The 144,179-nt window shown below is 45.4% G+C and overlaps 1 protein-coding gene and 1 long non-coding RNA gene across 2 annotated transcripts; one reads left to right on the top strand and one right to left on the bottom strand.

Annotated features, from left to right (window-relative positions):
* Positions 1-30,548: 30,548 nt before the first annotated feature.
* Positions 30,549-33,949, bottom strand: FOXB1 (forkhead box B1). The gene is made up of 2 exons (XM_051822347.2): positions 33,576-33,949; positions 30,549-33,277 (listed from the first exon to the last, which is right to left on the bottom strand). The coding sequence occupies exon 2, from the start codon at positions 33,218-33,220 to the stop codon at positions 32,243-32,245; it is 978 nt and encodes a 325-aa protein (XP_051678307.1). The 5' UTR covers positions 33,221-33,277; positions 33,576-33,949; the 3' UTR covers positions 30,549-32,242.
* Positions 31,577-129,459, top strand: LOC127483736 (uncharacterized). The gene is made up of 7 exons (XR_007910368.2): positions 31,577-31,697; positions 92,894-92,995; positions 115,273-115,441; positions 115,562-115,732; positions 121,060-121,206; positions 128,289-128,459; positions 128,776-129,459. It is a non-coding gene; the product is annotated as an uncharacterized lncRNA (long non-coding RNA).
* Positions 129,460-144,179: the final 14,720 nt, after the last annotated feature.

The raw sequence follows: 144,179 nt of genomic DNA, 5'->3' as shown, positions 1-144,179 counted from the left end.
GGACGGGGAATGAGGATAGGGAAGAGCGATCACAGAGAGAAGTGGGGCCAGGACCTGGAGGACCTGCTGGCTTGTACAGAATCATTTCCTCTTGGAGAAGTGAGAGCCAATGGGAGGACTTTTTAAAAATTAGTTTTTAAAAATTTTTTAAATATTTATTTGAAATGCAGAGAAAGGCAGAGGAAGAGAGAGAGAGAGAGTCTTCCATCTGCTGGTTCAGTCTTCAAATGACTGTAATGGCCAGAGCTGGGCCAATCTGAAACAGAAGCCAGGAGCTTCTTCAAGGTCTCCCACATGGGTGCAGGGGCCCAAGGACTTGGGCCATCTTCCACTGCTTTCTCAAGTGCATTAGCAGAGAGCTGGGCCAGATGTGGAGCAGTCAGTTCTCAAGTGGCGGCTTTACCCGCTACACCACAACGCCAGCCCTGAGGTTAACTTCTCAAATGCCCACAATAGCCAGGGCTGAGCCAGGCGGAAGCCAGGATCCCAGAACTCCATCCGTGTCTTCCACATTGATGGTAGGGACCCAAGCACTTGAGCCATCATCTGCTGCCTCCCAGGATGCACATCACCAGGAAGTGGGACAGGAAGGAGAGCAGCCAGGCACTCCATCAGGGGATGTGGGTATCCCAGCAGCAACTTCATCTGCTTCACTAAATGTGCGCCCTGGCTTTTCCACTTAATGTCCTTCAACCTCATCCACACTGCTGTACATAACAGGACTTCATTCTTCTTTTGTGCCGAAGTTTTGTATACAGAGGGGCTCCAGAAAGTTTGTGGAAATTGAAATTAAAAGTAAAAATAAAGAATATAAACATTCTCAACTTAAGCTCCAGTGTCACTCATGTATAGTAATGACACCAACCATTTAGTCCATTCCTCAAGAATTCAGCATCTTGAGAATACAACCTTCTCGATGGGTTTTTGGTTTATTTTTTTTTTTACATTATGATCTGAAGAAACATGGGTGCCCTTGAAAGACTTCTTAAGATTAGGAAATAAAAAGAAGTCAGAAGGAGCCACATCAGGACTGTAAGGTGGATGCCTAGTGATTTCCCACAAAGTTGGCCTTGAGTTTAATGAGACGATTGAGCAAGAACTTGGCCATGGTGGAGATGGACTCTGGGGAAACTTTCCCAGGTGTTTTTCTGCTAAAGCTTTGGCTTTCTTAAAATGCTCTCTACTAAATAAATGGTAACTATTCTGGATTCTTGAAAAAGTCAGCAGGTGAAATGCCTTGAATGTCCCCAGAACTACTGGCCAGGACCTTTGCTCTTGACTGGTCTGCTTTGGTTTTTGACTGGGTCACTTCTGCCTCTTGGTAGTCATGGCTTAGCTTGTGCTTTGTCTTTAGAATCATACTAGTAGAGCCATGTTTCATCTTCTGTTAAAATTCTCCAAAGGAATGCTTCAGAATCTTGATATCACTTGGTTAAACTTTGCCCTGGAATCTTTGTTATAGCTGATGTGGGCACAATAGACTTCACACTTAACAAGAGCTTGCTCAGTTGTACTGTCTTAGTCAGTATTGTATAAATGGAATCTGTGCAAACATCGCTGGTGTTGGCCGTTGTTTGCGTTGATCGTTGGTCCTCTTCAATTAGGGCGGGGATGAGATTGATTTTTTCCTAATGATGTGGATATTCTTTCCCTGGGGACTTCACCTTCAGAGTCATCTCTTTCCTCGCTGAAACCAATGACCCAACTGAAAACTGCTGCTTTCTTTGGAGACGTTTTTCCCATAAACTTTTCACAAAGCACCGATGATTTCATTATTCTTCTATCTACACTTCACAATCAATTTGATATTTGTTCTTCTGTGTCAGCAGAATTCATGCTGTTCTGAAAGGGTCTCTTTTCAAACTGATGTCTTATCCTTCTTAGTGCCTCAGAAAATCCTATGCAGACAGGTTCTCTATGTATGTGGTTTTTTTTTTTTTTTTTTTTTTTTTTTTTTTTTTTTTTTGACAGGCAGAGTGGACAGTGAGAGAGAGAGACAGAGAGAGAAAGGTCTTCCTTTGCCGTTGGTTCACCCTCCAATGGCCGCCGCTGCAGCCGGCGCACCGCGCTGATCCGATGGCAGGAGCCAGGAGCCAGGTGCTTTTCCTGGTCTCCCATGGGGTGCAGGGCACAAGCACCTGGGCCATCCTCCACTGCACTCCCGGGCCATAGCAGAGAGCTGGCCTGGAAGAGGGGCAACCGGGACAGAATCTGGTGCCCCGACTGGGACTAGAACCCGGTGTGCCGGCGCCGCAAGGTGGAGGATTAGCCTATTGAGCCACGGCGCCGGCCTCTATGTATGTTTGATACAAGCCCTCTGTCAGATATTTACCTTGTAGGTGGCTTATCGTTTTCATTTTTCTTATTGCCAAGGTATCAATTTGTTTTTTCATGGCCCAAGCTATCTTGTCTTCTCTTCTCTGAGAAATCTTTTCCTACCCCAAGATCACAACAAAAATTTTTCCTACTTTGTTGCTCCCCCTCTTCGCGGAGGAACGACACAGGACCCTGCGCTGTTCTTTTGTCTGCTCGGCCCTCCCTGGGTTTGCTGCTGGTTCTTCCCGGGTTGGCTACCGTCCCTTCCACCTCCGTGGAAGGGCGGTTCCCCCTGCCACTTTCCCCAGTTCCACGGGGGAGCGGCACACCGCTGGCCGGCTCTCTCGGGGGCTGCTCAGGTGTTCCTTCAGATAGATGTTCCCCTTAGATGTTCCTGGTGCATGTTGTCTCTCTCCTCCTTTATAGTCCTCTTCCACCAGTCCCAACTCTGCTACCCACATGCCGAGTACGCTGCTCACCTCCAATCAGGAGCAAGATCAGCTCCTGCAGCTCAGTCAATCAAATTGGCGAGAGGCAGCTGTGTAGGAGCTGTTTCCTCCTCTCCCAGCGTCATATTGTGGGAGAGCAGATGCATAGAATAAGTCTTAATTCGAGTAACAGTCTAGTCCGAGTTGCTCCCCACATACTTTTATTTCTAAATATTTTGGCTTTAGGCTTCACATTTAAGTCTATTATCTGATTTGCATTATATTTTATGAATGTTGTGGGATAAGGAATGAAATTATTTTTTCATATAAATTTTCATCTATTTTAGCATCACTTATTTAAAAGACTCTTCTTGGGGCCGGTGCTGGGGCACAGTGGGTTAAAGCCCTGCCCCGAGGTGCAGGCATCCCATATGGGCACTGGTTCTAGTCTCGGCTGCTCTACTTCCCATCCAGCTCTCTGCTATGGCCTGGGAAAGCAGTGAAAGATGGCCCAGATCCTTGAGCCCCTGCACCCATGTGGGAGACCTGGAGGAGACTCCTGGTTCCTGGCTTCCAGATCGGCACAGCTCCAGCTGTTGTGGCCATCTAGGGAGTGAACCAGCAGATGGAGGACCTCTCTCTCTGAATCTACCTCTCTCTGTAACTCTGTCTTTCAAATAAATAAAATAAATCATTAAAAAAAAGACTCTTTACTCTTTGAATTACCTGAGAAACTTGGATGAAAACAACTAAGCATTCATATATTATTTGGATCTATTTCTGATTTATGTGTATTTTTATGCCAGTAGCACACTTCTTAATTATGTGGCTTCATAGTAAGTCTTGAAATAAGACATGTAAGTTCTCCAATTTAGTTCTTTTTCAAAACTATTTTGCCTGTGCTAGGTATTTTCTATTTCCAAGAAATAGAGCATCCTATTGTCAGTTTTTTTTAATTCCAGAAGAAAAAAAAAAAAACAACCTTTTAGAGAGAGTTTTGGGTCAAACAGTGCATGATCTGACTTTTCAAGAGGGTGCTCTGGTGGCTAGGACTTGTTCAGAATCAACATACTAGATGGCTTCACCCCAACTATCCACTGTGCAAGGATACTTCAGATCCATTAGCCAAGCATGATCCTGTCAGTAAGATTTCTCACGTAAATCTCAGTCCATTGGATCACCCAGAGACTTTCTTACTAGCAAATTTTTTTTTTTTTGACAGGCAGAGTGGACAGTGAGAGAGAGAGACAGAGAGAAAGGTCTTCCTTTGCCGTTGGTTCACCCTCCAATGGCCGCCACGGCCAGCGTACCGCACTGATCTGAAGGCAGGAGCCAGGTGCTTCCTCCTGGTCTCCCATGGGGTGCAGGGCCCAAGCACTTGGGCCATCCTCCACTGCACTCCCAGGCCACAGCAGAGAGCTGGCCTGGAAGAGGAGCAACCGGGACAGAATCCGGCGCCCCGACTGGGACTAGAACCCGGTGTGCCGGTGCCGCAAGGCAGAGGATTAGCCTAGTGAGCTGTGGCGCCGGCCCTTACTAGCAAATTTAAGGATTTCAGAATGCAAGCCGGCGCCGTGGCTCACTAGGCTAATCCTCCACCTTGCGGCGCCGGCACACCGGGTTCTAGTCCCGGTCGGGGCGCCGGATTCTGTCCCGGTTGCCCCTCTTCCAGGCCAGCTCTCTGCTGTGGCCCGGGAGTGCAGTGGAGGATGGCCCAGGTGCTTGGGCCCTGCACCCCATGGGAGACCAGGAAAAGCACCTGGCTCCTGGCTCCTGCCATCGGATCAGCGCGGTGCGCCGGCCGCAGCGCGCCGGCCGCGGCGGCCATTGGAGGGTGAACCAACGGCAAAAGGAAGACCTTTCTCTCTGTCTCTCTCTCTCACTGTCCACTCTGCCTGTCAAAAAAAAAAAAAAAAAAAAAAAAAAAAAAAGGATTTCAGAATGCTGAGTTTGTTTGGACCAGATCTGACAGACGACATTTATTTGTGATTGCCTTTGACAAGCTGGTTCATGTTGAAAGATGCATTATTGCAATCCAGGGATGTCTCCCAAAAGTAGAAGATGTTACAGCTGCCGTATGGACCCACATCTCCTTTCTTTGCCAGGGAGCTGCGTGACTGCACAGGGGAAAAAATGCTTTTGAAAAATAACATTATTGTGACCCACAGAAACACTGCCTGGTTTCTCCTTAGTACTTGTACAATCATGTTTTTATTTATTTATTTATTTTCAAGTCGTTCTGATTTTTTTTTAATGCGAGAGAATTAAAGGCTGATGTAATTCATAAGTTGGCAGGAGAAGAATTAAGTAGCTTCCCAGATAATCTCCCTGCCCTGTGTGCTTCATTCCTGCCAACTAGGCAGCCATGGCAAGTTTCCTGCGTGTCAGAAATCATGGCGTGCAATAGAACATTTCCCCTGGCCCTCACTACCACCATTTTTCTTACAGTCTTCAGCGGCAGTGACTTTTCGTTTGCTGAACTGTGGCCCCTCTCATAGCAGCTGTTCCAGAGTTGGGGCATGTGCTGTGTGCTGTCGGAAGATGCTACAACTGGCCTGCGCTGTGGCTTAGTGGGTGGAGCCACTGCCTGCAGTGCCGGCATCCAATATGGGTGCCAGTTTGAGTCCTTGGGCCCCTGCATCCATGTGGGAGACTCGGAAGAAGCTCCTGGCTCCTGGCTTCAGCATGGCACAGCTCTGGCCGTTGCAGCCAGCTGGGGAGTAAACCAGTGGATGGAAGATCTCTCTCTCTCTCTCTCTCTCTCTCTCTCTCTCTCTCTCTGCCTCTGCTCTCTCTGTGTAACTCTTTCAAATAAATAAATATTTTTTAAAAAGATGCTGCAAAAGCAGCCATGTCCATGCTAACTGGGTGACTTTGGGCAAATAACTTTAAGTTGAGTTTCATCTTTTCCAGTAAAAGGGAGCTATCACCCTCTCTGCCCATCAGCTACAACACTTGTATAGATCAGTGTGATTGTGAATATCATGGCATTCTATGGATGCTGAAGCACAGCATCCAAATGTTGGTCATTAGGATTGCCGATAACAGTGTTCACTCTGTGGACCTGCTTGCTTTCTTTTTTTTAAGTCTTTTTTTTTAAACTTTTATTAAATGAATATAAATTTCCAAAGTACAGCTATGGATTACAATGGCTTTTTCCCCTCCGTAACTTCCCTCTCACCTGCAACCCTCCCCTCTCCCGCTCCCTCTCCCCTTCCATTCACATCAAGATTCATTTTCAATTCTCTTTATATACAGAAGATCAGTTTAGCATATATTAAGTAAAGATTTCAACAGTTTGCACCCACACAGAAACACAAAGTGTAAAATACTGTTTGAGTACTAGTTATAACATTAAATCACAATGTACAGCACATTTAGGACAGAGATCCTACATGAGGAGTAAGTGCACAGTGACTCCTGTTGTTGATTTAACAAATTGACACTCTTGTTTATGGTGTCAGTAATCACCTTAGGCTCTTGTCATGAGTTGCCAAAGCTATGGAGGCTTTTTGAGTTCACCGACTCTGATCTTATTTAGACAAGGTCATAGTCAAAGTGAAGTTCTCTCCTTCCTTCAGAGAAAGGTACCTCCTTCTTTGATAACCTGTTCTTTCCACTGGGATCTCACTCGCAGAGATCTTTCATTTAGGTCATTTTTTTTTTTTTTTTTTTTGCCACAGTGTCTTGGCTTTCCATGCTTGCTTGCTTGCTTTCTCTTTCTTTAAGGTTTTATTTATTTATTTTGGAGGTTGAGTTACAGATAGTGAGAGAGAGAGACAGAGAGAGAGGTCTTCCATCCACTGGTTCACTCATTCCCCATGGCTGCAAAGGTTGAAGCTGAGCTGGTCTGAAACCAGGACCCAGGAACTTCTTCCGGGTCCCCAACGTGGGTGCAGGGGCCCAAACACTTGGGCCATCTTCAACTGCTTTCCCAGGCCACAGCAGAGAGCTGGATCAGAAGAGGAGCAGCCAGGACTCGAACCAGCACCCATATGGGATGCTGGCACCACAGGCGGAGGCATAGCCTACTCTGCCAGAGCTGGCCCCTTGTGGGCCTACTTTCATTTTTTAGAAAATGAATTGACCAGCAGTTAAGAAGCCACTTGGAATGCCTATGTCTCATATCTGGATGCCTGGGTTCCAGTCGTGGCTCCACTTCTGATTCCAGCTTCCTGCTAATGTACAGCTTGGGAGGCAGCAGATCATGACTCAAGTGCCTGAGTTCCTTCCACCCACAAGGGAGGCTGGGATGGAGTTCAACTTCTGGCTTTGGCCGGGCTCAGCCCTGGCTGTGGCAGGCTTTTGGGGAATGAACCAGGGGATGGGAGTTTTCTTTCTGTCTCTGGCTCTCTGCCTTTTAAATAAATAACAAAAAATAAATAAATGTTCAACTAAGCCAATATTTATTGATCACCTGCCACTTGCTTAGCATGGTACAATTATAGGGTAGAGAAGCAGTATGGTGACTGGACCCATTCCCTCCAGGAGTTGGCAGTACAATTCTTATACTCATGGAATAAGGAGACAAATCATTGCTCATATTTGGAGCTGCTTTTCCACTTGCTGGTTTCTCTCACATGCTTTGTGTAGTATGTAGGGCAGATATTCTTCTCTTTATTTTACAGATGAGGAAACCTAGGAGAGGACAGCTCAGGTAATATCTCCAAAATTATAATCTCTTCCACAGCAGAGAGACCCAAATACAGATTATTCTGACTCCTAGTCCAGAAAAATCCATTCTTGTAGTTCTCAAATTTTGATATAATTAAGAATTACTTAGGGAACTTATTAAAAATGCAGGTTCTTTAATCTCCTGGGAAGAATTTCTGAATCAATTGATCTGTGTCTAAGAATCTCATCTTTAAGAAATATTTCCAGGGGCTGGCACTGTGGCTCAAAAGATTAATCTGCCTGTTCTAGTCCTGGCTGCTCCTCTTCCAACCCAACTCTCTGCTACACTCTAGGAAAGCAGTGGAAGATGGCCCAAGTACCTGGACCCCTGCACCCACATGGGAGACCCAGAAGAAGCTCCTGGCTCCTGGCTTCTGATTGGCTCAGCTCTAGCCATTGCAGCCATTTAGGAAGTGAACCAGCAGATGGAAGATCTCTTTCTTTGTCTCTCCCTCGCTCTGTAACTCTACTTCTCAAATAAATAAATAAAATCTTAAAAAGAAAAGAAATAAAGATTTTAGGGCAGGCATTATGGCATAGTGGGTAAAGCCAAAGCCTGCAATGCTGACATCTCATATGGGCACTGGTTCAAGTCCCAACTGCTCCACTTCTGATCCAGCTCCCTGCTAATGTGCTGGGGAATACAGCAGAAGATGGCCCAAGCGTTTGGGCCCCTGCATCCATGTGGGAGACCCAGAAGAAGCTCCTGGCTCCTGGCTTCTGTCTGGCCCAGCCCTGGCTATTGTAGCTATTTGTGGAGTGAACCAGTAAATGGGAGATCTCTCTCTCTCTCTTTTTCTCCCTTCCTCCCTCTTTGTAACTGCCTTTCCAATAAATAAAATAACTCTTTAAAAAAAAAGTCTAAAATTGTTCTCCTCCAGAAGGCTTTCTGTTTACTCCCTCAGATTTACTCTTTGAGGACAGACAATAAAAAAGACAAAGAGCCCCTGGAGTACTTCTGTACAACTGGTATGTGGTAGTTCTGGGCACAAATTCTGGAGCCACTGTTGAAGTCTAACTTTCACTGCTTATTAATCGACAAGCAGTGTAATCTTCCCGTGCCTCAGTTTACCCATCTAGAAAACAGGATAACAACAAGACCTATGTCACAGGCTTGTGCTGAAGAGTAAGTGAGTAATCGTGGAGCAGTCAGAGCAGTAAGCTTTATGTTTGTGAGCAGGGGAAAGTGACCCTTTGCTGGGCAAAGGACAGTAAAGGGGGATGAGGGTCTTTCTGAGAGGCCAAGCCTTCTCCTGCATCCCAAACAACTCTCTTCACTTTCTTCATTGCTGCTTTTGTGGTCTTGCAGATTCCACTGGCGACAGTTACTGGGGAGCACAGGGACAGCCAGTTATCCCTGCTTGCAGAGGAACTGGAAGGTTCCAAGGGACTCTCCAGCCTTAAGTCGACTCTGCGGCTTTTTATCCCATTTAAATCCACACTCTCCATTGAAGGAAATAAACCAACACAGTAAAGCTTGCTGATAGCCACTCCATCTGTATTATGGCACACAATGATGGCTGGAAGCTAAAGGTTTGATATATAGGTCTATTTTTTTATTGCCAGTCCCTGCCCCTGAAGAAAGTATTAAAATTTCCAGATGAGTAACCAAACAATAAATAGATGAGACAGTTGCTGTGAATATCTGATTTTTTGCATAATAATGAGATATGGCTGGATAATGCACTCTGCCATCCCCAGTTTGTCTAAATTATCATTTTGATTGGTCAAATGCATAAGAAAGATATACCAATAAAGTCACGTCAAGTACTCTGTTGTAAATTGATGCTGGATGGAGCTTTCTCTGGGTGTGAGGTGCAGTGGGGGCAGGGAGGGCCGGCTCTTCACTAAGTTACTTTAGGTGGATGTTTTCTTCACCCAGTTCACAATCAAAGGCGTCTGAAAGCCAAGTTTCTCCAGGGCCGCATGCATAAACATGAGGGAGTGTGTACCTTCTAAGGCCTTGTGTGTTGTTTTTGGAATTGAAAATAAGGACCAAATTGGGAACAGAAGGGTTGGTCTAGGACGCGGGAGGTTTGTTTTCCGCTGAGCTTCTGCCCCTTTATTTTGCATCCCTGAGACGTGTTGATAGGACTTTTGAATCAGGAAGGCCACTCATTAGGAAGCAGGATGTCAGTAAATCCAAATAGCTCCTTTTCCACCTTGACAAAAAGAAAGGATTTTACAAGTTTCGAATTGGGATGAAAACTAAAATGGCCTGGAGTAGTTTGACTTATAACTCTGCTTTCTTCTTGGTTCTGTAACGCTTGGCTTAGTTTGTGTGCTAATTCACCTTGGATTTTTTAAAAAGACATTTATTTCTTTATTTGAAAGGCAGAGTGACAAAGAGAGAAAGAAAGGAACAGAGATTGATTAAGAGAGAGAGAGAGAATCTTCTGTCTACTAGTTCACTCCCCAAATGACCACAATCGCTGGTGCTGACCAGGCTGAAACCAGGAGCCAACAACTCCACCCAGGTCTCCCTTGTGGATGTCAGGGACCCAAATACTTGGGCCACCATATTCTGGAACAGAAGTGGAGTAACTGAACTTCAAATTGGCATTCCAATACGCAATACGGGCTGTGGGTGACCTAGGCAAACGGCTTAATGATCACAATGCCTGCACCTTTGGATTTTATTTTAAAATTTTTCCTTTGTACTGTTGAATGATCATTTTCATCTTTTTTGTGATGTTACTGTTTCATAGCTCTGCCTGTGGATTCCTTGGTGTTTGTAGAGGTCTACGGTCATGACTGCAGGGTTTGCACATAGAGCATGGGCCCAGTACCTGGTCTAGGGTACTAATCATACTGTCATGCTTTGAGAATTTTCAAATCCACAACCAGTTATAGGATAGCGTGGTATTTATTAGAAATGAATATGTCAATAATTTATTTAGCACCAGCCACGGACCAAGATCGTGCAGCCATTAGCTCATTTGCTATGTTCATCTCAGCAAACAGGAGATCTGACCCCCAGTTAAGGGGAAGAAACTGAGGTTTCAAAATGCTTTTAGTTGGCTAGGGTGACACAGTCAGTAAATAAATTTGCACCTGTCCAACTCTAAGACTGTATTCCTTTCACTAAACCACGTGTCCTTTGCCATTATCACTGCCAGCATTCTATTACTATATCCTTCTTTGTTTCCTGGTAACAACATTACATACTTGTGGGCGTTTGGGTGCTTTGTGGTTTAGCATCTAAGATGGCCCAGTCATGACAACTAGCACCTGGCATCTTCAGGATTCCCACCCATCCAAGGGTTGTTGGCATAGTTGCACTCAAGAAACTTCCAAGGGGAGGGGACATTTGGTATAGTAGTTAAGACACCAGTTGGGACAATGGCATTCTATATTAAGGTGTTTGTTTGATTTGAGTCCCAGCTCCACTCCCAATTTCAGCTTCCTCCTAATATGCATCCTGGGAGGCAGCAGGTGATGGCTCAAGAACTTCGGCTTCTGGGGCTGGCGCTGTGGTGCAGCAGGCTAACGCCCTGGCCTGAAGCGCCGGCATCCCATATGAACGCTGGTTCTAGTCCCAGCTGCTGCTCTTCTGATCCAGCTCTCTGCTGTGGCCTGGGAAAGCAGTAGAAGATGGCCCAAGTGCTTGGGCCCCTGCACCCATGTGGGAGACCCAGAAGAAGCTCCTGGCTCCTGGCTTTGGATGGACGCAGCTCCGGCGGTTGCGGCTATGTGGGGAGTGAACCATCGGATAGAAGACCTCTCTCTCTGTCTCTCTCTCTCTCTCTGTCTCTCTCTCTGCCTCTCCTCTCTCTGTGTAACTCTGACTTTCAAGTAAATAAATAAATCTTTAAAAAAATAACTTGTGTTCCTGTCACCTACATGGGAGACCTGGATGGACTCTCTGCTTCCTGGTTTCAACCTGGCCCAACTCCAGGTGTTGCAGGCATATAGGGAATAGACTAGCAGATGGGAGAACTCTTTGTGTGTGTGTGTGTGTGTGTGTGTGTAGATGTGTTTGCTTTTCAACTAAACAAAAATAAATATAAGAAGAAAGAAGGACTGGTGCTGTGGCATAGTGGGCAAAGCTGCTGCCTAGAGTGCCAGCATCCCATATGAGTGCACTGGTTCGAGACCCGGTTGCTCCACTTTGGATTAATCTCCCTGCTAATGCACCTGGGAAAGCAGTGGAAGATGGCCCAAGTGCCTGGACCCCTGCACCCATGTAGGAGACCCAGAAGAAGCTCCAGGCTCATGGCTTCAGATGGGCTCAGCTCCAGCCATTGCAGCCATCTGGGGAGTGAACCATCAGATGGAAGACCTCTCTCTGTCTCTCTGCTTCTGCCTCTCTGTAACTCTGCATTTCAAATAAATAAATAAATCTTTAAAAAGAAGAACAAGAACAAGAACAAGAAAAACAACAAGAAGAAATAGAAAGGAAAAAGATTCTTGGAATGACCACATTATAGATTTCCTGGAATTCAGCTTTTTGATACAGAAGGCTACATATTCTAGTACATAGATACTCTAGTAAAAAGGAAAAACAAAAACAAAAGCATGAAGGGCAAATTGGGAAATTTTGTTGTTTAAAGGTAATAATAGACCCGTGAAGAAATCCCCTAGATGCACTGGGGAATTATAACTTGGGTTTGTTTCAAAATCGGCAAGACACACGTTGTGGTGACTTGAGTGTCAAAAGGAAGCCATCACAGCCCCAAGGCAAAAATCTTTTTTCTGTGATTAATTTATTATTAATTAATGTTACTTTCATGATCGACTGAGAAAAGGATACAAAATGTGATGTAGACTCCAGATAACTCCTTTCGTGTATTAGTGAAGTCGTGATTAGAAATTATTAAAGATGCCTAAGATATCCATTTTTTTGACAGACTCTGTTTGTAGCCCATTGACTTAAATGTCATGAATTGTGTCTGAGCACCACACTCCTGACCCAATGCTATTCCCCCACCCCACACAGTGACTCCCGCAAAGGGAAGCCGGAGTATTTTACAGGACTGAGCATATCTGACCAGAGTAATTATATATCATTGTGATAAAATTAAAAAAAAATAAAAAGAACAAATGTGAGTTTTGTCGTCCCCCCCCACACACACACACACCGCACAGAGCTCCTAAAATACTTGGAATTTGCTGTCTTTGGTATGCTAATGAGCTGCTTCCTGTGGGGCCAGTTGCCCATAGAACCAACCAAGAGATTACAGGATTAGAACTCTCAACTCCACCTCCTGCGAAAAGGAGGGAGGCTGCAGATTGAGTTCCATCACTAGTGGTCGATGATTTAATCAGCTGGGCCTGTGTAGTCAGACCTCCAGCAAAACCACAAAATGGCAGTGTTGGGGCAACTTCCAGGTTGGGGAGTAAACTGATGCCCTGAGAAGGCAGCCGGTCTCAAAAGAGCTTGGAAACTGTGCCCCCACCCACAAGTCCCGATACCTGGCTCTGTTTTGCTTCAATTTGGCTGTTCCTGAGGTGACTCATGATAAACATGTGAGCTATTATAGTGAATTATAGATCATGAAGAGGAGGATGGGGACCCCTGAATTCGTAGTTGGCTGGGAAGAAGTACAGGTGAGCTGGGCACCCCATTTGTGGTTAGTGTCTGAAATGCGAGCAGTCTTGTGAGGACCCTTGCCTGTGGGTCTCTGCTACTTCTTGGTACTTAATGTCAGAGTTAGTGTTGAAAATGGAAGAATTGGTTGTGATTATTGTTTCAGAGAGACTCAACATTTGGTGTCAGAAAACACACATACACATACACACTCAGTGTTTTATAAAAGAATAGATAAATGAGCAAATGAAAGAATTTTTGTTACTTGATGTGTTTTGCCAAAGGCAAATAGAAACCTGATTCACACTGGCTTTGACAATAAGGAGATGTTCTGGGTTCAAGACACTTCAAAGGTCCAGGGGGGAGCTTGATAAACACCAGGTAGTGCTCCTCGGAGTGACTCGATGATGTCCAAAATAGTTTCTGTGGTTCTCTTCTTCTGCCATGTCAGTTGCATCTCAAGGTCGTTTCTTTGAGGTTCCCAAGATGACAGTCAGCTCCTGATAGCCACTTCTCATTCAACCCAAGTAAGAAAGAGAGAGTATCATTGGGGCATTCCTGCCAAATTTCTGAGAATCACTGAACCAAAGAAGCTCACAGATGCCCATCTCTGACTAGTTGCTCTGCCTGGGAAATGGCCTCATTAGCTTGGTGCGATAGACACAGTTGTTTTTTGTTTTTTGTTTTTTTTTTTTTTAATTTGATGCATTTCCAATCTGAAACTGGAGGTTTTAGAAAGGAGATAAAGGCTGCTGCTAAGGGGACCAGCTGATCTTCATTCCATTTAGAATGTGCTTACTTGACCTAAGGGATAATATGGTTGCAACTTATAGAACCTTCATACAAAGTAGGGTAAGATTTTTGTAAGTGAATGTAAAAATTATTTGTTTGGGTAATACTATTTTCATCTAATTCTTCATAAATCTTGTGGTTGTATATTTGGCCAGGGTCTGTAAATTCCATCATTATGTTTTTTCTGTCCTTATCACTCTACCATTGAAGTCAATGAATGGTCCAAAATTCCTAGAATTCACACATTTCCCTTTAAAGCTAAAAAGATTTAAACTATCTGAGAAAATAAGGGAGTGATTTCAATTATCTTTGGATGTCTTCAGGGTTAGGCTGCCTCTTTGCTGGAGCTGGTGCAAGCTCATAAGGTCTTACTCAAACTTAACATTTTCCTCCCAAAGCCACTCACCACCAACCCTACTTCCATCGAGGACACCTTATTTCTGGTTAGCCAGGTTTGAAGATTTAGAGTCATACAAGGCAATCAGTCTAAGTAAATTTTTTTTAAAGATCTTATTTATTTATTTGAGAGGCAGAGTTACAGACAGAGAAAGGGAGAGACAGAAAGGTCTTCCATCCATTGGTTCACTCCCCAAATGGCTGCAGTCGCCAGAGTTGGGCCAGTCCAAATCCAGAAGTCAAGAGCTTCTTCCGGGTCTCCCACATGGGTACAGGGCTCCAAGTACTTGGACCCTCTTCCACTGCTTTCTCAGGCCATAGCAGAGAGCTGGATCAGAAGAGGAGGGGCCATGTGGAATGCCAGAGATGCAGGCAGAGGCTTAGCCTGCTATGCCACAGTGCTAGCCCCAAGTCTAAGTAATTCTGTGCCTTGGGCCTGCCTCCCAGGGTCTCAGGGATGGGACATGATCCATAGGTGGCCAATCAGAGGATTCTGTCTTCTTAGCTATGTGGATGACTCAAAAACAAGGAATTAGGTTCCTCCTTGGAACTTTTTTTTTTTTTCTTAAAGATATATTTTTGTCTGGTGCTGTGGTGTAGTGGGTAAAGCCATAGTAAATGCCTGCAGTGCCAGCATCCCATATGGGGGCCTGTTCGAGTCTTGGCTGCTCCATTTCCCATCCAGCTCTCTGCTATGTCCTGAGAAAGCAGTAGAAGATGGCCCAAGTCCTTGAGTCCCTGCACCCGCGTCGGGGACCCAGAAGAAGCTCCTGGTTCCTGGCTTTGGATCTGCCCAGCTCCAGCCATTGCAGCCACTGGGGAGTGAACCAGCAGATGGAAGACACCTCTCCTCTCTTCTCTCTCTCCCTCTCCCTCTTCCTCTCTGTAACTCTGCCTTTCAAATAAATAAATACATCTTAAAAAAATTTTTTTTTAATTCTGGGAGACAGAATTACACACAGAGAGAGGGAGAGACAGAGAGACAGATCTTCCATCCTCTGGTTCACTCCTTAAATGGCTACAATGGCCAGAGCTGGGCTAATCTGAAGCCAGGAGCCAGGAGCTTCTTCCAGGTTTCCCACATGAGTGCAGAGGCTCAAGCCATCTTTCACTACTTTCCCAGGCCATTAGCAGGGAACTGGATCAGAAGTGGAGCAGCTGGGACTAGAACTAGTGCCCATATGGGATGCTGGTGCTGCAGGCTGGGGCTTAACCTACTACACCTCAGCATTGGCCCCTCTCTCTATTTTAATTATTTCACCATCCCCTCCTTCTATTTGTCACAGTAGTTTTAATGTTCTCTATTCAATATTTTTTGAAGGACATGCTCTCTGTTACAGTGTCAGTGGAATAGGCTAGCAAGAGGACTGAACTTAGAGTCAGGTAGAGTTGGGATTTGAATCTCAGTCGGTCATTTATCAGACAACCTAAAAGCTTATAACTCTTCCCCCATTTGTGTAATAAGGATTACCTCATATGATTGATGGGCGAATTGAAGGAGAATAAAGGGACTGTGATGCAGGGAGCTGTGACACTGCTTCCAATGCCGGCATCCCATATTAGAGTGCCAGCTCTGCTTCCAGTCCAATTTCCTGATACTGCACCTGAGAAGGCAGTGGCTGCTGGACCAAGTACTGGGAGCTCTGCCATCCATGTGGGAGACCTACGTAGAGTTCCCAGCTCCTGGCTTCAGCATGGCCCAGGCCTGGCTGCTGCAGCCATGTGAGGGGTGCACCAATGGATGCAAGACCTCTCTCTCTTTCTCTGTCTCTTCTTTTCTCTCTCTCTCTCTCTTTTCTCTCTGATGCTCTGATTTTAAACTAACAAGTCTTTTTAAAAGAGGAAAGTGAAATATGTGAACCCTACAGTACATTCAGTGGATACTCAAGAAATGAAAAGTTCTTAGCATTGGGCAAAATAAGCTGTGGAAGCCCCGATTCCCATCTTCGAGGTGTTCTTAGGTGTCCTCTGCATGAGCCCTGCTCCCTGTCCATCCACCTTGCTCCTCCCTTCTTTTCTTCCCACTGAGACCATCTCAGCATGCATTCTCCTTGCTCCTAAATCTCCTGAGATCTCCACTGTTACCACGGACTCTTCACTCTGGCCTCCAGAATCCTCCATGTCACAGAGCCTCCCAATCAGATTTCCCTCTGACCTCTACCATAAAGCTTGCTGTCCTACCAAGAGACCTCTTCACTGTCTTCCAGATGCACTCCACAATGTCCTTCTGCCAGTGAACTGGAGCTAGCCAGCCTTAAACACCAGATCCTTTTAAGGCCTTCTGTTGTTCCTCTTCCTCCTTTCTCAGATCTTCCACAGAACCTGCTCTCTCCCCTCGGCATGGCCTCACATGTCTTCTCTGTGTGACGGAAGTTCCTGGAGGCAGGGCTCCTGGACATTTATCTGCAACTGTTCTGCATTGCCCAGCTCCCACAGTTGAGTGTCCATGCCCATGTTGAACAAGCAAAGCATGAGTTGCATAAGAGAATACATACTTGTGTATACATATGATAGGCTAACTGAACCATGACCTTAAATACTCCATTACTCAGAATTCAAACTAGGAGACAGAAATCACACTATGCTATTTTAAATAGAGGGAATTTAATAGAAAGGTCATTTACATGGATGTTGGTAGGCTTAGAGGACATAGGAGTAACTACAGGAAGCAGTACTCCAGGAAGTACAGAGCCAAAAGATAGAGGTTGGACAAGGCAGAGCCATGGGCAGAGACCCAGACTTGAGTGGGAGTTTGGGGGAGGGGTATTGCCCTGCTGATGCTGGTGCCTCCGGGGGTCAGCAGAGGAACCCTGAGGAGCTGATGCTCAGACTGTCGCTGGCACACCTGAGAAGACATGGCAAGCCCAAGCCACTGAGGGAGAAAGGTGACAGGAACAGCCAATCAGGAGAAAGGTGTGCTTTCCTCTTCTCCCACCTCCCTGCGTTGCCCGGGCACTTCCTGTTTGCAGAAGCTCCCAGGAAGCCAGGAGTTTGGGAAACAAACTTTACAAAGAGTTGAGGGGTAAATTTGCAGCTTAGAGAGGACAGATCAGATCTGCGTCTCTAATAGATCTCAGCATTTAGACAAAGAAACTAAGTCTTGAAAGGTTTCAGTGCTCCAAGTTCCTTTTAAAAAATGTTTATTGAGGGGCTGGCGCTGTGGTGTAGCAGGTAAAGCTTCTGTCTGCAGTGCCAACATCCCGTATGGGTGCCAGTTCGAGACCCAGCTGCTCCACTTCTGATCCAGCTTTCTGCTATGGCCAGGGAAAGCAGTGGAAGATGGTCCAAGTGCTTGGGCCCCTGCACCCACGTGGGAGACCCGGAAAAAGCTCCTGGCTCCTGGCTTCGGATTGGCACAGCTCTGGCCATTGCAGCCATCTGGGGAGTGAACCAGTGGATGGAAGACCTCTCTCTCTCTCTCTCTCTCTCTCTCTGCATCTCCTCTCTCTGTGAAACACCGTGACTTTCAAGTAAAATAAATAAATCTTTAAAAAAATGTTTATTGATTGGTTTGAATGGCAGAGAGAGAGAGAGAGAGAGAGAGAGAGAGAGAGAGAGATCCTCTGGCTCATTCCCCAAATGGCCACAACAGCTGGGGCTGGGCCAGGTCAAAGGGAGGGTCCAAGAATTTCTTCCAGGTCTCTTCATGTGGAACCCATCTTCTGCTGCTCTTCCAGGTGGACCATCAGGGAGCTGGAGTAGAAGCATGGAGTAGCCAGTACCCAAATATGGAATACAGGTGCTCCAAGTGGCAGCTTAACCCCCGGGGCCACAATGCCCACCCTGATGCCCTTCTTTACATCTTTGATTCCATGATCTTAACCCAACCCCTTAGTGTGGCAATTTTCATTTCAAGTGTTCACAGTCCCCACACAAGGGGACTTAAAATAGTTGAGCGAAAATGTATAAGCTGTTTATTTTGGTGCCAGAATTTTTGAAATCCATCTGTAGTTTCCCATGAACTTTTTGAAGACCTTCTGTATTTTTTTACGTTTCCTCTCACTTTAGGCCATGTTGTACTAATATATGGCATGCAGCATATGCCATGTGGGACCACATATATTGCTTCGACAATTAGGAACTTTTTCAAGAAGCCTTTCTGCTTTGCCACATTTATGGGTATGGGTTCTGAGATCATGTGCCTTTGTAGATCGGGAAGCTGTGGGTCAGCCTACCAGCAGTTATCACTGAGTTGTTGGGGCATGGATGCTCCAGGATCACCCTGAACATGCCAGAGACCTTCGCAGCAGAAATCACAGGAAACTGCTCTGCAAAGTGCTAGCAGATTTTTCTTTCTTTTATGTGTTGCAGATGCTTTACAGGGTGGTTAGTAGTGCACTGTACCCCATAAAAATGTACAAGAGTGACATGTTAATCAAAAACAATACATAAATACATGTTCTCGCTATCATAGAAAGAAAGGGAGAGAGGAAGGAGGGAAGGAAGGAAAGAAAATCGGTAATTAAAGGCAAAACAAGAACACCTCGTGGCCGGCGCCGCGGCTCACTAGGCTAATCCTCCGCCTTGCGGCGCCAGCACACCGGGTTCTAGTCCCGGTCGGGGCACCAGATTCTGTCCCCTCTTCCAGGCCAGCTCTCTGCTGTGGCCTGGGAGTGCAGTGGAGGATGGCCCAAGTGCTTGGGCCCTGCACCCCATGGGAGATCAGGAGAAGCACCTGGCTCCTGCCTTCAGATCAGCGCGGTGCGCCGGCTGCAGTGCGCTGGCTGCAGCGGCCATTGTGGGGTGAACCAATGGCAAAAGGAAGACCTTTCTCTCTGTCTCTCTCTCTCACTGTCCACTCTGCCTGTCAAAAAAAAAAAAAAAAAAAAAAAAAAAAAAAAAAAAACCCAAGAACACCTTGTAACCAGAGTTTCAGAAAGCATCTTCTCCCCATGTACCCTGTGCCATCTGCTGAGCCTCAGGGAATACGGGCATTCATGGACACATCAAGGCTGGAATACCTACACTAGTGCACAGCTCTGTTTGGGAAAGGCGGAGAGGCTTGCTGAACACGCAGGATCCTTTTTTCAGAGTATGAATCATAAGCTGCTTCCTCAGAGTCATAGGGAGACCCAGGGCCAAGATGGGCTCTAGGGCTGGACAGTAAACACTAAGGCACACTCTGGTGTTAAAACGCACATGAACAAAAATGTGCCAAGGACAGCCTCCTGGGAGTTGAAGTGGGAAAGATATGTGAGTACACAAGTGCCTTTAGAAAGCTCACTAAAAAAACACTGGAGCCAAAGCTGTGGTGTAGCAGGAAAAGTCGTTGCCTGGAACACCAGCTTCCTAAATGGGTACCAGTTCATGTCCTGCCTGCTCCACTTCCTGTTTTTTTTTTTTTTTTTTTTTTTTTTGGACAGGCAGAGTTAGGTAGTGAGAGAGAGACAGAGAGAAAGGTCTTCCTTCTGTTGGTTCACCCTCCAATGGCCACCACGGCTGGCGTGTTGCGGCCGGCGCACCGCGCTGATCTGAAGCCAGGAGCCAGGTACTTATCCTGGTCTCCCATGGGGTGCAGGGCCCAAGCACTTGGGCCATCCTCCACTGCCTTCCCGGGCCACAGCAGAGAGTGGACTGGAAGAAGAGTAACCAGGACAGAACCAGCACCCCAACCAGGACTAGAACCCAGGGAACTGGCGCCGCAGGTGGAAGATTACCCTAATGAGCCGTGGCGCCGGCCTGCTCCACTTCCGATCCAGCTCCCTGCTAATGCACCTGGGAAATCAGTAGAAGATCGACCAAGTGCTTGGGGCCCTGAACCCATGTGGGAGACCTGGAAGAAGCTCCTGGCTCCTGGCTTCAGCCTGGCCCAGCCCCAACCATTATGGCCATCTGGGGAATGAATCAGCTGGAAGATTCTCTCTCTCTCTCTCTCTCTCTCTTTCTCTCTCTCTCTCTCCTCTCTGTGTGTAACTTTGCCTTTCAAATAAAGAAATAAGTAAATAAATCTTTAAAAAAAAAGAGAGAGAAAATACTGGGGCCGGCATTGTGGCATAGAGGGTAAAGCCGCCACCTGCAGCACCAGCATCCCATATGGGGCACTGGTTTGAGTCCTGGCTGCTCCACTTCCACTGCTATGGCCTGAGAAATCAGCAAAAAATGGCCCAAGTCCTTGGGCCCCTGCACCTGCGTGGGAGACCCAGAGGATGCTCCTGGCTCCTGGCTTTGGATCTGCGCAGCTCTGGCCGTTGCAGCCAATTAGGGAGTGAACCAGCGGATGGAAGACCTCTCTCTGCCTCTCCTTCTCTCTCTCTGTGTAACTCTGAATTTCAAATAAATAAGTAAATCTTAAAAAAGGGAGAAAATATTAAATATCGGCACCTTCAATACCCGGTGCCATCAACAGCAGACAAAGTGATGTACGTTGAGATGGAAAGTTTTATCAACCTGATCCTTTCTTTCCTTGTTTACCAGATGGCATCAGAAGTGCAATTTCCCTATTTCAGATTTCTTTATGATCTAACAGACTTTTCCAGGAGAGAGAAAGACCGAGAGATTGGTCGTTTCCTTGTACCTGTAAGGGTTACTGCTTAGATTTCATATTGGCTGTCCTCTATCCCAGAAGAGTGCAACTAATCGTGCATGGATCGGAAGAGGCTGGGTGTTGCCTGAGGGCTGTGTTGGGGCCGGTGTGAGGGAGATGTTCCACTGTGACTTTTCTGGTGTATGATCTGGCTGAGATCAAAAACTGACACTGCTGTGAGCTGGAGTAGAGAGGTATTTTTGGGTTCTAATGAAGTCCCCTCCACACACGTGCAAGTTAAATAAAAGACAGGCAGTAAATGCAGCTTGGTAAGTCGTAACTCAAGGCAAACATGGGAAGGGTATGAGAAGGAACAAGAATGACTGAAATGGCACCTGCAGATATCATCATGTTTCTGTAGCCATAGGTAGGAGCCTTCCCTCCCCGCTTCCTTCTCTTAATGACCGTCAATCTAGGGAAACCATGTAAGCGACTATGTTCAGAAACAAAAGTCATTAAACCAACTTTTACTGAGAGTAAATTAGGCACTAATGCCATTTACTAGCTGGATAACCTGGGACAAGTTAAATTCCCTGTGCTTCAGTAGTCCCATCTGTAAAATGGGCATAATAAAAACTATGCATTTATTAGATTTTTTAAGTGATAGGCAAGCACCTGAATGCTGTCATGAGTTGGGGGCTGAGGAGTGGGGGACAGAGAGGAGTGGTGAGCACCAGAGGTCTGGGCCTGGGCCATCAGTCAGTGGGAAAAGACAACCTCAAGGACCCCAGTTTTTGTGTCGAGTGTCTGCACGTGCCTGGCTGTCACCCTGGTTCCTCTCATTTCGTCTCAGCAATGTTCAATACTGGCCGTCCACCTTGGGCCTTAAAAGCTGTGAAAAGGCTCACTTGGAGAGAATATGCAATACAGGAGCAACCATTTCTCTCCCCCCTTACCTCCTGCTCTTGTGGAGGTAGGAACAGGAGGCAGGCACTAACAGTCTGAAAGGGTTTAACAAATAGATGATATTTAAAAACAAAACAAAACAAAACAAAACAAAAAAAAACAGGACTTCCCTCTGCAAGACTGCTGTCCACTTGAAGAGCTGGGGACTCACTTCCTGGGCCCGTGGTGGAGCTGCTGCTGTGTGGTGCTGGCATCCCAAATCAGAGTGCAGGTTCCAGTCCCATAGGCTCTGCTTCTGATCCAGCTCCCTGCTAATGCCCCTGGGAAAGCAGCAGAAAGATGGCCCAAGTGCTTGGGTCCCTGCCATCCATGCAGAAGTCCTGGATGGAGCTCCAGACTCCTGGCTTCAGCCCGGCCCAGCTCCAGCTGTTGATACTATTTGCAGAGTGAATCAGAGGATGGAAGATCTCTCTGTGTGTAACTTTGCCTTTCAAATAAATAAATAAATCTTTAAAAAGATTTATAAGACCAACTTCCTCTAGGGCAGAAAATTTCTAATACTCATTTCTATTTCTGTTTCTCTCTCTCTCCTTAATATTTATTAATTTATTTGAGAGGCAAAGTTAGAGAGAGAGAGAGATCTTCCATCCGCTGTTTCACTCCCCAGATGTCTGCAGCTGCTGGAGCTGGGCTGATGTGAAGCCAGGAGCCAGGAGTTTCTTCTGGGTCTCCCATGTGGATGCAGAGGCCCAAGCAGTTGGGCCATCTTCTACTGCCTTCCCAGGCCATTAGTAGAGAGCTGGGTCAGAAGAGGAACCAGGACATGAACTGGTGCCCACATGGGATGCTGGCACCACAGGCACCAGTGCCCTATTTCTCATTTTCCATCTTTCTATCATCAACAATAGTAGTAACTTCACTTCGCATGATACTTTGATCTGTTTTAGCCAACTCTGCTCCACTCGATCATTGGGACAAGCCTCTGAGGGAACCCCAGTCTTTCCCTTGTGAAAGGTGGGTAACTGAGAGCCAAAGAAACGTATTTCAAACCATTGGCTAAATGGGGATAAAAGCGAGACTAAAATTCAGATCTTTGCACCCATGTATTTCCTTGGAAGACCTTGTGTGTGATATGTGTAGCAGATGATGTTTAGTAATGTGTGTTGAGCTGGGTTGAATCCCATTGAACTGGATTGGCTTGAACTGAATTAAAAGGACACGCTGCCAAACATCCTGGGGATCCTAGACAGAGGATCATGCTAATAGAGACATTTCATCCAACTTCTCCTTTCCCTCTCAGAGGTCCTCTCCCACCACATCTCTCTCTGTTAAGAGAGCGAAGCTAGGAGCAGGAACAGCCAGTGCAGGGGATAGTGTTTATAGACAGAATGCAATAATTATGCACAAATTAGTTTGGCTTCATGATTATTTTTTCCTTTCAAACAAACCTTGGTTGCAGTTCAGGGGAAAGATTTCAGTCTTAGCTACTGGATATGAGAAGCACTTTCCTGTGGGTGGGCCGTGTGCTTGTCCTCCTTCTAACCTACAAGCACCTGCTGGGCGCTGGGTCATGCATCTAACATTGGTAAGCCACTTTACTAAAAACAAACAAGATCTCAAGAACCTGGGACGGAGAAGTCAGGCATGAAAGTAGCACGTAAGAAAGGTCAAAACAGACGCTGCTGTAAGGAGACGATGTCTCAGCTGGGACCCCTCGGCCCCTTGAGAATTAGCCACCCCAAAGCAGCTGCCAAAGTAAAACAGCCAACAGCTGCTACGGGCCTGGACCCTTCAGGCTGGAGGCTATTTTCTAGAAGTTTTTTTCAGTTTAGGGGGACAGTATCAGGGGCATGAGAAATCGTTCTGATTTAGGGTACATTCCTTGGTTTTTGAGATCTGGTTTTGAGCCATGTCTGTTGCCTCCAAGGCCACAAACTGCCCCAAGAAACAGCCCCCAACCACCACCACCTTAAAAAAGGGCACAGCAGGCCATGCTGCAGGAACTACTTGTACAGCAGGTGCACTCTAGTCACAAAGCCTTCATTTGGACAATTTCAGTATTTTTGTGATGTTGTAGCTATGGTTGCATTTGGTATCTGTGGTAGGACTGAACTCTTGATTTCTTTTCAGAACCCAACCCTGGTGTCATGTTGCTGTTGAGTTTTTGTGATAAAGGAATAGATGAGAAGAATTCACCTAGCGAGTCAAATAGACAAATTGGCTTATGTAGAACCTCTCAGGGCCCTTCCAGCCCTAACATTCAGTGTCCTTATAATTCCACATTGAGGCATTGTTGCTCAGGTTGTGCATGTGCAGGGCAGATAACATTGGAAATGTGAGGGTACTTCAAAAGGTTAGTGGAAAATGGAATTAAAAGACAAGCTACATAACATTGGTGGACCTGGGTTTCTCTGCTGGCTCTGGCACCTGATTCTAACTTCCTGCTAATGCAGAACTGGGAGGCAGCAGTGATAGGTCCTGCCATCCACATAGGAGACCTGGATTGAGTTTCCAGCTCCTAGCTTTGGCCCAGCCCAGTCCTGGATGTTGTGGGCATTTGGGGAATAAATAGTGGGTAGGCTCTCTCTCTCTCTCTCTGCTTCTCAAATAAGTAACTTGTTTTTGAAAAGGTGAATTTACTTTTTGTGGAAAAAATTTGAAATCTATTCATAGTTTTTTCATAGTACACACTTTCCATGAACTTTTTGAAGATCCCACATGGAAGAGCCAAAGCTGAAACCCTAAATTAAAATGCATTACTGAGTTTGCAGGAAGCTGTGAGGGAATTTAACATGCAAAAGCTAATGTATTTTACATTGTTGGAAATAGTGTTTAGTTAGGTATAAAAGATGCTTACTGCAACAATCTTTGCATTAGCAAACACAAACCAACAAAACCTAAAAACACCCTAAATGCCCTAACTGGGAGAGGCAGGATTTGCTCATTTTAACTTAATTGATTTTAATACAACCCATTAAAATCAATAGTTCTGGGGCAGTCATTTGTGTACCAGTTAAGATGCTGCTTGGGATGCCTAAGTCCCATGTGGGAATGTTTGCCTTCTGAATGCCTGGGTTGCTGCCACTCACGTGTGAGACCCCGGTGGGGTTCCAGGCTTCAGCTGGGCCCAGCCCTGGCTGTTGTGGGCATTTAGGAAGTGAACCATTGGAGGGAAGATCTCTCTCTCTCTCTCTCTGTGTCTCTGTCCTTCAAATACATAAAAAATAAGGAAAGGCTGCTTTTTTAAATCAATAGTTTTGAAAATGAAATGGCTACATGGGAAAATGATATAATGCTGGAGAAAAGCAAGACAAGAAATGTATTATACTGATTATAACTATGGGAGATAATGAAAGGAGAAATTAATTATTTTTAAATATGCATAGGAAAAATAGCTTTAAAATTTTATAATGTATTTTTACAGTAAAAACTAAGCTCTAAATGAAATAGAACAAAACCAATTACCTGTTTAGAAATCAATATACATCTCTCCCTGAATGGTGCCATTTCTCATTGCAGCGAAACTCCAGGTAATCATTTTATATGATTTATTCAGCATCTGTCATTTTAAGGATTGGATGATGTTTGGCTCTACAGCAAAGAATAATTAGCAATATAATTAATCAAATTGCTGTTTATATTTCTATGTCAAAGTTAATCATTTTCATTTTCTTGTCTTATGTGAAGGGTTCTCCTTTTACTAAAGCCAATAGCATCTGCAAATAAATTTAAATGCATTTCAGTGGCTTTGATTTTACAGGCTTTATATCAATCATAGCAGAAGCCAGCTCTGTTTCCTGACATCTGGAACAAAGGCGTGGCATTTTCACCTAGGCTAAACCAACAGGACTGTTTCCAGAATTGCAATCATTCAGTCATCAGTCGTTCTTGCATGCTGGGGAGCGCTGCGAACACAGGCTCTGAACTACTCTGATAGAAAATCTCATCTTAGCTCCCCTGGCTGTCCCTTTCCCTCAAGACACAACAGAAGAACAAGAACTGCTGGCATCGTCTAGACAGTCCCAGAAATAGTTCCTTCCATTGGACTTACCCATTGAATGTGGTATGGTTGCATGATCCTTTGTCAATTTTTCTCCGATATGAATCTTGAATCACGCTAGGAATCTTGAAACAAACTGTTGTTTCTACTTTATTGTGGATGAGAGGCAGGTAGTTGATGCTAAGACGATGGCTCCTGGTCTGGTGTGGAATACCACACCAATGATCAATGATCATTTTGTTGTTTTGCGTGGCTCTTCAGTCTATCAAGCACATGTAAATCAATAAAATACGTGTTGGTATTTCTGAGCGAGCCAGACATTTGCAGCTTTGGTTTTACCGCAGCAGCTCTCCTGGAGGGGTCCAGAGGAGATGGGGAGTTTTCCTGTTGTGTGAAACCATTGTTGGCTGTAGTGTCTCTCCAAGGAGCTGCTCTAATTAATGCAAAACACTCTAGATACTACTTAATCAGCGCTAAGCTGCATCTGAGTGGCACAAAATTAAGATCCTTTATTGAACAGTTTCTCTACATGCTACTATATACTGGAATCATTGGACCCATACATTTCATTTTATGAAGGAGAAGAGAGAAATCTGTAGCAAAAGCAGAGTTTGGAAATAATTAGTTCAGCCTGCCACCGACCCTTTCTTTATGTATACCTTAGTAAACCAGTTAATAGGGAACACGGAGAAGAAATTAACTGAGTAAATAAAAATATAACTCAGGCTGCAAAGCATGAATTAAAATCACAATGTCTCCAAACAATAGATAAAGAATGCTTTTTATCTGTGAGCTTAATCTGTTCTAATTAATGCTCCCAGAGTTTGTTCGTTCAAAAGCTTGCAACTGATTTGACACCAGTTATTTGCACACACAAGCAAAAGGAGGCTGCCCCCAAAGGGGAACCCTTTGTCCAAATATTCTTGAAGATGTTCTGGAAGGAAAAATCTTCCTAAGGTGGTTTTATTCAGCCATTGCCAATTTTTCAAGGGTAATTTCTGGTTGGTTTATTATCAATTCCAGCAAGTTGGATGGTTAATGGTTATAAATCATCCAACTATTTCTTCCATTTCTTTTTTGAATCTGTAATCTGAGCATTTTCCCTCTCAATTCCTTGTCCAGCTTCAAGCACCATTCCCCTGAATTTAACCAAGAATAGGGTAAATGTGATCTTATAAATCTTGCAACGAAAATGAAAAGGGTTAAAACTTCTGATGGACCTTGAAATAATACCAGACAAAACTATAAAATCCAATAGAATGCCCTCCAAGTATTTTCTCTTTCAATTAAGTTAAAAATATCAGTTCATTCCTCTGCAATCACACCTCGGATGCTGAGAAGTTTGCTTTTTGACTTTTTTTTTCTATTCTATCTCAAGAAGGAGCTTGAATGTCCCTGCAAGCTTTCTAAGATGTTGACACATAAAAGTCTGAAAGTTCACCAAGGCAACAAATGTCAACCATAGAAAACCCGGGTCTGAAGTATTCCCATAACGCATTATCCCAGTTACCCTGGCACATGCAGTTTGTTTGTATCCCTCTAAGGATTGGAAATGACAAAGGAAGAGAATTCTGATTTGGAAATTCTAACCAAAGAGATCTCTTCTCCTGATTTGAATGCAACATTCAAATCATCACAGTGGTCAGATAGCTAGAAGGAAGTAGGGAGAGAGAGAGAGAGAGCAGGTCAAGTTGCAAGCTCAATTGTCAGGTCTGTTTTGACACCAACGACCAGAGATATTAATGGAAAGAAAGCTTCATGACCATGTGCAGTTCCGGTCTTTGAGAACAAGTTGTTTCTGTGATGTAAGCCATGCAAAGAGGTCAGTCAGGGCCTCCAAGATGTCTGTGATCTAATGATGTTTATATTGATGTAGATAAAGATTTGTTTCAATCAAACGTATTCCCTCAGACCTGAGCCTGAAGTTGGGAATCCTGAGTGCCACTTGGCTCACCCCCCACTCACTCGCCTCCCCTCCCCCACTTTTTCAGAAGCCGGGGGATGCCGGCTGCATCTTGCACTGTAGTGCAAACAGATCCCCGCAAAGAGAGAGGAAGATAAAATGAATTTAAATTCCAAAGGGGTTCCAGTGCCGGTTTCCTAGTCCCCGAGTCAGCAATGTGTTTGTGAAAATTCAGCCTTTTTGTCTCCCAGTAAAAAGGAGCTAAATCTACATCGGTGGCCCAGTCTCGGGTTGCTATTCTTTGCATTTTCTATTCGAGTGAATGAGAGTGAATGAAGTGGCCGGGACCCTTCATTTGATCTACTCAATTGCATAAAGTGACAGAATTCTAATATATTTGTTTAATGCTCCTCAATGGGCTTTCACGTTTTTGCTTGCAAATGAAGCATCGGTGGGCAAAGTTGCAGCCCCCTTTAACACCGGGACATATTTCATAACTCGGGCCATGGTTTGAAGTGATCTTGAGAGGAGTTTTAGACTCAAAAAGTGGAAAATAAAGAAACAGATGTGAAGTTATTGTAAATGACCAGAGTGGACTCTGGGGCTATTGTGCCCCCACGGCGGGCGGTCCAGGGGCTGGGCTTTTCACGCTGTAATTGAAACATATTAATTAGATAATTTGTTGTTAGTTTAAACGAAACAAATGCATCCCCTTTGAGGCTTCACAGCCGGTGGGTTGGGTTGTTTTGTGTTTTGTTTTTGTTTGGGTGTTTCTGTGCATAGGTAGATTTTTAGGAGAAAAAATTAATTGACATTCATAGTATGAATTGAAGAACGGATTCTGATCTTCTCCATTTCTTAGGTGAATACCCTTGACAAAGGGAGTTTGCATTTGGAAAAGTGTGAAGGGTTGCTCACCCTTCCACTCTGCACTCCAATCCCCCAACCTTGCATAAACCCATGGAAAATCTACAGTCTGCACTACTTGCCTTGGGTCCCTCCTCCTACCTGGCAAACTTGCCTTATTTAAGCTCGAGACCAGATTCATGCTTCCAAGATGCTCCGCGTTCTCCTTCTTTTGAAGGAATTCATCTCCCTGCTATGGTATTGAAGTTGCTTGGAGGATCACCCATAGCTCCCGTCTTCAGCTTTCAAGCTTCCGAATCAGGCAGTGGGAACAGGGAGAACAGTGTACAGAATTCACCTGTGGTGTAAGCCGTTCCACAGCTCACAGTTAAATGCAGAAGCACGTGAAAACCCCACATAGCAGAATACCTGTTTCCAAATCCAAAACCTAAATTCATAAAAGTCAGTACTGCCCAAATGCACAAAATAGCAGAGTCCAACTGTTCTCCGTTCTCAGAGTATGACACACTACTTTCCCTCTGCATGCTGGGGTCTCTTCCAGTTTTATTTTAAAGCTGGTGTATTGACTTTGGACTTGAGCCAGGTGAAAAGATTTAACATGACAAAGAGAGCCATTGAAGGTATCATAGTTATAAACTTCCTTATTTGTGAGGCACTTCAACTAAACAGGGCAGAAGTCCCGAGCTGGGGGGTGAAGGTGGGGGGCTTGTGTATTTGGGCTGCCTTTGGATTTCTGATCAAGGTCAAAATATCATCAATGGATTTTTTTTTTTTTTTTTACTTTCCTCATTCAACTTCGTCTGAGAAAAGATGCCTGCAATTGTAAAAGGAGGGCTCACAATGCCCAAGTTATTTCATTCTTTGCAATACACCATGACGAACCTACTAGCTGAAAAGAGCATTTTCAAATACTGAGTTGAAATCTCGCCTTTGCTCAGAATCAGAACTAGGATTGGCATTCTTCTTTCCCTCCATGTAGGGAATCTGTGTATGAACACACCGCTTATTTATTCTGTGCATACTCTAGGAGGAATATTTTACCTGACTCAGCTAACGATCTCAAAAATGTATGAGGCCTATGTTAGTCCTTTTCACTTCCTTCATCTGTTCAGATTCAATGTTGCTAAATTCAAGGAGATCAGACTAGTCCAGAGATGGCCCTGATTTTATTTTGCAGGAAACTGTGAGGCCATATTTGATTTTTTTCTAATGTAGACGACTTCTTGTAGAGAACAAACTTTCAAGAGTTTCTTAGCCCAGGATGGCTAAGTTTTCCAGGCTTTCTTTAGCTGATCTTGTTGATATAATTGTGAATTGGCCTTGATGAATGAGTTTAGTTGTTCCCTGTCTGATGACCTTTAGTAGCTTCATGCATTTTAATCAGTCCAATGATTCATTTATTTTCCACTTTTTTTTTTTTTGGCTGTGTGTGGGATCTTTCCTTTCAAAAAAAAAAAATGGTCACAACAGGATTAATTACCCTTTGCATTAATCCTAAATTGTTTTCCAGGTAGCCCTCTAAATATATGAGGATCACAGGTGCTAAGAACTCTGCTCATGCAGGCCTAATGATCATAGTTTCTATGTGAGGTTTTCACCACCAGGATCCCTTGTTTAATCATTTTACACAGTGAAGTGTTAATCACCATTTAAATTTCTCTTTGTTTTGTAACTTCATTACTTGAATACACACCTCACTCTGGAGATATAGGGACCCCTTCAACAAAGTGTCAATTAACTTAAGCCATAAATTCTTAGCAAATTTTAATTCTCTGCTGAAATCTGAAGAAAAACAACTTCTTTGAGTCAGGCATTTAAAGTAACTTCATTCACATCTTTAAAATAAATGCATCAAGTCTTATTTTCCCACATGAAGGAGTGAAAGAAATCTCTTCAGTTCAAAGGGAACGGGTTTCTTGACATGTGAAGTGAAACTTTAAGTAATTTCTATAGAACAAAATTTAAACAACTGCAATAATTTAAAAGAGCAAGGAAATGAATCCTCAGTCCAAGTAAGATGCATCAGCAAATATGCATTGAGCAAATGAATACCCATCTCTTTGTACTTTTTAAATCTTGGTACCATTTCTACCTGATGCCTACATAAGCCTTATACTTACAAAAGTGCTGTATATGTGATAAAATGTATATTTTAACCTGAACAAAACCACAGATAAAGTACTGTATTTTTTTTCCAATAGAAGCTTTTCTTTCCGCACTAATCCTGGGCACCTGATGCATTATAGAAATAGCCGGTGCCCTTTTTCCCTATGCACAAATAACTTCAGAGTCCATTTGAGTAAATTTTCCCCACAATCTGCAGGTGCACAGAGGGAAGTCTGACTGTTTTCCCAATGTGATACAAAAGGCAACCACAATCTACTGCAGAAGGCAATGCTGGGGAAGGGGAGGAAACACTACCTCCATCTTTTGCAAAGTTATTGTTTGTAGCAACTCTCCAAAGACACAGAAAACTAAAATTTGAATTTACATATTTTAATGAGAAAATATTATTTGTACTAGGTCATAATTTAATGTAGACACCTTTTTTAAAATTCTTTGTCTTAAAACAGGCATGCTGGGAACAGGAACACCAACATTTAAAATGCCATGCTAATTCTGTACAAGGAAGAAAAATGGAGGGTAAAATCGTACAGCTCAGATAGCACTACTTTTTTTTTTTTTAACTTAAGCAGGTCACACCAGAACAACAGTTCGTTTTCCAGCAAATTACCTAAGCCTCTAAAGAAATATAGCAAACAAAAGTGCATTTTACACAGTGTATAATCATTCCTATTCACAAGTATTTACACCTCTTCGCAGCCCTTCAGCTTCTTGGAAAAGTTCTGGCAGCCGACAGTAAGGCCGTCCGTGGGAGAACCATCCGGTGACAACCCCCTTCCGGTTCCCAGTCAGCTTGTCTGAGTTCGTCCGGGGTTGCCCTTGATGTTTCCTGATTTGGGGGCTTATTTCATTTTTCTGCTTTTTCTTTCTTTTAGTTTTGTCGACAATAAAATAAATAGCTAAAAAGGTCTCTAAGTAGTCGGAAAGTTAACGTCCCAATTAACTTTCCTCTCCCCTCCCCCCTCCCCATCCCCAAACCTGGCCAGAAAGGAAGGGTAAACATTCACATTACAACAGGTACTTGTAAAGTGGGCTTTGCCCGCTCCGCGCCTGCCAGGTCGAAACCAAGTGCACTGTTGACATTTTACCGGGCGGCTTTGTAAACAACACAAGGTTCCTTTTACTTTTGCTCGCGCGCAGGACCAGCGTCCCCTTCTCCGCTTGGCAGCCTCTCCCCCTAACTCGCAGCGTTTGGAGCCTCCGGCAGGAAACAAAACCCAAAACAAAACAACAACCAAAAACCCCAAAAGCTCCGCAGAAGCCCTTGCCAGATGCGCGGAGGCGGGCGCGGTGGGAAGGTGAGTGGCTTCTTTTTGCAGCAGATTTTCCGAGACGCCAGGGGGATCCGGCCCTGCCGGGCTGCCGCGGCCCTCCGCCGGGGAGCAGTTCCAGGACCCGTTTCTGGGAGCCAGTTTTCTTGGGTTTGGGACCCGGGGTCGCAGAGTTCAGAGCTCCGCGAACTGCAGCGCAGGGAAGACGCGCTCGTCCGGACGCAGGCGAGCTGCGGAATTTGCCCCGCCTGTTCCTCGGGACCGGGTTTCGGGACCCCGGGGCGCGGGCGCGGCTCGGCCCGGGTGGACCCTGCCTTCCCCTATCTTGAGTAAGGGAAGGGAGGGGAAGCGAAAAGAGCTCCCGCGCGCCTCCTGGACTGTCTGCAACTTTTTGTGTCTCGTCTCCTGGATCCAGAACAAAGTTCTCCTGGAGGGAGCTAGGGTGCACTTGGCAAGGCGAAACGGACTAGTGAGGGTGGCGGCTCCCGGTCGGGGAGGGCAGGAGCGGGAGCCCCGAGAGGTGTGAGCAAGGCGGCGGGGAGGGGAAGGAGAGGGCGTCGGCTCCTGTGTGGTCAGTGCACGGCCACCGAGTGCAAGGTGTTGGCCGGGCTGGTGAGCGTTTCGCTGGGCGTAGCGGGGCTGCTTTGGCTGGTGGCTGTTTGCGAGGACGTGGGGCTGAGCGAGGGCGGCGAGTTCGACAGCAAGGTGGGGATGGGCGCGGGCAGCGCGGGCAGCGCGGGCACGGCGGCCGGCGTGGGCTTGATGGGCACCGGGATGGCGGGCAGCGTCTGGCCCGCCGCGTGGCACAGCGGCTTCAGCGGCACTCCGTAGGCGCTGTAGTCGCCGCTCGCCATGGAGATGGGGGTGGCCGAGTCAATCATGCCCGCGGAGCCGTACACGTGCGGCCAGCCGGTGCCCAGCGAGCTGCCCATGGTAGTCAACTGGTTGGGGAGCGGATAGGCAGCGGGCACCGGCTGCATGGCGGAGAAGGCCAAGCCGCCTGGCATCTTGTACTCCCGCGCGATGATGTTCTCGATGGCGAAGGGGTGCTTGAAGCCGGAGGGCTGCGCCACGCCGCCAAGGTTGTAGGCGGCGGCTGGCATCTGTGGCAGGTGCGTGCCGGAGGCGGCCAGCGCGCTGAGCCGCAGCTTGGCCTGCTGCTGCAGGTACTGCGCCGCGTCGGCCGGCTTACTGGGCGCCAGGTGGTCGGACTTGAGCACCTTGAAGCGCTTTCGGCGCCGCAGGAAGCTGCCGTTCTCGAACATGTCCCCGCAGCTGGGGTGCAGCGCCCAGAAGCTGCCCTTGCCCGGCTGGTCGGGCCGCCGCGGGATCTTGATGAAGCAGTCGTTGAAGGAGAGATTGTGGCGAAGGCTGTTCTGCCAGCGCTGCGTGTTCTCCCGGTAGTAGGGGAAGCGGTCCATGATGAACTTGTAGATCTCACTCAGCGGCAGCATCTTCTCGGGCGAGCTCTGGATGGCCATGGCGGTCAGCGAGATGTAGGAGTAGGGCGGCTTCTGGTCGCTGTACGTGTTGCGGCCCGGCCGAGGCATCTTCTCACTTGTCCTCTTCTGGCTTTGGGTCCGCGCCGGCAGGCGGAATGCTCGGATCTGGGAAGCGGGGAGGTCAGGGAGGGGTGGGGACGCACATGGACACCGCGAGGGTAGTCAGGCGGGACGGGGAGCGGTGAGGGAGGGGGTGGAGACAGACTTCGGGGCTGCGGGTAGGGGCTGCGCGCTTAATCAGCCGGCGCCCGCGCTCCTTGGCTAGCAACTTTGCGCGCTGACTGGCCCAGGGACAGGAGAGGGCTAGGCCGGCCAGCTGCGCGAAGATAGCAAGGGAAGTAAGTGGAGTCCCAGATATGGACCGGGCTGGGAGGCGGTGGGGACGCCACGGAGATCGGCTCACCTTAAAGTTGCTCCAAGTTGCGCGTCCGCATCCGGGATGGCGCGCTGCTTGTTACGTTCCTCCCGATGCGTGGCCCAGGAGCAGCGTCCGGGTTCCGTTGGACTCCTCGGCGCGAACCAGGGCTCTGGCGCTTAGCCTCGCAGCGCCCTGCGCCGCTGCCTCCGCGGCGCTTCTGGCTTTGCGTGCGGCCGGCAGCGAGCTCGGCTGCGGAGTCCAGGCGTGGACGTTGGCCGCAGAGACCCGGGGACTCGGGAGGGCGCTGCTGTGGGCTCCGTGGCTCCGCTGAGCTAGGTGGCTGCCTCCATGTCCTCCCTCGAACCATCTGATAGTTTTAAGCGGTGACAGGAGCAGAAAAGACCCCTGTAGCGGCGCTTCATTAATGTGCCACTTCTTAGCTATCATATGACAATCGCCTTGGGAGGAGGAGGAAAGGAGGGGGGACTGGGGCTGCAGAGGGAGGGGACTGAGCGGGAGGGAGAGCCCGGCCAGCTCTGGTTTCTTTCACACCTATTTACATGGACACCTTGGCCAATAGGAATCACTTCCAACTCCAGACTGGGCGATGGGGAAGAGCCTCGGCAGTGGCGGGGAGCGAGACGCGCCGGCCGGTGGCCGGGTGTCGCCGGGTGCAGGTATGAGGAGGCGGTGGCCGCGGAGCGGGGAGCGGGCGGCCGCTGGCGTCACAGACGGAGCTGCGGCGCTGAGGATGTTTGCCGTGGAAATGGCCGGGCTGGGGTGTTCTGTCTCCTCTGCGTTATCTCGGGTTTGTATTGGTAGCTGACTCGAGGCACGGCTCTCCCCCGAAGCCGACCCTTGTCCTGCGCTTAGCACTCGCGGGGGTTGTGCGTGGATTATTAGAATGCCAACAAGCCCTTCCCCCTGCCCCGGTCCTCCAGGCGGTGGACGATTCATTGGCCCTGGCTGGCCGCTGCTTCAACCAGGTGTGTGGCTGATGAGGTGTAAGCTATCCTGACAAAATGTCATCGGACAGCCCCCTGTAAGAGCTCATTTTGAATCGACATGTATTGGCCAAATTAAAAAAAAAAAAAAAGTTGTTAGATGGTCTACCTGGGCAAGGAGTCATGGTGTATGCTTGCTTTCCAAGTCGTCCGGGCTCCGGGGCCGTCGGCACAGACCGCGTGCAGACTAGGGAGGGCCTGAGTCCGCCTGACGCACGGTCAGCAGAGGAGCCGCGGGGACTCTGGCTCTCCCCAGGTCTTTTGAAACTTCAGCAGCCAGGCGTTTCCTGGGAATTTGCATTTTACTGTCGGAACACCCCCTCCCCCTTTTTTTTAAACAAGGGGAGAATCTATTTAGGGTTTAGAGAGCCCAGCAAAGGCTACCTGCGGTTCCCCCTCCGACAGCACTGCTGACCGAGGCTGGCAGAGAAGCAGGGAGTTTTCCTTGGTGGGGAGTGGGCAGGCGAGGGAGGGGGCGAGGTGCCTGGGGTCACGCCTCCTGGTGTGGGCTGCAGGCTCCTTTGCGCTGGGCTCCGCCTTGGGAGGATTAAATGAATCATTATTATTATCATTATCATCACCATCGTTGGCGTCATCATCATCAGATTGCTCTGAAATAAATAGGGAGTCCACACCGCCTGCATGCAGTAGATCCTCCGTTCCCACGCCTTTCTGCGCCTTCTCCAACCTTTCAGGTTTCAAAAAGAATTTCATTTCCTTGCAGTAATCACTCAATGCCTATGGTCGACACAGATTCACCTGCAAAGTCTGCAAATGTGAGAGCCCCCTTTATTCACCTTCCCCCAAAGAAGAGTGGGGGGTGGGGTGGGGTTAGGTTAGGGGAGCTGTTTGGGGTTAGCATAAAAAAGATCTTTTAGCGCGAGCACACACATGCACACAAAACTTCATTAACCAGTTTTCAGAGGTGGTCAATAACTCAGCAAAACGTAACTTAAACACGACGAATTTAGGAGATTAAACAATTTCATTAATATTGAAATGGCTCTCGTGTCTGGGTTGCCTCGCTTGAGATGCAAGCGCACGTTTTTCAATATTAACAGAAGTGCTTGAAGAAAAGGAATAATGTCACCGCCTTAATTCGCAAAAAATAAGCGGGAGGAGGGGCGGGGGGGGCATGGGGGTGGGGAAGGGGACACTAACCTGTCCCTGGGGGCACAGCTCCAGGAGGGCAGATAAAGGTATTGCCCTTCTTGGAAGATGAACTAGCTGGATGGGGGGGGGGGGGATCTTGGCCCAGCTTTGGGCAGAAGCGGCAGAATTCACCTAAGCTTCGTGCAATGCAGCTCCTAAAGAGGTGCGGCATTTGGCGTGATCGGTTCGGCTGCAGGATCAGCTGGGGAGCCAGCCTGTGGGGAAGTGTTGTTGTTTCTAGAACGAAACGGCTGTGGCCCAGGCTTTCCTGCTCCAGACCACAGCTGGCCTCCTTGGGCTCTTATGGGAGCAGCAGGAGCTCTCTTGGGCTGAAAAGGTACCAGCATCCAACCTGCCAAGAATTTTTAGGGTCCGCTCAGCAGATAGGTGCATCAGTTCACACTGATGTGTAGGGTGGTTGCATAGGGGATTCGAACCATAGGAGCAAAATCTTGCCATCCACCCAGTGACAGCTGGGGTGAGTCTCTTCTACCCCGTACGGATGCCTTTTGAAGGTGGGAATTGGGCGGGGGGGGGGGGGGAGTGTTTTCTTCTTTCAACAACTGGCATTTTGTTGTCTTGCGAAAGGCCATTGTATGGCTGTTGAAATCATTGCTCAGAGTAAACAGAAGATTCAAGTCTCAGAGAAGAAACATTGGGAGTTAAAAAAAAAAAAAAGTTGAAATAAATCTTTGTCTATCTCCCCGGGAATGTTGTCAACTTCAGATATCCAACATGCGAGGATCCAAGTAGGAATCCATGTCTGAGTCATCTGAAAATAAGAGTAGGAATGAGAGTTGAGGCGCACTGCTCCTGCCCGGTGTGAATTAAGTTAACGGGACCTAACTACCAGTTTGCCATTGGGTGCCGATAAAAGTGGGGAGATGCCCATTTAAAATCTGCTTTGCTACAAAGTTATACCTTGGTTCCTGCTGGAGGTTTGCCCAGCCTGGGGTTGGGCGGGTGGATTTGCATACCGTCGACAGCATTTTAAGACTGGTATTATGAAGAGGTGGAGAAGGGAAGGAGCACTTTCCAGAAATCTTGAAAAGTGCATCAGAGTCTATTGTACACAATCCAAAGCAAACAGAAGCTTGGGATGGGGTGGGGGAGGCACGTCCGACCCGGAGGCTTACAGAGTTGTTGGGAAAACTGTATAAAATACACATAAGTCAATTATACCCATGTGCACACCAAATGGAAATCTCCTTCGCGCAACAGCTATTCATCGCCTCCCCAGAGCCCGCCACCGACCGCCTTTCGCTTGCCGAGTTCGTAATAGCCTCTTTTCCCACAAGCTGGACCACACACGGCTACGGATTTCGTAATAATTTATGCTAATTTCCCACCGTAAATCCACAATTCGCTCCAGTGGCACCCGGGCTGCTGGGGGAGTAAAAAGGAGACAGAGGGGTGACACACAATATTGATTTTGATTCCTTCTGTTGTCAAGCAGGTGTGTGCGTGTGTGTGTGCGCGTGAGTGTGCAGGAAGGGTGGGGCTGCGGGAGGGGGAGGGGGCTCCGGGTGGGGAAAGCGGTCCCCAGCCAGCCCCCGCCCGCCCCTCCATCCACACTCGAGAAAACAACTCTCCCTGGTTTGTTAATATTTACCAAACAGCGACGGGGGGTGGGGGTGGGGAGGGGAGGTGGAGAGAAAGTAGCCGGAGCTTCCGAGGGTTTCCTAGGCGCCAAAAACAATCCCTGCCAGCCCCACTTGGGAAAGTGAAGTCGCTGCCTGGAGCGCCTCGGCGACACCTTCCTGGGCCCCTTCCGCCCGCCTTCTCTCCCGCTCACCCCAGTCCTGCGCTCCTCTCCTCTGCACTTCCCCACCGAACTTCCCCGGAAGAGAAATGTGCCGGGAGTTGGGGGGCAGAGGGCTAAGGGCTGGCGCGCCGCCGACTTTCTGGGTTTGGGGCCTGGCGGGTCTCGTCTGCCCCGCCCCGGTTCTCTCGGGTGCCCCCCGCGTTCGCCCGAGCGCTCGGCTCCCTCTGGGAACGCGCGCTAATGCACCGCGCCGCTTTGTCCCATCCGTCATTCTTCCCCAAATCTGCACTTTGGTGGCGTGAAACGACTTAGCTTTCCTTTCAAAAAGATTTTGTTCCCGGGGTATTCAGCACTAAAACAAACTCCCTCAGCCTGTCAGCGGTCAATTAAAAAAAATTGCCGTCCAGAGTGTACCGAGGCTGTTTGTCCACGGAAGCAGTGCGCACCCCTCACCCCTCTACCCCCGCCAGCCCCGCTGCGCCGAACCGCCCGGCTTCACGTTCTGGATTCCTGGGCCTAGCGGGACCCTGCCCGACCCCGATCTCTTGGCCTGGGAGCGCTGGATATCCGAGGGACCTGCACCCGTCGGGGCACGTGTCGGGGGAAACCCGACCTCCATGGCTCCCCACGACCGCCCCGGGAACACTCTTCCTGGCCATTCGCACAGTGCCTGGCTGGAAACCAAGTTGCCCAGGGGGAGAGGCGGGGGCAGGGGCACGCGTTCCCCTCCGGTGCCAGCCGCAGGCCGGCGAGAAAAGACTCGGAGCCCACTCGCCCGCGCCCACGTCCCTGGAGCTGCACCGCTGCGGTCCCAGGGCCGCACTTTTACCTAGTGGCCCGAAGAAATGTCTGCAGGGGAAAGTCGGGGCCGTCCTTCCTCCGCTGGGACCTGGGCCACCTGGGGCTTGGACGAGGGCGGTTGAAAAGCAACTTATCCAGAGTGGTCGATTGCCTCATACGAGGTCTCCCCTTGCGGTCCCGTCTTGCCGGTATCTAAGAAAGGCGGGAGTCTACTTGCTGCTCTCCCGACTCCCATCTAAACGGGGGGAGGTGGGTGTGCTCGACTTCGGGGGTGTCCTCTCCTTAGTTCCCAGTAGTAGGTTCGGCCTCCAGCTGTGGCTGGGACCCCCTGCGGATGTCTGTTTTGCCTGGGGAAGGGGGTACCGGGAAGGCCCACACCCTGCGTGTTTTAGGAGTCCCGCTGGAGCAGCTGCTGAGATGTGGAGACCACGGAAGGCCCAGTTTCCCCTCCACCTCGGGCGCAAAACAAACAAGTAGCCGGAGATAGGTGCAGGTCCCGCTTGGACCCCATGGGCAAGAAGTGCCAAGCCTCAGCTCATAATGAGCTGGCCATTTCAATGCTTGTGAAAACAACTCTTTGCCTACTCAGCACAATGCCCTCTCTTTGGAATCGCTTTGCTAAATACCATTTGGTGTTTGCTTTGCTGGGGTTTGCTCTGAGACTTCAAGGCATTAAAACCTTAGTTTCCAAATCCAATCCCTCCTTTGCACAACAAACAACTGCATAGCTTTAGATTGGGCATTACCAAGCCCACAAATGCATTCATCTCAAAAGTATTCGCCGGAGGTTGGTGCAAGGATTTTTGAGGTTGTGATTGCTGTTGCTGAATCGTCTCTGTAAGTTTTGCTCTGTGCTGTGTAAGATAGAAGCAGCCATTCAACGCTATTATTATTATTATTGGAGGAAATATTGCTAAAGCCACCTTAGTATTGAAGGGATTAACTTGCTTTTCTCCCAGCCCCTAACTCTGGGGTTAAGACAGCAGTAGATCAACTGTATAATGTGTGCACTGTTCGCTCATTTGTACAAGCAGAACAAAGGTTGGACTAAGCCAAATTGCATTGCACTTGTGAACCGAGTCCCGATGTGAAGTATCTTTTACAGCGGGGGGAATGAGAACAATTTCGTGTATGTCTAAAAGGGAATAACAAAGCCACTTTCTCGAGCATCTCAAAGTGAAGTAGCGAGGCGTGACATTCCCAGGGTGAGGAGAGACAAAAGCAGGGTCAGGGGGATGAAAAAGAGAATCAAACAGCCACTTTCACATGTCTGCCCTCAACTGCTGCACCTCTCCATAATAGGAAACAAATGTTGTAAAAGGGGGGATTGCTCCCATTCATTCAAAATAGCAAATGATAGCTAAACAACATTGTCAAAACCGAATCAACTTCTGTGCAGTACCACCCAGAAAAAGGTATTGTGTTTTGTTTAATAGCGGGGTGGAGCAAAGGGTCCTTTTTTAAGTGGGGAGGGAGAGAGAGAGACGGGGGGGGGGGATCACCCTATACTTCTATCAATTTCCTTGCTCAAAATTGTTTGCTTGGATTTTTAAAACAGCGTTGCCAGCTGGGCACCCACCCTTAAGCTGTAATATTCTTTTTTTTGGGGGGGAGAAATTTTGGAAAAGCAGAAACAGAAAGATGATTTTAGTGTTATCCAGTGTTTGCAGGCTTCTAAGACATGGGGAAAATGGTTTTAACCTCCTTTGAATGTGTTATCCAGAAACAAATAAAGTATCAACCACAGAGCAATATCAGAGTAAATCAAATATCCCTTGCTCCTAAATTTGATAAAATTGATTATTTGAGGGGAAATGATAATCTTGGAAATGCAAGGATTTTGCACCTGCAGTATGTATTATATATCTACGTAGATATACAGATAGATTTCTATCATTTATCGATCTATCTATCCACCCCCTACCCACCCCCACCCCCCCGCCGCTCTAATTTGTTTTGAAACCAGAGAACCTGTAGGTGTGCAGCTGTAAACCCCTGCTTCTGCTCCCTTTGTTCAGACTGACCGCGGGAGGACAGCTTAACCCGGGTGGACGTATGCACTATGTGTTTTCCTAATGGCAGAACAGGTTTCTCGGAGCCTTCCCGAGTAATAACTCGCTGTGTTCCTGGGAAGCTTAAAACTATTCCACGACTCTCCAATCTCTCTCTCTCCTTCTCTTTCTCTCCCTCCCCTCCCTCTCTCTTTCTCGCTCTTTCTTTGTGTTTTTTTTTTTTTCTTTTTTTCTGTCTCCATGCATCCCCCACTGAGCTGCCACCCACAAAGCCGGTTTGAAAAAGAGAGAAAAGAAAGAAAGCGGCTGATCCTTACTGGCCTCCTCCGGCTAAGAATGGCTGGGGGCGGGGCCTGCGGGGCCTCCCGGAGCTCGCAGCCCCACCGCGGCGGGGCCCTTCCGCCCGCTTGGCGCTCACCTGGGACCCGAGCGGTGTGCTGGGTGCTGGCCCCCCGCGGCGCGCAGCGCCCTCCGCACTGCTCTGCTCTGTTGACTGGGCTGGCTCTCGCTGGATCCCCACTAACCGATAGGAAGCGGAAGCCAGGGTGGCCTCGGGGCTCACCGACGCCCCAGATCCATGCCCATGCCCCCCCCTTCCTTCCCCTCTCTACTCTCACTCCACCGCCTTTATTCATTTTTTAAAAAAGATTTATTTATTTTAAAGAGTTACAGAGAGAGAGGGAGACACACACACACACACACAGAGAGAAAGAGAGAGAGAGAGAGAGAACCTTTCATCTTTTGGTTCACTCCCCAAACGCAGCGACTGGAACTGGTTCAATTAGGAGCCAGGAGCTTCTTCAGGTCTCCCACCTGGGCGAAGGGGCCCAAGCACTTGGGCCATCTTTTGCTGCTTTCCCAGGCGCATTAACAGGGAGCTGGATTGGAAGTGGAGCAGCCGGACGCGAACTGGGGACCTTATGGGATGCCGGCACTGCAGGCAGTGACTAGTTACTTTCCCGCTAGCCACACAGCGCTGGCCCCTCACTCCCTTATTCCCAGCCTCCTTATCCACTTGCGCAGCGGCGCACAGACTACCTCCTGGACAGCCCCAGGAGGGCATTTCCTGTAGTACCAGCCGGCCTGCCGGGAAGGAGGGAAGGTTCAGGGAACCGAAGAGCCGAACAAACGTCCTCCTCACGCCGCACCACCTGCGCACCTCTGAGACCAGGGTAGGCAGGCAGCGACGCAGTCGGATAAATCCTCAACCCGACCTGCCAAGGCGTCCGTGCGGTTTTCAGCGGACTTCCAGCGTTCGCAGCCCCCGCTCTAGCGGCTCCGATAAGCAACGCCGCCCCCCGCCCCGCAGGCACACACGTCCCCTGCATTTATTTTTAGTTCAAGCTTTCATTTGCCATAAAAATTGGAGACCCACGTTCGCCTTTATAGATTTAAGGTAGACTCTTCCGTCGGCGCCCCCACTTTCCCGGTGAGGCGTCCACCGCTCTCCATGTAGGTAAATCTGAGCGCACAGAGACTGGTGTGCAGCAGGTGCAGCCTGTGGGGTGGCCAGCTCTGCAGATGGAGCTGACCGCAGCCCTGTGCGGAGGTCCTCTGCCTTTCTGTCCACCGCCGGCGGGAAGGAGAACTGCTCTCACCTCTCGCTTTACTCCAGTTTCTAACGGACGCTTCTGAGCGCCGGGAGCCTGGAGAGACTGTTGAGCTTTCCGTCCGGCCCGTCCATCCTTTATTTATTTATTTAGCTTTATTTGCAAAGGAAAAAAATAAGCTATACACAAACGGGGTAAAACAGACAAACCAAACACCGAGAGGCTTTTGTATTCCTTTCCCCGCGTCTTCACCCCTTTCCCAAAGCGCCAAGGTAGCCTCGGGCCTCCCAGGTTCCCCAGACCTTCGGCCACGGTTCGCAGCTTCGGTTTCCCATGGCGTCCGCTTGCCCGCGACCTGTTGCCGACCCGCAGGGACCCGGCGCGGAGCTCCGCGTGGAAGTTGGCTATGTAAACTGCTTGTGTATTTCACATTATCATCGCGCTATCTGGAGGCAATGTAGATTTTCTAAAGATCTAATGAATAAACAACCAGCAACTGCTGGCGGTGTGATTTACATTGTTAATGCCTACATGTGTATAATAAATATGCATTTGTATGCCTTCAAATAAACTCTTAGTTTCTAACCTGTGGTGATTTTTTTCCCCAAAAAAAGGAGGGAGGGGGAGCTCGTCTTTCCAAGGAACTAGAGTTTACTTCAGTGGCGCGGCTCGGGTGAGAATGGTCTGCTGTCCCCCCAAAGGTGGGGTCTTGCCGTCCCTCCCTCCTGCCCGGGTAGGCTGGGCTGAGAGACGCGCCCCGGCCCTGGGCTCTTCGGGATCCAGGGAATGCGCCCAGGACCTCGACGGCTTCAGGGCGGCAGAGAGGCCAGTACCATCTCCGGGACCCAGGCATCCTCTCCCACAGAGAGAAGTGCTGGCGACGTCTCTCGGATCGCGATTTGGGTTGGGAGAGCTACGGCTGCCTGCGTTTCCGACGCGCCCTGGGGAAAGTTTCCTGGGACTCTCCGACCGCCAGCGTCTCCTCTCCACGGGCGTCTGTGGACAGCATTTCGGAACAGCCCCGGGACCGCAGGAAGGAACGAGAGGCCGCTGGGCTCGCGGCCAGGGTCGGAGACAGCTCCGTCAGCCGCTAGCTCAGGTAGGGCCACCTCACTGGGGGCGGAGGGCGCGCGGACGCACCCGGGAGCCCCGGCCTCCGGAGCCGCGGGCTTCGGACCCGAACTTGACTGCTGCTGTCTGTGCGTCCCACGCCACTTACTGCAGCCTGGGCGCCGACGTTTGATGATCTCTCGCCTGCACCAACCAGGTGCCACTTTCTCAGCGCGCTCCGAGGCAAACGTCTCATCCTTCCCCCGTCCTGGATCTGGAATACATTATTTTAATTAAGTCTATGGCGATTTACTTTCCTCTGAGATCTATTCCACGGTGCAATTAGGAACGTATTGGTGCTAGCTCGTATGAATATTCAGGAGCGTGTCAATTAATTAGCAGACAGAGGAATCTCATTATAGTGCTCAAAACCCTTTTAGTGTTAAGCGGAATTAAGGGGGGGGAGGTATTTGGCAATGCGCTGGATTAGTGAATATTTTACTGTGCACTCATTTAACTTCATTATCATAGCACTTACACCACTCTGATTTTATTAATTAAATTGCTCATTAATTTGTCCAAAAAGAATAAAAGGTTTCATCTGCCACCCAATAACGGAAAGTAAACTTTCGCCCTGCGCTCCTGGCCAGAGAGCTCCCGAAGCGGAAGCGAGCGACCCTTTCCCGTCGGCTCCGTGGCTCCGGGGAGCCGGGCAGCCGCCGCCGAACCACTGCAAGCGAGGGTCGCGGCCGCGGCGCAGCGCGTTCGCTTTCAGTCTCCCCGGACTGGCTTGGAAACCAGAATCTTCCTTCAGCATGGAAAAATACAAGAAGAAAGCCTCTCACTTGCTCAGGGAATGGGGATGGCTGGGCGAGAGCGCCCAAGCGTCCGGCGTCCTAAGCCGCGCACAAAACGCACTACCTCGTAGGACGGTCAGCAACAGCAGCGCCCCCTAAGGGCCAGCGGAGTATGGCACCTACGCCCCTGGCCACTTGGGGCTCCTCTGCTGGACCCACGACCCACCCACGTTCGCGCCCACGTGCAGCTCACACCCACCTGCACCTCCCTCGCCCTGCCCCCAAAGGTTAGAAAGACAAATATTAAAAGTACTTGCACAAAGGGAACTGCTGAAGACATCCCAAATTAATATGCATGTAAAATTAATTAGCTGTGTTTCGTGACATCAAAATAAGTACCTGGGAAGCAGCACACCTTCCGGGCATTGGGAACATATGCTGGAATTAGAGTTAATTGACTAATTACATAAATTAGGCATTAATTTTGCAACACATCAAGTATAAAAGATATCTCAATTAATTGTGCATAAATTACCAGGTGAAATAGGGAGGCAGTGTCCGTCCAGGGTCCGGGTTGTCTGGCCGCCTTGCTCCCTACGGCCCCAGAGCGAGGTGGCGTGGCCGGCGGCCCGGTTGCCACCGCCTGGGCCCCGAGGGTGGAGCGGGAGCGGCAGCAGCACCCGGAGCCCTGGCCTGTGCGGGCGGACGACCCCAGGCGATGCTTCATGCGAAGATACCCCGCCCTCATTAAAATCAATTACGTATCGTTAGATTGATTAGCTTTTGTCAGAAAGAGGAGCTAGGCAGAGCTCTCTGCCAGCACGTCCCTACCCACCTGTGCTGGTGTGCGCAGAGGCCCCGCCGCCATCCTGGCCCCCAGCCTCCCTCGCGTAAGGACGCCAGTGGTTTTGGATTTGTCATGGGCTCTGGGCAACTTCCGATCCGTCTGGACTTTGGCCTGGCGGGGCGGGGCGCCTGGTTTCTCCTGGTGGCCTCCATCCTCGCGGGCTGGCCATCACTTTAATTCTCACCCAGAAATCCAGCTCACATGGTACCACGTGACTTGAAACCCATTGATTTGAGGTGGGCGTGAGTTATCTCCAGGTGGCAAAATCTGAGTCAATAACCCATACAGTGTTCTTTGAGGACTGGTCTATCGGGGCTCCCATCTCCCTGCCCACGCGGCCCCTCTCCTCACTTAGGGCCACAAGAACCGAATGAGTGGAGGGTGTGGAAGTTGACCTTGGCTGTCTCCCTACTCCGTCCACACACCACCCCAGGTTGACATTCGCTTTGCCCTTCAAACAGTTGGATTGTTGGCAACACATTCACAGCCTTGACAACCTCTTTCCCCTATGTTCTCTCCCTGTTTTAAGTGGGGAGAGCAACTGCCCAAAAATAAGTCCTCCCAAGTTGCAGTGGACAGATTCATGGCGCTTTGAAGTCCTAGTGGAGTCGCAGCAGAATCTGCTGTGTACTCTTCTCACGCAAATTACCACCAAGGACAGCGCTGTTTGGTTCTGTTGATCTAGGGGAGCAGAGTCCAGTGGCCAGCGCTCATCCTGAGCTTGGTGGTTGGGAAAAATACTTGAAATCCCTCGCCCCTCGCCCTCGCCCCACCTGGCTCCCTCCTCTGGGAGTCCCAAGTTGGAACCATGATATTTTTCACCAAAGTAAACGCAGCGAGGGAACGGGCATCGACGTTCTTCTCTGATTTATTCCCTTCAAGGGGCTTCGGCGACGTTCCTCGCAGTAATTCTGACCGCTGAGAAACGGATGAAGTCCTGAGTTTACTAAGAGGTTGGTTTTGATGTGGCAACTTCCTGCTGTAGGCATTTGCTGTAGGTACTTGAGGGAGATGTTGACAAGTGGGTAATTGTCAGCACAGCTAACACAGACGTCGTGTTTACAGTTGGGCGTGATTAATTGAGAGCAAATAAAACAACAGCACTCTTTATAAAGCCGCCATCCCAGTTCACTAAAGGGCTGTGTGTGTCTAGGAATGAAAGAAGTGGACATCTTGCCCCAGAACTGGTTTGCCAGCTCCTCCGGGCAGCAGCTGGCTGTGCAAGTAGGTATAATGGATATGCTTTCCAGCTGCACTGCCTGCTTGCTTATTTATTTATCTATTTATCTATTTAAATTTTTGTCAAATTTATGGAGCCGGATTTGAAATATTTTTCTCCTAATTAGCTGAGTTTTAAATGTCTCTTATTAAAAGAGGATTTCTCCCCCTCTCCCTTCACTCCTGTCTTACAAGGTAACTCATTTAAGTGAAATAATTTTCCAGATGAGCCAGATGTGATAACCTCAAACTGGTGTTGTCAAACAAGGCTATTAAATGTCATTGTGAGACGTCAGCTTGGGGGAGAAAGTTTCTGCTCCCCAGGGCACTAATAAATTGCAGAGGCCAGATCTGGTAAACACCTTATGATTATCCAACACCGTAAATTTTAATGAAACAGCAAAGGGATCTTTCTTTTCCAGGCACAGTGTGGTGCTTGTGTACAAGAAGTGGGTTTTTACTTTGTGTGTGTGTGTGTGTGTGTGTGTGTGTTTGGCTTCTATTCTTTTTGACTCAAGGATGACTAGGCTGATGACTTTCTAACAAGTTTTTCTACTATTTGTGCAGATTGGTGCTGCAGACATACTGATTAATTGCCTTGGATGGGTCCTTTGGATGTATTGATTTATAGCCGCCTATAAATGGATGCTCTTTATATTTTAATATAATATCCAATGAAGTTCAGAACACTGAACCTAGGGGAGCTAGAAATATTTTTGGATTACTGATGACGCAATTAAATTCAGCACAGGTGTCCTTTTGTAAGGGCACATGGAAAAACACGAGCCAGGTGAATAAGATGGAAGCAAGAACTTAGTTGGTCTCCTAGAAGAAAGCTTGGGGGTGTAGGGACTCTTGCAGTTTTGAGCTAAGTCTAGGAGCTTCTGCAGCAAAATGAAGCAGTGTGGTGGGGAAACACACACACACACACACACGGCCAGCATTCTTTCCAAGAACCTGAATTTTATTCAAATAAATGCTTTTTCTTTTACTTTGGGCCTCTTTGAGTTATGGTCCATAGGGTTATGACTAATACACATTTCTTACTGCCATGAGACACAGAGCAACTTCTGTGTGGGACAACTTTGCCTGTTCCTTCTCTTTCTCTGCATCAGGAGGAACAACTCAAGTTGGCTGCTTACCCATGGAGGCCAGTGGAGTAGCTCTTGGGCTTTCAGCACCAGGGAATCCAGTTGCCTTTCCTGGTTGGCACTATGTATTGCTTTGGTGATTGTCCACTTATCAGGGCTTCTAGAACTTGCAAATCTTAGGATGAAGGAGGTAAAATATTGTCTCCATCTGCATATCCCTATGCCTTTACAAACCCTTAGAGGTCAGGCAACCTGCTCGCCTGCCCTCCCTCTCTTTCTACTCACCTCCTTTTTATGTTTTCCCTAGCATTTTTTTTAAAAAAAGATTTATTTTGTTTTATTTACTTGAAAGTTACAGTTACAGAGAGAGGTAGAGACAGAGAGAGAGAAAGAGAGGTCTTCCATCTGCTGGTTCACTTTCCAAATGGCCACAACAGCCAGATCTGAGCAGGTCTGAAGCCAGGAGCCAGGAGCTTCTTCTAGGTCTCCCTCATGGGTGCGGAGGCCCAAGGACTTGGACCATCGTCCACTAGTTTTCTAGGCGCATTTGAACAGAGCTGGATCAGAAGTGGAGCAGCGAGGACTTGAACCGGCACCCATATGAGATGCCCACATTGCAGGCCAATGTTTTAACCTACTGTGCCACAGTGCTGGCCCCTCCCTAGAATTTCTGAGGACTAATTAAGTTTTAGGACATTAAATAGCAAAGTAGGGCTATGATAAATTCATTTCAGGAGTTTAAATTTCCATTAGTAAAAGAAAATAAATATTCCAGAATAAGCAACCACTTCTCAGATTGGAGTTTTTGTGTTGTATGTTCTTCATGATTTTCCAGGTCATTTAAATATACTGATAGTGGGCCTTTCCCACTTGTGGGTTCAATTGCAGATTAAAAATGTTTGGAAAAAAATTGCATCTGTACTGCACAAGTATACACATTTTTTTCTTCACATCATTCTCTAAATAATAAAACATAATAACTACTTACATAGCCATTACAATGTATAGATATTATATGTAATCTAGGGGTGATTTAAAGTACAGAGGATGATGTGGGAAATGAGTGTAGGTTATATGCAAATACTATTCCATTGTATATCAGAGACTTTTTTTTTAAGGATTTATTTATTTGAAAGGCAGAGTGGGGAGGGAGGAAAGGAGAAGAGGGAGAGGGAGGAGAGGGAGAGGGGGAAGGGAGAGAAAGAGAGAGAGATAAGCCAGGCTGAAGCCAGAAGCCAGGAACTCCACTCAGTCTCCCTTGTGGGCAGCAGAGTCCCCAGTACCTGGACCATCTTCCAGTGCTTTCCCAGATGCATAAGCTGGGAGCCAGATTGGAAACAGGGCAGCTAGGACTCCAATATGTGATGCTGGCATTGCAGGCAGCAGCTTAATCTACTGTACCACAGTGCTGGCCCCTATGTGAATTTTTATATCCATGTAGGTCCTGGAGCCAGTCCCCCTCAGACACCAAGGGATGGCTGCATTCTCATTTGACTCCCATGGTGACCTTCATGGGAATGGAATCTATGAAGAAAACCAGCTAACTGCCATTCAGTGCTTTGTATTAGGCCAACAGTTCTGAATGTGTCATTCTGGGACCTTGGCATTCTTTGAGAGTCTTACATGGCTACATGAGGTTAAAACTATCTTTGTAATAATACTAAGCTCTTATATACCTTTTAAAAAAAGATTTATTTATTTATTTGAAAGGCAGAGGCAGAGAGAGATCTTCCATCCTTTGGTTCACTCTCCAGATGGCCGGAGCTGGGCCGATCCGAAGCCAAGAGCCAGGAGCTTCTTCTAGGTCTCCCATGCGGGTGCAGGGGCCCAAGCACTTGGGCCATCTTCCACTGCTTTTCCAGGTCTTAGCAGAGCAGCTGTTACTCAAACCAATGCTATATGGCATGCTGGCACTGCAGGAGGTGGCTATCTGCTACGCCACAGCACTAGCCCCTTATATACCTTTTATACTCTTGTACAGAGGATTTTCTAGAAACTTCATTAATATCATTTTTGAGAAACTGAATGGAAAAAACAGATGTGAGAATCCAGTTGTCTTCTACTGAACCAGGCATTAAAGAGATCTGCAGAAGGCCGGCGCCGCGGCTCACTAGGCTAATCCTCCGCCTAGCGGCGCCGGCACACCGGGTTCTAGTCCCGGTCGGGGCGCCGGATTCTGTCCCGGTTGCCCCTCTTCCAGGCCAGCCCTCTGCTGTGGCCGGGGAGTGCAGTGGAGGATGGCCCAGGTGCTTGGGCCCTGCACCCCATGGGAGACCAGGAAAAGCACCTGGCTCCTGGCTCCTGCCATCGGATCAGCGCGGTGCGGCGGCCATTGGAGGGTGAACCAATGGAAAAGGAAGACCTTTCTCTCTGTCTCTCTCTCTCACTGTCCACTCTGCCTGTCAAAAAAAAAAAAAAAAAAAAAAAAAAAAAAGAGATCTGCAGAAATATAAAACAATGGTACTTTTCTCACTAAGTGGTTTTTATTTTGGAAATTAAACTTTTTTTTATTAAAATAGGTTACTTATATTAACATGTAATGAGTTTATTATTATTTTTAAAATATTTATTTATTTATTTGAAAAATAGAGTTGCAGAGAGGCAGAGGCAGAAAGATAGAGAGAATGAGAGAGAAAGGCCTTCCATCTGCTGGTTCACTCTCCAAATGGCTGCAATGGCTGGAGCTGAGCCAATCTGAAGCCAGGAGCCAGTAGCTGCTTCTTCTGGGTCCTCTGTGTGGGTTCAGGGGCCCTAGGACTTGGACCATCTTCTACTTTTCCGGGCCATAACAGAGAGATGGATAAGAAGTGGAGCGTCCGGGACTTGAATAGGTGCCAATATGGGAAGCTGGCACCACAGGCAGTGGCTTTACCCACTAAGCCACAGTGCCACACCTGAGTTTATTTTTTTTTATTTCTGCATACTTTTGACTGCTTTCCTTTCTTTTTTTTTTTATCTTTTATTTAATGAATATAAATTTCCAAAGTACGACTCATGTGTTACAATGGCTTCCCCCCCATACCGTCCCTCCCACCCACAACCCTCCCCTTTCCCACTCCCTCTCCCCTTCCATTCACATCAAGATTCATTTTCGATTATCTTAATATACAGAAGATCAGCTTAGTATACCTTAAGTAAGTATTTCAACAGTTTGCTCCCACACAGAAACATAAAGTGAAAAATAATAGATGATTTTTTTTAAATGATGATGAAATCAGATCAGACCTATTGTCATGTTTAATCCCAGTGAGAGTCAAGTTGGGAATTGATAATTTCTTTCTTTCTTTTTTTTTTTTTTTTACAGAAGATCAGTTTAGTGTACATTAAGTAAAGATTTCAGTCGTTTGCACCCCCATAGAAACACAAAGTGAAATATACTGTTTGAGTACTCGTTATAGCATTAAGCCTCAGTGTACAGCACGTTAAGGACAGAGATCCTACATGAGGAGTAAGTGCACAGTGACTCCTGTTGTTGACTTTACCAATTGACACTCCTGTTTATGGCATCAGTAATCTCCCTATGCACCAGTTATGAGTTTCCAAGGCTATGGAAGCCCCTTGAGTTCTCCGACTCTTATCTTGTTTAGACACGGTCATAGTCAAAGTGGAGGTTCTCTCCTCCCTTCAGAGAAAGGCACCTCCCTCTTTGAAGACCTGAGTTTATTATTTTAAAATGAATGAATGGGAACAGACATTGTGGTGCAGGAGGTAAAGCTGCTGCTTGGGACTTCTGCATCACTTATCTGAGTTCCCAGCCCATGTGCTTGCTACTCTGCACTTCTGACCCAGTTTCCTGCTAATGGGCCCAGGAGACAGTGATGCTAGTCCAAATGCTTGGGTTCCTATCACCCATGTGGAAGTCCCAGAAGGGGTTCCTCACTCCTGATTTCCTTCTGGCTCTGCCCTGGCTAGGAAGTGAACTAGTGGGTGGAAGATCTCTGTCTATCACTCTACCTTTCAAATAAATAAATAAATCTTAAATGGATTACTAAGTATTTAAATTTTTTCCATTAATTTCTAATATGCTAAATATCTGTGAATGGACTTTGTTATCGTGCTTTTGTAGACAAGGAAACAAGGGCTTAGCAAACTCCTAGTTTTCATGATAGGAAGTGGTAGAGACAAGATGGGAGCTCAAGCTCTCTGTTCCAGAACTGGAGCTTTGACTTCTATTTAATAAGTGAAATTTAAATTTGTGTGCAGACGTGCTCTGCGCTGCATGGCTGGCTGCCTGGCCCCTGGCTGGCTTCCACTATTCACTTTGGATGGCATCAAAACTGCAAGTGAAAAGTTGGGCTTGGTGAGGAATGGCAAGAGAGCGTTATCTGTCAGTGGCGGGAATGCCGTTTGCAGGTACATTTACGGATAATCTGCCCTGTTGAGGTGTCCTTGTCATGGAATTCATTCCATGTAAATGTATAGTGCAATGAAGTTTGACAAATATGTGAGTCAATTAATCTGGAGCACATTTTAACTCTAAAACTCTCCTCGTGAATCTTTGCACTCAACCCCCCTTCCATACTCTCAGCCTTTGGTGTTTGTTGATCTGTTTTCTGTTGAATTTTATCTTTTTGACACCACATCAATGGAAGCAGAAAGCATGGGATCTCTCACGTCTGGCTTCCTTTTACCTACTATACCACTTTGAGATTCAGCCATGTTGCTTCATATGTCTACAGTTCATTTTTTTTAAGGTTTTTAAATTTATTTTGTTGATTTGAAAGAGTTGCAGAGAGAGGTAGTTACAGGCATACAGAGAGCGAAAGCGAGAGCAAGAGTGAGAGTAAGAGAGAGAGAGAGAGAGAGAGAGAGGTCTTCCATCTGATGGTTCACTCTCCAAATGGCCACAATGGCCAGAGCTGGCCCAATCCAAAGGCAAGAGCCAGGAGCTTCTTCCAGGTTTCCCATGCAGGTGCAGGGGCACAAGCCCCTGCTTTCCCAGGCCACTAGCAGGGAGCTAGATTGGAAGTGGAGCATCTAGGACTTGAACCGGCGCTCATATGGGATGCTGGCGCTGCAAGCTGGGGCTTTAACTCGCTGCATCACAGCACCGGCCCCTAAGGTTTATTTGTTTTTATATGAGAGGCAGAGATCTTTCGTCTACTGGTTGACTTCCCAAATACCTGCAATATCCAGGACTCGGCGGGCGTAGAGCCAGCTGGGAACTCCATCCAAGTCTTCCACATAGGTGGTAGGAATCCAAGTACTCGGGACATCTGCTGCCTTCTCAGACACAATAGCAGGAAGCTGGAAGCCGAACAGTCAGGATGTTCAAACTGGCATGCTGATGTGGGATGCAGGCATCCCAAGCAGTGGCTCAACCTACTGTGCTGCACAGTTCATTTCTTTTTATTTCTGAGTAGTATTCCATTATATGGGTATGATGGACACTTGAGTTGACCATTATTCTCTTTACAGTGGTTTCACCAAAGAGAAGTTTTAATAAAGTCCAACTGTGAGTTTTTCCTTTCATGGTTCATATCTTTGGTGTTATAATTTATAAAAGTCCTCACCAAACCCATGGTCACCTACATTTACTCCTGATATCTTTTTAAAGTTTTATAGTTTTGCAGTTACATTTAGGTCTATGATCTATTTTGGATTGAGTTTTGTGAAAACTAAGTTCTGTTTCTGGATTCTTCTTCTGCTGTTTTCCAGTTGTTCCTTCACTGTTCCTTGAGGACTATTCTCTACTGTCAATGTTTACTTCTTTTTTTTTCTTATGATTTACTTGAAAGGCAGAGTGGGAGAGAGAGAGAAAGAATCTTCCATTTGCTAGTTCCCTCCTCAAATGGCCAGAGCTGGGCCAGACCAAAGCCAGGGTCCAGGTCTCTTATGTGGCTGCAGGGGTTCAAGGACTTGGGCCATCCTCTGCTGCTTTCCCAGGGGCATGAGCAGGGAGCTGGATCAGAAGTGGAGCAGCCGGGAATCAAACTGGTGCCCATGTGGGTTGCCAGTGCTTCAGGGAATGTGGCTTAACCTGCTTCAACACAGTGCTGGCACCAGTGTCCACTTCTTGCCTTTCTTTTCTGTATCCCATATGTCAGGTCTTATAACTTTACCACACTGTTTTAATTACAATGTCCTATAGTAAATGTTGATATCATGGAGTATGTAGCCCTCAAATATTATTTTTCTTTTTCAAAATTGTTTTGGCTATCAAGGACTTCTGTTTTCCATATAAATTTTAGAAACAGCCTACCGATTTCAACAAAAATCTTGTGGGATTTTGAATGAGGTTGTGTTGAAATATCAATCTGTGAGAGAAATGACAATGATAGTGCATCTTCTAATCTAAAAACATGGTATTTTTTTCTATTTTTCAAACATTTTCTTTAATTTTACTCACCTAGTATGTGATAATTTTCATTAAGCGATTTTTCATATTTTAATAAATATCTCCCTAAGAAATTCTTTGTTATTTCATCATAAATGGTATTGCTTTGTAAAAGATCCAATTGTTTGTTGCTAGTTTATAGAAAGACAATATATCTATGTTGATTTTGTATCCTGAAACCTTGCTAAATTCACACATTAGTTCTAATAGTTTTATAGGGATGTCCTAAACTTTTCTATTATGTCATCTGTGAATGAGGGAAATTTTACTTTTTATTTTCCAGTACCTTCTATTTTGTTTTCTTGCCTTATTACACTAACACCTCCAGTAAAATATGGGATGGAAATGGTGAACCTGAATAGCCTCACTTTGTTCTTGCTTTTATGGGAAATTGTGTAATCTTTTATCATTAGCTGACATGCATACTCTAGGTTCTCCATCGATTGTTTACATTGTTGTTTTACAGATGTGGAGGAAGTTCCCTTCCATTTCTACTTTTATGAGGGTATGTTCTAAAATTATGAATGGATTTTAAATTTTATCATGTATTTAACATATATGAGATGACATGTTTTTTTCTGTTAATAAGGTTATTTTATTGGAAGATATTTGAATATTAATCCACTTAGTCATAACGCATTACTCTTTTTATAGTGTTGCATTCAATTTGTAGAAAGACCTGATTTGTAGATATCTTTTTCTGGTTTTAGAATCACAGTGATGTTGACCTTAAAGGATAATTAGACTTGTCTCTTTCTTTTCTATTTTTTCAGAGCAGTTTTTTAAGATTAATATTAGTTCTTTCCTAAGTGCTTGGTAGAATCCAGGTCTGAGGTTTTTTTTTTTTTTTTTTTTTTTTTTTTTTTTTTTTTTTTTTTGACAGGCAGAGTGGACAGTGAGAGAGAGAGACAGAGAGAAAGGTCTTCCTTTTCCATTGGTTCACCCTCCAATGGCTGCTGCGGCTGGCACACTGCGCTGATCCGATGGCAGGAGCCAGGTACTTATCCTGGTCTCCCATGGGGTGCAGGGCCCAAGCACTTGGGCCATCCTCCACTGCACTCCCGGGCCACAGCAGAGAGCTGGCCTGGAAGAGGGGCAACCGGGACAGAATCCGGTGCCCCAACCAGGACTAGAACCTGGTGTGTCGGTGCTGCAAGGTGGAGGATTAGCCTACTGAGCCGCAGCGCCGGCCCTGAGGTTTTCTTGATGGGAAGGTTACTACCTGAAACTTCAGTTTCTTTCATTGATCCCATGCCATTCAGGTTTTCTAAATCTTCCTGAGGGGACTTTGGTGGTTTGTGTTTTTAAAGAAATCTGTCATCTCATCTCAGTTGATGAGTTTGTTACCATAAAATTGGTCAGAATATTTCCTTTTAAAAATATTTATGTTCATTTTATTTGAAAAGCACACAGGGGTGAGAGAGAGCGAGAGAATGAGATCCATCTTCCATCTGCTTGTTGACTTCCCAAAAGCTGCAACAGCCAAGGCTAGGCCAGACCGAAGCCAAGAGCTCAGAATTCAGTCCAGCCAGTGCTACGGCTCACTAGGCTAATCCTCCGCCTGTGGCACCGGCACACCGGGTTCTAGTCCCGGTCGGGGCGCCGGATTCTGTCCCAGTTGCCCCTCTTCCAGGCCAGCTCTCTGCTGTGGTCCGGGAGTGCAGTGGAGAATGGCCCAAGTACTTGGGCCCTGCACCCACATGGGAGACCAGGAGAGGCACCTGGCTCCTGCCTTCAGATCACTGCGGTGTGCCAGCCGCGGCGTCTATTGGAGGGTGAAACAACAGTAAAGGAAGACCTTTCTCTCTCTCTGTCTGTATCTCTCACTGTCCACTCTGCCTGTAAAAAAAAAAAGAAAAAACAAGAATTCAGTCCAAGCTTCCCACATGGAAGGCAGGACCCCAGTGCTTGACCCAGCACCTGCTGTCTCCCAGGGTCACAATACAGAACACTGGATCAGAAGATGGGGTGTCGCTCCCCGTCTTCGTGGAGGAACGACACAGGACCCTGCGCTGTTCTTTTGTCTGCTCGGCCCTCCCCGGGTTTGCTGCTGGTTCTTCCCAGGTTGGCTACCGTCCCTTCCACCTCCGTGGAAGGGCGGTTCCCCCTAGCCACTTTCCCCACTTCCGCAGGGGAGCGGCACACCACCAGCCGGCTCTCTCGGGGGCTGCACAGGTGTTCCTTCAGATAGATGTTCCCGGTGCATGTTGTCTCTCTCCTCCTTTATAGTCCTCTTCCACCAATCCCAACTCTGCTACCCACACGCCAAGTACGCTGATCTCCTCCAATCAGGAGCAGGTCCTACAGTTTATTGGTTGAACTGGAGGCAGCTGTGTAGAAGCTGTTTTTACTCCTCTCCCAGCGCCATATTGTGGGAGAGCAGATGCATAGAATAAGTCTTAATTCCAGTAACTTAGTCTAGTCCGAGTTGCTCCCCACAATGGGGAGCTGGAAATTGAACCAGGCATTCTACTATGCCAAGAACCTGCCCAACATTTCATTTTTTTTGGTAAAGATTTATTTTATTTATTTGAAAGGCAAAGCTAGAGAAATAGAGATAGAGATAGAGCAAGAGTGAGGGCGAGAGCAAGCGAAAGAGAGGGGGAGAAAGGGAGACGTCCATTCTCTGGTTCACTCCCCAAATGACCACAGTGACTAGAGCTGGGCCAGCCTCATTGTCTTTTTGCAGGAACTAGCTTTTAGTTTCATTATTTATGTTGTGTTTCTGTTTTGTTTTTCACTGATTTCTTGATTTCCTTCCTACAGCTTTCTTTTGGTTTAATTTTCTTCTCTTTTTATTGTTTTTTTTTTCTTGATAGAAACTTAATTATTGAATCACAAGATTTCCCCCCAGTATAATGCTATCATCATACTTTTAAACACTACTTTAGCTTCATCCACAGTTTTTTATTTATTTATGTTTTGCTCAGCTAAAAATATGTCTTTAACTTTCCATAAGATTTCATATTTGACACATTTGTTATTTAGAAATGTGTTAACTTTCAATTAGTTGAAAATCTAGATTTTTATTTCAGTTGACCTCTAGCTTTATCTGTTCTTGTCAGAAGCCATAGTTCATATATTTTATTTTACTTATTTTTTAAAATTTTTGTTTGACAGAGTTAGACAGCGAGAGAGAGAGACAGAGAGAGATAGGTCTTCCTTCCGTTGGTTCACTCCCCAAATGGCTGCTATGGACGGAGCTATGCTGATCCAAAGCGAAAGAGAAAGCAAGAGTGAGTGAGAGAGAGAGAGAAAGAGAGAGAGGTCTTCTGTCTGCTGGTTCACTCCCCAAATGGCCACAATGACAGGAGCTGGACCAATCCAAAGGCAGGAGCCAAGTGCTTATTCCTGGTCTCCCATGTGGGTGCAGGCGCTCAAGCACTTGGGCCATCCTCTACTGCACTCCCGGACCACAGCAGAGAGCCTGGAAGAGGCGCAACCGGAACTAGAACTCGGCGCCCATATGGGATGCTGGCGCTGCAGGCGGAGGATTAACCAAATGAGCCACAGCGCTGGAAGCTTTATATATATATATATATATATATATATATATATAAAATTTTATTTTTTTTAATATTTATTTGAAAGTCAGAGCTACACACAGAGAGAAGAAAAGGCAGAGAGAGAATGAGAGAGAGGTCTTCCATCTGCTGGTTCACTCCCCAGTTGGCTGCAATGGCTGGAACTGTGCTGATCCAAAGCAAGGAGTCAGGAGCTTCTTCTGGGTCTCCTATGTGGGAGCAGGGGCCCAAGGACTTGGGTCATCTTGTACTGCTTTCCCAGGCCATAAGAGGGCTGGACTGGAAGCAGAGCAGCTGGGATTTGAATGGGATGCCAGCACTGCAGGCGGCAGCTTTATCTGCTATGCCACAGCGCTGACCCCTACTGAAACTTCTTGATAGCCTAGTATCTTGTTTATTTTGGCAAGTACTCCACATACACTTGTAACAAATGTTTATTCTGTTGTTGTGTAGAGTGTGCCATTGGTGTCTATTAGATCAAGTTGGCTAAGAATATGATTCATATCGTCTAGAGCCTTGTTGTGGTTTTCTGTTACTTGTTCTATCAGTCACTGAGAGAGGAATTCTGAGGCCTAATGAAATTGCAGAATTTGTCTATTTCTTTTTTAGCGCAGTCCATTTTTGCTTTATCTACTGTGCATTTCTGTTCTGCTTGCATATACATTTAGGATTGCAATGTGTTCTTGGTGAATTGACCCCTTTATCTATGAAATGTCCATCTTTTTTCCTTGCTTATTACTTGTTATCAAGTCTCTGTTACCTGATGATATGGCCACTTCAGCTTTACTTTGATTATATTTCATATTTAAAGTGAATTTCTTATAGACATTTTGGGTCTTACATTTTAATCTAATTTCATAATCATTGTCTACTAATTAGAGGGCTTAGACCACTTACAATTTTTTGAAGTTTGTTTTTGTTTATTTGAAAGGCAGAGCAACAGAGAGGAGAGGTAGAGAGAGGGAGGGAGTGGGGAGAGCTCCCATCTACTGGTTCACTCTTCAAATGCCTGCAACAACCAGGGCTGGGCCAGGCTGAAGCCAGGAGTCAGGTTTCCTGTGTAGGTGGCAGGGTCTCAAGCATTGCAACCTTCATTTGATACCTCCCAGAATGCACATGAGGGGGAAATTGGATTAGAAGCAGAGGTGGCAGTATGTCCTAGGTACTAGGATATGGGATATAGGTGTCCAAAGTGGAGACTTGGCCTGCTGTGCCACTCTCCTGTTCTGACGTTATATATGGACACGTGCATATTTTTCCTATTTGTGCCCATCTGTTCAGTATTCCTTTTATCTCCCTTTATTCTTTTTTGAATTTTTTATGATTTCAATTTATTTCTGCTGTCAGCATTAGCTCTTCTGTTTTTCTCTTTCATTCTTCATTTTCTGTGATTTCTCTAGGTTTTACAGTGTATGATATTAGTTTGTCACAGTCTGATTTCTTTTTTTTTTTTTTTAACAGGCAGAGTGGACAGTGAGAGAGAGAGACAGAGAGAAAGGTCTTCCTTTGCCGTTGGTTCACCCTCCAGTGGCTGCCGTGGCTGGCTTGCTGTGGCCGGTGCACTGCGCTGATCCGAAGGCAGGAGCCAGGTGCTTCTCCTGGTCTCCTATGGGGTGCAGGACCCAAGCACTTGGGCCATCCTCCACTGCACTCCCAGGCCACAGCAGAGAGCTGGCCTGGAAGAGGGGCAACCGGGACAGAATCCGGCGCCCCGACCGGGACTAGAACCAGGTGTGCCAGTGCCGCTAGGTGGAGGATTAGCCTATTGAGCTTTGGCGCCAGCCCACAGTCTGATTTCTAATAATATGCTTATTCATGCATAAAAAACCTATGACAATATAGTTTTATTTCCACATTCTGTCTTCCATACTATTGCCACATTTTGCTTCTACATATGCACTGAACTCTGCAATACAGTGATATTATTTTTATTTGAAATAGCCAATTGTATTTAAGAAACTTAAAAATGAGGAAAAAATATCCTATGTTTTCCCCAGGATATAACATGTTCATTACTCTTTATTTCTTTTTGTAAATTCAGATCTCCATCTGGTATCATTTTCCTTTTTCCTGAAGAACTTCCTTTAACATTCATTTTTTCACTTCCTTGTTTTTATTTATTTATTTGTTTGTTTTCATTTTATTTGAAAGACAGAGATATAAGAGACAGAGAAAGATCTTCCATTGGCTGGTTCATTCCCCAAATGCCTACAATTCTCAGGGCGGGGCCAGGCCAAAACCACAAGCTGAATCTCAAGCCAGGTCTCCCATACAGGTGGCAGGGAACCAAGTACTTGGGACATTGTCTGCTGCCTTCCAGGATGTGTCCCTGTAGGAAGTGGATCAGAAGCAGTGCAGCTGGGATTCTGGCCAGAAACTACTGTAAAGGATGCAAGGTGTCCCGAGTGGGGTGCCCAGTGCTGCCATGCCAAATGCCTCTCCCCTGTTGCATGCTTTATAGTTTAGGTCCCCTGGTGCTGGAATCAGTCAACTCTGTCCAGAAAATACATATTTGTACTTCAATTTTTCATATTTTCAGGTGTGGAACTCTGAAATTTCACTCCCCCATCTTCTGGTTTGCATGGTTCCTTATGAGAAGCTCTGATAATTCTTTTTGTTCTGTATACAAAGCATATTTTTTAGGGGGGCTGCTTTTAATATTTTCTCTTTACCACTGATTTCAGTAATGTGATTATCGTGTACTGTATAATACCTCTTTTTTCAGAAAAATTTTTTAAATTTTAAATTTTTTTAACAAATTCAATGTGATTTGTAGATAACAATTATATGAACATAATGATTTTCCCTTCCTCCTTCCCCTCACTGTGTAATACTTCTATGTGTGTGATTGTTCTTGTTGGGTTTATTGAACTTGAATCTGCAAGCTATATTTTCCATGAAATTTGGAGAATTTTTGTCCATTGTTCTACAATTGTTTTATCCTTCTCTGTTTCCTTCTGGAATTCTAATTGCATATACGGAAGATTGTTTTGCCCTCTTCCACAGATCATAGATTTTATGAGCCATTTTTTTCTTTCTCTGTCTCATTTTGGTGATTTTCTACTCCTTTGATTTACATTCCTGATAGTTTTTGCTATGGTATCTAATCTGTTGTTAATTACGTCCAGTAATTTTCATTTACAATATTATATTTTTCATATCTAGAGGCTTCATTTAAGTCTTTTCCTGGACTTATTTATACAGTTAGTTATCTCTTTTATTTCTGAATCTGTTTCTATTGATTGATTTTTTCTCCTGGCTATGTGTCATATGTTTGCTTTTTTGCATGTGGTGTAATTTTTTATTGAGTGCTGGATTCTTGTGAATTTTAAGTTACTGAGTGCTGAAAGATGTTTGAAAGAATATTAGACTTTATTCTGGCCTGAAATTAAGTTATTTAAATTTATTTGATCCTTTCAAGTCTCAATCTTGAGATTTGTCTAGCTAGTTCACAGCAGCTCTTATTCTAGGTAGGACTGTGTAATTGCACTTCCAAGGTGTGACCCTTCAGAGAGCATTCTCAGTAGCCCTGTGTATTGCAGGGTTGCTGGGAAGGTAACGCATTCCCAACACTCTGTGAGCTCCAGTAATTGTTTTGCTTACTGCTTTGCAGTGGTTCTTTCCTTGACTTCAAGAGTAGATCTGTACTCAACTAGAGACTCCGGGAGACTCCTTCGCAGATCTCCTTTAATGGAGCCTGCAAATTCTAGATAACGAATCCTTCTCAAGCTCCAGTCTCTGTCTCCTAAGAACATCGATATCGTTAGGTTTTGGATTCTTTCTCCTTCCTCTGCAGCTTGGAAACTCCCTCTAGGCAGTGTGTTGGGTAATTATACGGAATGCCTCATTTGTTCTGCATTGCTCAGGGACCACAGCCCTCCTTTGCCTGAGACAGTTTTAAACATATATTTCGCATGGATTTCTAGTTGTTTATGATGGGAATGCAATTCCAACAGCTGTTAATTTTTTATTTGCATAAACAGAAGTCTGTCTATGAATACAATTTCTCTTGAAAAAGTGTTTTTGAAGTAAAATATCCCCTTTTCTAAGCAATTAATTAAAATATTTTGTTTTTCCATTTTGAAGTATAACAAAGCTTCTTTAAATTTAAAGCAAACTTTAAGTATTCCTTTTTCGATAGTTTTAGACTAACAGGAAAGACAGCAGAGTTTCATTTTACTTACATGGAGTCACTTTTTGCAATACAAACTATGTATTAAAAATTTGTCCTAATATATACAAAATATTGTAGGAAATATGTAGAATTGGGAGATGTGAGCTTATCTTTGGTAGAAAATGTACTATCTTTGTGCCCACTTAGCTTTCACTAAAATTATTTATTATTATTATGATGATGATCTTTGATAATTATAAAAATAGAAATTTATGTAGAATTTGGGATATTGGGTCAGTTGAGAAGTTAAATATGACATAATATCAGTGATTCAGATGATATAAGATCAAGTGTGGATGATTCCTTTATCAGAATCAAAGTTCCATCCATGATGGCAGGAAGATATATCTAAATATGACTGGTATCAAAACATGTACTTGCCACTTCATTAGATACCCGTCAGTCCTCTCAGAAATCAACTTCTATTCTGTTAACTCTCCCTAAACATGTTGTCAATATTTATGGTTTTCCTTTTTTGAATTAATCTAATCCAGTATAGTAAATTAGACTCTGTTATATGGAACTTTTGAAAACTAACTCAAGAGGCAGGGGGTTGAAGAATTAGAGATATATTAAATCAAATGTGTTCCAAAATTTCTGTCTACTTACGTGTTAAATACTTTGCAAAACTAGTTACTTTCATTCTCATTTGCCAGAGAAATATACTTTTCCTTGTATATGTCATTATCCCTGAACAGAAATAAGATAAGATTTTTTAAAAATACCGGTTATGTTTTATTGTCATGTCTTCACCTTTGAAGAGAGACACATTTGGAAACACCATTACTTGGTAAATCCTCCTTTATGCTGTGTTTTCTATATTCTGATAATTAAGCATAGTATAATCAGTAGAGATTAACTGTGATCATGAAATTGTAAAGCTTATAAGAAACAGATCTCTTATAATCCAGCCATAAATTCCCTGGGGCTTTATTTTCACTTTTGAAAAAATAAAGTTGAATTTTCCTGGTTGCCATCAAGTTTTAGACTATGGAAATATCAACACCTTTGTGAGTCCAGTTTTGCTTCATAATTATCAAAATAAAATAATTGATGCGCATAAAGGGATTACTATTTAAAAATTCATAGCATATTGTTTTCATTTTGTTTTTCTTATATTTATGTTATGTAAAAATGTGTCTCAGGTTTTGTGTACTGTGACATAACTGCAGAGTTGTTCCCCTCTATATAACTGTACACTTAGGAAGAAAATCATGATGTCATGATGCCTATGGTCCTCTGTATTCTTTGTTATCAATTGAAAAATAAACTAGATTTCCTAATTCTCCAGTTCCTTGGGGACTGTTTTTAAAAGACAACCTGAATTTTTACTTTCATGCAAAGATGCTGCATTGTTTACAAGATGAATATTAAAATGATACAATTAGAATGAAAAGTGTTTTCCTTTGGAGTTCTCTAGGGAAAGAGTGAGACAGACAGACACCTTAAGGTCTGGATAGCATGGGACACATTATCTACAACACTGATTTTATATTAATGCATTCTACTAATCAAGTTGATTGTCTCTGTTGACTAAAGTTAGCATTAATCCTTTAGTTTGCAAATACTGCGATTCTAAAAATTACATTTCCAGTGTAATCGCTGGTGGTTATGCTGCATGGTGTCATTGTATGCTCACTGCTGAACAGATTATTTACACTTGCTCTACAAGATGAAATTAGGCCCAACGTATCTTTCTTGCAAAATTAGTAGACATGCTGGTTGCTATTAAACCTGATCAGCTGGTATCACAGCAGGGTGCTTGTAAAAAATTGCTTAATATCTCTTTGTTTACAGTCTTCACTGAGATGAATATATTTAATGCAATTATTCAACTGCTAACTAGCTACTGATGTTAACTATTTCTGCTTAAAGAAGTTGTGTTTTAAATAAAAACTATGCCACATCAAAGATTTGATTTTCATTTTTTAAACTATTTCAAAATATATATATATATACATTTTTCAAAAAATTTACTTCTATATTTAATAGGCAGAGTTACAGAGAGAGAAGAATGACACAGAGAGATCTTTCATGCACTGGTACACACCCCAGATGCTGCAACAACCGGGACTTGGCCAGGCTGAATCCAGGTGCCAGGAGCTTCTTCTAGGTCTCCCACATGGATGCAGGGGCCCAGGGACTTGGGCCATCATCTGCTGCTTTCCCAGGCACTTTCGCAGGGAGCTGGATCAGAAATGGAGCAGCTGGGATGTGAACTGGTGCTGTATGGAATGCTGGCACTCCAGACCTTGGTTTAACCAGCTGCTCTGCAGCACTGGCCCCTCTGTATCTACATTTGTATGTATAGTCTTTATAAGTTTTGTGTTGATTAAGCACATAGGTGTTATTTTCATAGAGGAATTTGATAATTTGCATGTCTTCAGAGAGGATGGCGTTGTGTCAAATAAACCACTGGTATACAAAGAACCATCTGGGGACAATTCACTTAAAGAGTGCCTCAATTTCCCTTTTAAACAACAATGAAATGTTGTGGGACAAATAAGGATTTAGTGGTGTACATTCAAACAAACTTTGCTGAAAACAGTGACTAAAATCTAAACCTTTTTCTATCCTATCCTATCCTATCCTATCCTATCCTATCCTATCATTGTTTCAGAAAAACAGGAAATAGGAAAAATATGCAAATATATACCCATAGTGCCTACTGCTTTCAAGGGGACTCATGCAGGTGTGTTGTGAACAGAGTTGATGCTAAGTCTCTTCAGTTGGCTCAACAATTTAGGCTTTTATTTGTCTTTATGTTTTATTATACCTCCCCAACAGCTCCCAAAGTGAATGTGATACATGTCTTGAATCATCACATGTCTTATAACTGTCCCCTATTTGTGTGGACCTGGTTGGTTAACAAGATCACTTGGTCACCTAGGAAACCTCAAATCCAAGGTTTATTCATTTCTTGGCTCTCACATACCAGTTGAAATTGGAGAAGACTTTCTTAAAAATACATCGTTACAAAGCCAGCGCTTGTGGTGTAGTGGGTAAAGCCGCCGCCTGTAGTGCCGGCATCTCATATGGGCACCGGTTCAAGTCCCGGCTGTTCCACCTCTGATCCAGCTCTCTGTTATGGCCTGGGAAAGCAGTAGAAGATAGTCCAAGTCCTTGAGCCCCTGCACCCCTGTAGGAGACCCGGAAGAAGCTCCTGGCTCCTGGCTTCAGATTGGCACAGCTCTGGCCGTTGTGGCCATCTGGGGAGTGAACCAGCGGATGGAAGATCTCTCTCTCTCCCTGCCTCTCCTTCTCTCTCTGTGTAACTCTGCCTTTCAAATAAATAAATCTTTAAAAAGAAATACATCATTTCCCAGGTATCATTTTTTTAAAAGATTTGTTTATTTCTTTGGAAGGCAGAGTTACCAAGAAAGACAAGGAGAAACAGAGGGATCTTCTATCTGTTGGTTCACTCCCTAATTGTCTGCAGGTCAAAGGCAAGAGCTTCATCTGGGTCTCCCATGTAGTTGGCAGGGACCCAAATACTTGTGCCATCTTCCACTGCTTTCCCTGATCCAAAGTGCCAGGCCCTCCAAGCATCACCCCAAGGTGTATAAGGTAGCAGTGTTGGGGAGGACATTGTCATGTAGTGGGTTAAGCCACTGCCTGCAGTGCCAGCATCCCATGTGGGCACCAGTGGAAGTCCCAACTGCTCCACTTCTGATCAGCTCTCTGCTGATCCATCTTCCCTGCCTTCCCTGGCTTTGGCCCGACCCAGCACCAGCCATTGTGATCATTTGGGGAGGAACTAGCAGATGGAAGATCTCTCCCTCTCTCTCTGATTCTCTCTCTCTCTCTTTCACACTCTCTCTCTCTGTAACTGGGCCTTTCAAATAAGTAAAAAAATAAATCTTATAAAAAAGCAACATGATCAGCTATGATTTTGGGGTTTGGGAAAACAGCTTAATGATATTGGTAAACCTGGGGGCCAGTTTAAGCCACCGCCTGGGATGCCAGAACCCCACCCCACATGCACATTGATTCAAAGCCTGACTGCTCCACTTCAACTCCTTGCTAATGCTCCCAGGAAAGCAGCACAGGATGGCTCAGGTACTTGGGCCCATGTACCTACATGGGAGACCTGGATGAAGCTCCTGGCTCCTGCTGTTTTGGCCTAGCCCTGGCCTTTGTGGCCATCCTGGGGAATGAACCAGTGGATGGGAGATCTGTCTCTCCCTCTCTCTCTCTGTAACTCTACCTTTCAAGTAATTAACAATAAATATTTTTTTAAAAAAATGAGAAACCTGGAGAATTGTAACTTCTCTTTATATTGATTGAACCTCAGCCCAACTTCTCCTCTGATGGGAGGACTTGTGCTATTTTTTTGCATTTACTTGAGTCACCAGACTTCTTAAATAGGTTTTAAAAAGTTGTAAGTAGAATACTAACTTAAGAGTTATTAATGTAATTATTTATTAGAGCTTAGAGGGGAGGTATGCTTTTGTTCACAGTGAATTCCTATACCCAGCACAACATCCAGTGTGCAGTAGCAGGAACCCAACAAGTGTTTGTGGAGTGGATGCACATCAGCTGCTTCTGTGCTCTTTTGCTGCGAGCTGTTGCTATACCTGCATATCTGTGAGTTCCAGGTGTCACACTGCTGTGCCTCACTTTTGTCTCTGAAAACTATCAGTGAAGGTCAAGCCAGAAAGAAGGGATCAGTCTGCTTAATTCAGATGGAAATTAACGCAAAGAAGAGCTGAGTGGTACAGGGCTGCAACTCAGGATTATTAGCAGAGTGGGGAGTCACACTGGAGGAACGAAGGAGCTGAGGGACTGGCAGTGCCTTGTGGGAGCTGAGACATGAGGGCCTGTGTGATATGCACTGATGCCAAGGGGGTGATACAAGGCAGAGAAGAAGGGGAGAAGCACTCCGGCTTCTCTCTCTGCTCTGTGATTTCTCGTTGACCAAATCCTGCACCACTCCCACTGATGTGGGGTCATTAGAGAAAGCAGATAGACTCCGCCAGCTCACCCCAGCACCAAACTGAGAGGAGAAGAGCAAGGCCTGGTCCCATCTATTACCAAGGGAAGATGCTTTGGGATACTGCCTATTCTGGCATTCTCCCTCCCTCTGATGTGCCCTCCATTCCAGGTACCCCTCTGGTGTGACTTCACTGGCATCCTATGTTCCTAAGAGACCCTTTTGTGGGATACCTGACAATCCAACATCAGGCAACTCCTGCATATTTTATTTGCTTCTGACCCAGTCCAGTAGGAATGAATCCACTGGGATCTTGCTCTAGAGTTCATCACCACCAAGAACCAGTGGATGAACTGCCAGAATTCAGTGGAGAGAGCAATATGATCCTGGTAAGCTTCCAGTGGTGTGCTTAGGGCAGCCTCTGCACCACTTTCCAATGAAGAGCTGTTTTGTTTTTGGCAATCATTAGCCCTTCACATTTTGTGATTGCCAGTGAGGATTTGTGTTGCAAAATAAAGATAAGCTTCAAATTGAGATGATCAGTAGGAGTCGTATTACTAGTATTCATTACATTTTTCACAAGGCAAGTGCTTTGCTTTTGACACATCCATGATGTAACGGCAGGGTTCCCCCTCTCAGCGCTGTTGATGTTTTTGGATTGGACAAGTCTTTGTTACAGGCTGTCCCTGTGTTATAGGATGCTTAATAGCATCTTGGGTCTTAATGCTCCGGATGCCTGGAACATTCCCCCCCCGACCCCCCAGTTCTGACAACCAAAAATGTCTCTGAAATCACCCATGGGCAAGAACCACTGTGCTAAGGGGAATACAGTGGTTGTCATTTCCACTTCACAGGTGGAGAAAATGAAGATCAAATATGATAAGAGAGCATATCAGGGCCTTCTGCCACGTTGTCACATTTCAGGGAATCAAGTATCAATTTTAGGGGTAAAAAAAAGTAAGAATCTTGATAACAGAAGGATCATGGAATTATTCTAACAACTATATGTTGTAAGAAATTGAGTATCAGGACTACTGGGGACAGCCCTCGAATTTGCTTAGCATGGAAAGCAGCACTACTGGCTTCCCATCTGGCTCTGACTCAACGACTCAATTATTTTGTTTTTCCTGCAGCTTAAGCCTTTGATGTCTTCAAGATAAGAACACCTTAATTTCCCTCATCACATCTGTTTCCTAATGTGCGTGTTTTCCTCTGTGTCAGCAGTTGGCTACCAGATGAAGTTTAGATGAATGGTCTTCAGCTTACCTTACAGTTGTTTTATGATGGGGTTTGGATGAAAGAGTTACAGCAGATACTGCCAATAAGAAGAAGCCTGCACTCTCTACAGTTCATTGGAGCCATATGGATCAGAACAGCTGGGAGGATGCATTTGCTACCTGAGGCCAGCAACTGTGTCACCAACCGTGACTCCCATTTGCTGACCCTTGTATAATGCATTGCAGTAGAGGAAGGTTGATCACTCCTTCCCACTCTGTGATGGATGGTGTTGTTTAAAACTGATGGTCTTACAAACCATTGTTGAGTTTCCATGTCTCACAGATGGAAGCAAGGCAGATAGTCAATAAATAATACCATCTTCTCCAGGGACACACACTGCCCTCTTCCGTGAGGGCCAAATTGTCCTTCTGATAAGTAGGCATGAAGTCAGCTTAGACTTGGAATGCAGAGGCTTCTGGAAAAAATTGTTTCTGGTTGGTATCATCATAAGCAAATATGCTTCTTTGTGGACCTGTAGTTCAAGATTGCTTTGTGTGTGGTATCTGATTCCTAGGTGGGCTCCTGCTGCACCTGCTCCCATTGGATGCTGACGTATGACTATCGGGGGGGGGGGGAATGAGGCTTGAGGGGATAATAATGTACACATTTAAATGTGCTCCTTAGACTGTGTTGAGTGCTGTTTGATGCAAGGTGATTTTCATTGGTTACAGAAGGTTAGGGAACTCATCCACACAGAGCTGTCTGGAAGGACTGTGTATCAGTTTTGTTTTGTTTTTAAAGATTTATTTATTTGAAAGGTAGAGTTGCAGAGAGGCAGAGGCAGAGGCAGAGAGAGATAGAGAGAGGTCTTTCATCTGCTGGTTCACTCCCCAAATGGCCTCAATGGCTGGAATTGGGTCTGTCTGAAGCCAGGAGCCAGGAGCTTCCTCTAGGTCTCCCATGTAGGTACAGGGGCTCAAGGGTCTGGCCCATCTTCTACTGCTTTCCCAGGCCATAGTAGGGTGCTAGACCAGAAGTAGAGCAGCTGGGACTCGAACTGGCCCCAAATGGGATGCCGGTACTATATGCAGAGGCTTTACCGGCTATGCCACAGCACTGGCGCCTGTGTATTAGTCTTTTTTTTTTTTCTTTTTTTACAGGCAGAGTGGACAGTGAGAGAGACAGAGAGAAAGGTCTTCCTTTGCCGTTGGTTCACCCTCCAATGGCCGGCGCACCGCGCTGATCCGATGGCAGCAGCCAGGTGCTTCTCCTGGTCTCCCATGGGGTGCAGGGCCCATGTACTTGGGCCATCCTCCACTGCACTCCGGGGCCACAGCAGAGAGCTGGCCTGGGAGAGGGGCAACTGGGACAGAATCCGGCGCCCCGACCGGGACTAGAACCCGGTGTGCCGGCACCGCAAGGCGGAGGATTAGCCTAGTGAGCCGCAGTGCCGGCTGTGTATTAGTTTTTGTTACTACAACAAAATACCCAAGAGAAGCTACAGTTGAATGACATGGTTTTGGAGTTTCCCAGTCCAAGATTCAGCATACCCTGTTGGTCTGAACATCTGATGAGGCTGGAGGATGTCAATAGAGGAGCAAGTGCAGGGAAGGAGCACACAGAGAGCCAGGAAGTGGAGAGAGACAGGGAGCACACTCCTTGTCAGCTATGTCTCTGTGGTCCCCCTCCTAGGGCTCCACCCTAACAACCTAATCCAATCTAATCTTTCAAAGGCCCCGCCTTCAGATACCATAATCTTCATTTTAATCCATTAGTAATTGACATTAATCCATTAAACATTAACATACGACTTTGGAGATCAAGCCTTCAATACGTAAGTCTTTGGGGGACAGCCAAACTAACATGAAAACCATAGCAGATTGTCACAATTGACAGCATTCAACTTTTACATAATCCACGTGACTCGCAGGCACTCAGTTCAGATTCCCCAAACAACCTTCTATTTTCAACTTGGCTTTTTCAGTAGTCTCATCTTCAATGAGATATCCTATCTCATAGGGCAGGCAAATCAATGGGAGTGCCTTTGTCATGTTCTAATCAATATCTGCAACAGGTATATTTCTCACTATACAAATTAATAAACTGGGGGCTGGCGCTGTGGCATAGTAGGTTAAGCTTCTATCTGCAGCGTTGGCATCCAATATGGGCTCCGGTTCGAGTCTTGGCTGCTCTTTTTCCAATCCACCTCTCTAATAATGGCCTGGAAAGGCAGAGAAAGATGGCCCAATTGCTTGGGCTTTTGTACCCACATGGGAGACCCAGAAGAAGCTCCTGGCTCCTGGCTTCGGAATGGTCCAGTTGCAGCCATTTGGGGAATGAAACAGAGGATGGAAGACCTCTCTTTCTCTTTCCTTCTCTCTCTCTCTCTCTCTCTCTCTCTCTCTCTGTGTGTGTGTGTGTGTGTGTGTGTGTAACTTTGCCTCTCAAATAAATAAATAAATTTTTAAAAAATTTTTAAAAATTAATAAGCTGGAATCCAGTTAGGAGATGAGTTTCCATAGTTGTAAAAAGCTTAGACGTGATCCTGTGGGGTGATGATTTTGTTGATTTACAACGTTACATACAAAGGGTCACCTCTTACCAGTAGTCATCACTGTTAGTGTATGACCCATGATACATTTTTCTTTTATTATTTATTTAAATATTTATTTATTTATGAGAGAGAAAGAGAGAGAGAGAGAACTTCCATCTGCCGGTTCATTCCTCAAATGGCTGAAGCCAGGAGCTAGGAACTCTGCTGGGGTATTTCACGTTTCACGTGGGTATCAGGGACCAAAGTACTGGGGCCACCTTCTGGTGCTTTCCCCAGGCACATTAGCAGGCAGTTGGATGAGAAGCCAGGAGTGGGGGCTGGTGCTGCGGCATAGCAGGTTGAGCTTCCACCTGCAGTGCCAATATTCCATATGGGCACTGGTTCGAATCCCGGCTGCTCCACTTCTGATTTAGCTCCCTGATAATGAACCTGAGAAAGTAATGGAAGATGGCCCAAGACCTTGGGCCCCTTCACTCATGTGGGAAACTGGATGAAGCTCCTGGCAGCTGACTTCGGCCTGGCCCAGCCTGGCTGTTATGGCCCAGTGAGTGGAAGACTTGTCTCTCTTTCTCTCTCTCTCTTTGCCTCTGTCTCTCATTCTCTGTAGCTCTGACTTTTACATAAAGAAATAAATAAGTAAATAAATCTTTTTTTAAAAAGAATGAAACTGATGCTCCAACATGGGTATATTGGTTACAGACATTGTAAGCACAGGCTTAGCCTGCTGCACCACAACACTGGTCCCACATGATGCCTTTTTGTAATGGAGCACTTACAGTGAGTTCCTACATGTGCTGTGACATTTGGCTACTATACCAGTGTGAAGTCTAGATCTGTGTACAGCTCTGTAAAATAGATTTTTTTAAAAAGTAATTCTCTTCCAGATGCTAGCATGTATATTACATGGTTTTAACATCTGTGAAAGAGAATATTGATTCAAATAGAAATTGTCAAATAAAGAATAAACTGTTGAGTAAAATCTGTTTTAGCCCCCATTTTTCCAGTTATTCATGTATGTCAATAATTTAACATTGGGTTTTCTTTAAGGTGCTTTGAATCTTGAAGTGTTTCTTTCCTTGTCTGGGTTTGAAAGGCCATTTTAATCTTTCGGATAGGTGCTGAGCTTGTCATAGACAAAATGCTGATTTGTGTGTATCGTACCTAGAATTTCCAGTGACCTACTCGTTTATTGCATCAGTTTCCTGTGGGCTCTACAACAAATACCCACACTGCAACTTGGTGACTTAAACACAACAGAAATTCCTTCTCTCACAGTTATGGAGCCTAGAAGTCTAGAATCAGCACCACTGGACTGAAATCAAGGCATTAGCAGCGTTGTGCTACCCTCTGGAGGCTCCCAGGAGAAATCAGCTCCTTGCCTCTTTCATCCGATGGCTGCTGATTCCTGAGCTGGTGGCTACATCACTCTACTATGCTCTGTGATGACATTGCCTTCCGCCTGTCTGCCAAACCTCTCCCTGCTTTCTTATAAGGATATATGGTGTCATAACAATCCAGGATAAACGGCCACGTAAAGATCCTTACCTTAATCACATTAGCAAAGTCCTTCTTTGTTTTATAAGGAAACATTCATAGGTTCCACATGGATAGTTCTTGGGTGGCTATTATTCTGCTTAGTTAATTTATTAATTGTGTTGAGTATTTTAATTCAAAATCCTTTTCCCTCAATACATGTAAGACTTTTTTTTCTATTGCTTTGTTTTAGTTCTGTGCTACATATAAGAGGGCCAGTGCCAGTTTAATTATACTTCTTTAGTAAATAGAACACCCAGTTTTTCCAAATCATTTTGTTGAGGAGACTGTTATTTCCCAATTGTGTATCCTTGGCATCCTTCCCAGTGATCAGTTGACTGTAATGTGTGGATTTATTTCTAGGTTCTCTATTCTGTACTATTTGTCTATATGTCTGTCTTTATGCCAGTACTAAACTGTTTTGATTATTGTAGCTTTGTAATATATTTTGAAATCTGGGAATATAATACCTCTAGTTTGTTGTTTTTCAGATTGGTTTTGCTATTCATGGTCTTTTGTTATTACATATGAATTGTAGAATTACTTTTTTCTATTCCTGTAAAAAATGATGCTGGGCTTTTGTTAGATATTGTATTGACTCTGTGGATTGCTTTGAGTAATTTAACATATTAAATTTTCTAGTCACTGAACATGTAATGTCTTTTCATTTAAATATATCTTTTAAAATTTCATTAGTGCTTTGTAGTTTTCAGGATGCATTTTGTTTAACTCCTTGGTTAAATTTTTTCCCTAAGTTTCTTATTCTTTTTGGTGCTATTGTAAGTGGGATTTGTTTTCTAATTTAATTTTCAGATAGTTTGTTGTTAATATATAAAAATGGCATTTTTGCAGGTTGATTCTGTATTCTGCAACTTCGCTGAATTCGTTTATTAGCTCTAACAGATTTTTAGTAGAGTTGTTAGAGCTTTCTTTACATGGATCATGTCATATTCAAATAGCAACTATTTTATTTCCTCCTTTCTGACTTGGAATTTTGTTGTTGTTGTTTATTTTTCTTGCTTAATTTCCCTGGCTGGGACTTGCAGTACTATGCTGAGTAGAAAGTGGTGAGAGCAGACATCAATGCCTTGTTACTGATCTTAGAGGAAACACTTCCTGCTTTCCATCCTTGGGCTTTTTGTCATATTGAGCTAGTTTCCATCTATTCCTGCTTTCTTGAGAGTCTTTATGAAATGCCAAACTTTTTCTTTTGTATTTCTATTGAGGTGATCTTGTGATTTTATCCTGTATTTCCATTGAGGTAATATATCTAATAAATTGATTTAAAGATATTGAACTGTTCTTGCTTCCCAAGTATAAATTCCACTTGATGATGGTGCAAGATCCTTTAACATATAACTGGCTTTCCTAGAGGATTTTTGCATACACATTCTTCAAGGATGTTGACCTGAGATTTCCTTTTCTTGCAATGTCTTTGTCGTTGGTATTAGGATAATGATGTGCTAATAAAATGAGTTTGGAGTAAGTCCCTCTTCATTTTTCTTTGGATATGTTTAGTAAAGATTGGGAAGATGCTTGGTATAGCAATTAAGAAACCACTTGGGATGGCTGCATTCTATATCAGAGTGCTGAGGTTGGAGTTTCAACTTTGCTTCCAGTTCCAGTCTCTTACTAATGTGCACCTTGGGAGGCAAATGGTGATGGCTCAAGTGCTTGTGTGCCTGCCTGCCCTATGAGAAACCCAGATTGAGTTCTTGGCTCCTGGCTTTAGCTTGCCTCAACCCTGGCTGTTGCAGCCATCTGAGGAGTAAACCAGTGGATGGAAGACTCTGCCATTCTGTCTATCTCTGTCACTCTCTCTCCCTTTCAGATAAAATACAATTAAATAAATAAAAATAGATGTTAAAAAGATAGTCATTTATTCTTAAAAGTTTGGTAAAATTCATTAGAGAAGACATCTGGTCATGGGCTTTTCTTAGTTAGGGGATTTTTGATTAACAATTTAATTTCCAGACAAATTATAGGTTTACACAGACTCTCTGTTTCTTCATGATTTAGTCTTGGTAGGTTGTATGGTTTCAGGAATATATCCATTGCTTCTAGGTTACCCAGTTTGTTGGCTGTAGAAGTCTCTTAGGATCCTTTTTGTTTCTGTCGTTACAATGTATCCTTCTTCATTTCTGATTTGAATTTAGTCTTTTTTTTCCTAATTGTTTAATTAAGGTTTTACCACTTTTGTTGTCTTTTCAAAAAACAAACTTTCCAAACTTTCAGTTTCATTGATTTTATTCCCTTACTTTTGTTCTATTTTCTATTTTATCTATTTTTGTTCTAGTCATTGTTATTTCCTTCCTTCAATTAACTTTGGGCTTAATTTGTTACTTTTTTTTTTTTTTTGACAGGCAAAGTGGGCAGTGAGAGAGAGAGACAGAGAGAAAGGTCTTCCTTTACCATTGGTTCACCCCTCAATGGCTGCTGTGGCCCATGTGCTGTGGCCGGCGCTCCACGCTGATCCGATGGCAGGAGCCAGGTGCTTCTCCTGGTCTCCCATGGGGTGCAGGGCCCAAGGATTTGGGCCATCCTCCACTGCACTCCCAGGCCACAGCAGAGAACTGGCCTGGAAGAGGGGCAACTGGGACAGAATCCGGCGCCCTGACCGGGACTAGAACCTGGTGTGCCAGTGCCGCAGGCAAAGGATTAGCCTAAGGAGCCACGGTGCCAGCCTAATTTGTTCTTGTGTTTCTGGTTCCTTGAGGTATAAAGTTAGGTTGCTTATTTATGATTCTTTTTGATATGGATATTTATCATAATTAACTTCATTAAGTACTGCTTTTATTGTATCCCATAAGTTTTGGTATATAGTATTTTTGTTTCATTTGTCTCAAGATTATTTCCAGTTTCTATTTTGATTTCTTCTTTGACCCAATGGTTGTTGAACTCTGTTATTTAATTTTCACTTATTTATGAATCTTCTAGTTTTTTTTTCTGCTGTTGATTTCTAGTTTCATTCCCTTGTGATTTCAGTCTTCTTAAATTTGTTAAGATGTGTGCTATGACCTAACATGTGGTTTCCTCAAGGGAATGTTCTAGTTAAGAAGAATGTGTATTTTTCCACTCTTGGGTAGAATAGTCTATATATGTCTGTTGGTTCAGTTTGGTCTTTAGTGTTTTTTAAAAGATTTTTTAAAGGATCTGCATTTTTAAAAATGAGTTGTTTATTTTATTTGAAAGGGAGAATTACAGAGAAAGAGAGAGACAGAGAAGAATATCTTCTATGCGCTGGTTCACTCCCCAAATGGCTGAAATGGCTGGAGCTGAGCTGATCCGAAGCCAGTAGCCAGGAGGCAGGAGGCAGGAGGCATTAGTGAGGAGCCAGGAACTTCTTCCGGGTCTCCAACGTGGATGCAGGGGCCCAAGCACTTGGCCCGTTATCTGCTGCTTTCCCAGCTGCATTAGTAGGGAGATGGATGGGAAGTGGAGCAGCTGATATGGGATGCTGGCACTGCATATGGCTTTTTTTTTTTTTTTTTTTGACAGGCAGAGTGGACAGTGAGAGAGAGAGACAGAGAGAAAGGTCTTCCTTTGCCATTAGTTCACCCTCTAATGGCCGCCGGGGCCGGCATGCTGCGGCCGGCACACCGCGCTGATCCGAAGGCAGAAGCCAGGTGCTTCTCCTCGTCTCCCATGCAGGTGCAGGGCCCAAGTACTTGGGCCATCCTCCACTGCACTCCCTGGCCACAGCAGAGAGCTGGCCTAGAAGAGGGGCAACCGGGACAGAATCTGGCGCCCCGACCGGGACTAGAACCCGGTGTGCTGGCGCCACAAGGCGGAAGATTAACCTAGTGAGCCACAGCGCCAGCCTGCATATGGCTTAACTCACTGAGCCACAGCACCAGACCCAAAAGATTTATTTATTTGTTTGTTTAGTCATTAATTCACTCATTTCTTTTTATTTGAAAGGCAGAGTTACAGAGAGAGGGAGAGGGAGAGAGGGAAAGAGAGAAGGAGGGAGGGAAGGAGAGAGAGAGAGAGAAAGATCTTCCTATCCACTGCCTTACTCCCTAAATGGCCACAATGGCCAGGGCTGGGTCAGGCTGAAGCTAGGTGCAGGGGCCAAGCCCTTGCACCATCTTCCTCTGCTTTCCCAGGTGCATCAGCAGGGAGCTATATTGGAAGTGGAGCAGCCAGGTCTCAAATTGGTGCCCACGTGGGATGCTGGGATCAGAGGTAATGTCTTAACCTGCTATGCCACAGCACCAGTTCTTTTAGTGTGTTTTTTTTAAGTTTATTTTATTTATTTTTTAAAGTTTATTTATTTCATTTGCTTGATGGGGGATAGATTGGGAGGGAGGGAGAAAAAGAGAGAATATCTCATCTGCTGGTTCATCCCCAAAATGCCTGGGAGTCAGTCAGAAATTCAATCCAGGTCTCCCATGTAGTCTCTCAACTACTTTGAGCCCCCACCTGCTGCCTCCCTGGGTGCACATTAGCAGGAAGCTGAAATCAGAAATGAAGCTAGGACTCAAACCCAGAAACTCTGATATAGGATGAAATGTCCCAAGTGATGTCTTAGCTGCTATACCAAATGCCCACCCTTCCTTTTTCATGATTGATGTTCTGACTGGATGTTCTATCCATTATTAGTATTTTTGAAAACAGAAGTCATTTTTTAAAAAAAAAAATGATTTATTTATTTGAGAGTTAGAGTCACAGAGAGGAACAGAGAGAGAGAGAGATCTTCCATCCACTAATTTGCTCCCCAAATGGTGGTAACAGCCAGGGCTGAACCAGACTGAAGCCAGGAGCCAGGAATTTCACCTGGGTCTTCCATATAGGTGGCAGGGCCCAAACACTTGGACCATCTTCCGCTGCTGTCCTTGGCCATTAGCAGGGAGCTGGGTTGGAAGTAGAGCAGCCCGGACTGGAAGCAGCACCCATATGGGATGCTGGAGGCGGCAACTCTACCTGCTATGCAACAATGCCAGCCCCAAAACAGCACTCTTTATTTTTATTTTTATTTTTAACTTTTATTTAATGAATATAGATTTCCAAAGTACAGCTTATGGATTACATTGGCTCCCCCCCACCATGACTTCCCTCCCACCCGCAACACTCCCCTTTCCCGCTCTCTCTCCCCTTCCATTCATATCAAGATTAATTTTCAATTTTCTATAAATACAGAAGATCAGTTTAGTATACATTAAGTGAAGATTTCAACAGTTTGCACCCACATAGAAACACAAAGTGAAAAATACTGTTTGAGTACTCGTTATTGTCGCTCCCCCTCTTCGTGGAGGAACGACACAGGACCCTGCGCTGTTCTTTCGTCTGCTCGGCCCTCCCCGGGTTTGCTGCTGGTTCTTCCCGGGTTGGCTACTGTCCCTTCCACCTCCGTGGAAGGGCAGTTCCCCCTGGCCACATTCCCCACTTCCGCAGGGGAGCGGCACACCGCCGGCCGGCTCTCTCGGGGGCTGCACAGGTGTTCCCCTTAGATGTTCCTCGTGCATGCCGTCTCTCTCCTCCTTTATAGTCCTCCTCTGCTAATCCCAACTCGGCTGCCCACACGCCGAGTACGCTGCTCTCCTCCAATCAGGAGCAAGTCCTACAGTTTATTGGCTGAACTGGAGGCAGCTGCGTAGAAGCTGTTTTCTTCTCTCCCAGCGCCATATTGTGGGAGAGCAGATGCATAGAATAAGTCTTAATTCCAGTAACAGTCTAGTCCGAGTTGCTCCCCACAGTTATAGCATTAAATCTCAATGTACAGCACATTAAGGACAGAGATCCTACATGAGGAGTAAGTGCACAGTGACTCCTGTTGTTGACTTAACAAATTGACACTCCTGTTTATGGCATCAGTAATCTCCCTATGCTCCAGTCATGAGTTTCCAAGGCTATGGAAGCCTTTTGAGTTCACCGACTCTTATCTTATTTAGACAAGGTCATAGTCAAAGTGGAAGTTCTCTCCTCCCTTCAGAGAAAGGTACCTCCTTCTTTGAAGACCTGTTCTTTCCACTGGGATCTCACTCACAGAGATCTTTCATTTAGGTCCTTTTTTTTTTTCCAGAGTGTCCTGGCTTTCCATGCCTGAAATACTCCCATGGGCTTTTCAGCTGGATCCGAATGCCTTTAGGGCTGATTCTGAGGCCAGAGCACTCTTTTTTTTAAATGTACATTTGTTTATTTTATTTGAAAGGAAGGGGGAGAGAAGAGAGATTATTTACCCACTGGTTCATTTTCCAAATGCCTTAAACAGCCAGGGCTGGCTCAGGTCAAAGCCAGGAGCCCAGAGCTCCAGCTGGGTCTCCCACGTGGGTGGTAGGGATCTAAGCACTTGAAATATCATCTGCTGCCTTCCAGGATGTACCTTAGCAGGAAGCTGGGTCAGAAACATAGGAGCCAGAACTTGAACCAGCACTATGAAATGCAATGTGGGGGGCCAGCACTGTGGTGTGGTGGGTAAAGCCCCCATTTGCAGTGCCAGCATCCCATATAGGTGCGGGTTCAAGTCCCAGCTGCTCCAGTTTCTATCCCGCTCTATGTTACAGCATGAAAAGGCAGTAGTAGATGGACCAAGTCCTTGGGCCCCTGCACCTGCTTGGAAGACCTGGAAGAAGCTCTTGGTTCCTGGCTTCTGGCTTCGGATCAGCACAGCTCCAGCCATTGTGGTCAACTGGGGAGTGAACCAGCAGATGGAAGACCTCTCTCTCTGCCTCTCCTTCTCTGTGTAACTCTTTCAGATAAATAAATCTTGAAAGGAAGGAAGGAAGGAAGGAAAGAAGGGAGGGAGGGAGGAAGGAAGAAAAGAAAGAGAGAACTTGTGTGCTTACCTAAAAGAAATCCATGGTTTATGAATGTATGATAGGACTTTTAAAATATAATGAAACTCAAATTGCATTTAAAAAAAAAAAAAGAATTGTGATGTGGGCGTCCCATGTGGTAGCTTAGACCACTGTATGGAATCATTCACCCCTTTATCCATTATTGAAAGCAGAGTTTTAGAGTCTTCTAATTGCTATTGAGATGCTGTTTATTTATCCTTTCAGATCTGTCAATGTTTGTTTTATACAGTTGGGTGCTGTTTTGATGGTTGTATATATAATTGTTAAATTTTATTGGTGAGTGGCCTCTTAAGATTGAATGATGTATGGATGCCGGTTTGAGTCCTGGCTGCTCCACTTCCAATCCAGCTCTCTGCTGTGGCCTGGGAAGGCAGTAGAAGATGGCCCAGGTTCTTAGGCCCCTGCATCCATGTGGGAAACCTGGAGGAGGCTCTTGGTTCCTGGTGTCAGATTGGCGCAGCTCTGTCCATTGTGGACAATTAGAGAGTGAACCAGCAGATGGAAAACCTCTCTCTCTCTCTCTCTGCCTCTGCCTCTGCCTGTCTGTTAACTCTGCCTTTCAAATAAATAAATAAATCTTTAAAAAAAAGTATGATGCCCTTTTTTGTCTTCTTATAGCAAATTTCAGTCAAAGACTACTTTATCTGATGTAAGTATAGCTACCCCTGCTCTTTTGGTTATAGATTGCATGAAATATCTCTTTGGGTATCAAACCTATGTGTGTACTTAAATTTAAAATGTTTATTTTTATATTTATTTATTTATTTGAAAGGCAGAGTTACAGAGAAGCAGAGGCAGAGAGAGAGAGAGAGAGAGAGAGAGGCCGGCGCCGTGGCTCAATAGGCTAATCCTCCGCCTTGCGGCGCCGGCACACCGGGTTCTAGTCCCGATCGGGGCGCCAGATTCTGCCCGGTTGCCCTTCTTCCAGGCCAGCTCTCTGCTGTGGCCTGGGAGTGCAGTGGAGGATGGTCCAAGTCCTTGGGCCCTGCACCTGCATGGGAGACCAGGAGAAGCACCTGGCTCCTGCCTTTGGATCAGCACGGCGCGCCAGCCGCGGCAGCCATTGGAGGGTGAACCAACGGCAAAGGAAGACCTTTCTCTCTGTCTCTCTCACTATCCACTCTGCCTGTCAAAAAAAAAAATATATATATATATATATATGTGTGTATATATATATATATATATATATATATATATGAAGAGAGAGAGGTCTTCCATTTGCTGGTTCACTCCCCAAACTGTAGCAACCACTGGAACTGCACTGAACTGAAGTCAGAAGCCAGGAGCTTCTTCTGGGTCTCCCAGGTGGGTGCAGGAGTCCAGGCACTTGGGCCATCTTCCACTGCTTTCCCAGGTCACAGCAGAGAGCTGGATTGGAAGTGGAGCAGCCAGGAGTCGAACTGGCGCCCATATGGGATGCCAGCACTGCAGGTGGCAGCTTTACCTACTGTACCACCCCTAAAGTGAGCTTTTTGCATGCAGCACATACTTGGGTCTTGGTTTTTAAATTCATTCAGTCATCCTATTCTATGTCCTTTGATTGAGGAGTTTAGCCTGTTTACATTTAAAATAATCATTAATAGAGAAGGATTTACAACTGCTATTTTGTAAATTGTTTTCTGTTACTCTGGCTATTCTTTTGTCTATCTTTGCCTCTCTTACTATCTTCCTTTATGATTTTTTTATTATATTGATATTCTTTTATTTCTTTCTCTTTTTCGTTGTGTAACTTTTATAGGTATTTTTTGTGTTGTAGTTACCTTGGAGCTTACCTAAGATATCTTATAACAGTCTATTTTTAAAATTTAATATTTATGAGAGAAAGAGTGTAAGAGAGAGTACACCCATATCCACTGGTTCATTTCCCAAATGTCCACAATGGTGGGGCTGGACTGGGGCCAAGATCAAAAGCCAGGAATTCAATCCACGTCTCCCGTGTGGGTGGCATAGATCTAACTGAGCCACCACCTACCTCCCAGGTTTCACATCAGCAGGAAGCTAGAGTGAGGACCAGAGCCAGGAGTCAAACCCAGGTACTCCGATAAGGGAAGTGAGTGTCTCAAGTGGCATCTTAAGTGCTGAATCAAAATGCCTGCTCTTCTTTTTTGAAGAACATTTTTGCATAATATTCTTAATTGACAGTTCTTTTGTTCCCAGTACTTGGCATATATCTATATATCCTCGTACTGGAAGCTTTCTTCTAAAAAAATCCACTGGTAGTCTGGTGAAGATTTCCTCATGTGTGACAATTCAGTTTCTATTCATATTTTCAAAATTCTCTTTGGCTTATACCAATTTTATTATTATGTGTCTCACTATGAATTTCTTTTGGTCTGTCTTGTTTGGTGTCCTTTAGGCTTCTTGGGCTTTCCACAACTTCGGGAACTTTTCCACTATTTTATTTCTCTGCAGGATTTTCCTGGCTCCTTCTCTCTCTACTCCTTCTGTAACTCGCATGATGTATATTGGTCCACTTGATGGTGTTCCATAAGTAGTCAAGCCTTCTTCACTCTTTCATTCTTTTTTCTTGTCTGAATTATTTCCAATGACATATCTTCATATTTGCTGATCGTTTTCAGCTCCATGATTTCTGTTAGGTGCCTTATAAATATTTTCTATCTCCTTGAAATTGTCACTTTGTTGACTTTGGTGAGCAGATGAATGTATATTGATGTCATATGGATGTATGACAGATAATTCTGTCAGGTGAATCAGTAATTTTATTTCTTTAAAAAACATATTTTATTTATTTGAAAGACCAAATTACAGAGAGAGAAGGAGAGAAAGAGAGTGAGTGAGCTTCCACCTGCTGATTCACTGCCCAAATGGCTGCAGTGGCTGGGACCAGGTTATGCCAAAGCCAGGAGCCTGAAACTCCATCTAAGACTCGCATGTGGATGTCAAGGGCCCAAGTACTTGGGCCATTTTCTGATGCTTTCCAGGTGCATTATGGGAAAGTTGGATTAGAAGTGGAACAGCCAGTACTCAAATCCATGCTCTGATATGGGATGCTGGCATTGCAGGGGGTGGCCTAACCTGGTACACAGCATAATTTCATTTCAATAGGTTTTGTTTCTGGAGATTTATCATGTTTCTTTGTTTGGAACATCTTTGTCTGATCTTCCATCTTCCTTAGCTCTATGTGTTTATTTCTGTATATTAGACAAAGCAGGAACCTCTCTCCTTTTCCCTGAGCTTTGTACAGCAGAGGGTCCCTACTAGTCTGCCTAGACAGAGGTTCTAGGGCTTTTACCGATGCATTCCCCTCTCAGGGAGAAGCAGACAACAACTGTGGTTTCTTCCTGTTGCTCTGTGTTGAGCCAGAGAGTGGAAGAGTTATGGTATCTACTAGCCCAAAACACCATCTCTGTCCCCACAGTCCTCTGCCCTCCATGGGTAGACTATACTGAACACACCAAAGTTCCAAAGCAGGAAGGCAGATGCCAGCTTTTCTGAGCAACCCTGGAGAATTTGAGGGGCTAGAGGCATGGATCAAATCTTTCTCTTTCCAAACAGTAGCTGAGAGCTGGGATTACTTCTGTCTGCTCCGCGTGTGCTAAGCAGGAAGGGAAATCCATGGCATCTAAGAGCCCACGCTGGCATCTCTGTTCCCCTCAGGCAACCAGATGGTGCTTGTCCTGAGAGAGTCCCAAGTCTGGTAAGACAGAAAACACTCTTCTGGGGAGTTTCCTCAGAAAAACTGGGGCACTGGTCAGTTCCCCCTGCCCGGGGAGAAGCGTGGAGTTAGAGAATCTACCTGATTATTGGAAACTCTGCTGGGGCAGGGATTCTGCTAAGAGACAGTCCTAAATCTCCGTACCAATTGCAGTGACTCTGGTTTTGCACTAACACGATTCAGGACCCTTTCGATTAGTCTTTGGATTCCTTATAAAAGGAACTTGTTTGTGAATTATTGTTGAGTTGGTATGTTTGCCAGGGGAATGAGTGTCCAGGGTTTCCTACTCTGCCATCTTGCTGATGTCTTTTTTTGGCCATTTTTAAAGTTGGATTATTTGTATTCTTGTTGCTGAGTTGTAAGAGTTTTTTAAAAACTATATTCTGGCTAGAAGTCCTTTTTCAGATATTTGTTTAGTATATGGTTTGAAGTTAGGATTGAGGTAGTCTTTTTGTTTGCTTCTTTTAAAGTTTTTTTTAATGTTTTATTTATTTGAAAGGCAGAGTTACAGGGTAGAGATGGGGAGAGTGGAGAATGATTATTGATTCGCTGGTTCACACCCCAAACGGCCACAACAGCCCAGTCTGGGCCAGGCCGAAGCCAGGAGCCAGGAGCCAGGAGCTTCATCTGAGTCTCCCACGTAGATGCAAGGGCCCCAGGATTTGGGCCATCTTCTACTACTTGGCTATTTTGTTTGCATGTTTTGTTTCTTATGTGGGCACTCATCTTTCTTTTTATCACTTTGGAAAAAGCCCTTATTATTTCTATTAGTCCTATATTTTGCAAATACACCCTCCAGTTTGTCAGAGCTCGTTTGGTTTCAGAGGTAGTTACCAGGTTTGACCCTACCATGTTGGCTGTGTGATTCTGATAAGCAAATTAAGCCTTGGTTTCCTTGCATGCTAGAAGAGGACCACATTGTGAATATTAATTTTATGCATCAGCCTGACTGGGCCTTGAGGTTCCCAGGCATTCAGTCAGACATTCTGCTCTGAAGGTATTCCTGGCTGACATTAAGATTAGAACTGGTAAAAGGGAGTGAAGCAGATTGCCCTCCCTAATGTGGATGGGCCCCATCCAATCATTTGAGGACCTGAATAAAGGAAAAAGATTGAGTGAGAGGGAACTCCTCATTGACTGCTTGGTTGGGATATTGATTTTTTCTAGCCTAGGGACTTGAACTGAAATATGACTTCTTGTTGAATCTTGAACCGCTGGCTTACACTGTTGGCTTTCTTGGTTCTCAGGTCTTTTTTTTTTTTTTAAGATTTTATTTAGTTATTTGAGAGGCAGAGGTACAGACAGAGAGATAGAGAGACAGAGATAGGTCTTCCATCTGCTGACTTACTCCCCAGATGGTTGCGATGGGCGGAGCTGAGCTGATCCGAAGCTAGGAGTCAGGAGCTTATTCCAGGTCTCCCACATGGGTGCAGGAGCCCAAGGACTTAGGCCATCTTTACTGCTTTCCCAGGCCATAGCAGAAAGCTGGATCGGGAGAAGAGTGGCCAGACATGAACCAGTGCCCATATGGAATGCCGGCACTGCAGGTAGAGTCAGCCTACTGCATCACAGCACCAACCCTGGTCCTCAGGTCATTAGACTAAGGTTAGAACTGCACAGGGCTCTCTAGATTGCCACCTGCGGTTCTTGGGATTTAGCTTCTGTAATCCCATGAGCTAATTCTTTGTGATTTCTCTCTCTCACTCTGTCTCTCTCTCCTAGTTCAGTTAATGGAAAAGTCTGGACAAGCTAACTGTTTTCTCTCTCTCTCTCTCTCTCATATATCATATATCATCTCTTGGTTCTTTCTCTCTGGACAACCCTGATCTAGTTAGCTATCTTATGTGACTCGTAGTAAGACAGGAGTCTACTTGTGTGAAGATTTAGCTCACTTCCTGAATAAAGACTGGGTAAAATGAAAGTCAAATTATTTTTTGCCATCAGAAGTTTAACATAGGCACTGGCGCTGTGGCATAGGAGGTTAAGAACTGCTGCAGATTGGCCCAGCTCCAGCCATTGCAGCAATTTGGGGAGTGAACCAGCAGATGAAAGATATTTCTCTCTGTCTCTCCCTCTCACTGTAACTCTGCCTGTCAAATAAATAAATAAAATCTTTAAAAAAACAAAGAAGTTTTACATAATGAAAATTCCTTTATAAATTTTTAAAGGAATTTCTCCCATTATTCATCTGATAGTTCCACCTTTTGCATTTAAAAAGTTAAAAATAACTGAAAACATATTTTTGTGCATGTGCAACTTGGGGTTTGATATCTTCTCCCAAATGAATAGCCAGTTGTCTCCACACTGTTGAATTATCTGTTCTTTCAGCATTCTATAAAAGCACAATTTTTAATAGGCATGTGGCTGAGCTGCTGAGGCATTAGTTAAGACAGCTGCATCTTACATTGGAGTTTGTAATTTGAGTCCCAGCTCTCTCCAGGCTCTGGCTCCGTGTTAATGTGCACTCTAGGAGACAGCTTGTGATGGCTCAAGTAGTTGAGTTCCTGCCATTCACGTGGGAGAGAGACTGAGTTCCTGGCTTCTGGCTTTGGCTTGGCCAAGCTCTACAATTTGCAGACATCTGGGGAGTGAACCAATGGAAGGGAAATTTTCTCTCTCTCTCTCTCTCTCTCTCTCTCTCCCTTCTCCTTCCCCCTCCCCCCACCCCATCTCTCCCTCTCCTTCCTTCCCTCTCTGGCTTCCTCTGTCTCTGCCTCTCAATTTTAAAAAAATACACATCATTGTCAAGAAAGTATTTCCGGTCAATGGGATGCATGTCTGTTACAAGGATCGTGAACTGTGTATCCGTGGACTGACATGAAAACACACTCTAAACAAGCTGCTCATGTTTCCTATACTGACAGCCCAGATGGAGAAAAAAACAGACACATTCCTGTTTTTCTTCCTCATGCACCTGCCTATGTGAGATGCAGGATAATAAATCTAATCGGTGTTCCAAAAGACATTTAGTGGTTAAACCCCATCCAGGTCGACAAAGGCAAAGGAAAGAGATTGGTTTTGCGTCACACAAATGTAGGTGAAACATCCAAGCCTTAACCAGTGTTCTCAGGGTGCCTCTGGGCGTGATCAGGCAAGGCTGTATTTAATGGTCTGACAGCTCGTTTCTCGAGCTCAATGGTGTGTGCTTAACCTTTAGGCTCACGCATGACTGGCTGCCCCACTGGCTGCCCCACTGGAGTGGATGCTGACATGATTGGGGATTTAGGGGAGTGATGACTTGATCTCGCTGCTCATACCCAAAAATAACGAACAGATCTGTCACAGTGGCTGCTGCCTGGGTTTGTCTGAACAGGCTACACCTGTCTCTCAGTTCAGACTTACCTCTTGAGGTGGAGGCAATGTAGGCACCTTTAGAAAACAGAGTTTATCAGTTAGAAGCCACCTGCTCTATGGAATTGTGTTAGAGAAGCCCAAATGAACTAAGATGCCCAAGACTGTTCCATTCATTTTTCTCTCCACCTACCCATTTAGATAAAAAAAAGAAAAAAAAACCACACCTGTTCTCTTATTTGGCAAACGCTACCTTAGCTACAACACATTACAACTGCGTGTAGAAAGCAAAACTTCACTTATTGAATGCTTTTTGCTCTTGAATTTCTTTCATTAAGAAGCCATGCAGTGGCCGGCGCCGTGGCTCACTAGGCTAATCCTCCACCTAGCGGCGCCAGCACACCAGGCTCTAGTCCCGGTCAGGGCGCCGGATTCTGTCCCAGTTGCCCTTCTTCCAGGCCAGGTCTCTGCTGTGGCCCAGGAGTGCAGTGGAGGATGGCCCAAGTGCTTGGGCCCTGCACCTGCACGGGAGACCAGGAGAAGCACCTGGCTCCTGCCTTCGGATCAGTGCCGTGCGCCAGCCACAGCGCGCCGGCCGTGGCGGCCGTTGGAGGGTGAACCAACGGCAAAGGAAGACCTTTCTCTCTGTCTCTCTCTCACTGTCCACTCTGCCTGTCAAAAACAAAAAACAAAACAAAACAAAAAAAAACAAAACAAGAAGAAGGCATGCAGTGACCTCTTATGGAAAGGAAACGTTGACCACAAGACATAATCAAAATATCAGGCAAAATCCCAAGCTCCCCATGAAGCTTGGCAGCCCTCCTTTGCCAGTCAGTCCTGCCCTGTGGATGTTTCTAAGGAGTTAGCCAAGCCCAGGGGTCACAGAATTCAGGAGGAGCCAGGAAGCTAGGGAAGCAAGGTGTCTAAACAGCTCCCGTTTCACAGGTGAGCAAGCTGAGGCCCTCAGAGGCGGCAGAGGCAAAAAGCCACCAACTGAGCTATGGGGAAATGTGCCATCAGCCCAGCTCTCCTGCCCATCCTTCTGCATTGCCTTCCTCTTGGAGACAGCTTAACCTGCCAGCCACTCTCTTCGCCTCATAAGCCTCGTATTTGTGCCCAGCAGTGTTCACCGGAAGTGCCACTTCCAAAGGCAGTCCCTGAGAAATGAGGCAGGGGGAATCCCTACCTCTTGCAGCCATCGGTGCTGCTGTTTTTGGTGAGATGGTCCTGCCTCCCAGGCTAGCAGTACCTGATCCAGTGGCTGGAGCCCAGGGATGAACAAACTTACGGGCCAAAACCAACATCTGAAAACTGTTTCTGGGAAAAACAAAAGCCTTTTGGGGCACTTAATGATACAATTGATTTTCTCCTTTAATTTGTTAATGTCATGAATGAATTATGTTGAGAGACTTCATAATTCTGATTGATCCTCGCATTTCCAGGGTGAGCTTTTCCTTATCATAGAGCATTGTTCTGAGACACTGCTGAAATTCTCTTTGCTAATACTTGATTGAAATTTGGCAATAACATTCCTAAATGAGATCAGGCTATGGTTTTCTAGTTTTTTGAATCATGTACCAAGATTGTATTTGAATAAAATTGCTTTATGCTGTGTGTGTATATATGTGCATATATAAAAATAATAAATGAAGATTTATTTATGTGAAAATCAGAACTACAGAGAGAGAGAGAGAGTGCTTCCTCAACTGGTTCACTTCCCAAATGGCCACAACAGCTAGGGTTGGGCCAGGCCAAAGCCAAAGCTTCTTCCGAGTCTCCCATATGGGTGCAAGCGCTCAGGCACTTGAGCCATCCTTTCCTGCATTCCCAAGCATATTGGCAGGGAGCTGGATTGGAAGTGAAGCAGCCAGGACTCAAACCAGAGTCCATATGGGATGCTGGTGCCACAGGTGGAGGCTTAGCCCATTATGCCACAGTGCCAGCTGCTAATGTATATCAGTTTGAGTCAGTAATTTGAAAAATATTCATTTCCTCAGGTTTTCAACTAGGTCTATAGAATCACTCATAATCTGTCCTTTTAATTCTACACTCAAGGAATTGTTGGCTTTTCAAATGAATGTGGGAAAAATGAGAAGGAAGATAATGCCAGAAGCAGTAAATGAGCTGGCGGGAACACATTCGTGGTGACAATTGACCAAGGCCTCATGCCATGTGTATGCAGTCACTTGTTTCCCTGCTTGGTAGGGCTTTCCAACTGTCGGTCCACCTTAGGTGTTCAAAGTTCCCTAATCAGACCCAGGCCTGGAGAATTGCAAACCAAAAAGTTAGAGCCATAAAATCTGGAGTCCAATTTACATACAGTGAACTTTGGCTTGTACCATTCAATGGGTTTGCATAAGCTTGTGAGATACTTCCAAAGATTCACAGAAAATGGAATTGTAAGATATGTCTATTTTGGTGTGAAAAAGTCTTGAAATCCATACACAGTTTTTCATAGTATGTGCTTCCATGAACTTTTTGAAGATCCCTCAAATGCATGGATCTCAACATTTTTTTTTTTTTTTTTTGGACAGGCAGAGTGGACAGTGAGAGAGAGAGAGAGACAGAGAGAAAGGTCTTCCTTTGCCATTAGTTCACCCTCCAATGGCTGCCGCGGCCGGCGCACCGCGCTGATCCGATGGCAGGAGCCAGGAGCTTTTCCTGGTCTCCCATGGGGTGCAGGGCCCAAGCACTTGGGCCATCCTCCACTGCACTCCCTGGCCACAGCAGAGGGCTGGCCTGGAAGAGGGGCAACCGGGACAGAATCCGGCGCCCTGACCGGGACTAGAACCCGGTGTGCTGGCGCCGCAAGGCGGAGGATTAGCCTAGTGAGCCGCGGCGCCGGCTGGATCTCAACATTTTTTACACTAAAATAAATTTATCTTTTAATTCCATTTTCTGTGAACTTTTTGAAGTAATCTCATACAGAGTCCTGTTACCATATCACAATCCAGGTAAAGAGTATTCTTGTCACTCCCAAATTTTCCCTGTGCCCAACTAGTAAGTTCTGTCTCATAACTCCTAATCCCTGGCAACCACTGATCTGATTTTTGTCCCTACAGTTTTGTCCTCTCAAGATTATTATATGTAAACTGTTATGTTTGACACCTTTCAGTTAGCAGTGTTTCTCAGACTCATTCATGCTGTTACACCTCTTTACATTATTGAATACTTTTTTGTTGTATGAATGTAAAATTTATTTACCCATTCATCATTTAAAAGAAATATGAGAGGCCAGCTTTGTGGGGCAGTGGTTAAGCCACTGCCTGCCTCATTGGCATCCCATATGAGTGACAGTTTGAACCCTGGCTGTTCCATTTCCAATCCAGCTCCCTGCTAATGTGCCTGAGAAAGCAGAAGACAATGTTCCAAGTGCTTGGCTCAGCTGTGACCCAAGTTGTGGCCTTTTGGGGGAGTGAACCAGTAGATGGAAGATCTCCCTCTATCATTCTGCCTTTCAAATAAATAAGTAAATAAATACATCTTGTTTAAAAAAGATATTTGAGTGATTTCTAATTTGTGGTGATCAAGTTGTTATAAACAGCAGCATAAAGATTTTTGCATGGATTCATGTTTTCATTTCTCTTGGGTAAATAGAAATAAAAGGAGTGGGATTATTGGGTTATATGGCAAATATGTGTTTAATTTTGCAAGAGACTGCCAACTGGTTTTCCAAAGTGACTGTACCATTTTGCATTCCCATTAGCAATTGAAGAGAGTTAAAGTGGTTCTAGCTGTTCACCAATTCTTTGCATTTTCACTTTTGATGCTTGGCCATGCTAGTGTGCATGGAGTAGTAGCTCCTGTTTTGAATTTGCATTTTCTAATGGTCTATGTGCTTATTTACTATCATATCTTTCCTTTGGTGAAGTCTGTTTAAATTTTTCTGATCTAAGAAAAAAATTTAAATATTTATTCTATTTATTTTGAAAGGCAGAATTACAAAGTGAGAGAGTAAGCGTGAGAGCGACAGCGAGGGAGAGAGAGCAAGAGAGAAAGAGACAAAGGTCTTCCATCCACTAGTTCACTCCCCAAATGGCTCCAACGACAGGGGCTGAAGCCAGGAGCCAGGAGCTTCTTCCAAGTCTCCTACATGGGTGCAGAAGCCCAAGGACTTGGGCCATCTTCTGCTGCTTTCCCAGGTGCATTAGCAGGGAGCTGGATTGGAAGTGGAACAGCTGGGACTCGAACCAGCTCCCATATGGGATGCTGGCACTGCAGGTGACAGCTTGACCTGTTATGTCACAGCTCTGGTCCCTAAAAAATTTTTTTTGTAAAGATTTATTGATTTGTTTGAAAGAGTTACAGAGGTGAGCCAGAGACAGAGAGAGGGAGGGAGGGAAAGAGGGAGAGAAAGAGATTGCGATCAGTCTTCCATCTGCTAGTTCACTCTCCAAATGGCAGCAAAGGCCAGAACTAGTCCAGGCCGAGGCCAGGAGCCTAGAACTTGACCCAGGGCTCCCACATGGGTGGCAGGGGCCCAAGTAGTCAGGCCATCTTCTGCTGTTTTCCCATGGATATAAACAGGGATCAGAAATGGGAACAACTAGGATTCAAACTGGCACTTTGATGTGGGATATTGGCGTCACAGGAGGGTACTTAGCCCCGCTGGGCACAACACTAACCCCCACTTCCCCATTTCTACCCCAAAATCTTGCTGATGCTTTGACTGGGATTTTTAGCAACATTGAGTCTTCCAACATTGAACATACCGTAGCTCCCTACCTAGGCTTTTTACAATTTCTCTTAATGTTTGGGTGTTTCTATCATGGAATTATTACATTTATTTTGTTATATTTATCCCTACATGTTTGATTTTTCATCCTGCTATAAAAATATTGTTTCATAAATTTTAATTTCCAATTGCTCTTTGTCATCATATGGAAACATTCATATAATGCAGTTTTGAATATTGACCTTGAATCCTGTGACCTTCCCCAACTTACTTAGTAGTTCTAGTTTTTTTTTTTAAAGATTTATTTATTTATTTATTTATTTATTTGAAAGTCAGAGTTATACAGAGAGAAGGAGAGGCACAGAGAGAGAGAGAGAAAGGTCCTCCATCCACTGGTTCACTCCCTAGATGGCCGCAATGGACAGAGCTGCACTGACCTGAAGCCAGGAGCCAGGAGCTTCCTCCAGGTCTCCCACATGAATGCAGGGGCCCAAGGACTTGGGTCATCTTCCACTGCTATCCCAGGCCACAGCAGAGAGCTGGATCGCAAGTGGAGCAGCTGGGCCTCAAACAGGCGTCCATATGGGATGCCAGTGCTTCCGGCCAGAGGGTTAACCTGCTGCGCCACAGCGCCGGCCCCTTGTAGTTTGAAAGTAGAGTCCCAGGGCTTTTTTGCATGGACTGTGGCTTGTGGCATAAAATACAACTGTGCTAGTGGGGATGGAGGTGGTTTGTTTTCTGTCTGATCCCTGCACATGGATGAGTAGTGAAAGCCTTACTGTTAGCCTTACCATGACCACCAAATGTTCAGCACTATTTTTCTGAGTGCGTAGACTAAATCCAAATGCCCATCTTCTGCACTTTGTTGGAATCTGTTTCTCTCAGGTTTTCCAATAGGTATTGGCAGAATCTTGTGGGTTGGGATGAAGGTGTTAGTGGTAGAAGGTTGTGTAGGTGTGTGCTGTGGTAGATGTGTGGATTTTTAAGCTGACTGCCATGGTAAACAGGGAGGTGGGCTTCCAGTAATAGGTGTGGTGGACACAGCATTTGGAGACTTTCCAGGAAAGAGTCAAGGTCCATTTTAGGTCCTGAGTGCAATGCCTTATATCACTGCAGCTTTTTTTTAAAGATTTATTTATTTATTTGAAATGCAGAGTAACAGAGAGAGAGGTAGAGACAGAGAAAAAAAGGTCTTCCATCTGCTGGTTCACTCCCCAGATGGTTGCAACAGCTGGAGCTTGGCCAATCTGAAGCCAGAAGCAGGAGCTTCTTGTTGGTCTCCCAGGTGGGTGCAGAGGTCCAAGCACTTAGGCCATCTTTTACAGCTTTCCAAGGCCATAGCGGAGACCGGGATCAGAAGTGGAGCAGCTGGGACTTGAACCAGTGCCCATATGGAATCCTGGCACTGCAGGCTAGGGCTTTAACCTGCTGTGCCACAGAGCCAGCCCCTATTGCTGCTTCTTGAGTTGAGTTCTGTGATAGGTCAGTCTTTCTTCTCGGTAAAAATTCCATGATCAGAGAGGAAGATTTGGAATAGCAGTCAGATGCCAGCTGGGACATCTGCATCCCTTATCAGAATGTCTAGGCTCCAGGCCCTGCTCCCATCCCAAATCCAGCTTCCTAATGTGTATCCTGTGAGACAGGGGTGATCACTCAAGTAATTGGATTCCAGCCACCCACATGGGAGACTTGGTTGAGTTCCTGGTCCCCAGTTTTAACCTGGCCCACCCCTGGCTGTTATGGGCATTTGGGGAGTGAAACAGCAGATATGAGATCTCTCTCTCTCTCTCTCTCTCTCTCTCTAGGCTTTTCAAATGAATAAAATAAATAAAATTTTTTTAAAATTCTATGATCATATAAATACAAAAAATATTTCATGCCATATCTTTCTTTGAAAGAATTATAATGTCCACTGGCACATTAATGACATTGAAAAAAATCTAAGATATAGATACATCATTACACAGCTTTGTCTAATACAGGATTCCCCAAACTTATTTGACCATGGAACCCTTCTTCAACATAAAACCTCTCTCATAGCCAAAAGCTCTTTAGCTTGCGCTCTGCAAAATACACTCAGGAAAATACTGCAATAGATAATTCTGTGATCTCTTTCTCACCTTCAATACGAGAATAATACTCACAGAAGGTTATTATGTTAGAACTAGCTGATTGCTGCAGAATGCGCTGAGCAGGAGAATGTGCTTAGAATTCTGGAAGAGAGGTGTTTATGTTTCAGAGGTCTTACTTTCTTTCTGTTTTGACTCAAACGATGAACAAATATTCTCCCCACTCATGCAACTGAACGAAGCCAAAGCAATCATTGTTCCTACTCACTTCTGTGTTTCTTGGCCTTTCCCGATATTCTCCTCTGCCTGTACTTCAAACTCTTTCTGGCTTTGCTCTGATTTGTTGCATAACTGAGCCATCAAACTGGAAAAAAGGTTTTGTGCGAGAGGCATTATGCCACCTGCTTATGTGCTTTGTGTAGTGATCGGGGGCTGGGATTATGATAAAGTAGATACTCTTTGTCTTCCTGAGAAAAATAACTTTCGAATGATTGACAGCATCCAATTAAGCCCATAATGAAATAAACAACGCTGTAGCTTTTGGCAGGAGGCAGCTCGTGTTGATCCTGTTCGAGACAATAGCTTAGGCAAGGATTTGGGTTGATCCTGGAAGCCAAGTTGTGGCTGTTAAAGCAAGTACAGCGAGGACCCGGCTCTAAGTTGTCTACCTTTGTAATTAAAAGTATAAATGGTTCAAGCCGAATACATCCTATTAGTAAGATTTTAGGAAACAAAAATTTAATTTATTCACATTCGATATGGTCTGTAAATGCCACCATTATATGGCTTCCACTGGCCTTTGATTAGCTATGGATTAATAAAACTTTTATACCTTCTTTGTCAGCCTCATTTTGAACTCTGTTTTTGCATACTGTTACTATTAAATAAATGAATTAGTGTCCAGAAATGTGTCATGCATATTACCTAGCAGCAGGAAGCATAATACAGTGGTCAGCTCCCCGGGAGCGTTATAAATCCTAATGCGCTCGGTACCCTGCTCACGTGGACCTATTAAAAGCGTGATGATTTAGTGGGACAGTATTTGTGCTTAACAATGGAATTTTAGTTAATTCAAAACAATGTAAATCATCTCCAATTACAGTATTTGAATATTCACAATCGCTTCACAAGAACATGTACTTTCGCTAAGCCAAAACCATCTGGAGATACACACACATATATAGGTGTATCTTTTGCAAACCTGGTACCGGGCGGCTTGGCAGGACTAGCTCAGGCAGGTTGGGGTGGCCTATGTGGAAAGGAACCCAGTCTAAAAGAACGATGTTTTTCAGGTGCAGCCGCCCTGCCGAGGCGATTTAGGGCATCCAGACTACAGAGAGAGGGGAGAGAAGCGAGGAGGGGCCCTGGGAAGCTCTTGCCGGCTGGAGGCTCAGGTGAGCGCGGTAATTGCGCGGACGTCGCTGCGAGGCGGTGAGGCGGCGCTCTTCCTACAGGCAGCCCAGGGCTTTTTTGTCGCTGCTGTTTTCAAAGTCATCTCAGATCCGTGTCGGTAGTTTTCTTGATTCCGCGACTGCTGCTGCATCCCTGTGGGTACCGCGCAGACCAGAGAGCATCCCTCGGTTGCAGAGAGGCTGTTTCATGCTCAAGGTCTCCGAGGGCCTTTCCAGGAAATAATGATGATGAGCGTCTGGGAGGCAGTGCTGCTTTCCGCAGTGCGGGGCCAGGGCAGCTAGGGGACCTCAGCCGCAGACAGGGGCGGCCGGCTGGCGGCCAGGCACCCGTCTCTCCTGCAGGGAGAAACAGGACTGGGATTAGTGCAGAGCAGAGCACGGTGAGCCCATGCAAGGAGCTTATTCTGGGTATTGTGGGTCTGACCACTTAGGGAGAAGCCCAACTCCCCTGACCTCCACAACACATCTGGAATGAGTTGATCACTTTTATTTAGTGCAAGACGAAGCCTAGCAGAAAGCACTTATTGAGCACATTTTTCCCCCAGTTTGCCCGTGGGCACAGTCCATATTGTATGAAGCTGTAGTGGATTGCAACACCACGGTTGATTTTAGTTGGTGATAAATAAGGTTAGCGGCTTTGCCATCAGCAAGCCTGGGTTCAAAACCTGATGCTGTGTGCCCTTGGGTGAGTTACTTCCCCTCTCTGCTCTGTCCATCTGTGAGGGAGATATAGGTTTGTGTGCAATAACCTGCAGCTCTGTGGGGGTGGTCAGAACACTCCCAGCGTAGTCCCTGTTTCTGCTGCTGGCTCACAAGGTGGCATCAGTTGCATGAACCACATGTGGTCTTGGCCAGAGGTTCTAAATACAGATCCAACAAGTTGTTTCTTGGCCTAATTTCATGTGACATTGGTACTTATCTGCTGGCTTTTAGCTCACTCTCCATCCATTCATCTATCCACTCATCCTTCCTCTACCCATCCATTTAGTAATACTCATGTATGGTAACCAAAACAAAACAAACAAAATAGGGGGTCTCCCTCTCACCTCCACCCCACAGAGCCTCACTCCTCTCTCCAGTGGCTGCTTTGTCTGTCTGGAGGTATTTATTTATTTATAGGAAAGGCCAAAGTCAGGAGCCTAGATCTCCATCCAGGTCTTCCAAATGGGTAGCAGGAGCCCAAACATGTGGAGCATCTTCAACTGCTTCCCAGGAAAATCAGCAGAGAGATGGATCCCAAGTGGAGCAGCCAGGACTCAAACCAGTGCTCATATGGGGTACCAGCTTAACCTATGGCACCACAACACCTGCCCCGCCAACGATATTTTACCCACACCCAAACACAAATGGCATACCCCACAAGAACCTACTATGCGTTGTCCAGCACCAAAAAAAGTTAGCAAAGTATTTCATGAGTGTTCCCTGTTAGCACTTATCATCTGCTTCATTTTTCTAAAGAACAGCATGATATTACATAGAATGACTGTACATTAACTTACTTAACCAATCCCCTATTGGTGGACACTTCAGTTGTTTGGAATCCTTTGCAGCCACAGACAGTGGTGCACATGGACATATATGATGGCAGGATATTCTTACAACTACAACTACAGGGTATATTCCTAGAAATGGATTCTCTAGGTCAGATTTTTAAAAAAAGATTTATTTATTAATTTATTTGAGACATGGAGTTATAGAGAGAGGGAGATACAGAGAGATCATCCATCCACTTGTCAGATGGCCACGATGGCCAGAACTGGGACTATCCTGAAGCCAGGAGCCAGGAGCTTCTTCCAGGTCTTCCATATGGGTGCAGGGGCCCAAGGACTTGGGCCATCTTTCACTGCTTTCCCAGGTCATTAGCAGGGAGCTGGATTGGAAATGGAGCAGCTGGGACTTGAACTTGCACCCATATGGGATGTCGGTGACGCAGGCAGAGGCTTAACCTACAATGCCACAGCACCAGACCCCAGATTTTTATATTTGGTATTTGCCAAATTACCCTCAAGAAGGATTGTTCTAGTCTAGCCACTGTCCAGTGCTATGAGAGTACTGTTTTCCCTGCATCCTTGCCATTTTGTATTGACTTAAAACGTTTTTTTACTTATTTGAGGAAAGAGAGATCAAGAGAGCTCCCAGCTGATGGCTCACCTCTGAAATGCCCACAATAGCTAGGGCTTTGCCAGATCACAGCCAGAAGCCAGAAACTCAACCTAAGTCACCCATGTGGGTGACAGGGATCTGATCACTTGATCTACCATGCCACCTCCTAGGGTCTGCATTAGCAGAAACTGGAGCTAAAAAATCGAACCCAGGCATTATAATGTGAGACACAGGCATCTTAACCAGCATCGTAACCAGTAGGCTAACTGTCTGCCCCTGTGTTAATTTTGCAGGAGTGGAGAACCATTTTTCTGCCAAGGGCCATTTGGATATTTATAATATCATTTGCAAGCCATACAAAATTATGAACTTAAAATTAGCCTGCTGCACACACTTATGGAATTTCAAGTCCAGCCTGTGGTTGCCTTGGCAGGATCAGACCAGATGATCTCACGGGCCTTATATGGCCCACAGGCCAGACATTCCCCACCCCTGATGGAGCCTCAATGATGTTTTGAAGCTTCGCGTTGTATCTTGACCAAATTAATTTACTTCTTTCCAAATTAATGGCCCTTTTTTGGTGTATTTTTCAGAACCGACAGATCAATATAATAAAATGTAGTAGTTAAATGTTAAAGCCAAATAAATACAAATAGAACCACGGATCTTAGAAATCATGAAGTTTTCTGGTTGGTTTAGTCCAGCAAAAGAAAACAAAGGCTTTCAATACTCAAGGAATGGCCGGCGCCACGGCTCACTAGGCTAATCCTCCGCCTTGCGGCACCAGCACCCCAGGTTCTAGTCCCGGTTGGGGCGCCGGATTCTGTCCCAGTTGCCCCTCTTCCAGGCCAGCTCTCTGCTGTGGCCAGGGAGTGCAGTGGAAGATGGCTGAAGTGCTTGGGCCCTGCACCCCATGGGAGACCAGGAGAAGCACCTGGCTCCTGCCATTGGATCAGCGCGGTGCACTGGCTGCAGCGCGCCAGCCATGGCAGTCATTGGAGGGTGAATCAACGGCAAAAGGAAGACCTTTCTCTCTGTCTCTGTCTCTGTCTCTCTCACTGTCCACTCTGCCTGTCAAAAAAAAAAAAATACTCAAGGAACTTCTCTAAGGTCACGTGGGCATTTAATGGCAGGTGGAGTGGGAACTGTTTTCTCTTGCTTTGGGCCCAGTCTTCATTTCTATTTTATTATTATTTTTATTTATTTGAGAGAGAGAGAGAGAGAGAGAGAAAGAGAGAGAGAGAGAGAGAGAGAGAGAGAGAGAGAGAGAGAGAGAGAGAAATACCCCACCTGCTAAATGTGCACGTGGCTGGGGCTGGGCTGAAGCCAGGAGCTGGAAGCTCAGTCCAGGTCTCCCACATGTGTGCAGGAACCTAATTACTTGAGCTATTAATGCCACCTCCCAGGGTCTGCATTGGTAGGAAGCTGGAGTCAGGAGCTGGAGCCAGGAATTGAACCGAGGCACTCGGGATGCAGCGTCTTACCTGTTAGGCTAAGCGGCTGCCCTTGTCCTCTTTTCATTACGCCGTGCTCTTCCAGGGTGTGGATGTCCTTATGCAACATGGATCACAGATGTGACACTAATGCCCACCACATCTAAAAAGGCAGCTGTGATGAAATGCTGTGCGCATTGAATTTAAAGTCATCCAACCTGCATTCAAATCGCAGGTCTGTCGTTTATTGGCTGTTGTCTTTGGGTAATTTACCTCACTTCTCAGAGCCTCAGAATTCTCATCTACACAACAGTGGTTGTAATACCTGCTCCATAATGGGTACAGCGGTGCCTTGCAGGAGAGTGTGTGGCAGGTATAAATGTTTACTGTGAACTTTTATATAACTGGTCATTTTGCATGAATAATTAGCAGCGTTTAGTATTCCATTAATATTATTTCAAGGACATTTCTCATACTTTTAAAATTCTAAAATAATCTTGCTTTCTCAAATGTAGATTTAAAAGCCAAGGCATCCATGATGAATTTTTTATTGATGGTGGAAGGATGTGGAAGATATGTTCTTTTTTTTAGTAATGGTGACAACCTATTTCTTTTTTAAGAGTTTATTTATTTATTTATTTATTTGAAAGGTAGAGTTATAGACAGAGGGAGGGAAAGACAGAGAGAGAGAGAGAGGTCTTCTATCCTCTGGTTTACTCCCCAAATGGCCACAATGGCCAGAGCTGGGCTGATCCGAAGCTAGGAACCAGGAGCTTCTTCCAGGTCTCCCACACAGATATAGGGGCCCAAGGACTTGGGCCATCTTCCACTGCTTCCCAGGCTGTTAGCAGAGAGCTGTATTGGAAGAGGAGCAGCTGGGACATGAACTGGTGCCCATATGGGATGCTGGTGGTGCAGGCGGAGGCTTAACCTACTGTTCCACAGCACTGGCCCAGACAACCTATTTCTAAGGTCCTCGTTTTGCTTAAGAATGGCCAATAGCTAGTACCCATCATTGATACTTCAGGAAAGGAGAAGCTGCAGTGGATTCCCTTTGCCCTTACACTGAGGGGTTGTGTTGAAAAGGGGGAACCTCAGTGCTACCAGTTTTGACTGAGGGAAGGGAAGTATTCGGATCACTAGGAAAGTTACCACAACCCTTCCAAATATTGATCAAGAACCCTTGAATGAGCACACTGAGCTGCCATGGTCCTGGCTGTGTTGGCTAGGGGAGGTAGGGGCAGGTCAGGCCTTAAGAAATGAGGGCTTGGGTATGCTGTTGCTTGGACAATGCCCACATCCCATGTTGGAGGGCCTCGCTTCAAGACCCGACTCCACTTCTGTTCCAGCTTCCCACTGCTGTGTACCCTTGGAAGTAGCAGGTAATAGCTCAAGTACTTGAGTTCCTGCCACACACATGGGAGGCCCAAATTGAGTTCAGGGCTCCTGGCTTCAGATCAGTTCAGCCAGGGCTGTTGCTGGCATTTGTGGAATGAACTAGCAGATGTAAAATCTCTCTCTGTATCTGTCTCTTTGCCTTTCAAATAAAATGAAAATAATTTTTTAAAAAAAGAAATGAGGTTTCTAGTGAGACCACTGCCATCATTATTTATGTGATCCCTGAATAAATCACTTAATCAGGCATAGCAACGCCTAGCATTTGTTAGCTGCTTGCTATATGCTAGGCATAGTCAACTCTTTTTAAACAGTTAATTTACTTATTTGAAAGGCAGAGCATTAGAGAAAGAGATCATCCATTTGCTGGTTCACTCCCCAAAGCCATCAGCAGCCACATCTGGGTGAGGCTGAAGCAAGGATCAGGAACCAGGAACTCCATCCAAATCTCCCATGTGGATGGCAGGGATCCAAACCCTTGAGCCACCCATCACCTTCTGCCTCTCGGGATACATTAGCAGGAAGCTGCATCAGAAGCAGAGCAGCCAGAACTTGCACCAGGTACTCTGATACTGGACGTAGATGTCCTAACTAGTAGCTTAACTTGCTGTGCCACAATGCCTGCCTCCATTTCAGCCCTCTGAATGGATACTTCTAGTATCATCCTGGGAATTGCCCCCACTTTGTTGACAAAGAACTAGGCAGTTGGGCAAGTGATGAACTTTGCCTGAAGTCTTACAGCCAATCAGTGGCAGAGCTGGGACTTTGACCCCAGCTTGCTTTTATTCCAAAGGCTGTGTGCTCATCTATAGCATCCTGCCTCTGGGGCCACCCTGTGGGGCGGACAGTGACATCCCCATTTTGCAATAAATAAGGCCCTGAGAGATGCAGGGTGAGAATTACTGAATGCCTCGCACAGCTGGGAGAGGATTTAAAGAGAGAATGTCTGGAAAAGTCACCCCTTTACAGAGATGAGCTGATCAGTGTAACACTTGTTGGTCCTGCTGATGGGTAGAAGCTCACACACAGCACAGGGATAATACTGCAGAAGCAGCTGAATAAAAGGTGGGAGATTTGCCTGTAGATTGCTTTGCATGAACAATGCTGCACAATACTCTTTACTGTATTTCCTTAGATAAATTTCCTGGATTATTTTTAATATGGCATAAACATAGCCATAGATAATTATTATAAAAATTGTCAAAGTCTTATTTTATGTTTTAGAGTGAAAATGCCCCTGTGTACAGATTAATAAATACATGCACATACCCCTGCATATACACATTATATATGCACATGTATTTGCATACATATACATGTATGCATGTGCACACACACACACATACAATATCCTTGGTGTTTTCTTCCTGAGACATTCTTATTGTTTTTTTTTAAAAAGATTTTATTTATTTATTTGAGAGGTAGAGTTATAGGCAGTCAGAGGGAGAGACAGAAAGGTCTTCCATCTGCTGGTTCACTTCCCAAATGGCTGCAATAGCTGGAGTTGCGCCTATTCGATCTGAAGCCAGGAGCCAAGAGTTTCTTCTGGGTCTCCCAGGTGGGTGCAGGGGCCCAAATGCTTGGACCAGCTTCTACTACTTTGCCATGCCATATCAGAGAGCTGGATTGGAAGATAAGCAGCCGGGACTAGAACCGGTACCCACATGGGTTGCTGGTGCCATAGGTGGAGAATTAACCTGGCTACAATGCCAGCTCCTGAAACATTCTTATAATTCCATTGGTGGAAAGAATGGAAATGTGTGCCAATTCTTAAATGTAAAATAGCAAGGAATTTTCAAAGCAGTAATTTACCATTGCAACAATGAATAATAAAATTAAAAAGATGAATCTACTCTTTATTCCTGGAAATAATTCATTCCTTCAACAAATGAGCTCTTCTCCTTAGTATTTCCATCTTGCTGTTAGTGTTTAATACTTCTGGGTTTTACTGTCCAATCAGAACATAAACTAGGAAGATGCACAGGCCTCAAGACAATATTATAAAATTAATATATGACTTCATTTTTTTCCAAACACTTGGAAATTTAAGAGAAGAACATAAAAATCATTTATTGTCTGATCGTCTACTGGTAATTGCTATTAATGCTCAGTATTTTTCCCAGTTTGTTTCTATCAGTGTTTTTGTATCTCAGCACTTAGAATTTAGTGAGGATCCAAGGAAAGTGAATATCAAATACCAGAACAAATCAAAATGAAAGGGTGGTGCTTAGTTGTTGTGTTTAAAGGATTTGCTTTATATGTGAAAGTACTGGAAAGAGTTGACTGAGCCTTGCTGTCCTATATGCCACCAAAGTAAGCCACCGCACCCTATTACTTTCTTTTTTTAAAAAAAAAATTTGTTTGTTTTGAAGGTCAGAGTTACAGAGTGGGGAGAGGGTGTGTGAGAGAGAGAGGAGATCTTCCATCATGTGGTTCACTCCCCAGATGGTCACAACAGCCTGGGCTAGGCCAGGCTGAAGCCAGAAGCTTCATCCAGGTCTTCTATGTGGGTGCAGGGGCCCAAGCACATGGGCCACATTCCACTGCTTTTCCCAGGCCATTTGCAGGGAGCTGGATTGGAAAGCACTGCTGTATATTTGAGATGCAGGCATTGCAGGCAGCAGCTTTACCTGCTAAGCCATGTTGCCAGCCTCCCTGTTGTTTTCTTATACAAATTCTTGGTAGTTAGAAAGCTAGGACACTCCACTAGCCCCATAAAACCAATAACTAATATAAACATGAGACACTCAGAAGATTCCCAGTGGCTGAGTTTGCTCACTTTTCTTGACTTGCTCCCCAAGCCCTGGGCAGCTGTGGCTCACAAGAAACAGCCCATCTTGGCATCTGAAAACATCTCAAGCATGTCCAAGCTCAACTCCTTCTCTCCAACCCCCACCTGCTTTTCCCCTTGCCTCCCCCATCTCATTTTTTTTTTTTTTTTGACAGGCAGAGTGGACAGTGAGAGAGAGAGACAGAGAGAAAGGTCTTCCTTTGCCGTTGGTTCACCCTCCAATGGCCGCCGCGGCCGGCGCGCTGCGGCCGGCGCACCGCGCTGATCCGATGGCAGGAGCCAGGAGCCAGGTGCTTTTCCTGGTCTCCCATGGGGTGCAGGGCCCAAGCACTTGGGCCATCCTCCACTGCACTCCCTGGCCACAGCAGAGAGCTGGCCTGGAAGAGGGGCAACCGGGACAGAATCCGGCGCCCCGACCGGGACTAGAACCCGGTGTGCCGGCGCCGCTAGGCGGAGGATTAGCCTAGTGAGCCGCGGCGCCGGCCTACCCCCCATCTCATTTGACACTTCCACCCTCCCATTTTTTAAACCAGAAATCTAAGAGTAATTCTTGCCTTCTTCCTCTCACTCATTTTGACGTGCAACCCATTTTGCCATTTCTATACTCTACATCTCTCAAATGTGTCTACCTTCCTTCATCTCTTTGGCATCAATTCTTCTGAAATTCCTACTGTTGTCTAATTCACTCAACAGAAGTTTTTTAAAGATGTATTTATTTATTTATTTGAAAGTCAGAGTTATACAGGAGAAAAGGAGAGGCAGAGAGAGAGAGAGTCTTCCATCTGCTGATTCACTCCCCAATTGGCTACAATGGCCAGAGTGGGGCCGATCCGAGGCCAGGAGCCAGGAGCTTCCTGCAGGTCTCCCATGTGGGTGCAGAGGCCCTAAGACTTGGGCCATCTTCCACTGCTTTCCCATGCTATAGCAGAGAGCTGGATTGGAAGTGGAGCAGCCAGGACTCGAACTGGCACCCATATGGGATGCTAGCACTGTAGGCGGCAGCCTTACCCGCTACACCACAGCACTATGCCCAGAAATTTTTTAATATGTAGTACATGCTAGGGACCCTGTTCTACAGTGAGAGATACTGGGGACAATCAGGCTTAATCCCACTTCAGACCTTCTATGGAACCATACAGTAAAAATAACTAAATTTATTGTAATGAATTTGTTCGTCATATCTAACATCATCACAATGTTGCCAACTTGGTCAAATTTCTGAGCATCCACTTTTTTTCTGGGAATACTGAATGCACAAGACAAATATGTTTCCTGCCATCAAGGAACACATAGCTTCCAGGAGAACCGCTTTTCCTAAGCCTGACTTTCAGAACAAAAATATTTGATTAAGTGTCTCCATTATTCCCCTTCTTCAACCTACATGCGGCTTCTGCAGAAATGGGTTGGATAGTTGTAAACTTTGGGCCTGATGGAGACTCTGATGTGGACTCCATTCTCTCTTTGCTGTAAGCCTAGACTTTCAATGTTACAAGTGATGGAAACTCAGCTCAAACTGGCTTGAGCCAAAAAGCAGTGTATTGGTTGAAGGAGTTTGAAAGAGTGGACTCTCTGGCTTTAGGCATAGGTGGATCCTGAGGCTCAGTGATGTCTGTCTTCATTAGAATCTCTCTAATTCGTTCGAGTTGGCTTCATTCTTGACCAAGTTGTTCCACATGGGAGAAAAGATGACTCTGAGCAGGTCTTGGCTTACCCAGTCCTTTTATCTCATGACCCCAGCAGAGAAGAGCCCTTCTTTCTCCCAGAACCTACATAGAAAGATCTCATGAAGGCAGTCTGGCCCTATCTGAGTTGTGTGCTTATTCTTGAGACAGTTATGGTGGCCACGAGAGTGCAGAACATTAGCAGGGCTGAGCCATGCCCATCACCAGCTGGAAGGGATAAACCCACTTCTAATGAAACAGGGGCTCAGCTATTAGAAGGAAAGCATGAAATAGCCACAGTGGGCCAGTGCACTAAAGTGAAACACGATCCTTTATAGGTCTCAAGGCTGCAACAGGAAGCGTTTTCCCCCTCACTTAGGAGTAGTGGGTGGGTGTCCCTAGTAAAATGAGATTCTTGAGATCAAGTGTTTGTTTATTTGGATTTGCCAAAAAATCAAGGAGGAAGCTGCCTCAGATCCTAGTTTCTGGAATTCTAGGATTGTTTTGTGGGCTTCTACAGATGTCCCAGTCAACTGGGCACTGCACACCTTCTACATTGTGGGCACTGCCTGGCCCTCCACATCACATGATGTCCACGTCTCTTATAATAAAGCTACCTATGGCTGGAGCCACTGGAGAAAAAGAGGATGCAGTGGGGTGGCTTTCCTGGCAGCCAGGCCTTTGTTTTTTGGGTGCATCACCAAGAGTGAGAAGTGCCCTTTTCTCTTTGCCACTTCTCAGGAGCAATGGCAGACTGGGATGCAGCTGGATGGAAGCTTGATGCAGAAAGAAGGACTAGAAGTTGGTCTTTTGCTGTTGCTGCCAGAAGAGCAGCCAATGGAGCTCATGTTATGGCCATCTACACAGGGCCTGAGCATCTTCATCATATGCTGCTGATTGGGAGACCTCAGAATGGTGACACCAGTTAGCAAAAAGGCCAGTTTGCCCACTGGCTCAGCCCATGACAGTAAGTGAACTTGCTGAAGTCCATAGTGGGCAAAGCTAAAGCCTCTCTCTTTGACCTTTGATGTATACCCTGAACTGAAACCCAAGTACTTTTTTTAGGTTGGTCACAGCCATGAGCCATGGTCCTTGTCCATGTTAAGACAAGAGCCTTATCTGCAATCAGTGGGCAGCAGTGTGTGCTCTGTGAATTCCACTGTTGGCCAATTTTTTTTTTATCATTCCTACTCTGCAGGTGGCTCCCCTGGTCAAATTTAATTGCACAACCTGCTAGTGATTCCAGGTTTTAAGGAATCACCAGTAGAATCCTATAGATTCCACTTCTTTTCCCACCTTCCTCTGCTCCTTAGCTTATAATTAGCCATTTTTCCTTATAGTTTTGAAGTCTGCTTATTTGAAATTCATCAGTGGGTTAGTCCTGTGGGAGTAACTCTCAATTACAAATTGAAGACTAATTGTGCTGCAATGACTGTTGCTCTACAACGCCTCCACTGTAATCGCTTCCTAAATTAACTCTCGCCTCTTATTTAACACTAAGTTAAGGCTTAGAAATGAGCTGTGATTTGTAGTAGGAAACAGCAGTTGGTGAACCGTGGAGGCACAGCGACATATGCAGGTGTGCCTGCATGCCTCTCCTCCCATATATTTCATGGAAAATGAGAACTTTTCAAAGACCTGAATGTTGTGTGTGTGTATGTGTGTGTGCATATTTAATTATTTTATTTTCCATTTGAATTATAAAGTAAAGTTTGCATAACAGAAATGACATAGATCTGGCTTTTAGTATAGCTTGTCATGTAAAATTAAATTACTTTCCTGATTGTTGGCAGGAAAATAATTCCGAAAAGCATAAATCCACCACCTGCTCCAATTACACCTGTTTTTTTTATATTGATTTCTTTGCTTTCTTACTCTGGGCACCTTTTTTTTTGCCAGGGGGTATGGTGAGGTGAGAGAGGTCTGACACTGATCAGAGTAGGTCACATCATCTCCTGTGTTTTGTTTCTATCCAGTCATTGCCTCTCTGACAGTCAGGTGGCAGACAGCAAGTTGGAGAAGGCTTTGGCAATTAAGCTGGCAGGGAGGAGGAGGCAGGAGTTGTGCCCTCAGGAAGAGGTGAGACCCTGTGGGATCCAAGTCATCCTGGTGGACTGCAGGGGAGCCATTTCAGCAGGGAACATCCCAAAGGATCCGCTAAAGATCCTTCTCCTTGTGGGTGTTATCTTTAGAACACTTCCTCCAAGGACTTACTGAAGAGGTGACGTGTGCAAGTTTGACAGGAGCTTATGCTCAAATTCAGACTTCGAGTTAAGCATAGGTTTTATTTTCTATCAAAATGTGGCTATGTGATTTTAACTAATTAGAAGGAAATTGGGAAGGCATCTTAAAATGTGCTCTGGTCCTAATCATAAATGATGTTGATATAAAAAGCCACCAGTTGGCTGTTCCCAAAAAGATGGGTAGGACTAAGCTTTCATTCAGCTGCTGTTTCTGCCCCCGGCCTGCTTCAACACTCTTGCTGCAGCAAGAGCAGTAGCTCAAGACACACTAGTCTGAAAGACGGTGACAAGATGCGGGGTGGGGGTGGGGGTGGGACCAGAAGGAAAGAGACCAAAGAAACCTAAGGAAATGAAACTGTCAAACTTCTGGAGTTCAGGGTGTAGATCTGACAATAGCTGCTTCCCAGCTAAGCCCTCCCAACCCCCAGCCCAGGGCACTCCCTCCTGCAATGCTGGTCCCCTGGTTGGCCTCCACCCCCACTGGCTCTCCGCCTTCCACTTCTCAGGGCACCATCTCACATTGTGCCACTGCTGACGGTCCCTGGGTATTCCTGCCCCCTCCTTACAGAGCGCCAAGACTTCCCTGCAAGGTCCCAGGTCTGCCTCTGCGTCTCTCTCTACTCCTGCATGGGCAATTAGAGCTGCAGTGACAGGCCAGGAGTGGTCTCCTGTCCCACCTCAGAACAACAAACGGAGGTGCCTGTGGGCATCCCTCTGAGAATCTTGACTCAAGAGAGGTGTTCCCCACCCAGCACCCTGATTCAGAGGTAGATATGTAGGGCTGACACCACACTTGGGTCCAGCTGAACCCTGAGAGGGATGTAGCCCATGTAGAATTGCCCCATAAGAAATCTGACCATTCCCATCTGTCTGCCGACCGCCTTTGACTACAGAGGCTAATATCCTCTCCCGTTCATTTCCAAAATTAAACCTTATTTCCGTGTAATAATCACTACTCATTGTGGATAGATGATTTGGAAGTGGAAAAGCAGAAGGAGGCAGGGGGTCTCAACCACACAGCCACACTTCCAGACAAACAGCACTGTCTTTCCCTTCTGTGAGATGCATTTTTCCCTTAATTTACTACAGACGGCATTCCCCTAATTACTAGAGATGCAGTTTTTAATTTAACATTATAATATATGTGTTTACTCCTGTTATAAATCTGTAGACACTAATGTAAATGCATTATTATATATTATATAATAACAAATATATTAGTATATTGATAATGATCATATATATTACATATGACTACATGGATATATATTTGCAAACAAGTTTAGTGGTTGCACAATAATCCATTGCATGATAATTCACTGGTAAATGGCAGTTTACCTAATATAAGTCACACATTATTGACCCTGTAACTCACATTTTGTCTGAAAACGCTTGTCAGGTGTCCAGGCTGATTTCTTTTTTTCTTTCTTTTCTTCTTTTAAGATTCATTCATTTATTTATTTATTTGAAAGGCAGAGTTACAGAGAGGCAGAGGCAGAGAGAGAGAGAGAAAGAAAGAGAGAGGTCTTCCCATCCACTTGTTCACTCCCCAAATGGCCGCAGTGGCCAGAGTGGGGCCAATCCGAAGCCTCCTGGAGCTTCTTCCAGGTCTCCCACACGAGTGCAGGGGCCCAAGGACTTGGGCCATCTTCTACTGCTTTCCCAGGCCATAGCAGAGAGCTGGATCAGAAGTGAAGCAGCTGGGACTCTAACCGACAGCATCCATATGGGATGCTGGCACTGCAGCAGGCTAAATTTCTTTACAATAGGTTCCCGGGTAGGGAGAAGTGGTCCAAGGGTATCAACCTTTTCAAAGCTTCTTGATACACATTGCCAAAGTTTTTGGTCTTTTTGGAGGAACCTTATGGAAATTCTTTTGTAGAAATCACGAGGTTCTTAGGAATTCCAAGGGCAAGTTTGCCTCTCAGCTGGTTTGAAACATTTTTACAGCCTGAAAACTGGCTCGCCAGTGAGTGGTCCTCAGGGCAGGGGTGCACCTGCTCCATTCATTCCTCCAGGCCAGTGCACATCTAACTGATCTACTGAGCACCTGCTGGTATGGTTGCAGGATTCCTTCAGAGCTATCTTCTAAATGTTGAAAAAGGTGATTTAAAAAATTTATGTCAGTGTCTATTAATGACATTTTTAACTGTCTGAGATAATTGGAGAACTCCCTTCTACAGAACACTGCCTATATACATGCACACATATACATACACACATATTATGTATATTCAATTTCAATTCAATATTCAACATAATTTGTATAAGTATTATGTGTCTATGTTTATATGTGATATAAATAGATGGACTGAAATGAGCACAATAAAATGTTTATAATAGATCTTTGCTGAAGGAGGTTTAATAACTCCCCTTTTCCACACACAAGGTTTCCAGTCTGATTTCCTTTAGACAACATAGGTGATGGTGCCTGCTGTTACTGAAATAAAGACCCCTGACCCCTCTTGTGATATTATGCGCTGATGAATACAGCATCGAAATTTGCTAACAAATTACTGTACCTGCTGTTTGATGCTACTTCCCCCTCCTTCTGCCTCTGAGATCGTCATTTTTTGCCTACCCAAAGCCATTTGAATTCCTAGTTCAAAGAATCTTTGTTCAATGGCCAATCTGTCCCCAAGAGTATTGGAAGCAGCTATACAAAGAGACATGTATTTCATATGTGGTGGCATCATGCCAGTCTGGCCCCCAAGCAATGCTGTGGAGAAGGCTCGCCAGCGTGCCAGCCTGGACGCAGCAGGCAGCAGAGGTAAACAGGCCGTGGTTTCATGCATATTCACAAGGTGCCCTCGTCTCCTGTGAGGTGTACTGAGTGCCTGCCTACTGGGTACTTTGTGTCCCTGTGAAGAGCAGGCCGGTGTCAACTCCGAGGGACGTGAACATACTAAAATATTGTAATCAGATTCCTAGGGCACTGTTTTTCTCCTAGCTCAGCGATTGGAGATTTCCCCCTGGAAATGTGATGCACATGAAAGTCTTCAAGTAAAAAATATTGTGGGGGAAGAAGAAGGGGTTCTGAGGAGCTGTACAGTCAGTGTGGCAGTGTGTGAGTATGTTTCTGCATCTTTATTTATGTGCACACGCATACTATGAATTACATGTATACCCCCAACCCGGGTACTAGGGAAAGTGCAGAGAGCAATGTTGAGCCATCACCCATGCGTGCAAGCAGAGGAAATGGTGCATTCCAAGGAAAGACAGACAACTCTGAAAGCTCTTTAGCGTGGGTTCCGATCGTCTGCATAAGCAGACACTTGGCTGAGTGGGTGACTGATTCATTCATCTTGATTGATAATTAGAACCGACAAAGAACAGATCAACACAAATCACCAGGGCAAAAAACATATGGGACTCAGTTTAATGAGATACCCCAAAACCTCTTTAGTGATAATTGCATCGCAAGCACCAAATAGCGTTCACAGTTGTTTTTGCAAATGATACAAATTAGCACCCAAGATCTGGAAAGTATACTGCATGTAAAAACACTGAGGAATTTACGGGCCCCAGGTAGCTTGGCCAAATATGTGTATTAATCTTAGGTACCCTCTGGCAAATAATTTTGGGACTTCTGGCAGCAAAAGTAGTTGAGTGTGAATACGCCTGCTGCTCACGTGTGGCACTCCCCAGTGGACAAGTTCATCTGCGAGGCAGTTTTCTTCTTTCTCCACAGAATCCCTCACCAATTTCACACAAATACCTTGAGAATTTTTAAATACCCAACATGCTTAAATTTTGCAGTATAAATCCTTTTCCTTGTTAGGAAAGATAAATGCCACACAAACAATTTGAAGGTTTTAGAGGGATCTAGTTATACCGAAAAAGCCCAGGCAAGCTCTAATAAGCTCTTCCAATTGCCTCCTCTTACTGGGCCTAAGCACACCTCATGAGACAATGAGAACTGAATCATTGTCAGGGCAGTCACTCCCTCCTTCTGAGTCCAGTGAGAAGTCAGGAGAAGATGGCCATTGTGCATCTGCAGAGGGGAATTAAATAGGCCAACCTGGCTTAGGAGGGCTTCATCAGGAGAAAGGTGATATCTAAGAGGAGCGATGGCAGAGCAATGCCATTCTCAGCACCTGAAATGCTTGTGGAGCCCTTTGCTTCCTCAAGACCTTCCTGGCAGCTGCACACCATTGAACACTGGGAGGTTCCGACTCTTGCAACTGTTGCTTGCACCACTTTTTGGCAGCTGGCCTGTTCTACTACTTCCACCTGCTCAACTCTGCCTCCCAAGCTTAGAGGATGCTCAACACCTATGTGCTAGGATAGAGCCTGGCCTCTCAAAGTCACATTTTGATACAGAGCATTTCTGCATGCAGTTTTCCCAGGAGAGAATGTCCCAAGGTCAGCAAGCTACACTGTGTGAACCCATTTTACAGAAAAGATGCAGCTCTGAGAAACTGAAGGGTCTCCCACTTAGGTGCAAGTATGCATGGCTGCTGAAGCGAAGACAGGTTAAAACAGACTCACTGAACAAACAGACTCTCCCTTTTACCCTATTCTCTGTATTTTTGAGTACTATAGCAATACTAAGAAAACAGTATGATATGAATACACCTTTTACCAATAGAGAATTTGTAGAAAATTAGGGGCTTATCTAGTTATCATGTCAGATCAGGGATGGTTCTGGTGGCTTTGTCAGAGATGGTGGGAAGTGAATAATAGCACTCATATTTCCACAAGGCCATCTAGAGGAGATTTGAGGACTCAGAATCCTTCCAGAAATGGACAAATCATGTGGTTTTTTCAAACAGTTCTCCTCTCTGGAAACCATAGTATTTTTGCTTCAAGCCAAGTCTAGCAGAAGTTGGGTTAACATGCCTCTTGGGACACCTGTGTCCCATATCAGAGTGCCTAGGATTGAGTCCTGGCTGTGCTCCCAATTCCAGCTTCCTCCTTATGCACATCCTGGGAGGCAACAGATGATGGCTCAATTAGTTGGGTTCCTGCCGCCACTGGGGGAGACCCAGAGGAAGTTCCATGTTCCTGGCTTCAGCTTGGCCCAGTCCTAACTGCTGCAGACAGTTGAGGAATGGACCAGAATTTGGGAGTGCTCTATCTTCCTCTGTCTCTTTCAAATGCAAATAAGTAAACTTAAGAATCAAGTTAAAGTAAAAAAACAATTTAAAACTCTTCAGCCGATGCTGTGGTTTGGAAATTAGCTTTGGTGATTTTCATCCACCCTAACAAATGAGGCCGCTGATCTTGGGCTGTGAACCTCTAAAACAGTTAGCCAAAATAAAACTTCCTCCCTAAGTAGCATCTTTCCTGTATCTGTTACAGTGGTGAAAAGTGGACGAACACAATAGATAGCACATCACCAAAGGCGGTTAAATAAACACTAAAGGCAGCTGGAAGGGTAGAGGTGGTCCTGACTTTGCCTTGGGATCTCCTAGGGAGGCAGTGGAAATTTGTGTTGTATGTGGTTCTTGTGCTTATCTTGTTCTTGAACACCAGCTGAGCCCCTGTTTCTAACAGTTCTCCACCTTTTGGATCCAGTGTGTGAAGCCATTTCTATGTGCCAGGGGCAATCATTTTGACATTGAAATTACATTGTAAATGGCAGATTATGACATTTCTTGGAAGCGGCGAGTTTGGAAATAGTGTTTTTGCTCATGCTCAGAGCCTCATGTGCTGTAATAGCTGAAATAGGAGTGGAGAAACTATGAACGAATCTGCCTGCCTCTTGTCTTTGTATGGCCTGTGAATTAAGAATGGTTGAAACCTTCGTAAGTAGTCGAACAAAATATAAAGAAAAATAATATTTTGTGACATGGGAAAATGATATGACATTTTAATTTCATTATCCATAAAGAAGGCTTGTTGGAATTTAACCATACCCAGTCATTCCCATATTGACATGGTAGCTTCAGAGTTGAATGTGGCAGGAACCTGATGACCTGCTAACCCTAAAATATTTACTATTTCACTCATCAGTCAAAGCCTGAGCTGGAAGAAGCCCTTGCTGAGGCACCGTGAAGGGTGCATACCTGAGAAGTATTTGGAACAAAAGAGACCAATTCCTTTTTCTAGATAGATAAGATTTTCTTAAGGTCAATGGCAGTTAACAGGGCAAATAGCAAGGCTGCTTCTGTGTCCCTGTTCCCAGCCTCTGTGTCAGCATTCATTACATTGTGAAGGTTATAGATCCAGTTTGGTTATTTAGTCGTACTGTTTGTCTTTTGAGTTTTTACTAACAAGTTGATAAATTACTACTGGCACCACTTTTCCAAAATAGTGTTTAACCCGAGTTAAATATTTCAGCTAGAGGTACAACTAAAGGAATCCCAAAGTGTCCAATTAGTGATATGAAAATGTTTTTAAGGAAAGATCAGCCAGGGGCAGGCATTTGGGGCAGTGGTTAAGGTGCTGGTTAAGACTCCCACGTCTCGTATTGGGTTCCATGCCCGCCTCCAGTTTCCTGCTAATACAGACCCTGGTGAGGCAGCAGACAATGGCTGAAGTAACTGAGCTCCTGGCACACATATGGGAGACCTGCATGGAGTTCCTGGCTCTCAGCTGTGTTTCCAGTTAGGGGCCATTACAGGCATTTGGGGAGTGAGCCAGTGGATGGAAGCTCTGTGTCTCTGCCCCTCAAGTTAAGGGGAAAAAAATTAAATAAATAAAGATCAACCAGAATGTAGAAAATTCCAAGGAGAAAACACAAATGGTGGCTCAGCAATGAGAAGCATTCTAGCAAAATAAAATCCTTCCTGCTAATTCCCCAGTCAGTCACAACATACCAGGCCACGACGTTACATGGGAAAAACTACCATATTCTATAGACAATCTACTGAATTTCACACCTCATAGGAATTCACATGGGAAGTATTTAAAAAAAAATTTATCATCAAATTTATCATAGCAAAAATTTAGTAAAATGTGAAGTATTTGGCATCACACAGCGTGTGCTACATCTGGTTAAAGTAAGTAATCACGTTTTCTTCAATAATCCATTACTGCAATAACATTTGTTTTGGAAAAGGTTAAAAATATTCTTTAGTGCACAGACTTGAACTACTAAGGATAACATGAAATGCAAATCTGGACAACACTCCCAACAGTGATGTTATTTGACCCAGATCCTCTAGAAAGAGAAAGGACGAGGAGTTTTTACAATCTCCAGAACACAGCCTGTAGGTAGTGTTGGAGTTGGTTGATAGTTGGTAAGGGGATGGGACTCTCCTAGCTTAGTCAGCATTACAGTTACAAGCACGCATTTCCAGGGCGTTCAGCAGAACATCCACAGGCCTCCTCGTTGAAATCCTGCCACTGCTGTGCTCCACAACAAACTCCTGTATGTGTGGGTTTGTTGTTCGCTCTAGGTTTGAATTAGAATTCCCTCTCTTACAGCTTGGAGCTAAACTCTGTTTACAAAACAGTATTTACACTTGACTAATTTTGCAGATCAAACTAATTAAATCAATTAAACTGGTGATTAACCAAATGAAGGCTGATTGCAAAAATTAGTGGGTTTATTTTGGAGGACTGGAAGTAAGCTAATTACTGCAGTGATTACTTGAACCTGGAGTACTCTAAATGTGGTATAAATTGAAACCTCATAGTGAATTAGACTGGGAATTCATTACAGTTTAAAGCACCGTTAATACTATTCAGTCTGTTCCTCCTTGGGGAGAATTTCCTCTCTGCGTTTTGTGTACTGATAAACAATCACTTCCATTATGCGCTTTTTACAGTGCAACCCAGTGAAATGAGGTACAGCAAAGAAAAGTTACTATAGAGGGGTATACGGCAGGGCCCGTCAAACTTTAAAGCACACGCACAACACCTGAGCATCATGCTAAAAGGAAGATTATGGTTCAGTCCATTGCAGGGTGGGCCTGGGGTCTGGGGTGGGAGGGGTGTGTGCGTGCACATGTGCATACAAATACATGTGCATGCTGAGACCCTGCCCGTCAGCCTCCTGGGTGATGTTGATGCTGCTGGTTAGCACGCACATGATGCAGCAGACAGATTTTGATGCTCTAGGATGAGATACGGAGAACACACTATCGTTGCTTTCCTTGATGACGACACTGGATTCACTTTTGCTAGAGCTCCCTAAGCAGATAGCCTCGGCATCAGGCAGCTGATTTCAGGAACGGCGACCATGGATGGGTCCTCACTGGGTGGTTTTTCGCACGGTCTTCTCAGGCAGGCATGTTGGTAGCAGAGTATTTATGACCATACATAATGCATTCTACTAATTGGTTTTTAAAGCACATCATCTTAACAAAATGTGAGTGCTGCTGAGCAGGTGGTCTGCATTTTGCTGATTTAAATATCCCTGAGCTTTCAGTTCTGTTTTGCCTATCTTTCAGACTTATGAGATGGTATTTACAATAATTAAAAAAATACTTAAGGTTCTGTTCAAAAACATAGTTAAGTCTGGGAGAGAGATGTTGATTCTCTGCAAAAATTTAAAGGGAGAGAAAGCAGCTTCCTTGCATAGCCAGCTGGAGGATAGGTATGTCTTTATTTTCAGTTTTGTAGCCACTTTAGAAATTGGGGAAAACAGCTAATTTTCTCAGTAAATCAATGAACCCTTCTTGACACTTGGTTTCCTGTGTGTAGCAGGTTCATAGCAAAAAACACCTTATCCCTACAGGAAGCACCACAACCTTTTGCAAAGACTATGCGTTGCCATTTGATAAGCAGTACCCCCTGTGTGCCAGGGGCTAGAGAGTGCACATTTGAACAAATGAAGACCACAGACCGTGCTTTAATAAGGACAGAGCACTCAGGAAGGGAAGGCTCATCTGGAGAGTGTCCAGCCCGGGAAAGAATGACACTGGCACGGTTAGAAGAAAGAGCTTAACGCCAAGAACAGACTGTACAGGGCTATGATGGATTGCCTGAAAGTTAACCAGAAACACGCTTGGTTGCAAGTCTTGTGGAAATGCTGCTTAGATTATTTTTTGATGTTACCATCATGTGGAAGTCCTTGTATTTTCCTTGGTGCTTGCAGACTGCCAAGCTCCCCTGAGCATGCACAGTTATTGAAGAGTTTGTGGCTGGAAATGGAGAAGGTGCAGGAGACTCAGCTGAGTAACAGCTTTAAAAAATACCAGGGTATAACTTCTCTGTCCAGCTTTCTTCTTCTAGAACTTAAAAAGAGCAAAAACAAATAAAAACTAGAGACTGGAACCTGTACTTGTGTGAAATTTTAGGATAGCAAACTTTGTAGATTTTGTCAACCTGGATTCATTGAAAGACTTTAGAATGAACACTGAACGCTTTTCTTGCCTTATTAAGCAAAGATCTTGAGAGTATTTTTCATTGTTTACTAGTTGACAATATGGAAAATTCTTTAGTATTGGAGATAAAAATAAATGACTAAGCAATTGAGAGACTGCGCAGGCGACATTTGCCTCTGAACTGAGTACCTTCCAGGACTGCATGTTTGGACTTTGTCCATTGACTTGAAGTGGCTCTAATTCTTGGAGACAGATGACAGTAACTGTTACCGTCATACACACAAACACATACACACACACATGCACACACAGAGACAAGTCCAGGTGTACCTGTTTGTAACTCTCCCTTGGGAACCCTTGTATCTTAAAGTTTACATGAGGAGTATCCCTGTCTAGAGAGCAGTGTTTTCATTTCCTGCAAGAAAAGCTAACAGGGGCCTGATTATCTATGCCTTGTTGATATTGGGGGGAGCTTCTCAGTTAAGATACATCGAGGCAGTCTTCCTACCTTAAGGACAGCCTTGCCAAAGAAGCCAGCCCCGGGCAGTCTGGATGTGAGCTATAGCGCCTACCAGGATTTTTCATTTCATTTCTTTTCTTTCTTTCTTTTTTTAAGATTTCATTTATTTATTTGAGAGGCAGAGTTAAAGACAGAGAGAGGGACACAGAAAGAGAGAGGTCTTCTATCCATTAGTTCACTCCCCAAATGGCAGCAATGGCCAGAGGTAGGCTGATCCAAAGCCAGGAACCAGGAGCTTCTTCCAGGTCCCCACGTAGGTGCAGGGGCCTAAGGACTTGGGCCATCCTCTGCTGCTTTCCCAGGCACAGTAGCAGGGAGCTGGATCAGAAGAGGAGCAGCTGGGACACAAACCAGTGCCCATATGGGATGCCAGCGCCACAGGTGGAGGCTTAGCCTATTGCTACAGCGTTGTTTCCCAGGTTGGTTTGTTTGTTTTAAATGAAACAGTCTTTGGTTCCTCTAAATGCCACCACTACATATTCTTACTCTTTTTAAAATGTTTATTTATTTGAAAGAGCAAGAGAGAGAGAGAGAGAGAGAGACTGAACTTTGATCTACTGGTTCACTCTCCCAAAGCCCACAACAGCTAGGGCTGGGCAAGGCTGAAACCAAGAGCCAGAAACTCCATCCGGGTCTCTCATGTGGATGGCAGGGACCCAAATACTTGAGCTGTCATCTGCTGCCTCCCAGGATCTGCACTAGAAGGAAGATGACTGGAAGTTGAGGCAGGGTTCATTCCCAGGTACTCCTGCATGGGATGCAGGCACTCCAAGCAGTGGCTTAACCTGCTGCTCCACAACACCCATCCCCATCCATCTTCCTCTTAACGAAATGCAGCGATGCTGATTAAGTTGATGTCTATTAACTCTAAGTCCATGCCTCATCTACCTTTCAGAAACGCATCTCAGATCACCTTGACCGAGTTTTGCATCTTCCCTCGACAGTCTGCTTTACTCCCAGGGTTAGTCACACAGTGTGGGAACTGGTCCTCTGCCTCCCAGAGACGCAGTCGCCTGATTGTCATCTCTATTTGTGATGAGTGGCACACTTTTTGTGACTCACAGGTAAAGTTAGCAATGAGAAAACTTTCAGTAGTATACTACCTCCTGTCCCTTTCTGTCTCTGATTAAGAAGATACCGTGTAGGGCATTGGAATCACTGCTTTATTTGCCTCTGCCTAACAGGTGGGGTAGAAGTGGAGCCCAGTCTTAGAGATGCGAGTCCCACGTTGTTCTGAGGAGTGTCTACTTCATGATGGACTGCCTGCAGTGTGGCTTCCTCCTCCCCTCCTTGCCAACACAGACTCAAGTTCATCCAGGTGCTGATTCCTCAGGGAACAGAACCACAGCCCAAGGGTAAGTCTTGAGTACACCAGGCCTGGTCATCTCATCTCTGTTGCCCATGACGAGCTAGGCGAAGGCACATGGCTGAGTTTTAACCAATGCAGCTGGAGGAGAGGTTTGGAAGGGGCTTCTAGAAACCATACCCTCTAGAATAAACGACCCACTTCTTCCTGTGGAGGTGTCCCAGTTTCTGCTGCTCCACAGTGTGTCCCCCTGCCCCGACCGAGGGCAAAGCCTACTTGTTGATGTGGGCAGAGGGAAAAGATGAAAAGTACCTGTACTCCTCACTGCACCACCAGGCTGCAGGTGGAGCTGCCCAACTCAGGATTTCCCCATCATCTGGTACATTTTCATGTCTGATTAAGCCATGTGCATTACAGTTTGTGTTAGGCACAGCTAAAAGCCAAAGAGCAGGCAGTCATGGTGTGGCCGAGTAAGCTTCTGCTTGTGATGCAGTGCAGGCCCAAGCACTGGGGATGTTTTCTGCTGCCTTCCCAGGCTCATTAGAAAGAAGCTGGATTGGAAGCAGAGCAGCTGAGACTTGAACTGGAACTCCACACTGTTTTCCGCAATGGCTGCACTAATTTACGTTCCCACCCACAGTGTATAAGTGTTCCCCTTTGTCCACATCCTTGTCAGCATTTGTTACTTTCTGTGTTTTGGATTTTAGCCATTCTGATGGGGTGAGGTGATGTCTCATTGTGGTTTTGATTTGCATTTCCCTGATGGCTAGTGATGTTGAGCATTTTTTATATATTTGTTGGCTATTTATATTTCTTCTTTTGAGAACTGTCTATTGAAATCTTTTCCCCGTTCCTCAACTGGATTGGTTGTTTTCCTATTGTTGAGTTTTTAAGTTTCTGATATTTTCAGGATATTAATCCTTTGTCAGATAGGTGGTTTGCAAAGATTTTTTCCCATTCTGTTGGATGTCTCTTCATTCTATTGATTGTTTCCTTTGCTGGGCACAAGTGTTTGAGTTTGATATACTCCCAACTGTTTAGTTTTGTTTTTGTTGCCTGTGCTTTGGGGATCTTGTCGAAGAAGTTGTCCCCTGTACCAATGTCTTGGAGCATTTCCCCTATGTTTTCTTCCAGCAACTTCATCATCTTATATTTTGGTCTTTGATCCATCTTGAGTTGATTTTTGTATGTGGTGAGAGGTATGAATGTAATTTCATTCTTCTACATATATACATCCAGTTTTCCTAGCACTATTTGTTGAGATTATCCTCACTCCACTGTATGACCTGAGTACCTTTATCAAAAATCAATTGGCTTGGCTGGCATTGCAGCTCACTAGGATAATCCTCCACCTGCGGCGCCCAGGTTCTAGTCCCGGTTGGGGCGCCAGATTCTGTCCCAGTTGCTTCTCTTCCAATCTAGCTCTCTGCTGTTGCCCGGGAGTGCAGTGGAGGATGGCCCAAGTGCTTGGGCCCTGCACCTGCATGGGAGACCAGGAGGAAGCACCTGGCTCCTGGCTTCAGATCTGTGAAGCCATTTGGGGGGTGAACGAATGGAAGGAAGACCTTTCTCTCTGTCTCTTTCTCACTGTCTAACTTTGCCTGTCAAAAAAAATATCAATTGGCTGTATATCTATGGATTAATTTCTGAGCTGTCTATTCTGTTCCATTTGTCTATGTATTGGTTTTTATGTCAGTACAAAGCTGTTTTAATTACTATAGATTTGTAGTATGCTTTGAAATGAGGTATTACAATGCCTCCTGCTTAGTTTTTCTTGCTCAGGATTGCTTTGGCTATTTGGGGTCTTTTGTGATTCCACATGAATTTTAAGGTTGTTTTTCTAACTCTGTAAAGAATGCTGATAAAATTTTGATAGGGATTGCACTGATTCTGTAAATTTCTTTAGGTAGTATAGACATTTTTGTGATATTGATTCTTCTAATCCATGAGCAAGGAATATATTTCCATTTTTTTCATCTTCGATGATTTCTTTCATCAGCGTTTGATAATTTTCATTGTAGAGATCTTTCACTTTTTTAATTAAATTTATTCCTAAATGTTTGATTTTTTTTTTGTGGCTGTTGTGAATGGAATTTCTTTCTTGATTTCTCTTTCTGTGAATTAGCATTACATGTGTAGTCTTAGCATACAAAAAAGCTACCATTTTTTGTGTGTTTATTTTGTAACCTGCAATTTTACTGAATTGGTTTATCAGTTCAAACAGTTTTTTTGGTGGGATTTTTGGGTTTTTCCATGTACAATGTCATGTCATCTGTAAACATGCAGAATTTGATTTCATCTTTTCCAATTTTGATGCCCGTTATTTCTTTGTCCTCTCTGATTCCTCTTGCTAAAACTTATAGTACTATATTGAATAAGAGTGGTTAAAGTGAACATCTTTGTCTTGTTCCAGATCTGAGGGGAAATACTTTCAGTTTTTTCCCATTCAGTATTATATTGGCTGTTGCTTTGTGATATATAGCCTTAATATATATATAGTTAATATATATAGTTATATATTATATATTATATATTATATAATGCATATTATATAACAATATATAATTATATTATATAACAATATATAATTATATTATATAACAATATATAATTATATATAACAATATACATAATATATATATTGTTATATATATTATATATATTGTTAATATATATTGTTAATGAGAAGACCTTATGATTTTTATTCTTAATTCTATTGATGTGGTTTATGACATTTATTGATGCATGAATGTTGAACCACCCTTGCATTTCTGCGATAAATCCCATTTGATTGTGATGTATGATCTTTTTGATGTGGTTTTGGATTTGATTTGCTAGTATTTTATTGAGAATCTTTGCATCTATGTTCATTAAGGATATAGGTCTGTAGTTTTCATGTTGTGTCTGGCATTGGTATCAAAGTAATGCTGGCCTCGTAAAAAGAGTTTGGCAGAATTTCATCCTGTTTAATATTTTGGAATAGTTTGAAGAGTATTGGAGTTACTTCCTCTTTGCACGTTACATAGAATTCAATAATAAAGTCATCAGGGCCTGCACTTTTCATTGGTGGAAGACTTCTGATTGCTGCTTAAATCTCAATTTTGTCATGGTTTTTTTTAGATTGTTTATATCTTCTTTTTTTATTTTTTTGACAGGCAGAGTGGACAGTGTGAGAGAGAGACAGAGACAAAGGTCTTCCTTTGCTGTTGGTTCACCCTCCAATGGCTGCCGCGGCCGGCATGCTGCAGCCGGCGCACCACGCTGATCCGATGGCAGGAGCCAGATGCTTCTCTTGGTCTCCCATGGGGTGCAGGGCCCAAGCACTTGGGCCATCCTCCACTGCACTCGCAGGCCACAGCAGAGAGCTGGCCTGGAAAAGGCCTAACTCTGCCTTTCAAATAAATAAATAAATATTAAAAAAGAAGATATAGCCGGCACCATGGCTCAATAGGCTAATCCTCTGCCTGCGGTGCTGGTACACTGGGTTCTAGTCCTGGTCGGGGCGCCGGATTCTGTCCCAGTTGCCCCTTTTCTTCAATGACCCGTTGATCATTCATTAGCGTATTGTTTAATTTCCAAGTATTTATGAGTGTTCTGTTGTTCTTCTTGCTGTTGACTTCTAGTTTTATTCCTTTATAGTCTGAGAAGATACCTGGTATGAGTTCAGTGTTTTTAAATTTGCTGAGACTTGCTTTGTGGCCTAATATGTGGTCTGTCCTAGACAATGTTCTATGTGCTAATGAGAAGAATGTGTGTTCTGTAGCTGTTGGGTGAAATGTGCTGTAAATATATGTCAGGTCTCCGCCGGCGCTGCGGCTCACTAGACTAATCCTCCACCTGCGGCGCTGGCACCCGGGGTTCTAGTCCCGGTTGGGGCACCAGATTCTGTCCCGGTTGCTCCTCTTCCAGGCCAGCTCTCTGCTATAGCCCAGGAAGGTAGCGGAGGATGGCTCAAGTCCTTGGGTCCTGCACCTGGCTCCTAGCTTCGGATCAGCGCGGCACACTGGCTGTGGCAGCCATTTGGGGGTGAACCAATGGAAGGGAGACCTTCCTCTCTGTCACTCTCTCTTTCTCTCATTGTCTAACTCTGCCTGTCAAAAAAAAAAAAAAATGTTAAAAAAATATATCAGGTCTCTTTGCCCCATAGTATGTTTCAACTCTAATGTATCTGTTGATTTTTTTTTTCTGGATTATCTGTCCACTGATGAGAGTAGGGTGTTGAAATCACTCATTATTATTCTATTGGGGTCAATCTCTCCCTTTGATTCTGTACATATCTGGGTGATCTTGTGTTGGGTGCATATATATTGACTGTTATGTCTTCTTTTATCAAAATATGATGTCCTTCTTTATTTTTTTTACAGTTTCTAATTTAAAGTCTGTTTTATTCCATATCAGGATAGCTATGCTTGCTTGCTTTTGGTTTCCATTTCCCTGGTATATCTTTTATTTTTCTTTTTTTTTTAAAGATTTATTTTATTTATTTGAAAGACAGAGTTACAGAGAGAGGTAAAGATAGAGTGTCTGGTTCCATGTGCTGGTTCACTCCCCAGATGGCCACAATGGCTGCGCCAATCTGAAGCCAGGAGCCAGGAGCTAGGAGCTTGTTCTGGGTCTCCCATGCGGGTGCAGGAGCCCAAGCACCTGGGCCATCTTCTACTGCTTTCCCAGGTCATAGGAGAAAGCTGGATTGGAAGTGGAGTAGCCGGGATTCAAACCGGTGCCCATATGGGGTGTTAACATAAATTAGGTCAGTAGCACAAGGTGAATCACAACATGTGGTTGCAGGTGTTTAGTTTAGTGGTTAAGACACCACTTGGGAAGACCAAATCCCATATCCCAGTGCCTGGGGTCGAGTCTCAACTCACGTCCCGATTCCAGCTCTCTGCTTATGCACAACCTGAGAGGCAGCTGACAATGCCTCAAGTAATTGGGCCTCTGAGACCCATGCGTAAGACCCAGGTTGAGCTCCTGGCTCTTGGCTTCAGCCCAGCCATTTGTAAAAAAAAAAAGGCAGTTGGGGGAAGTGAACCAATGTATGACAAATTTCTCTCTGTCAGTCTGTCTCTGTGTCTTTCAAATAAATAAATTAATTAATTAAGTTCATGGAAAGCAGAATTAGAATTTTAAAAAATAAGTTATAATATATGGATATATGGATATATCCACAGACCATAATGATGAACATATAACTAGTTAATGACAGTCATGGCAACTTACCATGGGAATAATTACAATTAATAGTGCCAATTCTTGTCAACTGGGGAGATTCTTTTCTGAGCATTCTCTTGGGATCTAACTTATCACAGGTAGTCAGTCCACATCCAACTTGCAGTGCAATGGATTAATTTGTCCTTTGATGTGGTGTGATTTCAGGGATGGAGCTTTTGGAATGTTTCATGAAAGAGCATGCACACAGACATGCTCAGGCAAGATTCCTAAGTGCAGCGTCTGTGAGAGGCATCAGGCTGGGAGCCGAGGAGGATGCGTCCTGTTTAGAGTCTCCTTCCAAGACAACCCCAGGTAAGACATGAATTGAAGGCAGTGACAGACAACCGTGACCTTGTGTGTGAAGAACTGTGCAGGAAGTGTTGCAGCTAAGGTACAGGAAGCAACAGGGGTGCATTTCCACTCTTAGAAAAGCTTGGATTTCCAGCTGTTGAGTTCCAGCTGTTTCAGGACAGGTCTGTGGAGATGGTTCTTGCAGCTACATATCACCAGGCTGTGGGAATTCTATTCAGTACTGTGATTGCGTTTATTTTAGGAGGGGTCTTCAAAAAGTTCATTTAGAAAGTATAAAAAAACTACATGTGGATTTCAAAACCACATGTAGTATTTGATTGCCAAAATAGACTCATCATTTCTTTCTTTTTTAAGGATTTATTTATTTATTTCAAAGGCAGAGTTATGGAGAGTCGGGGGGGGGGGGGAGAGGGAGAGAGAGAGAGAGAGGTAGAGACAGGTCTTCCATCCACTGGTTCACTCCCCAGATGGCTGCAACGGCTGGAGCTGTGCCGATCTGAAGCCAGGAGCCAGGAGCTTCTTCCGATCTCCCATATGGGTGCAGGGGCCCAACTCCTTGTGCTGCTTTCCCAAGCCACAGCAGAGAGCTAGAATGGAAGAGGAGCAGCTGGGACTAGAGCCGGCACCCATATGGGATGCCGGCGCTTCAGGCCAGGGCTTTAACCCACTGCGCCACAGCACCGACCCCAATTCATCATTTCATGAGCTCTTTGAAGTACCTGCATAACAATTTGCCTCCACATTAATAATTAGACCATTATTAACAAGTAAGGTTTATAAATTAATTCTCACCACCTATTAATAAATTATTAGAAGTGAGAGGGATGGTTTTCATATTGAACCTGGAAAGAAAACTCTCAGTGGATTATTTTGCTTGCTCTGTGTTTGGGCTGATTTTTTAAAATAATGATTTATTTAATTATTTGAAAGACAGAGTTCAGAAAGAGACAGAGACAGAGAGAGAGAGATCTTCCAAATGCTGGTTCACTCCTTAATGGCCAGGGCTGGACCAGGCCGAAACCAGGAGCCAAGAGCTTCCTCTGGGTCTTGCACATGGGTCCAGGGTTCCAAGAACTTGGGCCATCTTCTACTGCTTTCCCAGATGCATTATGAGCAGGGAGCTGGATCAGAGGTGGAGCAGCTGGGACCCAAACTGGTGCCCACATGCGGTGCTGGTGTTGCAGGCAGAGGCTTTGCTGGCTATGCCACAACATCAGCCCTGTGTTTGGGCTGATCTTAAACATAACACCAGGAAACACTAGAGTGCAATGGAAAGAGCACTGCTTGGGAATCAGCAGATGGGGCTTCTGCTTCTGACTGATAATGTGACCTTCGGATGAGTCACTTGGCTTTCCTGTCCTGTAAAATGCAGAAGTATCATTTGTAAGGGTAAATGGGACTAATCAGCTCCAGTGATTCTTCCAGGTCTTTCTTTCAATGATTCCTATATCATTTTGTTCACATCCCAGTTCTGTTTTACCATCGACACTCCTCACCACAAGAGGTGTTTACTGAAAGTATTTACACTTTAGCTTCCTAAAACATAATCATTATTTTCTTTTTTCAAAGATTTATTTTATTTATTATTTGAAAGACACAGTTACAGAGAGAGAGAGATAGAGCTAGAGAGAGAGAGAGAGGTCTTCCACCTGCCGTTTCACCCCTCAAATGGCCACAACGGCTGGAGCTGTGCAGAGCCAAAGCCAGGATCCAGGAGCTTCTTCTGGGTCTCCCAAGCGGGAGCAGGGGCTCAAGGACTTGGCCATTTTCTACGGTTTTCCCAGGCCATAGCAGAGAGCTGGATCAGAAGTGGAGCAGCCAGGACTAGAACCAGCACCCATATGGGATGCCAGTGCTTCAGGCCAGGGCTTTAACCTGCTGTGCCACAGCACTGGCCCCAATCATTATTTTCATATTTGTTCCTTATCAAGCCCTTAAATTGGTACATTATTAACAACAATGCCAGTTACTTAGGAAATTGGGTGATGAAGAGAAAAAAGGCCTTTTTTGGGGTTCCTGGCTGGCCCAGCCTTGGCCCTTCTCCAACTCCCTCCTGTTTACATATACCGCCCCTTTCACCGCACTCCACCTGGCTGCCTGCTGGTCTACTCTTGAATGGACTTTAAAAGGGACACTCTTATAAAGATACTGCTTACTTTGGTGATTACAAAGTTGTTTTTTTTTTTTTTTTTTTTTTTTTTTTTTTTTTTGACAGGCAGAGTGGACAGTGAGAGAGAAAGGTCTTCCTTTTTGCCGGCGCACTGCGGCTGTTGCACCGCGCTAATCCAATGACAGGAGCCAGGTGCTTCTCCTGGTCTCCCATGGGGTGCAGGGCCCAAGCACTTGGGCCATCCTCCACTGCACTCCCTGGCCACAGCAGAGAGCTGGCCTGGAAGAGGGGCAACCGGGACAGAATCCGGTGCCCCAACTGGGACTAGAACCCGGTGTGCCGGCGCCACAAGGCGGAGGATTAGCCTAGTGAGCCACGGCGCCGGCCCCGATTACAAAGACTTTTAAAAACCTTTTTTTATCCTGAATTCATTTTATATTTACAGAAAAGTTGCAAAGATAGAACAGGGGGTTCTTGTCCATGTCTCACGCAGCTTCCCCTATTGCTAGCATCTTACCACATCCCAGTTTGTCAAAACTGAGAAATTGATAATAGTACAGTACTGTTAATATTTGCTCAGTTCCACTTTTTCATGGACCAATTAGAGAAATCTGATGGGCGGGAATAGGATCGGAGACAGGTCTCAGGTCCCATCAGATAATACCGTTCTCCCCGGTGCACTGCAAGGACTAGCCGGAGAGCAAGTACAGACTACAAGTATGGAACAGCTCCACCTGCGGCCATGAGATCTGCAGATATAGGGAGCTCCAGTGACGAGAAAACCCAGGGTCACAGGGACTGCTGCTAACCCCAATCCAAACACTCCGGATTGTGAGCCAGACTCCAGGTAGTGGAACGAAGACAGCTTTCCAATCCTGCCTCTCACGGACAAGGTGCTCACGTCACCATCCATCACGTCCTCGGTACAGTCCTTTCCTGGAAGATATTGCAGTAGTATTCAAAATGTGCCACATGGCCTGGAGATCCCAAGAGTAATTGTGAGTTATGAGGTCATGGGCACCTCATTGCAAACTATTTGCAAAACTTAATTGGGGTAATAAATAAACTAAGTATGTAAATTAGGTGGGAGACTACAGTGTGAATTAGAAGGGGCCTATTAGCCTGCCTCGTCAAGATGCCTTCTTCCTGTTCTCTAATATTTGCTGAGTAGAACTATTAATTGAGAGAGAGTTACATTAAGATATCTTAGAAGTTCACACCTAAACTAACTTGGAAATAAACCATTTAATGAGATCCTTTCTGGATGAGGATATCGGCTTGATTTTTTTTCTGATTAGGTACTTCCGTCCTTTGCAGATAAAGTATGGTCTGTCATTCACAGCCAAACCCACCTGCCCAATAAAGTATGAATTAATCTTGGCTGGTGTGTTTAGAAGCAAATGCAGAAGCATAAAATCACAGAAGCAGCTCAAGAGGAACGAGCTCTGTTTGTAGTCCTTGTCTCTTCCAGGGAGGAACAGCCTTTTGTTTAGTTTTGCTTTATGTTACTTTGTTTTCTTTCTCTTCATACTATTTGCCAAACTCCTCTACTTAGAGTAGGACTAACTATATAATCACTAAGTAAACTGATAATAGATCATCACAAAAATTAAGAATGGGAATCCGGGAGGGAGGAGGGCTGCAATGTGGTGGGAGGGAGGGAAAACCCCATTGTGTTCCTAAATCTGTATATATGAAATATAGGAAACTTGTATAACTTAAATAAATTTTAAAAAAGCAATGAACCAAGGGAGCCATTCCCAATGGATGAAAACAAACAGAACCATAGGCTTAAATGGACTACCCCTTCCTCCTTTTAAATTTTTTTTTAATTTGTAAACCAGGTGGTCCAAAATAACTTCGGGCCCAACATTTTCCTTTCTTATATCTGAAGAATGAATAAAGGGGCCTCTTGGAGGTAAATATAAATATTAAAAAAATGAGAGAAACTGAAAGCTCAAATACCACGGCTAATCATCCTGCCTATGTCAAGTCTTACAGTGGCTCCCCCCTCCCTGCCTCTTTTTAAGCGGTTGATTGAATGAATACAAACGCCTCTGTGTTGTCACTTGGGATGCCACTTGATATATCCCATTTTCTAGACTCTAATTATTCCATTTGTAGACATGAATGCCATTTAGATGTGAGCTAATTCAGCATGGTAACTCAATTAGATTTGTACCGACTTGGATTTATGAAACATCAATGGGTTCTTGGTGAGACCGATGGGACTGCGGGTGATTCATCCCCAAGTCTCTGAGACACAGCCTCTCAGGAGCTCAATTAAACATGCCAGCCATGAGGACGTTTTTAGCTGGAATGTTTCACAATTAAAATAAAAAAGATTTCTGTGATCCTCCGTGTGCATGGCCCAGCAAAAAGGAAGACCTGTAGTGACACAGCCTGAAGTTTTCCTGTAGGTTAGGTTGTATGTCACCTCCCTGAACCACGGTGAAGGCTGCCGCCCTTGGCTGGGCTCCAGCACAGCTATGTCATTGACTCAGGTCATTGGCCCACCTGGCAAAGGCCACGGAGCTTCACAATTTGCTTCGCATTCAAGGACACTCAATAAATGTTGGTTGAACTAAATTGCTAAATTTGTCGCAGAGCCTGTATCTGCTTCTTGATTCAGAGAGCTGAGAGGCAGAGATGTTGAATTCCAAATTAGATTTACAAAAGTAGGCTAAAGCTCAAAGTGATGAAATTTATGCTAGCTATATTTTTAGCACAAAAATGTAGCCCATGGTGAGAAAACAGGGGGAAAAGGATTTAATCCAGGACTGCCCCGTAACAGAGAGCTTGTACAAAGCACTCTTTCCAAAGAAATGATATTACTGTACTGGGCTTAGAAGGTGTGCCAGTGGGGCCAGCACTGTGGTGTAGCGGGTAAAGCCTGCCTGCAGTGCTGGCATCCTATATGGGTGCCAGTTCGAGTTCTGGCTGCTCCACTTCTGATCCAGCTCTCTGCTATGGCCTGGGAAAGCAGTAGAAGATGGCCCAGGTCCTTGGGCCCCTGTACCTGCATGGGAGATCCAGAGAAAGCTCCTGGATGCTGACTTCAGATCGACCCAGCTCTGGCCATAGTGGCCATTTGGGGAGTGAACCATCGGATGGAAGATCTCTCTCTCTCTCTCTCTCTCTCTGCCTCTGCCTCTCTGAAGCTCTGCCTTTCAAAAGAATAAACAAATAAATCTTTTAAAAAAAGAAAAAGGAAGGTATCCTTTGTTAAATGCCTGTACCTGATGGAAATATGCCACACACCCCTTCTTCTCAACCACAAGAGTGTTTGAGGATTAAAGGGCTTGCAGATCCTGCCTCCTGGGCATGGTATGGGGTGGGGGAGGGGAAGGGAGGGGAGGAGTCGTTAGAAATATTGTGTGAATCTGTGAGACAACATAATAGGTGTGAACTCACTTTGTCAATGATGAAACACTCTGCAAATGTCTGTTGCATTTCTGATTCAAGGCTGAGATAATATGGAAGACATTCAGGTTTCCAAGACCCGATGAGTGGCAATGCAAAGGGGAAAGAGGTTCCATTTTGAGTTGGACGAAAGTTCCAAAACGTGACCTGTGAAACTACTCCCTGAGCTATCTGATAGTACTGGCCTTGCAGCAGAAGGCTGGAGGCACCAGGGGACGGGATTAATATTATCCAGAGGAAGGGGCTTCTCCAAGCCTGTGTACCAAAACTTCTATAATCTCATGTGGCTTTGATTGGGAATAAAGGTTCAGACTCTAGCATCTGGGCCGTTTTCTGCTGCTTTCCAAAGTGCATTAGCATGGAGCTGGATCAGAAGCGGAGCAGCCAGGACTTTAATCTGATATGGGATGCTGGAGTTGTAGGTGGTGGCTTAGTCCACACTGTGCCACGATGCTGGCCCCAAACAAATTCAGATTTTAATTCCATTTCCCACAAACTTTTTGAAACTCCTTGTATTGTTGGGAACTTTTAAACTCTTCTCTAGTTGTTTTGAAATGGAGAGTTTACTGTTGTAGATATCAGTTGCCTTACTGTGCTATACAGCATCAAACTGTATTTTGATACCCACTATACAATTTCTGCCATCTTGCCTCATTCCTACCAGCATCTAGTGGCCTGTGTCCTGTTCTCTATTTCTGTGTGATCAGCTTTCTTAGCTTCCACAAATGAGTGAGAACATGCAGTGTTCATCTTTCTGTGCCAAGCTTATTTCACTCTTCGTACTCCCCTCCAGTTCCAAAGCTATTCTTGACAGCTAAAATACGAAACCAACTGAGGTGCATGTTGGTGGGTGAATAGATTAGAAAACACAGCAGATGATAGGAACTGGAATATTACTCAGCCATGAAAAGGAGGAAATCATGTCTTCTGCAAAGAGTTCTTGAAGAACCACTTGCAAGAGAGGGGCCGCAAGCTTATTTGGTCTATGTCTTGCACGAATTAACATTTGTATAATTCACTGTAATCTTGCTCTGTTCTCACAGACCAACCATTTGCATTCTGGGAAATGCCATGTCAGGTGATAGAGGCAAGCATCAGAAAGCCCACAGTGCTGGGGCTTAGAGGTGCCAGGTATCCATCATCCTGCTCTGCCATGGACCCTTGTGGATCTGGGTCAGCCGCTGGCTGGCTGGCTGGGCAGCCTTGGGCAATTCAGTCTAGCTTTAATTTCATCCTCTGGACCAATAGTGCTCTCCTCAAAAACTGCTGGAAGCATGAAATAAAATACTTTGTTGGAAATATTTCAAAAACTATTTAACCCAGCCACCACTCCCCCCATGCCTTTTCCCAAGGGTCATACCACCATGCCATTCAGAATTCTTGTCTGTTAGATGCTGTATCTTAGAAACTCACAGTGTGGTTTGGTACCTTCAAGAATCTGAGAAGTCCTGAGAGGTGAATTTTGTCGAAATTTGTTTAATGCAGTGTCTCATAAACTATTTGACCACTGAATTTATTTCTCATGTAATTCCTAATGTTTTATTTTAAGCACTGCATCAGTGTAACTCCTCATCGTTTCATGATGGCCAGGATACCCAACCTCTCCACCCCTCCTGCCTTCTGCCTCAGCTTTCTTCTGTGCTGTAGTGTCCCCCAGATGATGGCAAAGATGACGAGCAGCAGCCCAGGACTCACATTCCACAGCCTGGGACTTCCTGAGGTACAGTCTTCCTCCCCCAGTAATCCAAGAAACAGCACTGATCTCATTGGCAAACTTCTAAGTCGTGTCCAATCTTGACCCCTTCGCTCTGGGCGGGGGAAGGGGTCCTCTAGTTGTTCGGGCCCAGGTTAAATGCTCATTTCTAGAAGGAGCAGGGCCAGTCATATCTAAGCCACGTGGACTGAAAATGACAGCGGCTGGTTCTCAGAAAAGTGATGTTAGACAGGGAGGCTGTCGGGAGTGGTGAAGGAATAGTAGGTGTGCACTATCCACAGGAACACTCACACTGTGCCTTCTCCCTTGTTTCTTCTCACAGGGCAAAGATTCAGAAACGTGGAGAGATCTAAGAATCCCCCACAAAGTTTATTGAAAAACACCCATTCCAGGGCCTCACCTCACCTCCAGGATTCGGATTCCAGATGCCCAGGGATTACCTGTAACCTATGCTTTTTTGCAAGCAGCAGATACAGATGGTCCAAACACCACATTTTGAGAAACACATGCAACAGAAAAATGACAGACTTCTAGCAGCTCTCAGTGTTTACTACAAATCCAAACTACCTGCGGTGTTTCCTCAAAACAGGTGCCTTGGCACTACCTGTAAACCTGAGTAATCAACATTTGCAGGGGTAAGGCTGGCAAACTGTAGTTGTGTGGCCCACCACGGGTGTTTCTGACCACTATAAAGCAGTGATTCTCAAGCTTCACTGTGGGTAGGAATCAGCTGGGGATCTTTAAAAAAAAAATGTTTGGAGGCCAGTGCTGTGGCGCAGCGGGTTAAAGCCCTGGCCTGCAGTGCCAGCATCCCATATGGGTGCCAGTTCTAGTCCCGGCTGCTCCTCTTCCAATCCAGCTCTCTGCTGTGGCCTGAGAAAGCAGTAGAAGATGGCCCAAGTCCTTGCGCCCCTGTACCCATGGGAGACCTAGAAGAAGCTCCTGGCTCCTGGCTTCGGATCAGCGCAGTTCCAGCCATTGTGGTCATCTGGGGAGTGAACCAGCTGATGGAAGACCCCTCTCTCTGCCTCCCTACCTCTCTCTGTAACTCTGTCTTTCAAATAAATAAAATAAATCTTTTTTTTTTTAACAGGCAGAGTGGACAGTGAGAGAGAGAGACAGAGAGAAAGGTCTTCCTTTGCCGTTGGTTCACCCTCCAATGGCCGCCGCGGTTGGCGTGCTGCGGCCTGCGCACCGCGCTGATCCAAAGGCAGGAGCCAGGTGCCTATCCCGGTCTCCCACGGGGTGCAGGGCCCAAGTACTTGGGCCATCCTCCACTGCACTCCTTGGCCACAGAAGAGAGCTGGCCTGGAAGAGGGGCAACCGGGACAGAATCCGGCGCCCCGACCAGGACTGGAACCCGGTGTGCCGGCGCCGCTAGGCAGAGGATTAGCCTATTGAGCCGCGGCGCTGGCCAAAATAAATCTTTTTAAAAAATTTTTTGGTATATATTTAGAAGGTAGGGTGGAGGGGGCGGAGAGAGATGAAACTTTCACCCACTGGTTCACTCCCCAAATATCTACAGCGGGGGCCAAGGCAAAGCCGAGACACTGGAGCTGCATCTGGGGTTCCCACATGGGTGGCAGGGACCCAAGTTCTTGAGCCATCATCTGCCTCCTCCCAGGGTGTTGCACTAGCGGGAACCTGGACTTGCCAGCAGAGCCGGAGCTTGATGCTAGGCTCTCTGTTATGGGTTGTGGATGCCCTAAGCGAGGTTCACCTCTGTGCCACACACCCATGCCTGGAGATTTTCTTAAAATGCAGATTCTGATCCAGTAGTCCCAGGCTGGGGCCCCACGGTTCTGCATCTCAGGTTCTTGGGGCCGTGGCTAGTGGTCCATGGACCACCCTGAGCAGCAAGAAACAGAAGACTGAGAGCCAGCTCTGTATTTGCCCATTTTAAGGCTGTGCCCCGAAGCGTTTACCATCATGTTGGGCAAGCATGGAAAGACGTTCTGTTCGTCATAGGATTGGTTCCTCCTGATATTTCTCATTTTCTTCTGGGATATGCAGAGCTCATCTTCCAGAAGTTAAAAAAGAAGAGAGCCCAGCCCACTACACGCTGCAATGCTCACGTGTATGGTTCCACTTTAACCTGTCACTCTTTCAGGTCTCAACTAGATGCTGGAGAGCCAAAGAAATGTGAGTTCTGGTCCCATAGGGAGCACCTGCTAGGGGTACACAGCCATCCTGGTTGCCTAGGACTGTCCCCTACAGCCTGCCGGTGTGAGCTGCTAGTCACATTGCTTCCGGAGGAGAGGGACATAGACCCTTGACTGTGAGAACCAGGGAGGGGCAGGCAAGCAAGGTTTAAGCTGGCCTTGGGGGCTGACCTGTATTTCCTAGGCTGAGTCGAGATGAGGAGGCAGAGGGCGTTGAAGGCTCAGGGGAAAGCAGGTGCAGAAGCAGAGCTCTGGGCAGAGTGGGACCCCAAATGCTTCGGCTGTCACTCTGTTTTACACCCACCCAACAAAGCTCGGCAGCCTCCATGCAAGGAGTCACTGGGAGGACATTTTCACCCCAGGTGAAGCATTGGCCATGAGACCCCACCCCTTAGCTCTCTCTTAGCTGGCTCTGTTATGTACCAGGGCAAAGGAAAGATTTTCCTGATTGGTTCAGATATTTGTTTGGCCATCCTGTGCCCTGTTTTGGTTCTTCTGTCCATTCAACAAATACGCCTCCACATTTCCTGAGTGCCAGAGGGTTCTAAGCACTTGGCAAAATATCAGCAAACACTCACCTACCCAGTCCTGCTCTCACATAGCATACTTTGCAGAAGGAGAAAAGAACAGTGGGCAGCAAACATTTAAAAAGTGAATTATATATGCTTGCATTATTTATGCTCAAGCCAAAACACCTCCCTTTGGCTTTGTGGTTTTCTACCCTCATCTTCTGTTTGACAAATAAGGAAGCAGGCTCCGGGAAGTCAGCTGTCTCCCCCATGCTCTACACTAGCTAGCAAATAGCTAGGAAAGGATTCCACTCGTGCCTTCTGGCACGCCACCAAGTGCTGTTCCCTCTGCATTTAATGAAAACCTTTGGAGAGAAGTCGGTTTGATTTCAACGGGTATCATCTCTATTGTTCTAATTATTCTTGCTGACTCCTTCAGCAGAGGATTTGTGGGAACATTTTCATTTGTGAGTGGAGCCTAGTGGGTATTAGAATTTCTGAGCTTCTTCCCTGGAAAGTTCAACAGGCTTGCTGTGATACTTTTGAAGTGTTGAGTGTGAATTTCAGGCTCAACAACATTCACAAGCCAAGTGTGCTGACAGATTTTTTGATCATGGTAGGAAGAGTTATGTAAGTGGATGCTTTCCAGAGAGGCACACTCTGCGATTCACATGCTGCAGTTTTCGGAACTGAAGAAGGCAAGAGAGAGAGAGAGAGTGAGAGAGAGAGAGAGAGAGAGAGAGAGAGAGAGAGAGAGAGGAGGAAGGTACTGGATTTGGGGGCAGAGACCACAGGCAAAACTGCTAATGGGGCCGGCGCCGCGGCTCACTAGGCTAATCCTCCACCTTGCGGCACCAGCACACCGGGTTCTAGTCCCGGTCGGGGCGCCGGATTCTGTCCCGGTTGCCCCTCTTCCAGGCCAGCTCTCTGCTGTGGCCCGAGAGTGCAGTGGAGGATGGCCCAAGTGCTTGGGTCCTGCACCTGCATGGGAGATCAGGATAAGCACCTGGCTCCTGCCTTTGGATCAGCGCAGTGCGCCGGCCGCAGCGCACTGGCAGCGGCGGCCATTGGAGGGTGAACCAACGGCAAAGGAAGACCTTTCTCTCTGTCTCTCTCTCTCACTGTCCACTCTGCCTGTCAAAAAAAAAAAAAAAAAAACCTGCTAATGGGAAATTAGACCTGCTGCTCATATGTGATAGGCCCTTTGGTTTTAAACTTCTGAGCAAGGCATTCATTTGAATCAAGAGCTAAAGGAAGGCTTTACAATCCAAAATAATTTCTGCTAGGATGCAAAACCCAGGGGAAGGAATGCAAACTTTGTAATGTCAGTGTATGCCCAGAAGCTAAACATGACTATGGTCAATGCAGGCTTTGAATCTGCCAGGTAGATGCAGGTTCCTTGCACATCCAACTGCCCCTAGCAGTAGATGCAGGAGCCTGGCAACTATTTGCTTGGCAGCACCATAAACTTTGGCCTAATATTGGGCATCCTTGGGCTATGAACTTGAGGGGTGAGCTTCCTTCCAGGGCACACCTTGGCCCAGAGAGCTGTGGTCTTCTCCAACCCCTTACCATGACTGTGTCGTCACCACCACTCCTGATTATTTGAACCCCAAGCCCAGAGGGACTGAGGTCCCATCTTGAAGGCAGCTCACGCCTTCCCAAAGGTAGAGCTGGCTCCTGGGCCCCAGCAGGTGGTTCCAGTCCACTTCTGGCCCATCTTCCCCGGGCATCACCACACTGCCACCTGCTGGTGGTTCAAGTGTGCTCACTCAGCAGTTAGGGCTCTGCCCTCTCTGCTGGATGCCCAGACTCTCTGGAGAGATGGGATGCCTGCCCACTCCACCCTAACCCCTTGGGATGGGCTCCTGGTTGCAGCCAAACATGGGGTTGGTGCCTTTACTCACCATTCTCCCACCAACAACCTGAAGTTCCACCAAGTCTTGTGGATGAAGTCATGTAAAGTAAGGCAGTCAACAAGATTAATTTTGATTATTGTAATTACCATAATTATCATTCACGGAATGAAGGCTTTGTTATCAGCTGTGTGACCTTAGATAAGCTACTTTACCTCTCTGATCCCCATTTTTCTTATCTATAATGTGGAGATACAGCAGGACTTGTCTTATTCTGAAATTAGGTCATAGTAGTTCCTACCTGATTCTGACATTGTTTAACCAGGTGGCTCCTGAGTTTGAAGTTGGCTGTGCCTATCAAGTGCTTGGTAGTTGTTGTCAGCTGTGAGTGCACACCTTGCCAGTGTGTGCAATTGTGCACTAACCAGTAGTAGCATGGACCAGGCCTCTCCGCAGAGCCTTTGCCAGTATTACCTTTCTCATTCTGAAAACACATCAGGTAAGCAGTATTATGCCCCTTTCACATATAAAGAAACTCAAGCTGGAGGCTTCTCACTCATGCCTCAGAGTCACACATTTGGGAAGTGGCTACACAAGCGCCGGTGAGCTTGACTCCAAGCCTGACCTCTGAAGTCAAGAAGATCCGGAAGACAATGAGGGGACGGTGCTGTGGTGTAGTGGGCTAAGGCTCTGCCTGCAGCACGGGCATGGCATATGGGCACCGGTTCGAGTCCCAGCTGTTCCACTTCTGATTCCAGCTGATAGCCTGGGAAAGCAGTGGAGGATGGCCCGAGTACCTGGGCCCCTGAACCCACATGGGAGACCCAGAAAAAGCTCCTGGCTCCTGGCTTCGGATTGGCTCAGCTCCAGCTGTTGCATCCATTTGAGGAGTGAACCAGTGGATGGAAGACCTCTCTGTCTCTCCCTCCCTCTGTCTGTAACTCCACCTCTCAAATAAATACATAAATCTTAAAAAAAAAAAAAGACACTGAAAGTCTTGAATGACAGGTCAGTGGAAATCATCTTGATAGTCATAGATCCTTTGTCTCAGGATAGAAACAAATAGTAGGTGTTGAAATAGGATTGCAGAGGGCACCATGGCACAGTAGGTTAATCCTCTGCCTGTGGCACTGGCATCCCATATGGGTGCTGGCTTTAGTCCCGGCTGTTCTCTTCCAATCCAGCTCTCTGCTATGACCTGGGAAAGCAATGGAGGATGGCCCAAGTTCTTGGGCCCCTGCACCCACGTGGGAGACCGGGATGAAGCTCCTGGCTCCTGGCTTCGGATCGGTGCAGCGCTGGCCGTTGTGGCCATTTGGAGAGTGAACCAGCGGATGGAAGACCTTTCTCTCTGTCTCTCCCTCTCACTGTCTGTAACTCTACCTCTCTAAAAAAATAGGATTGCAGAAAAAGATGAATATCTACGTAGGTTTAGTAACAAAAAGCCTTAAGAGAAAATTTTTCACTGTTTTTTTTTTTTTCAGTTTTATTTATTTATTTATTTGAACAGCAAACTGACAGAGAGGGAGAGACAGAGGAAGACTGAGATCTTCTGTCTACTGGTTCACTCTCCAAATGGCCACAATGACCTGTGCTGGGCCAGGCCCAAGCTGGGCGCCTGGAGCTCCATCCAGGCCACCTGCATGGGTGGCAAGCACTTGGGTCATCTGCTGCTGCTTTCCCAGGTGCATCACCAGAAAAGCTAGATCAGAAGTGTTGCAGCTGGGTTTGGAAGTGGCACATGTATGGGATGCCGTTGTCACAGGCAATGGCTACACTGGCTACTCCACACCAGTCCCCTCTAGCTTCTTTTTAAAACATTTTTTTCCTGGCCGGCGCCGAGGCTCACTAGGCTAATCCTCCGCCTAGCGGCGCCGGCACACCGGGTTCTAGTACCGGTCGGGGCGCCAGATTCTGTCCCGGTTGCCCCTCTTCCAGGCCAGCTCTCTGCTGTGGCCAGGGAGTGCAGTGGAGGATGGCCCAGGTGCTTGGGCCCTGCACCCCATGGGAAACCAGGAAAAGCACCTGGCTCCTGGCTCCTGCCATTGGATCAGCGCGGTGCGCCGGCCGCAGCGCGCCGGCCGAGGCGGCCATTGGAGGGTGAACCAACGGCAAAGGAAGACCTTTCTCTCTGTCTCTCTCTCTCACTGTCCACTCTGCCTGCCAAAAAAAAAAATTTTTTTTCCTGCTTAATCCAAGTAATACATGCACAGTATAGAACAGTTCAAAGAACTTGTTTTACTCCTAGCTTTATTTTACCCTCTTAGTTTTTATTTCAATTCTTCCCATTACCCCATATATTGCCAGAGTGCTGTGAACTGTTAGAACCTTTTGGTAAGTTAATCTTGGCAGTATCTGATACGATTACAAATGTATACCCCTTTGGTGCAGCAATGCTTCGTTTCAGACTTTTTTTTTTTTTTTTTAATAAAACCTGGTACCTTTCTTGTAGTAGTTCTTACAGTTTACAAAAAAAAAAAATTAGAAAGACAGTGCCTTTGGCTGGCGCCGCGGCTCAATAGGCTAATCCTCCGCCTTGCGGCGCCGGCACACCAGGTTCTAATCCCGGTCGGGGCGCTGGATTCTGTCCCGGTTGCTCCTCTTCCAGGCCAGCTCTCTGCTGTGGCCTGGGAAGGCAGTAGAGGATGGCCCAAGTGCTTGGGCCCTGCACCCACATGGGAGACCAGGAGAAGCACCTGGCTCCTGGCTTCGGATCAGCGCAGTGCACGGGCCACAGCGGCCATTGGAGGGTGAACCAACGGAAAAGGAAGACCTTTCTCTCTGTCTCTCTCTCTCACTGTCCACTCTGCCTGTCAAAAAAATAAAAATTTAAAAATTTAAAAAAGGACAGTGCCTTTGTATCTGTCAGTAAGAGGATGCTTGGATAAATTGTGACCCATGGACTCCAGGGACCATCATGTGGCAATTACTAAGGAAGACTCAGCTTTCTCTAGAATGACCTGAATGGAATTGTTATATCTTAACAGCTTAGAATCTGGGAGCCAACTCTCCTGCAACAAATGACAAAGTAGGATAGGAAAAGTAAAATGTCACGTTTGCAGTTGATCTGAAAAAGACATTGGCACAAGCACAGAACTAAGGAGACCTCACTCAGTAGTTTCTTGTCTGACATGAATACAGCTTGGACATCCCTAATCAAAAAATCTGAAAACCAGAACTTCCTGAGTATAGGTTAGAGTTTGGAGAATTTCGAATTTCAGATTTTTGGGTCAGGGCTGCTCAACTAGTAAACCTATGCAAATATTCTAAAATCTGAGCAACTCCCCAAATCTGAAACATTTAGATTCTAAGCATTTTGGATAAGGGACACTCAGCCTGTGAGGATTTTTGTAGATCATAAAGTTAATGTAACTTAATAGAATGGGAGCAGGAAAATTAGTGGGTGGCTTAAGCAGGTGTAGAGCATTTTAGGAGAGGGGGAATATGTTTGCCATTCGTAGGCAAACACTTCTAGAAAGCCACGTTCAGTTAGAACAAGTGTGTTCTCCAGGGTAATGGGGTTGCAGTCATCCCATTGGAGAAACAGCTGAAGGGATGCAGACTCAAAGGACATTATAATTGTCTCCAAATTTCATGTCCCATGGAAAAGAAGTACTGCGCTTTTTCTATGGATCCTCAAAGCTAAACCAGGGCCAGTGGCGAGAGACCAACGGGACAGGGACACTTTTTTCTTTTTCTAGGGAAAGAGTTTATTGGGGGAAACCTAACAGATAGGAGGGAAGGGGCAAAGAAGGAAAAGAGGGAGAAGGAGAGCCTAAGAGAGAGAGCAAGAGTCAGAGATAAATGGAACATGGGTTCCACAGGATTTGTTCCCCCGGTTCCACAGGATTTGTTCCCCCCGTCCCCCAGCTCAGGCTGCTGTTTAAACTCTGATGTCTTACTGTTAAGGGCTGAGGGATGAAGGGTGGAGACCTCATCTAATTATGGCAGCTTGGGGATAGGGCTGGTGGTCTCAGGGGCCTTTTGGAAGGCGGTTCTTGTGAGAAGGTTGATTATCTGAGTTCAAGTTGTGCTTAGCCCCTCGCTCTCAGCTTCCCAGCTTACGTCTGTACCCACCATGACTGGACCTCACAGATGCCAGGATATGGGGCCACTTGATCCCGAACTGCCACCTCCAAACTGTAAACTGAAATGAATCTTTTCTTACCCAAGAATTTCCTCTCAGGTATTTTGGTTAAAGTAACAAAAAACAGACTAAATGCAGTGGTAGAACTAAATATAAGGAAAGCATGTCTTTTTTTTTTTTTTAAGATGTATTTATTTATTTGAAAGAGAGAGTTCCAGAGAGAGGCAGAGAGAGAGAGAGAGAGAGAGAGAGAGAGAAAGGCCTTCCATCCACTGGTTCACTCCCCAAGTGGCCACAAATGACTGGCAGAGCTTTGCCGATCCAAAGTCAGGAGCCAGGAGCTTCTTCCAGATCTCCTTCATGGGTGCAGGGGCCCAAGGACTTGGGCCATCTTAAGGTGATTTCCCAGGCATGTTAGCAGAGAACTAGATAAAAAATGGAGCAGCTGGGATTCAAGCTAGTGCCCATATGGGATGCCAGCATTGCAGGCAGCAGCTTAACCTGCTACACCACAAAATCACCCCCCATCTTATTTTTTAATAATTACAAATAATAGGGGCATGTCAAGCCACCACCTGCAGTTCCAGCATCCCATATGGGGGCCGATTTGAGCCCTGGCTGCTCCACTCCTGAACCAGCTCTCTGCTATGGCCTGGTAAAACAGTAAAAGATGGCCCAAGTCTTTGGGCCTTTGCACCCGTGTGAGACACCTGGAAGAAGCTCCTGGCTTCAGATAGCCCAGCTCCAGATGTTGCAGCCAATTAGGGAGTGAACCAGCGGATGGAAGACTTCTCTTTCTGTCTGTAGCCTCTGCCTCTCTGTAACTCTGCCTTTCAAATAAATAAATCTTAAATAATTACAAATAATATGAACTTTATATAATATAAAACAATATAGACCGAGGCGTAAATCCTGCTCTGTGACTCAGGGAAATTGCTAAAGCTCAATCCCAAATTCCTCATCTCTGTACAGTAGGAATAGTACTGATCGTTAAAATGCTATATAAAGACTAACTGAGGGGGCTGGTTCTGTGGTGCAATGAGTTAAGCCACAGCCTGCAGTGCCGGCATCCCATATGGATGCCAGTTCAAGTCTCGGCTGCTCCACTTTTTTTTTTTTTTTTTTAAGGGCAAGGGTTTATTGGGGGAAGCCTGACAGATAGGAGGGAAGGGGCAAAGAAGGAAAAGAGGGAAAAGGAGAGCCTGTGAGAGAGAGATTAAGAGACAGAAAGAGATTGAGAGAGACAGAGAGAGGAAGAGAGATCAGGAGAAAGAGAAAGAGCCCAGCTGCTCCACTTTGAATCTAGCTCCCTGCTCATGCTCCTGGAACAGCAGCAGAGGATGTCCCGAGTCCTTGGGCCCCTGCACCCATGTGGGAGGCCCGGAAGAAGCTCCTGGCTCCTGACACTGACCTTGCCCAGGCCCCAGCCGTTGTGGTCATCTGGGAAGTGAACCAGCAAATGGAAAACCCTCTCTCTCTCTCTCTCTCTCTCTCTCTGCCTTTGCCTTTCTGTAACTCTGCATTTCAAATAAATAAATAAATCTTAAAATAGAAGGCTAGCAGAAAAAAACAATGCTGAATTTGCATTCACATGGTGGCACCTACTGAATGCTCAATAGGTGTTTTTAGTTAAACTGCGTGAATGATTCTTGTGTTGCTTGTTATCTAGGCTCATTTTTAATGGATGAAGGAAGCATATTTTCCAGTTAATCTAGGAGATTAAATTTCCCTGGATTAGAATCTGTTACTTCCTAAGAGTTCTGAGGCTTAATAACGTCAGTTTATCCAATCCAGTTAGTGTATCTGGCTGCTTTGCAAGTAGCTCTGTATCAGAAAAAGAACCCTGAAGCTGAAGTCATAGGATGCAACTTAGAGAGGTCCAGCTGCTAGTTTTAGGCAAGTAACTTCAGAGTCTCACTTTCCTTGTTCATGAAGTAAGGGCAAGCAAGTCTGTGCTGCCAAGCTCATAAAACTGTATGGAGAAACAAATTCTTGGGGCCAGCAGGTAAAGCCACCGCCCACAATGCTGGCATCCTGTATGGGGACCGGTTCAAGTCCTGCCTGCTCCACTTCTGATCCAGCTCTCTGCTACAGCCTGGGAAAGCAGTGGAGGGTGGCCCAGGTCCTTGGGCCCCTGCACTTGCATGGGAGAGCCGGAGGAGGCTCCTGGCTCCTGGCTTCCATCTGGCATAGCCCCAGCCATTGTGGCCATTTGGGGAGTGAACCAGTGGATGAAAGTGATCTCTCTCTCTCTCTCTCTCTCTCTCTCTCTCTCTCTCCCTCCCTCCACCTCTTCTCCCACTCTCTGTAACTTTGCCTTTCAAATTAATAGATAAACCTGTAAAAAAATAAAATAAATGCTATAATATAAGCAAAAGTGCTAGACAACTAGGAATTCTTATTTTTAACTTTCCAAAAGGACAAGGGGCATGATTTCTCTGGTTCTGAAAAAGTAAGGCTACCAAATCAGGGCCATTCTGAAAGCTTAGCTCTAAACCTCTCATGATAGAGGAGCAAATTTTAAAAAGAAAATGCAGTGCCACCTTCTGTAAAAGCAGGCACCACCAGCTTTACAGAGAACATTTTGGAAGCTTTATTGACAAAAAGGGAGGAAAGGCATTTGGGTAGCTCAGTGATTTACATTAGTTATAACAGATTGAATGCTCTTGTTGCTGATTGGAGAGACAGAATGTCATTCTTGGACAGGGGAGGGCTTGGTCAAAGTCAGATACATTTTGGTTTATGGATTCAAAGGGATCTCAGAGAGGACTGTTTCAGCAGGGTTCAGTCTGAGTGTGGAGTTCCTTACCTACACTCCTGCTGCTTGCACAGCACCAAAGCCCTCCAAATAGTCCTGCTTTGCTTTACTGGTTTTGATTTTTTTTAAAATTTATTTATTTACTTGAAAGGTAGAGTTACAGAGAGACGAGGAAAGACAGAGAGAGATCGTCCATCTGCTGGTTTGTCGCTCCCCCTCTTCACGGAGGAACGACACTAAGCCCTGCCTAGGCTTCATATCCGAGTCACGGCCCCATTATGTCGCTCCCCCTCTTCGTGGGGGAACGACACAGGACCCTGCGCTGTTCTTTCGTCTGCTCGGCCCTCCCCGGGCTTGCTACTGGTTCTTCCCGGGTTGGCCACTATCCCTTCCACCTCCGTGGAAGGGCAGTTCCCCCTGGCCACATTCCCCACTTCCGCAGGGGAGCGGCACACCGCCGGCCGGCTTTCTGGGGGCTGCACAGGCGTTCCTTCAGATGTTCCCCTTAGATGTTCCCCATAGATGTTCCTGGTGCATGCCGTCTCTCTCCTCCTTTATAGTCCTCCTCCGCCAATCCCAACTCGGCTGCCCACACGCCGAGTACGCTGCTCTCCTCCAATCAGGAGTAGGTCCTACAGTTTATTGGTTGAACTGGAGGCAGCTGCGTAGAAGCTGTTTTCTCCTCTCCCAGCGCCATATTGTGGGAGAGCAGATGCATAGAATAAGTCCTAATTCCAGTAACTCAGTCTAGTCCGGGTTGCTCCCCACACTGGTTCACTTCCCAAATGGCCGCAAAAACCAGAGCTGAGCTGATCTGAAGCCAGGAGCCAGGAGCTTCTTCCAGGTCTCCCACGTGAGTGCAGGGCCCAAGCAGTTGGGCCATCCTTCCCTGCCTTCCCAGGATCATAGCACAGAGCTGGATCAGAAGAGGAGCAGCTAGAACTTAAGCCAGTGCCCGTATGGGATGCTGGCGCTGCAGGCTGTGGGTTAACCTGCTATGCCACAGCATCTGCCCCCTGGTTTTGATTTCTAAGGAGAGTTGAAGGAGATCAAAAGAGAAGGAGAAAGAAGGGAAAAGTAGAGGAAAGTAAGTAAGGGGAAAATATGGCTCTTACCCCTCCTTTGATGAGGACAAAAAATACTAACACATTTATAATATTGTGTGGGAAGCTCTTGTTTTTAATTTCCCCAAGGAAATAAAATTTAAAAAATCTATTTAGATTCTGTTGTAAAGGAAAAAGGTAAAAATTTTTCTTCAAAATGTGTATTACAGCACCATTTCTGACAGTGAAGAACTGTAAAAACCCAAATGTTCAATAAAAGCGAGGTCTTTAAGTAAATTACAACAAAGTCTATCAGCTGTTTTTTTTTTTTTTTTATGACTGTTAGCACCAATACTGAAACAAAATAAGCAAATGCAGTTGTTCTAGTGACAAAAGGGAGGGGCCGGTGTTGGACGAGCACTGATGATCAGAGGGAATTCATGGGAAAATCTATTATACTGAGGGAGGGAGAGGGCTACAAGTAGGCCCATAGATATAAAAAGAATTACGTTAGTCAATTTATAAAAAGGTATTAATTCTGAACAGACTTTGAGACAGGCAAACTAAGGAGAGATGCGCAAAGCTGGAGTCTGCTTTAGTCTGCAGGAGTCAAGAGGCCAGAGTGCGAGGTCACCCAGGTGGGGTTACAGCATCCACAGGGGCTGCCCTGCCCTGAACACTCCTACTGCAGTCCCTGTGGCAGTGAGGCCGCCAAGCTGGGAGGCGGGTGGTAATTAGGGTAAAGTCACCCTGGGGGAAGAGCCTGGGGGGCGTGTGAGGGGGACTCGTGGCACAAGACAAAAGAGAACATGAGGCTGCTTCTGGGTTTGGGTGATTCTCAGCCTTGTCACAGAGCACCTGTGTGCAAAGGGTGTGCATATGAACCAGGAGACCCCACACCTGTTGCTTCTCCCTTCGCTGCGTCACAGTACCTCCTGGACACAGTTTCACCTGGCCAGACTGGAGGCATTTCTACCCGGAAGGCACCTGTGGAGTAAGTTTCCTCCTACACTGGCTGACGGGGTTGTAACTGCCTGGTGCATGAATTAAGCTTCCTGTTCTTCCCATTCCCAGGGAGGGCTGAGGCTGTTCGGAGAGGAAAGCTGGCCGCGAACAGGGAGTCAACAGACAACAATAATACACAGTCACAGTATTACTGTCGAAAACATCTGCCTGCTGGGAAAAGACAGAGAGGAAACAGGTTCTGACGTTAGCGGTGATTGTCTTTGGATCATGTCAACAGGGGTGCATGCTTTCCCCCCCTTTTTTGTGCCTGTGCTTTTTCCAGATTTCTTTTCATGAAACAATATAGCTATTATAATGGATAAAGATTTAAAAATAAACACAAGATTAGAGAGTAGTATCATTTGGTGGTAGAGAAAATTTTCCCTCATTTTTAATTTTTTCCCTGATAACTTGAGTGATGCAGACTTGTAGAAAATTCACGGCACTAATTTAACTTCTAGCCTCATTTTGCTCTGCTCTTCCTTTTTTCCTTCAAACTATCAAAATCCTTTTTAGAAAGATAAAAGGCTTCAATCTATCAATCTTCTATACTTTTGTACTTTATTAAATTTTTTATACAACATCAAAGTGAATAAAGAAAATATTAACAATCATTTCCACTCTCATCCTCACTCAGATAATCAGTGTTAACATATGATTTGCAGCCTACCACCCTTCTACTCTCATACAAAAATATAGGTGGTTTTTTTTTGACTTCAAAAAAATATTATAGTAAAGATATACCTTTCTTTTTTCTCTTCATTGTTATCCCAGATATGAGACACAGATGAAAGAACTTGTCCATATCCATACAGTGAATAAGTGGGAGTTGAGCCAAAGAAGATGGCTTTGGAGTCTGACCTCCCTACTGGCTATGAACAGCACCCCTGACAGAAGAGAAGCCCGCTGAAACAGAGGCAAGGGAGCTGGTCAGTGTTTGGGGAAAAGAAGATGGAGGCGGAGCCTGGGAGCCCAGGGCCTTGCACTTTGCTGTAGACGCCAGCAGCACTCCTCACTTCCCCGTGCCTACCTGGGAATGACTCTTGTCCCTTCACCATGAGTGGCAGTCTCTGGACCGAAGCTTCCAGATCGTATGTTTCTGGGAGACTGTAGGTGCCCAGGGGAGGCAGAGGATTGGGTGGTTGCTTTGGGTATGACAGGCAGCTGTGCATTGTGACGTGCTGCTACTTGCTTGCTCCCGCACTGCACAGCCGCCTGGCCCTGGGAATGTGAGTGTGTCGGCCTGCAGACCCTCTGGGGTGCAGGCGATGCTCAGTGTTACAACAGACAGTTTTGCCACCGTGGGAAAAAGGCACACGTGTGTCCACTGAGTTGGGTCATCAAATGGCTCTTTTAGTTAAAAGTCAGATGGGAATTTGAGATTTGTTACCAGATAGCTATTGATTGCCAATGAATGGTTCATTCTGAATTGATCCAAGCCTGTAGAAAATTGCTGTTTATAATGCACAAATCACTTTCTTCCCCTCCTTCTCTCCTGATCTCATTGATTACCATGGTCTTTTTTTCCCTCTTGGTTAAATCAAAGAAAAAAGCTGTGTTCATTAAGTAAGTACTGCATTCTGATCAGCTACATATACAAATTCTTATGTTCAGGTTTATATAAATGTAATCATGGAACTGCTCTGTGTAACATGGATTTGATTCAGCAAGCATCTAAGGACTGCCAACATGTGTCTTGCAGTGCTGTAAGAGATGGGGCTGCAAACACCGTGTGTATTTCTTCCCCAGTGGGAGTGGAAGTAGCTTATCTTCTCACGGTGTGCAAAGACCAATTTAAAAAATTTTGAGCCGGCGCCGTGGCTCAATAGGCTAATCCTCCACCTTGCGGCGCCGGCACACCGGGTTCTAGTCCCGGTTGGGGCGCCGGATTCTGTCCCGGTTGCCCCTCTTCCAGGCCAGCTCTCTGCTATGGCCAGGGAGTGCAGTGGAGGATGGCCCAGGTGCTTGGGCCCTGCACCCCATGGGAGACCAGGAAAAGCACCTGGCTCCTGGCTCCTGCCAGGATCAGCGCGGTGCGCCGGCTGCAGCGGCGGCCATTGGAGGGTGAACCAACGGCAAAGGAAGACCTTTCTCTCTCTGTCTCTCTCTCTCACTGTCCACTCTGCCTGTCAAAAAAAAAAAAAAAAAATTTTTGAGTATACTGGAGAGGAAGCACAGAAAAGAAAATATCAAGCAACAAAGAATTATGAGGGCAGACTTTCTGGAAAAAGCAGTTGCATAGCTGGGTTTTAAAGGATGAATAAGAGACTGACAAGTGGTCGAGTGGAAAGAGGAAGTCACTCAAG

This window comes from Oryctolagus cuniculus, chromosome 12 (genome assembly GCF_964237555.1).
Source record: "Oryctolagus cuniculus chromosome 12, mOryCun1.1, whole genome shotgun sequence".
In the NCBI taxonomy this organism is placed as follows: Eukaryota; Metazoa; Chordata; class Mammalia; order Lagomorpha; family Leporidae; genus Oryctolagus; species Oryctolagus cuniculus.
Note: the sequence above shows the minus strand (reverse complement) of the source record. Positions and strands in the feature narration are given on the sequence as shown.

What these genes read in the sequence shown, in the direction of transcription:
- FOXB1 (XM_051822347.2), bottom strand. Translation starts at nt 33,220, where the DNA reads ATGCCTCGGCCGGGCCGCAACACGTACAGCGACCAGAAGCCGCCCTAC.